Source organism: Neoarius graeffei, chromosome 16, assembly GCF_027579695.1.
Source record: "Neoarius graeffei isolate fNeoGra1 chromosome 16, fNeoGra1.pri, whole genome shotgun sequence".
Lineage (NCBI taxonomy): Eukaryota > Metazoa > Chordata > Actinopteri > Siluriformes > Ariidae > Neoarius > Neoarius graeffei.
Window position 1 is genome coordinate 28,244,297 of NC_083584.1, and position 118,598 is coordinate 28,362,894.

General features: G+C 40.8%; 1 protein-coding gene across 3 annotated transcripts; it reads left to right on the forward strand.

Annotated features, from left to right (window-relative positions):
* Positions 1-10,008: 10,008 nt before the first annotated feature.
* Positions 10,009-106,299, forward strand: ripor2 (RHO family interacting cell polarization regulator 2). Of its 3 annotated transcripts, none has more exons than XM_060942739.1 (22): positions 10,009-10,206; positions 55,944-56,064; positions 57,484-57,642; positions 59,027-59,105; positions 59,345-59,368; positions 59,598-59,651; positions 76,288-76,437; positions 76,543-76,606; positions 78,776-78,819; positions 79,286-79,411; positions 80,389-80,537; positions 83,216-83,345; positions 84,983-85,624; positions 90,752-90,924; positions 93,182-93,347; positions 93,560-93,692; positions 95,733-95,894; positions 96,859-97,020; positions 101,187-101,389; positions 101,505-101,588; positions 101,690-101,780; positions 104,476-106,299. In XM_060942739.1, the coding sequence occupies exons 1-22, from the start codon at positions 10,131-10,133 to the stop codon at positions 104,574-104,576; spliced, it is 3,093 nt and encodes a 1,030-aa protein (XP_060798722.1). In that variant the 5' UTR covers positions 10,009-10,130; the 3' UTR covers positions 104,577-106,299. The 3 variants fall into 3 exon arrangements, with proteins under 3 accessions (XP_060798722.1, XP_060798724.1, XP_060798723.1); XM_060942740.1 differs by lacking the exon at positions 10,009-10,206 and adding an exon at positions 30,793-30,942; XM_060942741.1 differs by lacking the exons at positions 101,187-101,389; positions 101,505-101,588; positions 101,690-101,780.
* The last annotated feature ends 12,299 nt before the right edge of the window (positions 106,300-118,598 follow it).

Below are 118,598 nucleotides of genomic sequence, written 5' to 3' on the forward strand. Positions count from 1 at the left end.
GTACCCAGATATCACGTTCTATCTGGTTTGGCTGCTGAAGAATCAAGTCCTACCTTGGACGAAACATAGCCCATTTTCTGAGTGGGTGCCCAGTCTGGATTGTTTCTATCATATAATTTTGCTGGTGCTCCTAGAAGTGAAATCTTAATACACGTGTTAAAATTATAACAACGACTGAATGAACCACAACAAGAGAACGCTCATTTTATAACAGAATTCTAACAACACAAAATAAAATTCTTCCATGATATTATTGAGAAAGCTTCTGATTCTCATCTCATTATCTCTAGCCGCTTTATCCTTCTACAGGATAGCAGGCAAGCTGGAGCCTATCCCAGCTGACTACGGGCGAAAGGCAGGGTACACCCTGAACAAGTCGCCAGGTCATCACACGGCTGACACATAGACACAGACAACCATTCACACTCACACCTACGGTCAATTTAGAGCCACCAGTTAACCTAACCTGCATGTCCTTGGACTGTGGGGGAAACCAGAGCACCCAGAGGAAACCCACACGGACAACATGCAAACTCCGCACAGAAAGGCCCTCGTCGGCCACGGGGCTTGAACCCGGACCTTCTTGCTGTGAGGTGACAGCACTAACCACTACACCACCGTGCCGCCCCTTCTGAATCTCACCTGAGGTAAAATGATTACTGCAAACACAAGCTGTTTTGGTTTTAGCCTCTGTTAGATCAGCCCTGCCGCTGTTGTTCAGCCATGCTCATCTCCTCTCTGTACTAAGCCTCAGAGTTTCCTTGCTCTCTTTCTGAATCACAGACGGAATTCTAAAAAATCGAAACGCGCCACGGTCACGAGTACTGTTGGGACCACAACCATATACAGCACAAAGATATGGCATAGTTAAAAGAATGCTTAAAGCAGTGGAAAAACAAAGAGAGTTGCACACACGTGACTATGTTTTGTATGGAATGTCACTTGACCCTGCATTTGTATGTCCACCAACATGGCCGACATATGGGTTTCTATTTTGCTTTGATGTCACTTGCAAGTCAAGGATAGAGGCAGACAGCCATTCACACCTATGGGCAATTTAGTGTAGTCAGTTGACTAATCCATGTATCTTTGGACTGTGGGAGGAAACCCACACAGGCACAGGGAGAACATACAAACTCCACACAGAAAAACCCCAGTCAGCCACAAGGTTCAAATCTAGAACCTTCTTTCTATGAGGCCACAGTGCTAACCACTGTACCTTCTTTAGTTCATGGATCACAGAACCTGTGTCTTTGAGTGTGTACTGAGAAAGGCAGCTCTGAGTGATGAATAGGGAAATGTGCCTGTATCTTTGAGTCAATAAATAAGTAAAAATAAGAACCTCATTTGTATTAGAATATGCATATGTATTTTCATACATATTGTTAGCTAGCTAGCTAATATGAGGCAACTCAAACAAGACCTCTTGTGGGTATCTGAGATGTTTGTAAATGCTCATAATGCTGCTAACACTAATGAAATGGCAGCTATGAGCTAACTTGATTTCTGATAGGATTCTTTTGTCATATAAATATTCATAATCATCAATATTAACACTAAGAGCTAAGGATTTCTGAGAGGATTCTTATGTCGGGGCGGCACGGTGGTGTAGTGGTTAGCGCTGTTGCCTCACAGCAAGAAGGTCCTGGGTTCAAGTCCCATGGCTGGTGAGGGCCTTTCTGTGCAGAGTTTGCATGTTGTCCACGCGGGTTTCCTCCGGGTGCTCCAGTTTCCCCCAAAGACATGCAGGTTAGGTTAACTGGTGACTCTAAAGTGAGTGTGAATGGTTGTCTGTGTCTATGTGTCCCTGTGATGACCTGGTGACTTGTCCAGGGTGTACCCCGGCCTTTTGCCCGTAGTCAGCTGGGATAGGCTCCAGCTTGCCTGCGACCCTGTAGAACAGGATAAAGCGGCTAGAGATAATGAGATGAGAGATTCTTATGTCATGCTTATTAATATTCATAATTATCACTGCTAACACTAATGAAATAGCTGCTCTCAGCTAATCTGACAGGATTTCTGAGAAGATTCTTCAGTCATATTACTAAATGTTATTATTCTATCCACATTCACTGGATATGAGCAATCGCACACTCTGATTGGCTACTCTACTACTAGGCTATCAACTCGTATACCATGAGTAGAGAAAAACAAAATGGTGGAGTGTGTTGCTGAACCAACCGAGGATGAAATAAAAACTCTACTCGAAAACAAAACCCAAAAAATACAAAAAAGCAACAAAATATGGAATGAAATTATTTGATGGTAAGAACGTATTTTTTTTTGTTTTTCAAGAGTTATTATTATTATTGCATTTTTCACAAATTGCTCATCATTTCGCCAGTTTGTTTTCATTCTAAGCTGAAATGATTTTGTCAGACAATTTGTATAAAGTTTTTATTTATCAAATTTGCAAAAAATAAAAATGCTCTGCTTCTCAAAATCCAGTGAATGTGGATAGAATAAAACAGTTATTCCACTCAATCTCATCGTACATGGCTTATAGACAATTAGGCGCTACGCGTCTCGTCAGCTATCAGCTCATATATGACTTGATTTCGTGGAATAACTGTTAAATATTCATCACTGCTAACACTAATGAAATAGCTGCTATAAGTTAACCTGACAGGATTTCTGCCATATAAATAGCTTCATTATCTTCATTCCTAAAGGTAATTAAATAACAATAGCTAATTCATAATAAGATACTAAAGAAATTTCTGGGTTAGTATATTGACTTCATGACATGCTGGATTGTGGTTTGTAGATACACTCTTCTCAACCTTCTCATTTACTCCGTGTGTTATGATTGGAGTGGTTTTGGTTGTCAAGGTAGCTTGACATGAGATGGACATCCATCCATTATCTGTAGCCGCTTATCCTGTTCTAGAGGGTTGTAGGCAAGCTGGAGCCTATCCCAGCTGACTATGGGCGAGAGGCGGGGTACACCCTGGACAAGTCGCCAGGCCATCGCAGGGCTGACACAGAGACAAACAACCATTCACACCTACGGACAATTTAGAGTCACCAGTTAACCTACTGTAACCTGCATGTCTTTGGACTGTGGGGGAAACCGGAGCACCCGGAGGAAACCCACGCGGACACGGGGAGAACATGCAAACTCGGCACAGAAAGGCCCTCGCCAGCCGCTGGACTCAAACCCAGGACCTTCTTGCTGTGAGGCGACAGTGCTAACCACAACACCACCATGCCGCCTGAGATGGACATATTTGCACGATATAACATCAAGCTAAATGTGTCTCAGATCTCCTGAAGTGGTTTGAGTGAGCAGAGTTAAATCTATTTTAGATGTACTTTGGGTGCACCTGCATTTTTCCCTATCCAGATATAGGCCTGATTGCCATGACACATGAAACAAAAACTTGTAAACATGAAAGTGTAAATATTTGAGGTCTGGGTTCAAGTCAGAAGCAATCACATCAGTCATTTATGGTCTTTGTGTTTGATTTTTTTTTATGCTGATGTAAAAATGTAGTGCATTGCTACACTGGGCAGCTTGTTGTGGGTGGGATGTGTTAGTAATAGCAGGTGTGTGTGTGTGTGTGTGTGTGTGTGTGTGTGTGTGTGTGTGTTGCTCTTACTGGTACTATGACTAATGATTCACATAATTAGCACTCTCTGAAAGTCCAACTGACTGTAGTGAAACATGTTGTGATATAAAAAGCTATGTGCATACATATCAACGTTCTGATTGCATGTGGTAATAAATTATAATGTAGCCTTTTCTTAATATTCACTGTCTGTCGTGTGTTGATTGTTATAAAAAATACAGTAGTTTTAGAGTTGACTCAATACTGAAAGAAAGCCTTGGAGTCTTATATGTTTTGAGTCCAGGCTTTGTATTGCAGTAATGTATAAGTATAGATATAAGCTGCTAGACTGTGTGCTCTTTTAATGTGTGTTGTTTTATCAAAGAGCATACATGCCAACCTTTGGTCAATCAAACCTGTATAACCAACCTCCAAAATCCGTATTTCCCTTATAAAATCCGTATAAGATGCAAATTAAAATAAAATAATTTATCTAAAATTTGAATGATAATTAACAATGATATATCCCAGTTACTTTTTATTCAATATTAATAACAATAAACCTTCAGAATGAATACAAAGCTCCAATGTTTGACAAAAACAAAGTGTTAACAGCGTAGTTACAAAGGAAATACTTCGTTGTTTGGAGACAGGTTTCACCGAGCGGCTATTATGCACGAGACTTCATATTAGCCACAAAGTCAGGAAAATCTGTTTGTAAAATTATGTTATAATGACCAAATACAATGAAAAGTATTTTTCCAGTCTCACCTGTGAAAGGTAATCCCATGTGATCTCGTTTGGACGGTAAACCTGTTGGTACAGTTAAACGCAGCACATGAATCTTTATTCTCGGCTACTGTCTAGACGCTATACCAGAGACGGTTGAAGAATCTCCACTTTGCCACATCCAATATGGCGGCGAGGATGACGTATGATTCTACGCAGAAGGCATCGTCTATGTTTATATGTCTATGACTTCACGGTTGGCGGGATTCTCGCAATGCGGTGTGCACATGATCAAAAGTGGAACAAAGTCTCGCTACCACAAGATAACGCGCGATTTCATAAGACTCTTTACTGGCTGTTTGTGCTTTGTGTGGTGTACAGTATGTTTGTAAATGTTATGCGCTCTTTTATCATCATGGGAATTGATTATAGCTCTAAATAAATATTGAAGTTTTTTTTAAGAATCCGTATAACTTTATTTATACGCCCGTATACTACATTTATTGAATCAAATCCGTATAAAATACGGACATTCCATATAGGTTGACATGTATGAAAGAGTATAGGAGCTCATGACTACCTTAGAGCTCTTCTTACCCTCCCGTCCTCCATTATTTATGCACACAGGTCTGAGTAACACCTTCCAGCTATCTTCCAACTACTCCACTCGCTCTCTGCCTCTAATTAGACTACACACACACGTACGTTTGTCTCACTATCCTTGTGAGGACCTTCCATTGACATAATTATTATTGTAGTTAATTAATGCTGTGCCTGCACCTGAACCTAACCCTAACCTTAACCTCAGTAATGAAAAGGAAACTTTTTGGCTCTTTTTTTTTTTCAATTTTTATTTAAAAAAACAAACAAAACACAACAGCAATTTCCTTGTGGGGACCATCCAAATTTCCCCAAAAGGTCGAAATTGTCAGATTTTACTATCCTTGTGGGGACATTTGGTCCTCAGTAGTATATAAACACACACACACACCTGCCTAATATTGGGTAGGTCCCTGTTGTACCACCAAAACAGCTCTGATCCACTGAGTCATAGATTCCACAAGACCTCTGAAGGTGTGTATATTTCACGAGTGAGCGAAGTGAACGAGTGAAATATTTTTCAACACGAGAAGATAAACTTCATATCTTTGTGCCACAGTGTAATGTTCTTTATATTATATGGACATGTCCACAAAAAAATACGCAAGTTAATCTAAAGAATGTTCATTTTGAACCGGTTCGCCATTTTAACAAGGCACATCTAGTCAGCAGGAAAACACTGGGAGTGACAACATCAGAGTGAAATATCGAGAAATATGTCACTCAGATCCACAATGTATTTTGTATGAAAAATAGGTGTTTTTCAACACGAGAAGATAAACTTCATATCTTCAAGTCAACGTATGATTTTCTTTTTATTATATCGACACATTCACAGACAAAGTACCCAAATTTATCAAAACAATTCATAAATTTCCTCAGAAGTGAGAATATTGAAAATTATTCTATCCACATTCACTGGATATGAGCAATCACATGCTCTGATTGGCTACTCTACTACTAGGATATCAGCTCATATACCATGAGTAGAGAAAAATAAAATGGTGGAGCGAGTTGCTGAACCAGCCGAGGATGAAATAAAAACTCTACTTGAAAACAAAACCCCAAAAATAGTTATCAAGTATTGAAAAGAAACAAAAATGGCTAAAAGAATATAGTTTTTCCCCCCAATATCTCCTGTTCCACACTCCAGCCCAGTCGGTGGTAAATGCACCTTTAAGTTGGTTTACCAACCGCCAAAAAACCCTAAAGAAGAAGAAGAAGAAAACCCCCAAAATAAAAAGCAGCAAAATATGTAATAAAAGTACTTGATGGTAAGAACGTATCTTTGTTATTTTTCAAGAATTATTATATCATTTTTCACAAATTGCTCCTGTCATTTCACTGGTTTGTTTACATTCTAAGCAGAAATTATTTTGTTGGACATTTTGTATAAAGTTTTTATTTATAGAATTTGCAAAAAATAAAAATGCTCCGTTTCTCAAAATCCAGTGAAATATGGATAGAATAAAAGTTATTCCCCTCAATCTCATTGTACATGGCTTATAGCCAACTCGGCGCTACACAAGTCGTCAGCTATCAGCTCATGTACTATAGTATATTACTCATATGTGAAGATTATCAAAGTTGCCTATAAACATGCCTGCTGCCATCTGGTTTTATTTTCATTTTCCTATTTGGAGAGTGTTTTACATGAACACTGTGGTCCATCACTGCTGTGCTGTGGCTGCAGCTGCAAGAACTGGTCCCTTCATTAATGAGGTTGCCGTAAGGTCTGTTCCACAGGGATTTAAAGGAAGGTGCACAAAAATTGCAGAGGAAATAAGATATGAGTTAAATCATCCCGCTGTAGCCTAGTTACTATTTCAGCCTGTCTCAGTAGACTGGCATATGCCATCTTTCTGTTTGAATTCACTATGTGAAATGAGCAAAGGCCTGTGCATGAAGTCAGTCACCACACTACGTACATTATTTGTACTAAAGAAATTGGGTCGAACTGTGACCAATTTTTGTTTATTCGGTGTAATCGCAAAAATTTTACTTGCTATGTGAGTATGTCAATTGTATTCCTGGGAGCAAAGCTCAGTGGCATAACTTGTTTTAAAATAAGTTTTAATTAGATCACAATTGAGAGCAGCTGCTGTGTACAGTCATATAGTAAACATTTTTCTTTTTTTCTCCTTTCTTGTGTTTCTTAACAGCATAGTTGAGATAATAAAATGATTTAAAGCAACAAATTTTTCCACAGTGAGAGAAATATGGGCAATTAGGTTTAGGAAAAAGCCAGTTATGTATTTGTTTACATGTCACATGAGGATGATATACTATAAACATAGCATTATGATGTTCTACAGTATTAATAAAGAACTTTTAAAATTGTATATGTTCTGGATATGGTACTTATTGTACATATGTGTTTTATTTACAGTATATCTTTTTATGATGCACCGAGGCAAACACCATCTTTCTTAAATGCATACTTGAAGTAAATAGCAGTAGTCACATGACCAGTTACACCACCTCCGTAAAAACATTTGTCTGAAATCCAGGCAACCTATCATTAAGTTTTTTTCAGTAATAATGACTTGAAGTCTTTTATAACTTGCTTTAGAAACTCAAACAAAAAAATTAGGTTGCAGTGACTGGTGTGATTAAATGGGTTAATTGCTTTAAATGGGTCATTAAATGGGTCAATTATGTAAGGAACGTGACAGGCTGTGCTGTTATAGGAAAATAATCAATAATGTGATGTTGTAATTCCCAGAAGTTATACTTGTTTCCCAACAGCAGCACAACTCAGTGTTTTATTCCTAGTATATTCCAGTAATTTGCCATCATTAACAATATAGCTGTTAAAGAACAACAAGTTGTACTTTTTATCCATTTATAGTTACATTTAATGTTGTGGGGCAGCACGGTGGTGTAGTGGTTAGCACTGTTACTTCACAGCAAGGTCCTGGGTTTGAGCCCAGCGGCCGGCGAGGGCTTTTCTGTGTGGAGTTTGCCATGTTGTCTGCATGGGTTTCCTCCAGGTGCTCTGGTTTCCCCCACAGCTCAAAGACATGCAGGTTAGGTTAATTGGTGGTTCCAAATTGACCGTAGGTGTGAATGTGAATGGTTGTTTGTCTTTGTGTCAGCCCTGCGATAACTTGGTGACTTGTCCAGGGTGTACCCCGCCTCTCGCCCACAGTCACCTGGGATAGGCTCCAGCTTGCCTGCAACCCTGTAGAACAGGATAAGCAGCTACAGATAATGGATGGATGTAATGTTGTGGAACATCTGCAAAACAAGGTATTTCTTGTTATCACTTATGTTATAGCAGCTATAAATGGCCCCTCCCTTAACTAGCATCTCTTTTTTTTCTTGAATTAAATCACATGGTTGTCATACTGGCAAGATGCAGAAAAGCACAAAAGCCCTCTCTGGTTAAAGGAACAGCCCTTATCTCTGACTGTTATAAAGCAGTGATGTTCGAGACTCCTTCCACAAATGATAAATAAATGTTTTCTCAGTGGTAACTTCACTATATAAAAACTTGACACATATTTTTTATGTGTTTATGTATAATGTCTGCCTGGATGAGCTGTTACAAATGATAACGTATTCGAATGAGTCCATTAATATAAACTTGTGATTTAGAGAAAATTAATCAACACCTTTTAACCAATCAGAAATGAGAATTCAGTTCAAGTGCATATTAATGCACTTGTTTGAATACATTATCATTTCTATAGTAACCACTCATTCACTGCCGTAAGTATACTTAATACATTCATTCTCTATACCACTTATCCATTGTGGGTGAGCAGGAGCCAATCCCAGCTGACAATGGGCAATCGGTGGAATACAGTCTGGACAGGTTGCCAGTCTATCACAGACCAACAGACAGCCGTTCGTACTTGCAGGCAATTTTGAGTCCCACAGTTCAAATACATGCAGATAATCTGCATGTCTTTGGACTGTGGGAGGAAACCTGAGCACCCAGAGGAAACCCATGTAGGCACAAGGAGTACCTGCAAACTCCACACAGAAAGAACCCAGTCAACCATCAGGTTTGAACCCAGAATCTGCTTGCTGCAAGACAACAGCGCTAACCAGTACACCACCATGCCGCCCAGAACCTAATACAATTTTGATCAATTATATATCTCAAATAATATATCTCACAGATATGTTCCATCATTTCCAAAAATAGAATCAACACTGCTGCATAATGCACAGATGTCTAACTGATTCAAAATCAAGTGTTGCCACACTTAACGCTGTCATAATAATAATAATAATAATAATCTCATCTCATCTCATTATCTCTAGCCGCTTTATCCTTCTACAGGGTCGCAGGCAAGCTGGAGCCTATCCCAGCTGACTATGGGCGAAAGGCGGGGTACACCCTGGACAAGTCGCCAGGTCATCACAGGGCCGACACATAGACACAGACAACCATTCACACTCACATTCACACCTATGGTCAATTTAGAGTCACCAGTTAACCTAACCTGCATGTCTTTGGACTGTGGGGGAAACCGGAGCACCCGGAGGAAACCCACGCGGACACGGGGAGAACATGCAAACTCCACACAGAAAGGCCCTCGCCGGCCCCGGGGCTCGAACCCAGGACCTTCTTGCTGTGAGGCGACAGCGCTAACCACTACACCACCGTGCCGCCCAATAATAATAATAATAATAATAATAACTATGTATTCTGGGTATTTGGGATATAAAATATTTCAGACAAGGATTTCTAAAAAAAATTATTTATTTGATGTATTCATGCATTCTTGAAAAACATGTTGAATAATAAACTTTTTTAAATTTTCATAATATTGTTTCCCTTACTGCATCAAATTCTCACCTTTTGGACAATGATGAGGTGTAAATTAAAAAAAAAAAGCATGTAGAGTTTGAGCCAAACACACATCAACAAATCTCTGCTGAAGCACAACATGCTCATTTATCTTTTTCATGAATATAGTTTGGCAGACTCGCGGTCTTTCATCCTGTACTCAACACACACTCTCACCCACACACACACCCGCGTAAAGTTCTCTCCACTTCTTCCCACTGCGCAAACACACGTTAGATTATGAAATCATCCTGTTGTCGAAAGCTGGCCTAGGTGGTGTGGGCTCTCTCTCTCACGCTCACACACACACACTGACACACACCCTTGTGTGGAGAGCAGAAGCACTGTGCAGTCCTTGACTCTCTGTTCAGGTGCTGATTGATATCGAGCTCCAGATCAAGACGAGGAACATAGCAGTATAAGTGAAGGTGAAAACTTGAGAAGGGATGGCCTTGGCCAACATCACGGAGGATGACTTTACTGAACTGATGCATGAGGAGGCAGAGGATGTCTTCAGTGATGGTAGGATGGTCCAAGGGCAGGGAATTGTGGGTGTGCTGATGGATTAGAGAGATGAGATTAGAAAGCTTTGATCATGTTTTTGTGGGTCAGAGTGTCAGGTCAGAGTATCAGGTCAAAACTTGTGAGACGGAAACAGGTCTGTTTTAGGGTAATGGGCATGAGATTGAGTCTAGTTTAGTTTGGCATCTGAAAGATATAACAGCATTGCATTGTATGCTGTATTTGTTTTCAGCTGTTTTGCAGTGTGTCTCTGGATAGGTTGATTGTCATATTTGGTTGTATTGCAGAATGTAGATTGTGGTGTGTGTGTGTGTGTGTGTGTGTGTGTGTGTTCTCATGTAACTTGCCAAAGAACAGGGCACTAATAGATGAGATATCTTTTGTACCTTATGTTTATATTCTTAATGGTCAATATGAACTTTAAGTAAATACGTTTAGAAAACTATGATTACTCTGTCTTTCATATCAAACTCTACATGCTGTTGACTACTAATAATTATAAATCCAATAATAATAAGGTCTTGTCAATAGAAATGGCAAGAAAAATCCTCTTCTTCCAGTTGCTTAGGATTTTTTAATGCCAATTTGTTATTATGCACATAAGCATGCTGCAATGAAATATGGCCAAGAGGCTTGAAGCATTTCAAAAGGAATTCAGTGTTCTGGATATTAAAATCTACATATACTGGACTTCTGGGAGAGATGAGGAGATTGTGTAGGTTGCAGACACGATTAGTTTGCTGAATAAATTACCAAAACATGCTCAATATGGTTCTCTAAAATCTTCTCACTTTCATTTTAGTAATTTATTTAATATTGCAAGGTTACAAAATGGTAAATTACCATAAATTATAGGAAGAGTTGTGAAATGGATATCTTTGTGTCTTATCACATGTGAACATCTGAACTATAATGCTATTGCCTTTCAATTTGCCTCATCATTTGGTATGCCCTCGGTTCCCTGTAATCTGATACCCTTCTTTTCCTTTCAGTCACTAAAAATGGAAGTGACTGGGAGATGAAAGAGCAGCTATATGTTAAAAACATGAGGATATTTAATGTGCTGTGTTTTCGGTTTTCGTTTTCTTCTAAAGAAATGTAAGAGTCTTTCTGGACATCCATACAGGGTCATGCTAAATTTAGCATAAGGCTACATCCTTACAAAGAATTGTTTTCTCCAAATTCAGCCAGTGGAGACCTTGGCAATTAGCTGATGATTTGTATAAGGTGTGTTAAACGATACTAAACTCTATCATGCTGTTGCTCTCTAGGGATTTAATGTGATGCCCTTGCACTGTTGCCAATTTGAAAGCAAAGCAAGCACAACTTTATTCATCACACACTTGTGAAATTCCTCTCTGCATTTAACCCATCTGAAGCAGTGAACACACACACACACACACATACACACGTGAGCAATGAGCACACACATACCCAGAGCAGTGGGCAGCCATGCTAACAGTGCCCGGGGAGCAGTTGGAAGTTAGGTGCCTCACTCGAGGGCATCTCAGCCCAAGGCCGTCCCATATTAACTTAACCACATGTCTTTGGACTGTGGGGGAAACCGGAGCACCCAGATGAAACCCACGCAGACATGGGAAGAACATGCAAACTCCACACAGAAAGGCCCCCGCTGGCTGCTGGGCTCAAACCCAGAACCTTCTTGCTGTGAGGCGACCGTGCTAACCACTTACACCACCGTGCCACCCCAAAAAATATAGACACACCACAGATGGGACTCGAACCCACAATCCCTAGCTTAGGAGGCCAGTGCCTTATCCATTAGGCAACTGGAGCTTCAAGTTTAAGCCACAAACTGAGTCTCCTTTATCACATAACAGTTGTGTTGTTTACTATTATTTTCTATGTCTATTTCTATAAACAGTTACAAAATTTGTGTTTATTTTTAGCCAATCTTTCTTCCAATCTACACATAGCCAACTCCCTCCCATTACCTAAGTGTCCTCATATCACACCACAACTCCTCTACTGCACCAATCTGTAGCCCCTTTCACATATGAAATCCATTATTGTATGAGTTAAAAACAGCATGGGATAGATTAAAAAAAATTCATTCCCACTCAGTCTTCCATAACAGAAAATTAGTGGATATTGTGTATTCCCATGTGACTGCATATACTGGAATGCAACAGAGCAAGAATCTCGCCAAGACATGCGAGACGGAATATGATGTGGTGTGAGGCAATCAGAGTTTATTATTTTCCTATATCAGCCTATCCCAAAGTGTTTTATTCCTCTTGTACCACAGCAATTTGCCGATGACTAAACAGGCATCTGTAAACAGTTGTTTAGCATCTCTAGCAGCTATGAACAGTTGTCCCTTCACCCAATTTTTTGTCTGTCTTCAAGTTCCTGTGCATGTAATAACATATTAGAGCAAGCAAATTAATATAAACCTTTGTAGCAAGAACTACTATCCAGAACTGTTATGGGAAGAAAATCAATATCTTATGACTAACTAGAATTGAGAATTCAACAGCTATCTTCAGACAACTGGGTAAATTCAGCTGAAGTCAGGGTTGATAGAGGTCTATACAGTTTATGTCTACACCAAGCTTTGTGTCAGTTCATTCTGGGTCACACTGTACTTGATGAATGTTTAAAATGTACGAGTCACTGAATCTATACATACAGAAATTGAATTAAAGAAGAAGAAGAAACCTTTATTTGTCACATGCACACTTCAAGCACAGTAAAATTCATCCTCTGCATTTAACCCATCTGAAACAGTAAATACACACACACACACCCAGAGCAGTGGGCAGCCATACTACAGTGCCTGGGGAGCAGTCAGGGGTCCGGTACCTTGCTCAAGGGCACTTCAGCCCAAGGCCACCCCGTGTTAACTTAACTGCATGTCTTTGAACTGTGGGGGAAACGGGAGCACCTGGAGGAAACCCATGCTGACACAGGGAGAACATACAAACTCCACACAGAAAGGCCCCCGCCAGCAGCTGGGCTCGAACCCAGAACCTTACTGTGAGGCAACAGTGCTAACCCGAAATAAGCATGTAATGTATAAGGTACACACTAAACAAGGTTCTAGCATACTAAAGGAAAGGCTCTTTGCTTTGTCTGAGGGAAACCCTTAATGGTTATGTGTAGAACTCTACAATACAGAGTTTCACTTTCACAAAAGAATCCAAGTATAAAATGTTATAAAGCTAACCTTTAATCATACAAGGAACCCACAGGGAGTGTAAATCTACTGCATCTTTTAATATCATATACCAGCAACATGATATAGTGTAGAGCAGCGATAGTCCAATGACTTTACCACACAAATTGAACAACACATCTGCCAGTCTTTTCAGCTGCAGGTTTAGAACCCTAAAACAGCAACAGAGGGTTTTTCCTTTCGGAAATGGCCCCAAGTATAGTCCATTTAGGCCAAGTTTACATTAGACCGTATCTGTCTCGTTTTCTTCGCGGATGCACTGTCCGTTTACATTAAAACGCCTGGAAACGCCTGGAAACGGGAATCCGCCAGGGTCCACGTATTCAATCCAGATCGTGTCAGCTCCGGTGCTGTGTAAACATTGAGAATACGCGGATACGCTGTGCTGAGCTCTAGCTGGCGTCGTCATTGGACAACGTCACTGTGACATCCACCTTCCCGATTCGCTGGCGTTGGTCATGTGACGCGACTGCTGAAAAACGGCGCGGACTTCCGCCTTGTATCACCTTTCATTAAAGAGTATAAAAGTATGAAAATACTGCAAATACTGATTCAAATACTACCCATTGTGTAGTTATGATTGTCTTTATGTTTGCCATCCTTCCATTTACAAGTGGTAAGTGATATGCACTGGGATCACACACACAGCGGCTCAGTCCCGAATCACTGCTCGTGCGCTTCACTCGCGCACTCTATGAGCTGCGCAGGGCCGGAGTGCGCACCCTCCAGAGGGCACTCGCTGTTCAGGGCGGAGTGATTTGGAGCGCAGGATGCCTGCGGAGCCGAGCGTATCCGTGTATTGGTGTTGCTATGTGCACGCGAATCATGTATTGGTGTTGCTGTTTGCACGCTAATCGTTTTAAAAACGTTAATCTGATGATCCGCTGATACGGTCTAATGTAAACCCCACCTTAGAAAGAGGGAACCATTAAGAGGAAAGAAGCCTTTATTGATCACACATACACTCAAGCACAGAGAAATGTCTCCTCTGCATTTGGCCCATCTGAAACGGTGAACACACATGCACACACAAATGAGCAATGAGCGCGCACGCACACACACACACACACAGAGCAGTGGGCAGCTATGCTACAGTGCCTGGGAGCAGTTGGGGGTTAGGTGCCTTGCTCAAGGGCACTTCAGCCCAACCTTCAGTCCATGGCTGTCTCATGTTAACCTAACCGCATGTCTTTGGACTGTGGGGGAAACCCACACAGACATGGGGAGAACATGCAAACTCCACACAGAAAGGCCCCTGTTAGTCACTGGGCTCGAACCCAGAACCCTCTTGCTATGAGGCAACAGTGCTAACCACTGCACCACCGTGCTTCTCCCACTCCAAAAATAAAAAATATAAAATAAATTAAAAAAATAAACCCTCAGGGAACTCTTACTTTAAAGCATATGTAAAGACATCCTTAAAACAAACAAACGAAAGCCCACAGATGTACAGTTTAGAGTGAGGCCTGAGGTCTCCTACGTATCCCAGTCTACTGAAACGCCCTCCTCTGTTCAAACCTGAGGAACTGGTACTGGTCCTGATACTCCTTCACCTTTCCTCAAAAAAAAAAAACTGCCTGCCAGCCACTCCTACTAAAGTCTCTGTCTCTCTCAGCTTTCAAAACTTTTCTCATTAACACAAAACAGTAAAAGGTAAAAAGAAGCGTTATTGTGGCAAAAGTATGCCCAAGGAGTCCATTGATTCCTTTCTCTGGGCACTTCATGAGTTATTCAGAGAGCCTTTTGCAGGAGCTTATGTGTGGTTTCTCAAGCAGAGAGGAAAGCCTATTAGACATGGTCAGAAGGCCGGAAGGACAGAGGGGAAGTTGGGCCTTAGTCACCCTGTTGAGCAAATCAAGTAAGTACAAAGGAGACAGAAGGGGAAAGTAGGTTATAAGTCCTTAAACTAAATCATACTGTACCCCAAGGCCAAGAAACCAAGGGATGCATCAGCCTGAAGCTATTAGGTTATAAATCAAAACATGGCACAAGCTACATGACTACAAGCATGTGTGCAATTACCTCACAATTATCAACCACTTGCACTGCTGTAAGTCAAGTATTTGTGAATCGTGCTACATAAATACAGGCCAAAAACATGGTGGAAAAGGTCATTTATCATCTCAATACTGAGGCTTGAGGTGCAAATATTTCAAATAGCAGCACCTGGCTTTATCTCTGTGAACCACTTTAGGCAATCTAAGCAGCTCTGTCCAGTATTATGACATAGTCTCTCTTGGTAAAAAAAAAAAAAAAAAAACCTCAGGGAACTCTTACTTTAAAGCGTATGTAAAGACATCCTTAAAACAAACAAACAAAAGCCCACAGACGTACAGTTTAGCGTCAGGCCTGAGGTCTCCTATGTATCCCAGTCTACTGAAACTCCCTCCTCTGTTCAAACCTGAGGAACTGGTACTGGTCCTGATACTCCTTCACCTTTCCTCAAAAAACTGCTTGTACAGTATCCTTGCTGTTTGTCAATTTTCAGTTTCTAGTATATTGCTGAGGTGTAAAGCTCAGCCAAAGAGAACAAAACCCCTGTTTGGAGCTGCCAGCTTCTTCAGGTGGCATTGTGGTACTGAATATGGTGAATGAGTAAATTTCACACTCAATCTCCATTCAGCTGTGACTTTGCTCACAGTGATATGATGACCCATAAGTGCAAAACAAATTAACAAACCAAAAACATGACAGCAAATCTGAAAATACAACAAAAACACCACAGCAAATTCAGAAACACTTCAGCAAATTCAGCAACAGAAGAACATGAGTTCAGAGGTCCTGCCATGTCACAGACTGACACATACTGCAATATGCATGTGATGTTCAACAAGGACCTACCGTTTCCATTTTAAGTTAATGCTCATATGTTGAATTAGTTGTTGTTTTGGTTTTGTTGTTGGGTTTTCTTATTTGCTGTTGTGTTTTTGGGTTGTTCATGTGTTATTATATTGTACAGTGACTGGACCGCTGTGTTCAACCATGTGAAAAGCAGTATCAGGTTTCACAAACCCATTTATTCCACTGCTCCTTATCTACACTCAGATCTCATACCGGGGTTAGGGAAGTGTGTCCTCTCAATCGCCTCTGCAGAGCCTGTTGAGGTGGTGTCTGGTTTCACCTTATCAAGTTATTTTGCATCTTACACCTGGGGGATGGAATGGAGGAGGTTTGAGACTTGCTACACCAGTATTTGAGATTGTATGCCAGATTGATGGATGTAGATTGATCAGGACTAGTTCTGAACTAAGGTGGTGTTTACATTAGACCATATCAGCGGATCATCAGCTCATCTCATCTCATTATCTCTAGCCGCTTTATCCTTCTACAGGGTCGCAGGCAAGCTGGAGCCTATCCCAGCTGACTACGGGCGAAAGGCGGGGTACACCCTGGACAAGTCGCCAGGTCATCACAGGGCTGACACATAGACACAGACAACCATTCACACTCACATTCACACCTACGGTCAATTTAGAGTCACCAGTTAACCTAACCTGCATGTCTTTGGACTGTGGGGGAAACCGGAGCACCCGGAGGAAACCCACGCGGACACGGGGAGAACATGCAAACTCCGCACAGAAAGGCCCTCGCCAGCCACGGGGCTCAAACCCGGACCTTCTTGCTGTGAGGTGACAGCGCTAACCACTACACCACCGTGCCGCCCCCAGCGGATCATCAGATTAACGTTTTTAAAACGATTCGCGTGCACACAGCAACGCCAATACACGATTCGCGTGCACACAGCAACGCCAATACACGGATATGCTAATCACATGACTAATTAGATGGCACGTCACATGATCCCAGTGCATATCGGGCATGCGCAAGTCACTCACCACTTGCAAGTGGAAGGATGGCAAGCGAACACCTTCTCCAGCAGATAAACACACCTGGCTGTGATGTTTATGTTCTTACTGAGTTTAAGCGCCTGAAGGAGGTAAATAAGTTGAAATGTGTAAATAAACCTCAGTGCGGCTCAGCGCTTCCTCCTGCGCTCCAAATCACTACGCCCTGAACAGCGAGTGCCCTCTGGAGGGTGCGCACTCCGGCCCTGCGCAGCTCACAGAGCGCGCGAGTGAAGCGCACGAGCAGTGATTCAGGACTGAGCCGCTGTGTGTGTGATCCCAACGCCAGTGAATCAGGAAGGTGGATGTCACAGTGACGTTGTCCAATGACGACGTCAGCTAGAGCTCAGCACTGCGTTTCCTCGTTCCTCAATGTTTACACAGCACTGGATCAGATACGAACTGGGTTGAATACGTGGGCCCTGGCGGATTCAAGTTGTTCCGCCTGTGGAGTCGTTTCCCGGCGTTTTAATGTGCACGGACAGTGCATCCGCAACGAAAACGAGACGGATATGGTCTAATGTAAACACCACCCACCTAAGACACGCTCAGCAAGTAGGACAACTACACCAGCTGCTCAGTCATCACATTGTTGAATGCAAGCACAACAGCCACAGATGATTTAACCTTAGTTTTATTAGTCGATATGGGCAGTGACAGCCTTGTAGTTAACAAAGTTGGCACTTGGTAAACTCAATGACGAGGTGAAAATGTGAATTTAATTGCATTTAATCTAAACTCTAAAGAAACCTTAAATTTAGTTGTGTATTTAAGTATCTTTACTGAACTTTTTAAATTTATTAAATATACAAGTAACTTTAAGACCCTTTATTGGTATTCTTAAAAGTAGTAGTGACTTTAAAGTTAGACTGCCTTTCAGATTTTTCAAGTGTAGGTCATAAAAATAATTTTCCCCGACACCCAGTTATTTTTGTTTAGTGGACCAAAAGCTACTGAATTCAAATCACAGACTTCTAATTTTATTCGTTTTTTAAAATAGAACAATTAATGAATTTAGGGATATGCGGCCCTAAATTCTCCACTATTTTTTCTTGCTTCCTCATGACGGAATACAAGATACTACGTCATGCATCATGTGGTGGGCTTTCCCCGTTTGCACAAGGCATTGTGGGATACAAATTTGAAACAGGAAAGAACAATGGAGGATGCGAATGAAACGTGAAAGACCGACTACAATAACAGAAAGCAAGAAGAAAAGATGTTATATTGCAAAGGAAAGGAAACACAGGACCAAACTAATAAATACTGGCAGTCAGCGAGCACCTCGGTATGATCAGCTGTTCGTTTAGCGACAGAATGATGTAACTGTCAGTGCACGGTCAATGTAAACCTGTAGATGGCAGTAATGCAACACTGGATGCCAGCTGCTGTAAAACCCAAAAGAAGAAGAAAAAGAAGACGATTAAAGTATACCTGCGCATGCGCACACAAACTTCCTCTGTCTGCTTGACTGCACAAAGCGAGCGATTTCATGCACATTATTTGCTCGGGAATCCCCTCAAATTAAATAACTTCCCAGCCATAGAATGGCCTGGTTTTTTTTGTTTTGTTTTTTTAAGATATTACAGAAATAAACATATATCACAATGACCAAATTTCAGAGGGAACTAAATTTCACCGATTTTATGAAATCAAAAAGCCGTCTAGTTTTAAGTACATTGAAATGTTAAATTTAGTAACTTTGAGTGCCATTTTAAACATTCTTTTTTAACTGCATTTTGTTATCTTTAAGAAGTCATGGAAAGTCACTTAGGGTGGCACAGTGGTGTCGTGGTTAGCACTGTCGCCTCACAGCAAGAAGGTCCGGGTTCGAGCCTAGCGGCTGACGAGGGCCTTTCTGTGTGGAGTTTGCATGCTCTCCCTGTGTGGGTTTCCTCCAGGTGCTCCCGTTTCCCCCACAGTCCAAAGACATGCAGGTTAGGTTAATTGGTCAATCTAAATTGACCGTAGGTGTGAATGGCTGTTTGTGTCTATGTGTCAGCCCTGTGATGACCTGGCGACTTGTCCAGGGTGTACCCTGCCTCTTGCCCATAGTCATCTGGGATAGGCTCCAGCTTGCCTGTGACCCTGTAGAACAGGATAAATGGCTACAGATAATGAATGGATGGAAAGTCACTTGAAGTTATGCTATGAGAATTCTTAAAATTATAAGTAAATACACTGAAATTTAGCATTTTGTAAACTTATAGGATACCTTAAGAATATCTTAAAGCTGTTAATTCATGGAGTGAACATGAGAGTCATCAAATTAGGGTGGATAATCCACTACACTAATGATTTCTAAGTGGCACCATCATGGGTGAGGCTTGGCCCTCTAGAATAGACTTAGCCTAGGTTGATTATGATTTCTACTTTAAAGTGCAGGCTAGCATAAAATTAGCATTTAGCATAGTATTATAAGTCTCAGGAAGTGTTCTTGTCTCACCGCTCCATGTTCCAGGGTTTGATTCTGAGCTCCAGTTACTGTCTGTCTTTAATTTCCCATTCTCATTTCTCTCCAGTGGCTGTGGGGGTGTCCTCTGATTATTCTGGTTTCCTCCCACCTCCCAAAACATATTGGTAGGTGCATTGGCTACTCTAACCTTCCCTTAGTTGTCAATGAATGTGTGTCCTATCCAGCCTTGCACACAGTGTTCCCAGGATAGTGTCTGGATCCACAATGGCTCTGACCCAGGGAAAGTGGTTACTGAAGATGAATGAACAAATAAATGCATTTCTCAGCCACTGCATTTTTGGCAGAATTCACAATTCAGTGGTACATTTACATCCTTCAGTTTTCTGTTGAAACAGGCATTACATGCATTGGGAGTCCCCAGTATGAGCAATCATAAGGCTAATAGTTATAGTTATGTAGCTTAATTGTAGCCCAGACTTGTGGTTGAAGCAAGTGTGTGTGTGTGTGTGTGTGTGTGTGTGTGTGTGTGTGTGTGTGTGTGTATACATGGTTTGTCAGCTGGGGATCAGTACGCCAGGGCCTCTGCCTTTGGCGGCCACCCGATCCACAGTGCACCAGACCCTTACGGCACCTCCTGCTGGTGGTGGGTCCACAGGAGAGTGGTTCCGTGTTGCTCATTCGGCCTGGGCCTGGCCGGGCCCCACGGATATAGGCCCGACTACCAGGCCTGGCTCCAGGGTGGGCTCCCGGTATTCCTGGTCCAGGCAAGGGTACTTGGATGCCTGTTTTTTTTCTTTCATAAGGGTCCTTTTTGAACCACTCTTCATCTGACCTCTCATCTAGGACCTGTTTGCCTTGGGAGACCTTACCAGGGGCAATTGCCCTGACATCATAGCTCCTAGAATCCCTGAGGCACTCAAACCCCTCCACCACATTAAGGTGGCGATTCAAGGAGGGGAATACTGAGGCCTGGGAACACCTCGGTATTCCCCCGGAAGAGCTGGTGGAGGTGGCCAGGGAGAGGGAAGTCTGGGCTGCTCTGCTTAGGCTGCTACCCCCGTGACCTGGATCCGGATAAGCGGTAGAAGATTGATGGATGGACGTATATATATATATATATATATATATATATATATATATATATATATATATATATATATATATATATATACACAGTGAATATAAAAAGTGTACACACCCTGTTAAAATGATAGGTTTTTCTGATTTTAAAAAAAATGAGACCACAATAAATAATTTCAAAACTTTTCCCACCTTTAATGTGACCTGTACAATTCAATTGAAAAACAAACAAATCTGTTAGGGAGAAAAACATAAAAAATAAAAAACATACAATAAGCTGGTTGCATAAGTGTGCACACCCTTAAACTAATACTTTGTTGAAGCACCTTTTGATTTAATTACAGCATTCAGTCTTTTTGGGTTCACGCCTGCCATCAATTAAAATGACTCTGATTAACCCCAAATAAAGTTCAGACATTTACTCAGTTGCATCCTCCACCAAAAGCCAGGGTTCACAGAGAGCTTACAAAGCATCAAAGGAATCTCATTGTTGAAAGGTATCAATCAGGAGAAGGCTACAAAAAAAATTCCATGGCATTAGATATACCATGGAGCACAGTGAAGACAGTCATCAAGAAGTGGAGAAAATATGGGACAACAGTGACATTACAGAGAACTGGACGTCCCTCCAAACTTGATGAAAAGACGAGACGAAAACTGGTCGGGAGGCTGCCAAGAGGCCTACAGTAACACTGAAGGAGCTGCAGGAATTTCTGGCAAGTACTGGTTTTGTACTACATGTGACAACAATCTCCCGTATTCTCCATATGTCTGAACTATGAGGCAGGGTCAAAGAAAAACATCCAGGCCCTGCTAAATTTTGCAAAAAAAAATACATCAACTCTCCCAAAAGTATGTGGGAAAATGTGTTATGGTCTGATGAAACTAAGGTTGAACTTTTTGGCCACAATTCCAAAAGGTATGTTTGGAACAAAAACAACACTGTGCATCACCAAAAGAACATCATACCCACGGTGAAGCATGGTGGTGGCAGCATCATGTTTTGGGGTTGTTTTTCTTCAGCTGGAACAGGGGCTTTAGTCAAGGTGGAGGGAATTATGAACAGTTCTAAATACCAGTCAATTTTGGCCCAAAACCTTCAGGTGTCTGCTAGAAAGCTGAAGATGAAGAGAAATTTCATCTTTCATCATGAAAATGACCCCCAAAAAGTTTTGGAATGGCCCAGCCAGAGCCCAGATCTAAATCCAATTGAAAATCCATGGGGTGACCTGAAGAGGGCTGTGCACAAGAGATGCCCTCGCAATCTGACAGATTTGGAGTGCTTTTGCAAGGAAGAGTGGGCAAATATTGCCAAGTCTAGATGTGGCAGGCTGATAGACTCCGATCCAAAAAGACAATGCTGTAATTAAATCAAAAGGTGCTTCAACAAAGTATTAGTTTAAGGGTGTGCACACTTATGCAACCAGCTTATTGTACTTTTTTTTTATCTTTTTATGTTTCTCCCCCTAACAGATTTGCTTGTTTTTCAATTGAATTGTACAGGTTATAGGTCACATTAAAGGTGGGAAAAGTTTTGAAATTATTTATTGTGGTCTCTTTTTTTTTTTACATCAGAAAAACCTGTCATTTTAATGGGGTGTGTACAGTTTTTATATCCACTATATGTACTGTATGTATGTATGTATGTATGTATGTATGTATGTATGTATGTATGTATGTATGTATGTGGCTGTATTTATTCAAAAATTTACTTCCACCTTCAAAATGCTTCATCTTCCACTTTTCAAACTGGAAAATCTTGCTCTAGGCACTGGAATGATTTAGGGGGGAGTGGGCATAAATAAGGCCAGACTGGCAGACATTGGCCAGTAATTTTCGCATTTTTCCATCTGTATTTCAAAAGCATTGGACTGGATGGCCAATAAAAAATAATCAGGGCTCGACATTAGTGGTAGTCCGACTGGACGAGGCAACTAAATGTTTGGCCCCGACAAGTCAAATCTGCATCTGCTTGTCTCACGGGACCAGGTGAATTATTGCCAACCCTCCCGGAAATTCCAGGAGTCTCCCGCATATTGATAGCGGCTCCCTGAGAGAGAGCACAAGCACATGCTGATTGCTCTGTTTTTCTAAGTCGATGAATCAGTATTCTGTGTCGGTGGGTTTTACGTCTTTTCTCCCGAACGGAGAGTCCATCAGTTCAGTGTATCCAGGAGCATCGTGACAGAGTGCCAAAAAAACAAAAACAAAACAACATTTCACCTCAGACTACACAAAGGTGTACCCCTGCCTAATAGGGGTAAAATAATGACAGGGTTGCGCACTGTACTGTTTGTAACAGTGACGTTAGCATTGCCCATGACGGGTTAAATGATTGTAAAAGAAATGATGAGACAAGTTTAACAGTGTCGTGTTCATGTGCAGATTATTTATACTCGCTGGCTCACTGATAAGGCCAAACTCCTTGAAAACTTGATTAAAGTTGCAATAGAATATAAAATATGAGTTAAATAATACCAATAAGCAATTTATATAAATAGTATAAGTTGTCTACATATTTTATTGTCACATTTTCTATATATAGGCCAATCTAATTTGGTTTACAGACGAGAGAAAATTACTCAACAGAGTATATCGCCCCTTAATATATACTCAACATATAACTGCCCCAGACAATATACAGTAGTAATGATATGAGTACAAGTAAGTTGTAACCAACTGGAATGTCCTTGCCCCCCATACTTTTTTCTAGACATGGAACTGACCTGTGTGTACTATTGTTTTCTTGGGTATAAGGGTTTAATTTCTTGGCATGTTTTTCTTGAATCTTCTGACGTTATTTTCAATTTGTTATGTAATTAGTAACTAACGTCTAGTGTAATTTGGCCTTTGAAGATCACAAAAATATGCCTGGAAATAGCTGAGACGCCATCTCCAGCCATCTAAAGCTCTTCAGCTTCTGAATGTGACCCCCGGCCACATTCTCCCAGGCCTTTGGCCCATTATTCGGACAGGCTGAAATTTGGACAGACAGACAACATTTTAGACTTGTCTGTCTGGTGACAGTCTGCTTAAAGTTCCTTATTTCCCACACTGTTTACAATGTGAATTAATAGTTACATTTTATTTTAATTTATTTTTGTCAGTGTTCCCATGTGTCTCACTGAAGGGCCCCAAAGTCATCTATCCATTATCTGTAGCTGCTTATCCTGTACAGGGTCGCAGGCAAGCTGGAGCCTATCCCAGCTGATTATGGGCAAGAGGCAGGGTACACCCTGGACAAGTCGCCAAGTCATCACTTGGCCAACACATAGAGACAAACAACCATTCACACTCACATTCACACCTACGGTCAATTTAGAGCCACCAATTAACCTAACCTGCATGTCTTTGGACTGTGGGGGAAACCGGAGCACCCGGAGGAAACCCACGCGGACAACATGCAAACTCCACACAGAAAGGCTCTGTTGGTCGCTGAGCTCGAACCCAGGACCTTCTTGTTGTGAGGTGACAGTGCTAACCACTACACCACCGTGCCACCCACTCCCCCTTAAATCATTCCAGTGCCTTATTTCACAGTGGCCTGAATACCAGTTTAGAAGAAGAAGAAACCTTTATTTGTCACATGCACACTTCAAGCACAGTGAGATTTATCCTCTGCATCTGAAACAGTGAACACACGCCCGTGTGCACACACACACCCAGAGCAGTGGGCAGCCATACTACACAGCGCCCAGGGAGCAGTTAGGGGTTAGGCACCTTGCTCAAGGGCACTTCAGCCCATGGCCACCCCATGTTAACCTAACTGCATGTCTTTGAACTGTGGGGGAAACCGGAGCACCCGGAGGAAACCCAAACAGGCACGGGGAGAACATGCAAACTCCACACAGAAAGGCCCCCACCGACAGCTGGGCTTGAACCCAGAACCTTCTTTCTGTGAGCCAACAGTGCTAACCACTACACCACCCCCCAAGCCGCCCCTCCCCCCTAAATCATTCCAGTGCCACTACACTCCCCCCTAAATCTAGAAACTGAACACTTGACGTGCTTGAAGCTGTTTATAATTGTTCTTTCCATTTTTTCAGTAAACACCTGGAATAAAAGGCTTGTGTCTCAGAATTTAATTCCATTGTTTTAGTCAGGCATGTACACATGATTATATGTTTTTGGGCCTTTTGCAGAATTCCTGCATGGGTCATCTGTGATATTCCCTGAGGCCTGGGATGGGTTTATGTCAGAAGGAGATGACATAAACTCATATGGTCTGGTCACGTCAGCTTGGGACATACTGCCTTAGGCACATAGAACAAGTTGAGCATTGCTTAGATTGGACAGAAACAGAGAGGAAGAGAAAGAGAGAAGGAGGCATGACTTTTTGTTGCATAATATGTATGGTTGGTGAAACCGAACCTCTCTGCTAGAGATTTCACTGTCATAAAGTAGATGATGCAGGATTTTGTTATCACCAGAGGGGGCCATCCTTTTTGGATATATATACCACGTAGACTGCATGGCACTTTTGTCTCACTGCCTGACCACATAAATATCCACTGACCTACTTTAATCCAAATGAGCCAAGCTTTCCACCAACGCAAGGCTACATTTATTTTTTTTTCTTTACAGTGGGTGAAAAGAAATCATGTTGAGAGTAAAACACAGCCATGCTGATGACCGCTAAGCAGCTCTTCTCTACTTCCTCATAGGTTGTGAGGCCTTTCAATAATAACAGAGTGCAAGCAGGTGATGAGTATCAGTAGTGATGAAAGGCAATGTAGTTGTCGAATACTGCCCTAGGAACTGCCTCTTTTGTTCTGACTTTCACCATTATTGTCAACCAGCCACATTTGCTGATCCACTGATCCTAGACCAACAGAGAGCCCATAACACAAACATAAACTCACTCACACACACACACACACACATCTGAACACCTGGCGAGGAGTGTACAAGCAGCTGTGCTGGGTGGGCGGCCTGGACCGCTACCTACAGCTGAGTCTGTTATTAAGAGCAAAGGCAGGAGATGTGTGTTTAAGGCATGACAGTCTTTAATCTAACTAAGCCTGACTAACTGTGTAAGCGTGCTGCCAATGAAAATATACACAGTCGTGAGGGGAGGCACAGTTTTCTAGCTTTGAAGAACTTTTATTATGAAATGAATGTGGATTTAATGTTTGCACAGACTTACATGCAGCAGCAGTCAAACATCTGAGGTTTTGATGATATGCTTTCAACTGTATAAACTTGTCTATATTTACCTAATGTGTGATTACATGAACTGGATATTTGTATATAACTACCTAATCAAATACAAATGCTACAATTCATTTTTGGATGAAGGTTTTGGATAAATCTTTCAAATCTCAATGAAATATTCACCTGAGTAACATGAAATATTCAAACGGAGTAACAAGTCAGTTAAAACTTCAGAAAGCGATGTCGGATGAGTCTCGGTTGACCCAAAAATGTGTGTTTGAAGCTGTTATTAAGGTCAAGGGTGGCAATTTTGTGGAGTCCAATGCTTACAGACAAGTTCCAATTTTCTTGAACATTGCTTTGATACTAGCGCTTTGTATGTGATGTGTTTTCATTTTCAGGTATTTATAGAAACTGTTCAACATCAGTCAAATGTTGTTGATTGTATAAAAAAGCTTGTGGGCATTGCAGATTTTGATTGCTGAATGTTGCACATTATAACTTCATTTCTCTCTTAATATTTTTATTCTCCCTTAATAAGTGAATAGAGAAATACATTTGTAATAATATCGAGGAATTTTTAGGCGTGTTAATCATTTTTATTGTACCTTTGATCCATATACACTATGTGTATACTGTATACTGGGGGGCAGCCATTAGAGAAGCAGCCTTAGGCCTAAAGGGTCGCCGGTTCAATTCCCGGGACCAGCAGGAAAAATGTGAGGGGGGTTAAGTGAATAACAGCACTTTCCCCTCCCTCTGTATCATGGCTGAAGTGCCCTTGATCAAGGCACCAAAATCCCAACTGCTCCCAGGCACTGTAGCATAGCTGCCCACTGCTCTGGGTATGGGTGTGTGCTCATTGCTCATGTATGTGTGTGTTCACTGCATCAGATGAGTTAAATGCAGAGGAGGAATTTTGCTGTGCTTGAGTGTACATGTGACCCAATAAATTCTTCTTCTGCTTCTTCTTCTTCTTCTTCTTTCTATTTAAGAGGCTATCTGAGCAGAAAAAAAAAACATTCAGTTGAAAGACATTTTAAAATGATGAGGAACCTATACTGCATCTAGCTACTGTACCCCCTTAAAGGTCCTACAGTTGTACCTGAGGGGGAACCAAAAGAGATTCTGTGTAGACCCTATGACGGAATGTTTCTATATCAGAAAGGGTTCCAAATAAACCCATTTCAGAGTGTAGAACCCTTTAATACACCAATTTGTATTTAAACATGCCTAAGAATTGTGCTATGGGCATTTTTTTTTTGGACATTTCTAGTTTACGTATTGTCTTACACCTTACACTCTTACACACACACACACACACACACACACACACACACACACATTCCTTGTTCATCCTCACACACTGACCTTTATGACTTGTGTGGTATTTTTGAACAGATCTCACAGTAGGAGTTGTTGGACATGTTGGACAGAAAAGACTGTGTGAACAAATTCCACTGTATTCATGTTTCGATTAAAAGGGTTTGAACACACTAGATAGCCTTAAAGACATTTTGATAAAGGTGTATAGTTGAATTCTTTTATAAAACAAATGTAAACAGTGAAGTTAATGCCCATGTATGCATTTTTGCATTTTTAATCAAAATGTACTTAAGTAGGTATGGCTGTTGTTGTTGTTATTGTTACAGAGTTGACATTTTGGTTATTGTTTAACAAGGCATGGCCATGAATTAATGTTTTGAGGCCAGGAGTCCATATTTTGAAGCCATACCTAAGTATTGCATGACCACATATTGTTTAACTTGATCCCACAACTTAATATGTTGTGGAACATCATACTGTACTTAATATGTAGCCTCCAGTTAATTATTTGGTAGGAACAAGTGAAGGAGTTTATTCACTTTGAGAATTAGCTTAAGGTGATGTATGCTAATAGTATATCCATGTCACAACTCCAATTACTCCTGTATGTCTTCATGCATCATTCAAAGATTGAAGTAAAGTGTAATATTATCAACTATCTTTGTGCTTTTGTGGCCACAAAATAGACCTAGAGCAACTTAACTTGTATCCTTATTAATATATTAATATTTTCTCCCCATTTTGGTCACTTGTGGATTCCCTCTGGCGGTACAGTGGTGTCGTGGTTAGCACTGTCGCCTCACAGCAAGAAGGTTCTGGGTTCAAGCCCAGTAGCCGACAGCGGCCTTTCTGTATGGAGTTTGCATGTTCTCCCTGTGTCTGTGTGGGTTTCCTCCGGGTGCTCCGGTTTCCCCCACAGTCCAAAGACATGCAGGTTAGGTTAACTGGTGGCTCTAAATTGACTGTAGGTGTAAATGGTTGTTTGTCTCTATGTGTCAGTCCTGTGATGATCTGGTGACTTGTCCAGGCTGTACCCCACCTTTTGCCCATAGTCAGCTGGGATAGGCTCCAGCTTGCCTTACAACCCTGCACAGGATAAGAATTCCCTCCCACCCACCACCAGCTTTCCCCTATCATACAACAACAACTAATCAGGGAGGGTGAAGGCAAAAATGTGCTTCCTCCAAGACATGTGAAACCAACCACATCTTTTTTGAGATACTGATCATGCTGCATCACACGGTAGGGTAACACACTCGAAGGAAATCACTATATGCTCTCTTATGTGTACGTGAGCTCACAGACCCACATGATTGGCGAGTGTTGCTGCTTGACCATAGAGTGAGTATGCCATCCCTCCCACCCATGGGTAATTTTGTTTCCTTGGATCCTGTGTGTGTGGTTTACTGAGCTCCAGTGTCATGACTGTAGGACAAGAAGATGTTGGCAGGTAGCTTTCATCATTTCTGTGACTCGGCCAAGTGACTCACCCCTATAATTCTAGTGAAGAGGAACCACTGCAGTTTGAAAGACCTACTGATATACCTGAATTAAAATAAGACCTTTGTGTTCTAGGTGTTATTTTCATCCCTCACTGGTATGATGTTATTGAGAATCAGAATTTAAAAATATTTAGTTAAAGCATGAATCAAGACACCTATTAAGAGATCCATTTTGAAGGTCCAGTATAACAGTAGAAATCTAGTTTTGTCTAAAGATGTTTGAGTCATGATTGTTGTTTGTGTGCCAGTAAGCATAGTTGCTAGTTTGGGGGTTGCTGATGACAGCCATAATTACAGGATAAGTTTTTGAGCAGCTGAGAGAAGAAGCATGTGGAGGTGTCTGTGCTGCATTGCCCAAGGCTGACTATATGCACTCTCTTTGCCTTCTGGATTGACATATAGCACATAAATTAAAAGACTAGGTCTGTTTTTTTTTCTTTTCTTTTCTTATCTTTTGACTCCAGTCAGGTACAAGCCAAAGTTACATCCTTGAGGTGGAAAAGTAAGTGTTATGAAGAAGCGAGACACCACGGGTGCTTCAACTTTAATGTGGTTGCTCTTATTTCACTATGACATCACACTGAATTTTTCATGCAAGCAAAAAAATAAAGTGATCTCTTCAGCTTTTCTTCACCATCTAGAGCCTATCTAGCTTGTACCTCATTCATTGCCCTTTTTATTGGGTACATCTACCACATGAGTGGCATATATGTTGTAGCAGGTAGCATTGCCACCTCACAGCTCCAGAGTCAACGGTTGGATCTTGAGCTCGGGTTACTGTCTGTCTGAACTCCTTGAGTCCCCGGGGGTTATCTCCAGGTTCTCTAAAAACAAGCTGGTAGGTGGATTGGCTATGCTAAATTACCCCTTGGTGTGAATGTGTGTTCATGGGGCCCTGTGATAGAGTGGCATCCCATCCAGGGCGTATTACACCTAGTGTTTCCAAGATCCACGACAACCCTGACTACAATAAAGTGTTTACTGAAGATGAATGACTGGGCGACACGGTGGTATAGTGGTTAGCACTGCCACCTCACAGCAAGAAGGTCCTGGGTTCGCAGCCGGCGAGGGCCTTTCTGTGTGGATTTTGTATGTTGTCTGCGTGGAAACCGGGTGCTCCGGTTTCCCCCACAGTCCAAAGACCGTAGGTGTGAATAGTTGTTTGTCTCTGTGTCAGCCCTGCTCTCTCCCATAGTCAGCTGGGATAGGCTCCAGCTACCCTGTAGAACAGGATAAGCGGCTACAGATAATGGATGGATGGATGGATGAATGAAATGAACATGAGCTGCATATGACTTATTAACTGTACATAAATTGTGTTGGAGTGATAACCCTGGGGGGTGACACAGTGGTGTAGTGGTTAGCACTGTTGCCTCACAGCACAAAGGTTCTGGGTTCAAGCCCAGCGGCTGACAGAGGGGCCTTTCTAAATTGTCCATAGGTATGAATGGTTGACAGGAGAAAACCTTAAGAATAATCCAGTAGAAAACAATGGGAAACCATTACTGTAATGTTCCCTAGAAGCTCCGATAGACGTCAGCGCCAGACCTGCTATCAAGCGGAACACTAAAGAAGAATAACACTGTCAGAGGCAAACTGAGGTTAGAATCGGGGTAGCAAAGGCTTATTTTGACATTGGCATTCCTGTTGAACAAACATCTTAAGGAGAACGAATTCCTACAGGTTTATAAAATTCTCATGCATGCATTGTGACCTAAATTTGTTCTGAACGACTGCCACTGTTGTTCCTGAGTTAAAACTGGTCAGCTGGTTAATAGCTGGCATTCTTCTCCTTCTGTAACAGAGCTATTTTTGTGCACATGTCTGAGAGAGCTGGAACCCATTTATTTGTTTGTTTGTGTGATCCATGTTCACCAGAACATCTGAGTAAATACCAAACTAACCCTGGGCTACAGGTACATCATGTACACATGCACTTGAGCACAGAGTATTTAGGGAGAATATTCATGAGGGCCACGCCCACTTCTACAGTCGGCGCACTTGATTGGTCGGTTGGCGCTGAAGGGGCGGTGGCTGATACAAATCTAAATTGGGGTTACACACGAGTTTGGATCGGAAGCAATCTTTATGGTGTGTTGTCGTGGAGAGCTGCTGAGCTGTGGTTGATGGATGAATGAATTTCACTCGTGGATCTCTGATGGAGGTTCGAGTAAACAGGATTTAACTGGAATAAGTGGTTTTCTTTGCAGTGCGGTGAGTTGGCTGCTTAAACTATTCAGAACCATGGTGCATGCTGTTTATAATAGTGCAGCGGGTTCTGTGTAACTTGTTTACTTTGATAGACATCGTGTGTGTGTGTGTTTTTTTTTTTTTAATTCAATAGGATATAAATAATCCGGAAATGTGTCTTTGTGTATTATTAGTTCGCTTTGTTACTTCTGGGCAGCGCGCGCGCGCAAACATTAAACAATAAAGACGCATACATTTGTTTATTCTGGCGTTATTTGTCTTTGTAAAGAAAGAGAGAACAACATTTCTGCTTCTTCTCTCCTCTCAGGCACTGATTAGTTTCTTCTTCACGCAGGTGGTCTCGTTCATTCCCCCTTAAGCAGCTCAGCCTCCTGTGCCTGATATCTAACCTAAATCTACTCCTGTTTGCTCAATATATCGTTTATATTGCAATATTAGCATCAAAATACTGATATCGCACCAGCTATGAAAAAAAAAAAAAAACCACCCCACATTGTTTTTATGGTGTTGTGAAAGCTCTGACCACTTAGAGGATACAGAGAAGTTTTCTGTGTTTTTTTTTTTTGGCATGGCATCATCTATAGAAACATGTCTTTAATGTATCACGGTTTGGCAAGTTTGTATTGAAGTATTGCTGATAATAATAATAATAATAATAATGTCCCATTTTTGTACAAGTCAGTTTCATGTTGGGCGGCACAGTGGTGTAGTGGTTAGCGCTGTCGCCTCACAGCAAGAAGGTCCTGGGTTCGAGCCCCGTGGCCGGCGAGGGCCTTTCTGTGTGGAGTTTGCATGTTCTCCCCGTGTCCGCGTGGGTTTCCTCCGGGTGCTCCGGTTTCCCCCACAGTCCAAAGACATGCAGGTTAGGTTAACTGGTGACTCTAAAATTGACCGTAGGTGTGAATGGGAGTGTGAATGGTTGTCTGTGTCTGTGTCAGCCCTGTGATGACCTGGCGACTTGTCCAGGGTGTACCCCGCCTTTCGCCCGTAGTCAGCTGGGATAGGCTCCAGCTTGCCTGCGACCCTGTAGAAGGATAAAGCGGCTAGATGTGATGTGATGTGTGATAATAATAATAATAATGTCCCATTTTTGTACAAGTTAGTTTCATGCTGGGCGGCACGGTGGTGTAGTGGTTAGCACTGTCGCCTCACAGCAAGAAGGTCCAGGTTCGAGCCCCGTGGCCGGCGAGGGCCTTTCTGTGTGGAGTTTGCATGTTCTCCCCGTGTCCGCGTGGGTTTCCTCCGGGTGCTCCGGTTTCCCCCACAGTCCAAAGACATGCAGGTTAGGTTAACTGGTGACTCTAAATTGACCGTAGGTGTGAATGTGAGTGTGAATGGTTGTCTGTGTCTGTGTCAGCCCTGTGATGACCTGGCGACTTGTCCAGGGTGTATCCCGCCTTTCACCCGTAGTCAGCTGGGATAGGCTCCAGCTTGCCTGCGACCCTGTAGAACAGGATAAAGCGGCTAGAGATAATGAGATGAGATGAGATGAGACTTCAGTTTCATGCTGAGAAAAAAAAACACTTGTGTGAGAGCTTTGCATTTGATTTTAGAGTAATTTTGCAGAGCTCTGAGCTGTACTGTAATTGTCGTGTGTTGAAAAACTGAAGTGGTTAGAAAGGGGAATGGCCTACATCTTGAGCTTGGGTGGAAAAATCAACACTGCTTTGATGTGGTTAAATACGATTTGCAGTTTTCACAATTTGCTCTGTCAGTCAAACCAGAGTGGCTTCTTCTGGAGGGTATCTTTATAAGATGTTGAGAAGACCATGCCAAGACTTAACACTGCCAACATGGCCACTGCCACAGACAAATCTCCCCAGCTCTGCCTCTCAGTTCCTCTTTTCTCCTTTTTCTGTAACAGACTCTGTATTTTCTCTCCTGTCTCTTCGACTTTGTGTGCCGTGCCATGTAGCTGACATTTATATTTGTTAGTAGTTGTGGTCTGACGTTTCTTAGAAAAAAAAATTGAGGTTAATCAGTGTGATGAAGATCTGAGCCTGTGGGCAGGAATGAAGTGAGTGAGTCAGGCGATGTTTCATTTGTTGTTTTGGTGCAATGCAACAGTGGGCACAATGGGTCTTTCTTGGAACTGATATCCTTCTGTGCCTCGTAGATAAGAGTTAAATCAGGAGTTGAGATAGTGACGGAGACAATTTGTCATTCTCAGCCTATTCTGTGTCATGCATCAGTAGGTCGTCAGCAGTTTAAAAAGCAACCCCAGGATTTTTAAAAATTTTATTTTAAGTTTATTTACTATTGTGTATCCTAAAATTGATATTACACGTTCTGTGATGTCTCCATGAATTAATGGTGCAGCTTATTTAATGGACAAGCTGTTGAACTGATTGTTGTGGTTGTGACAAACAATTTGAAATTGCAAACTAAAAATGAGTAATGGAAACGCATGAATTAAAAAAAAAACAACTTTCAAATATCACATACTTTTTATATGCTCGCATGAGGTGGTTTTTCAGATGATTTGACGAAGCAATATTTTGCAAAATTGAAATGGAAACACATTTTTCACATTTAAGTCACATGACATGAGGAACAAAACCAATGAAATTGACAGTACCAACATTTCTCAGGTTTTGGAGACCCACTGAGATGTTTAATTGCAATGATATTGCAAGAAGAGAAGCCCCAGTTTTAATAGCCTATCACTCAATGGAAAAAAGACCATTTGCAATAGTTTTGTCTAGTTTTTTAAAAAACTGCTTCCATTTTGTGCAAAACAGCAATGGAAATCCATTTCCAAACATGCTTCTCTATCTGACATGTAAGGGAAAAACCTGCTGTTATCAGAAAATAATCATTGGCAGACTGGTGAGTTGATGCTTTTCCTATAATAGCTCATTTTATTCCTTAGTGTTGGTGGCTTTTTTAAAACGATTTTAAAAATTCTTTGTAATAATTTTTCAGTTTATAATTGTATTTTATGTTGTGAAATGTTTCTGAAACAAGTTTAGTTCCTGTTATCACATGTTATAGTAGCTATAAACGGTCATCCCCTCACCAGCATCTTTTTTTTTTTTCTTGTGAAGTTAGTAAAAAAGACAACTTAAGAATTCAACAGCACTTTGGTATAATAAATATGGCAATGGGACTGTTTAAAAAAAAAAAAATATTTTTTTTTTCCTAAATTGGATGGGTTTTGGGCATTTTTTAAAAAAAAATTGTCACTGCATTTAGCCAGTTGTGGTGCAGAATCATTGATGGAGATGATGGTTAGCACTGGAGTTGCTCTTTGACAGTTTAATGATTTTGTGCATGCTTCCAGTCAGATTAAAAACTCCCTGAATTTCTGAGATTTTCTCAAGACCTGACATTCACCAGCTGTACACATGTAAGTTGTTCAAGGAACGTTTTCTCAGCTTTGCTTCCAGCATTTGCTGGCTGGTGTGTGTATAATTTTTTTTTTTTTAATTTCTCATCCTTTGGCAACTATCACCCACATTCACTTACAATAATGATGCACCAAGATAAAGCTGAAATGAAACATTTCCTCCATTGTCCATGTCTGTACAGCTGTATCCCCTGTGTTTCAAAGTAAGTGGTTGAAGTGTGATGTATTACTGAGTCCTGTCAGAGTTATCTGTATTTAAGCTGCCACCGAGTCTGCTCTTGTCTGGACAAATCCCAGTTGGAGTGCTCAGCCCTGAGGGTGTGAGGAGGGGTATTTTAGGGAAGAGGGAAGCAGGGGAGCATTTGGGGGATGGGGAAATGGAGAGATATTTGAGATTCTCTGGAAGGGCTGTGGTTAATTGGAAGATTTTGGAGTGGGGGATGAAAGCTGACATCAGGCCTTTTATCCTCAGCTGTCCTGCGGTCATGATGAGACCTGCAGTGTGTTACTCAGCATCACGGTAATGACAGAGGTAGTAAATCAGCATGGTGAATTACAGGTGAGGGCTGCGTGATTGCTGTAGTGTCAGACCTAAGAGCACAGTGTATAAGCTTTGGCTTTCAGCCTCTTAATGCTAATCTAGCAGCATTTTACGCTATGCTGTAATTTGATGTGGGTCACTATTTCTAACCTCGGAGTATAAAATCTTCCAGAATCTTTTTTTTTTTTTTTTTAAATTTTTGTGTGTGTGTCAGATTTATTTTTTCCTCCTTGTCTAAATGTGACAGTTGTTAACACACTTAAATTGTTTATTGGAGCAAGCCTTCACTTATCTTATTCTGCAGAACTGTTCAGTTTCTTAAATCTGATTGGTCAAAAGATCGTTAATTTAATTTTACTCCAATGCAGCATCATTTATATTTCTACTTGTATGGGGCAGTAGAAAGCATCCTTCAAGGATTAACGTTTTCTTGTGATTATATTCTAGTGATTTTATAGTGAATGTGCTCTGTTACTTAAGTGGATGAAGCAGGTGCTGGGCTGAGAATGGTGTTGAGGGTCTCTGAGGATTCCCCCCCCCCCCCCCCTTTCACTGTAAGCAAATTATCTAACAGTGGCACTGGACAGCAAGGGGATGCTCCATAATCCTCCTGATTAACAGACCATCTGGATGAAGTGAGCAGCTTCTCAATAAACTTCTAGCAGTAGTAGATGTTCAATACATTTTTCTCTTCTAAATGGATAAGCTGGATGTTTGCAAGATTGACTCAGTGGACTGCCTGAAATTCAACATCAACTTAGGTGGTGAGGTCAGTCAAGGTTCAGGGAAAGGTTCTGTACTGTGCTGGAACTTGGAAAATTTGACATTTTTAACAACAAAGCCCTATTTAAAAAAAAAAAAGCTGGAAAAAGCCAGGTACGCCATTGTGACTCAACTCCCAAATATCACCAAATGGCATGACGTACCATCCCATTGCCTTTAAATTCATTTATTTCGTCGTCTTCTGGATCCAGAATCTATACTGGGAACAGGTAGGAATCCACTGTAGAGCACCATACACACTTATTTATACCTATTGGCAGTTAAAAGCATTTCACACATTAGCATGCTTTTGGAATGTTGGCGGAAACTGGAGAACTTTGAGAAAATCTGTATGGAGAATTTGCAAAGAAACTCCACATAGACACCAACCCAAGCTCTGGATTGAACTGGGGTCCCTGGACCTGTGATTTGGTAACAATACCCACTGTACCATCATGCTGACCACCCCTAAATTTTAAAATTTAAACCACATTTGAAACATCTTTACATTGCAGGCCTTTCAATTACATGAAACCTGCGACGGGTGACATTGTAGGCGCCCAAATTAAGGTCAAGCGCCCAAAATATGCTACCAAAAGTAAAATAAACTAGAAAAGCACTCGGAGAGCGCAGACCTCCGCCAAGAGTCCTTTAAAAAAATTCCGGGATCCAGACGGTGATCCGGATCACCGCCAAAATTTAATGGATTGTTACTTGTGGCCAGTCACACCTCTGGAAAAAATTTCAGAGCAATCCGTTCATAACGTTTTCCGTAATGTTGCTAACAAACAAACAAACCAACGCTACCGAAAACATAACCTCCTTGGCGGAGGTAATAAATAAACCAAAATGTTGATTAAATAAACTTGGCTGCATAAAACCCAGTGTTTTGACTTCTTTTAAAAACACCGAAATTAGTGAGAATTAACATGTATTTCTCGTACCGTAATTGGTGTGAAATCCGCACCATTCTCGTGTTGTTCTGGGTTCAGTGTGGCTGGAATCAGTCAGTGCGTTTACATGCACATAGAGAAAATTGAATTTCTGCCGTAGCTCGACTGAAATCGAAGTTCTAAATGCCATGGAAACACCTTAGCTCGGCTGAAATAGAACCGAACTGGATTTCTCGTAACCGAGCTACGCGACCTAGATTATGCGATTGTAGCCGAGCTACTTAGTGCATGTAAACCCTATCGAGCTACGTAGTCGAGCTACTTACTTCAGCACTGCCCCTTCCGGAAGTGATGAGTGACGAGACCACAAGCGGGAAACACAACAGCCTCGGTCGGCATGACAACAGTAGTAGAAACGTGCACTTCTGGAGCAATGAGGAGATAGAGTTCATGCTCATTCAGCTTAAGGAGTTAAAATATATATATATATATATAAAAATAAAATATTTTTTCAACTCCTTAAGCTGAATGAGCATGAACTCTATCTCCTCATTGTGACGTTCTTCTTGTGAACACGGAACTGATAACTTTGTTTATACTCTTGAATAGCTCTTCATGACGACAACCGGAAGTGTACCAACACAATGGGGCGTGTAGCGCCACCTGTGGCTCGGGTGCACAATGTACCTTACACAATAGCTCGATTTCCTTGTGTGCATGTAGGATTGGATTTCTCTGGCACCCCTGCTAGCCTGGCTAACGTGACTTCAAAGCTCTCCGAGCATTTGGTCTGGCCAAGCTATTAAGCCAAACCGTTTCCCAGAGCCCGTGGTTGACCCGCCTCCCTGAAATGCCTCAGTTTGCTACTGGTCGAAGCCAGAAAAGGCTGTGACGAAGCTTAAACCAATCACATCACTCTTTCCTCTGACGTATGTGATGCGACGGGGCTAACTGGTAGATTAAACTCTTACCAAAGCCGGTCGGGAGCAAGGCGAAAACGTCCTTCCTTTCAATAAATACCTCCAGGGCTGCTCTTTGCTCCGTTTTCAATGAGAACTTCCCGTTGAATGCTTTCAATACAGCATCTACCGCTGTGTCAAAGGCTTGCCGTTGCTCCATGTTCGTGATGTGAATGAAGCGCTTCCGGCATAGATTCTGTAAACAATCTATGGCTTCCGGTCGCAGTTCTACTACGTCACTGCCTTGAACACGCCTCTACCCAGGGCCGTTGGAGATGCTCAAAGTTGATTGGTTCCCGATTTTTCGGGAGCTTGGAAATGCTGTAGATAGCCTGCCTGGCCAGACTAAGCTCAGAACAGGCCCTTGTGTTGCGTCACGCTTAGGATGGGCGGGCCCAGGATAGCTGGGACCCTTAGCTCGATTACCGACAGTAGCTCGATTTGGATGTGCGTGTAAACGCACTGACTGACTTGGAGCTTGGTCCTCTTGTTGATGATAGTCTTAGACACTGGCATTTCATTTAAACTAAGATCTTTTACCTGACTACATACTGTGAATTGCACTGCCAATTCTTGTGATGTGACTGAAAAACCTTTTGTGTCACAGGTCTGCTACGGGTTTGTCTCTTTGATGGCAACAGTGCATAACTTGCTTTTTCATTCACAGGCTCCTTTCCTCCAGGGTCTCCTCAGGCCCCAACACATTTTAAATACTAACGACACTGTATTCTAATTATTTTTGTCATGTACATCAAGAGGGATTAATGCTGTAGACATTTTGCAATAAAGGTAAAAATAACATTCATAGATTTCTTTATTTATTCATAACTTTGTAGCTAAAAAAGGAGCAGGTTTAAACACAGAGCGCTGGGAAAACGGCACTTTGTGCATGCAGAAAAGCCCAAATTACCCAGCATCATGACGGGAAAAGCCCAAATTCAGAAATACAGGGTGTAGCCCAAATTATGTAATTGAAAGGTCTGCATTGTCATGTATCTAATCTAAGATCAAAAGTCAAAGTCCTTCCCGTGCCAGGACCTGGTCTTCCCAGGCAGTCTCCCATCCCAGTACTAATCAGGACCTTAAGGTGCGTTGGGTGGCACCAATCTCCACTTCTATTGCTGGGTTTCACGTGACATCACATCCGCCTCATTAGTTATTCAAAACTTTAGCTGGTGGTCTACCAAAGCTTAGTTGACAAAGCGTTTGTACAGAGAAGGTGCACTGCTCGCATGAAAAATACCTTACGTTTGCATTGTTTTAGGTTGTTTGAATCGATCAAACTGTGAAACTGACAAGTTTCTTCAGGGTTCCCCATGAACTAATAAAGGGTGAACGAACACAGGATTTCACAAAAAGATGTTTACCAAGGTGGCTTTTGAACCTCTCGCTGAAATTGAAGGGAGCCGAGTTGAAGCATGCTTGAGTTTGCAGTGATCATTTGGTGAAAGGTTTGTATATCCCTCTCAGCTACGTCCTTAGTGTTCTCTTGCTATGTGTCGTTATTTTACAGTACTTTTTTTAGTCATGAAGTGCTAAAGTCCCCAGTTGTTTTTGTTTACTCCTCATAAAGTCCATATGCATGAAGGTTGTGACACAATTCTTACCCAGCCATACAGTTGCAATGCGCTGTGATTTGCTTTTCCGTCTTGTTTAACTAAGATCCAGGTCTTTTAAAGGGGTTTCTGATGATCTTTGTGAATGATTTATCTGAGAGATAAAAGCCAACACAAGTGAGAATCAAGCGAACTGTTTGGTTACACTTCAATTTGCAGTGCTTCGTTGTAAAGACTTGAACGAAAAGCTTAAAAAAAAAATTACACGGGCAAAAACAATACAGAATTCATTCAGCAGTGACCTGATACCGAGGTCCTTTACCCAGCCACATACAAAAAAGTTGTAAGCCTCCGTACTCTTCCACGCTTTCATCTGTTTTGTGGTGTAGAAGGACGTCTGCAACACCAAGTAGTCAAGTTCCCCGACATCTCGAACTGAAGGGTAGTTTTTAGGGATGAGCGAGTACAGCATTATCTGTTAACCATTTGAATGATCTGTATCCGTACCCGGAAGTGGGCGGGGTTTAACCCGGAAGTGGGTCTGGTTGTCTTGAAATGGGCGGGGCTTTAACCAGTATGTTATTTTAAGCATGCAATTGATATGGGTTGATCAGAAATTGTTATATTTATTGCTGATTAGAAAACTATTTACAGGACAGCATCAGCATTGAGCTTCAGATCAATGGTTTTGATCACGATAGCAAACAAACTATTTACAGAACAAGTTTTGCAACAATGAATACAACACGTGGTTGCAATTATATGTAATGAACAAGAGTTTACATACTCAACTCAACATTTTTTTTTCCTTTTTTTTATGATCAGTGTGAGATATATATATATATATATATATATATATATATATATATATATATATATATATATATATATATATTTTTTTTTTAATTTCCACACCAGGGGTGGGTGGGTGTGGCTTAATTTGTAATATTTATACCACTACTACCTAGAAAGTGTCAGACGCTCAGTGCGTGAAGTAAAATAAAATTGGTTTGAGCCAACTGATGGTTTAAAAAAAAAAAACTCCGACGACTGGCAGAGAGAGCTGTTCTCTGTGTGAGTGAGCAGAGCAGTGTGTGTAGGGGAGAGGCGCTGCGACGCTGTGAGGATTTTCATTCAGTCCGAGCACAGATATTGACTCGTATTACTCATATAATACTCGTACTCGGCAAAAGTGCTTTATCCGTACCGGATACTTGTTTCAGCCGAGTATCCGGCTCAACTCTAGTAGTTTTCAAGATCGTATGACAAATCCTTTTTTCCCCAGACTGTAGGGATCTATTCCATTGCACATAGCAATCTTCTGAATATATCTAAAGTGAGCAGTGGCTTCTAGATTACGAGCATACTCTGAGAAGTTATCGCTAGTTGTTTGCACTACAGCAGCCGTTGAGACCACCAGCTATTTCACTTCCGGTAAAACCGCTAAGAAAAGTCATGTGACAGAAACCCAGCCGTGAGGGCTTGAGAGTCTGTGCAGGCCAGAGGCAATGTGAACAAGAAGTACTCGCTAACAAACATCAACTGCACCATCTTTCTTTAAATGATCCAAAAATGGTGACTAAAAAAAGAACGTAATTTTGTTTGTGTCATGGTTCTCTACATAGCAACAATGAAGAAAAGGGCTAAAATTGGTGGCTTTAGAGAGACGTTTGTGAGCCAACAATGTTTTTAGTTTCTAACAATAGGTCAAAGTGCTCATTTACAGGAATGGTGTTTACTTTGAGTGATTTAGCTTGTGTAATTATTTCCTAACTGCACTGCTTTAGTCTATGTACACATGCATACTTTTTAAATGGCTTAATGGTAGTTCAGCATTTTCTATTTGCTGATAGTATCGGAAGATGCAAGTACCAAAAATATGACTTGGAACCTATTGGGGGGGGGGGAAGTGTCACTGATCATTATGCAGTGTTTTAATCTGCAAACACCCCAATTATAATACTTTCGAATACTGGTGGATGGACATGTCGTGTTAGGGATGCACCAGTTATGCCCATTTGATCAAGTGGAGCAGAGCAGACTCTTTTTTTTAAATAGATATATAGAGCTGCTGAATCATCTGTGAGCTGCCAGAATGACTCTGCCTACACAGTTAATATTGTTAATTTCCTGTATTTCAAAGCTAAAAGTGTCACCTTCAGTCAATCGGCTGTAAAGCGGATTTATGTCAATGGTGTGCATTGGATCTAAGAGTTCATTGACTTGGAAAATAATTGTTTGCAATTGCAAGCTCGCAGGAGTAAAATTTTATATCTACAGCATTTGAGGAAACTGTTCTTCAAAGTGTTTCACTTCTTCTTTCTTCATTCATCTTTCCTTCTTTTGCTGTGCATCCTGTTCTTGTCACTGAGCCACTTGATAAATTCAATTAAACTTTAAGGAATAAAACACATTATTCTGTCCACATTCACTGGATATGAGCAATTGTGTGCTCTGATTGGCTACTCTACTACTAGGCTATCAGCTCGTGAGCAGAGAAAAACAAAATGGCATGTTGCTGAACCAACCGAGCAAGAATTTAAAAACTCAAAAACAAAACCCCAGAAAATACAAAAAAGCAACAAAATATGGAATAAAAGTATTTGATGGTAAGCACTTTTTTTAAAAAAAAAAAAATTTTTTTCAAGAATTATTATAGCATATTTCACAAACTGCTATTGTCATTTCACCGGTTTGTTTACATTCTAATCAGAAATGATTTTGTCAGATGCTTTGTATCAAGTTTTTATTTATTGAATTTGCGAAAAATAAAAATGCTCCGTTTCTCAAAATCCCATCAATGTGGATAGAATAAAAGTTATTCTGCTCAATCTCATCATACATGGCTTATCGCCAACTCAGTGCTACGCGCCTCATCGGCTATCAGCTCATGCACGACTCAATTTCATGGAATAACTGTTAAATATATGCAATTGTAGGAAAATAATAATTAACTTTGGAGTGTTTTATTCCTCTTGCACTACAGAAATTTGTCAATGCTAACTTTTTTTTTTAAATTCAAGAACATTTTTTTTATAGATACTTTGTTGAATGCTGCTACAACAGCAACTAACCTGTTTTAGTTTTTTTTTTTTTTTTTTTTTTTTGTTATAGCATCAGTTTGTGATGTTATGAGAGAGCTCAGCGTTCTTCATCCTGAAGACTTTCCAGTGTCAGAAAACTTAAAAGGACAGACTCTGACTTACAAAGCACTGTCAGTAGAGACGCTTTTCAAAAACATCTCCAAGCTTCACAATATAAATACTTATGCATTTTATTAGTTTGAGATTAGGCTTAAATTATGTGGAGCATCTGCCATACAAGTCCATGAGAATTAGCTCTTACTATACACTTGATTACATATTAAATCATGCATATTAATATAAACTTGTGATTTGAGTAATAGTCAGAGCTGCTGTTGCTGTCGTGACCAATCAGATTCAAGCTTTCAACAGCGTTCTGGTATGAAATAATGTAATGATTGTGCATCCTGTAGGTGTATGCGTTTGTATTGATGCTCATGACCCCAACATGGGGAAATTAGAAGGGACATGAATACGTTGTTTATTCACTGTCCAATTTTACACTTTTAACTGCACTGTTATAATTACTGTTGACCAGTTGAACTTAAAGGACATGGGACATGGATTTTTTTTCTGGGTATAATTATGTATAAAGGACATAAGAAATGCCATCTAAATCACTGCAGGGCGTCAAAAATGTGAAAATCATCACATTATTCAACTTTTTTTATACATCAGCGTAAAACAATGATTCGTTAATTAGCTAGGTGGTCACGTGACCCGTGACGTCACAAAAACTTTCCAAGGAGCCAGCGCTTGGGTATCTAATGTAAACAGGTTACCGAAATGGACACCACCAACAGTGACCTTCCCGATGTTTCACAGAGATGTGAAGTTAGATCCTATCAATTCGAACCGATAGCTGGAAATTCACATGAACATAGATCTTGTATTTACTCTGACGAGTCAGATGATTCTGAGAGTGAGAGTTCATTCAATCCCCATGAAACTGAAAGCGGTCGGCTCGATAACACTTCCTGGTAAGTTAAAAACAATTCTGCTCAAAGGCTAATGATCTGTTGAAAGAAGTATTATTTTTGTATCATGCATTGAAAGTTCATCATAGATCTAGCTAAAGTCTGTTGCAAGCTCTTTTTTTTTTTTTTTTTTTTGCTGATATTTTTCGAGATTGAGATACAATGCTTCCAGAGTCCGAGATGAAAACATTCAAAATGGCGAAACGAGTCAGAATTATGATAATCAATAATTGATACACCCAAAATTATAATACTAATCCTTACCTCGGCTTTCAGTCGCTTAGCGAATGCACCTCGGCATTTTTCCGCATGAGGCCCATGGTAAAACCACACTTCCAGGAGGGGCTGCCGTCTGCCTCCCAAGCCGGCCGAGAGCGCTCCTCGTCGGGCACAGCCAGGCGGGCGAATGCCCTGGTCCGTCCGCCCTGTCTAAAAAATAATGGTACAACTCTGAGTGAAGGTATCAATGCGCTGTCGAAGCGCACAGAAGGTGTTAGTACGCCTGTCATTATAGTGCGGACTTTCCATAGCATAGAAAATCGCCACGTTTCAATTTGTGTAACTGAATTTTGTTTCATGTCACTGGTCATATAAACCTATGTAAACAGGAAAAACGTGGAAGAGTTTGGTCGCATCTAACTACAGCCCCAAAAAATACCATTGGCCCTACTGAGCCTAGCTACATTGCTAATAGGAGTGACAGCGCGTCTGACTGACTGGGAGGTCACAATACACCATGATGTTCAATGTACGTTAAACACTCTAAAAATGAAACAATTTTCTTGTCATCCAAGACACAAAAACTATTTTGTCGCGTTCATCATCGTCACGATTCACACTTCTCCATATTCATCTACCCGCTTGTGCTGTACCCGAAAGTTTTTGTGACGTATAATCACGTGACAGCGGCTCTTCCGGTTGTAAAATATGCATATCGGAGCTCGAGCAGAAATGCCATATAATCATCATGAATATAACGATTTTGCTGAATTTAATAGATAATTTTGTATTTGTTGATGCAATTATTTCATATTTTTAATGGAAAGAAACTGATATAGTGTGCATTTATGTTTCATGTCCCATGTCCTTTAAGCTTGTTCCACTTTCCATGTGCCGTGTATGTGTATACACAAAGGCATCACTTTCATATCGCATCTGGTGTAAATTCTAGGTCGGCGGTTAAATTGTAAAGTTCCAGTGACTATCGGTTTCTCATCATGCCTGATGGCCTGGGATATGTTTTGGGTGTGTTGTCAGGGCTGGGTTCAGCTGGTGTCAGCAGCTGTGTTTTCAACACACATTTTCTTGCTGCCTTGCACTTCTTACATACAGGAATGTCAACCCCTGCACATGCTGCTCTTGAGTGTGTTCTATAAATATTGGCCTTCCACATCATGCCCAATACCAAGCCAGTAGCTACATGTTACGCATGTCCCAGCTTCAACCTCAAGCTTTTCTCAAAGAAGACCTTGATCTATGTTTTACTTCCTCAGAAACAACACAGCAAGCTGTCTGAATAAAGCTCCCACGTACCTACATATTAGCTGCTCTAATTTCATTTCTGAAGGACTTTCTTGGAAGCCTCAAAGTAGTGAGTTTTGAAAGCAAAGCTCTTCAATAAAGGTTATCGCTTTATGGTAGTTGGATGGAAAACTCGTGGCATATTGAACCATGTCCCACATGGTCCACTAGCTTTTCCAGCATGCTCAGACCTCTCCAAAACAGTGTGCTCTTGAGAGCGTGACATTATGAGCCCTACTCCACACCATAATAGTCAAACTTATCCATATCCTCTTGCTTTCCTAGCCCAGTTACAAGTGAGGATAGGAAGCAGCTTGACATTTAAAGCTCTCGTATCAGCAGCTAACACTCATCCTTAGATAACATTGTAGTGCCTCTGTTTCTGTCTCCTGTGGCTGGGATTTAAGCAAATGGGGTTTTATGATGGCCAGATTTGAGCTGTGTGGAGACATGATGCATAGGTTGGTCGATGTAAAGGAGGAGTTTATCCTTTTAGATAAACTGCTACTTTAAATGGGTTTAGCACTGTACGAATTGCTGCAGGGCAAATTGCAGTAAAATGATTGACCGTGAGCTAAAGGTGCAGAGCTGGGCAGTGCAGTCCCATCAGAGGGTGGAGCTAATTTCTGGGTCAGAAATATGTAAACAAAAGCCTTGGGGGGGTAGCCAGATCTTTTGTATGGATATATTGCTAATTATCTAGGAAATATCTGATTTTATTCTCTCCACATTCACTAGATATGAGCAGTCGTGCACTCTGATTGGCTGTTTTACTACTAGGATATCAGCTTATATACCGTGAGTAGGAAAAAACAAAATGGCAGAGTGTTGCTGAACCAGCCAAGGGCGAAATAAAAACTCTACTCAAAAACAACCCCCCCCCCCCCCCCCCCCCCCCAAAAAAAAAAAAAAAAAAAACGCAACAAAATATGGAGTAAAAGTATTTGATGGTAAGAACATAGCTTTTGTTTTTTCCTTTCTTTCCAAGAATTATCGCATTTTCCACAAATGGCTACTGTCATTTCGCAGATTTTGTTTACATTCTAAGCGGAAACTATTTTGTCGGACGTTTTTTATAAAGGGTTTTTTGTTTTTTTTAATTTATAAAATTTGCAAAAAATAAAAATGCTCTGTTTCTCAAAATCCAGTGAATGTGGATGGAATAAAACAGTTATTCCACTCAGTCTCGTCGTACATGGTTTATAGTCGACTCAGCGCTACGCGCCTCATCGGCTATCAGCTCATGTATGACTTGATTTTGTGGAATAACTGTTAAATATAACAGATCCAGGAACACTTGAAACATTAAATGCATTTTTTCTCATAGCCAGTTTGAAAACGTATCCTGGCTTGACATGATCATATCAGTATCTCTGAAGACAAAGTCAAGCATCCACCTCATGCGAGTCACAGTCAGCCTGTAATTGCATCTTATTGTCTAGAACATATGAATGTGCTTGGAGCACAATGTTTAAAACTCCACACTGCCATGTGACATTTTTGTGACTGGTTGGCTGTTTTTTTTGTTTTTTTTCTCATTAGTGAAGAATTCCAGTGAGGTGCATTAGGAAGCCCATGTCTCCATGTGAACTTGGTTTCGCCTCAGAGAACCTGTTTTATATTTTGTATTTGCGCAACTAATAATATCAGGACCTGTGAGCACCCGCTCAACTAAGGGGAAAAAGGAATTGCTCCGTGCAAAAACGCAGAAATGTTACTGCCATTTGTGTTTATAACTGCTGCTGATCAAATATCACTTAAGTTTCTGTAGCTTGTTGCTGTGTTGTGCTGCTTGGGATGTTGTATCAGGTTTCTCTAGCATACAGTAACACCAAAGCTACATGGAAAAGTACCTTAATTTTGATTAGCTGTTGGGCCAATGCTTTATATATATTGGCATTTAAGAAGCATGAATACGGGTTACCTGTAGAGTTTGACATGATGATTGTCAAATGCCATAGCTGGGATAATAATAAATAACCTAAAGATCCATTCATGCCTGTGTATCCGGAGTCTGGTTTGTCCTGAAGTTCATAACCCTGTGCTTATAATTCAGTTCAGTCGTATTCATATAGTGCTTTTAACAATGACATTGTCACAAAGCAGCTTTACAGGAATCCGGAGTTTTTGTCAATTCAGATCCCTAATGAGTAAGCCAGAGGCTACAGTGGCAAGGAAATCTCTAGGAGATGACGTGGCGAGGAAGCGAAAGGGAATCCATTCTCTTCTGGGTGTGATTCATTACATGTAATCTATACAGGTATGGAACCGTAAAGACAAACGGAACTATATGTATTGAAGGGGGGGTGTGGGGGGGAAGCGAGCAAGAGCAGATTATTAGGTTTGCTCTTATCTTAATGATTTTAAAAAGGTGTACACCTGTGATTTTTATTTACAGATGATTTTATTATATAATCATTTTAAGTACAGAAACGTGTGTATTGTTTGCTGCCGGATGTTGGACTGGTGGATGTCACTCTGGAGGTTGCTGGTCAACGGATCATTAACCATGTCACAGTAACCAAAGATTTATAGCTTGGCTTTGATCAGCATTGACACTGACAGATTTCATCACTCAGGGTTAAAATAGGACGGTGGTCAGTGGGTCACAACTGTGAACTGGCAGACAGAGCAGTGATGAAGTCAGTGTGTGTGTGTGGACAGAAGAGATGACTGAAACACAAAGAACAGTCTGAGAGGTCCCAAACACAAGGGCCCTCCTACCTAGCACTGCCTGTAGTAGAGTGCAGAAGAAGACAACAGAGCCTCAGAGCTGAAGGGGAGGTGGAGGCGCTGGTCTCTGCACAGGCTACATAATGGCAATGTTGTTTTACTCCACACACTGTGTATTGTATGCTGTTGCTAAGGGGAACATCGTTTAGTCAAGCATATGGAATTAGGCTGCTGTTAAAACGCTGTGGTCTGAGTTTAATGTTATTCTCGTATACCCACCATTTCTGCCACCGAGTGTCTGTATCGGGGTGTGTGTGTGAGAGACATTGGCTTAAATGTGCAAGCATGTATCTGCTTGCTTGCTTATGTAAGAAGTTAATGTACATGTTTGGGGGGGCTTGGCTTGGTTCCTCTCAAGGTTTCTTTTTTTATGCACCATAATAACCTGTTTATCTGATAGCTCAATCACAATTAAAATGCATTCATGCACCCACCTCACTTGGGATAAAGTAAGTGCAGTCATTGCATATTGTGTGTGTGTTGGGGGGGTAGGGGTGTTTGTGTATGAAAATGCATGATGGTTTGCAAAAACTTTACCTCTGAGATGTATATGGTCTCTCTGAATACTTTTAAAGTAAAAATCTAAAAATAATTGTGTGTCTGGGTGGGGGATGAGCAGCCACAGCATCAGACCAATCACCCAGAAGCTGTTAGAACCTGCGTTACTAACGTAATGGCTCAACAGCCAAAGAAGCACACACCTCCCTTCAGTGCTCCTTCAGAAACTCCTCCCCCAAAACCATGGATGTGCACTACCAAGGCAACAGCACTCCTTTTGGCTGCTTCCGATTAGGGGTCGCCACAGCAGATCTTTCATTTCCATTGCTCCTTGTCTTCCGCATCCTTCTCTACCACACCTGACACTTTCATGTCCTCTCTTACCACATCCATGTATCTCCTCTTTGGCCTTCCTCGTTTTCATGTGCCTGGCAGCTCCATCCTCAATATTCTCCTTCCAACATGCTCTGCATCTCTTCTCAGGATGTGCCCATACCATCTCAGTCTCATCTCTCTTAGCTTAATTCCCAAGCTCTCCACATGTGCTGTCCCTCTGATGTGCTCGTTCCTTATCCTGTCCAACCTTGTCACTTCCATCGCAAACCTTAACATCCTCAACTCCACCACCTCCAACTTTTCCTCCTGTCTCTTCGTTAAGGGTACGGTCTCCAATCCATACATCACAGCTGGTCTCACTACTGTCTTATACATCTTACCTTTCACTTTTGCTGGGACTTTTCTATCACAAATGACTCCTGAAATCCTTCTCCAACTGCTCCACCCTGCCTGCACTCTCTCTTTCTCACCTCACTATCGCAGCTCCCATTTTCCTGCATAGTATGCCGGAAAATGGGGGCTGCGATTAGTGAGGATGTGGACATGCACTACCAAGGCAATGACACTATCAACTTAAGAGAGATATGGCAAAATCCAGTGAATGTCATAGCTGAATCAAAAACATTATAACATAAATTGTCATCAAACAAACGCCATGCAAGCACAGACACGTCATTCAAACTACAAGGAAGTAAAAACTAGTGCAAGATAGTAATTTAAATTGAAGTTTTGTAAAACGGTGACCATAGAGAGGAGGTTGTAGCTAAGCTAACAAGGAAACTAACATTGCATAGCATAACATTTTGAATTATGCATCAGTCCAAATAACTCCACTCTGGTAGCAGCATGGTAGCACCATGGTGTTACATAAAACAACACAGGACTACACAGAAATAAAGAAGACTACACAGGACTACATAAAGTGCACATATGCAAACACTGCAACACAGTACAATTACTAAAACAGCAAAAGTAAAAAACAAACAAAAAAAAACACTACACAGTTCTAGTATGGATAAAGCAGTTAGCAGGAACTAGAAATTAGGACAGAGTTCTTGCACCATTCTGTGTTGATGTAAACACACAAGCAACAACCGTAGAGATATGTGTTTCTGTTGGCACAAAATGAGTTGAGCCCATCTAGCTGAATAAACTCCCACTGATGGTCTGCTGGAGTCTGATGTAGTTCAGTTTATTGTCCAGGGAGCAGCCATTGGAAAGTAGGATGGACAGGAGAGCTGGTCATCCACGGTTTGTTTTTCCCCCATTTCCTCACGTACCCACTGTTTATGATGCTGCCTTTCTAAGCTAATGGCCCTCTTGTTCTTCTTTGAGGTTTATTGACCATTTGGCAAAGAACAAATTAGTATTACCACTACCAATTGGTATGGAGTGTAGATCACCATCCCTCTTGCTCCTACTGCCCCCTTTCCCTATCTATCCCCTCTCCCCGTCATGGTAAGAGCATGAATGCCCCACCCTCTGTTTGTGATTGTCTGGAATAGTGTTGTGCCTCAGTCCGAGCCACTTTTTATTTCTTTCCCCATTTAAAGAACCAGAGCTGTGTGTGAACACACGATTTTATTTCAGTGCACACGCAGAATGGACAGCTAGCAGATCCTGAGGAGATATTTGATGAATTTGTCAGTGTATTGCATTACAATGGATGACTGTACCTTTTTATAAAGAGAGTCTTCCAAGAAACAATTCGAATTGACTTGGATACTAAAAGCCCAAGAGTGACATGGTGCAGCAGTGGTTAGCACAGTCACCTCACAGCAATAAGGTTCAGGGTTTGAGCCCAACAGCTGACTGGGGCCTTTCTGCATGGAGTTTGCGTGTTCTTGTGCTTGCATGGGTTTCCTCCCACAGTTCTAAGACATGCAGATTAGTTTAATTGGCTACTCTAAATTGTCCATAGCTGTGCATGTGTACCCAGCCACCAGCTGAGGGTTTGGATCCCTTTGATGTGTTGTAATCACCCAAGAGAATTCATGAAAGCTAGTTGAGAAATTTGCAGAACAGCTTACTGGATTGCCGGTCCTCAGCTATGAGGACGGTGACAGACAGACTAAAATCCTGCATGTTTTGACCTGTGAAAATGCAACCTGCTTTACTAGTGCTTGGTTAATGCTGGTGTGGAACAAAAACTATGCAGGTTATGGTACATTTTGATATGTTTATCTCCTGTTAAATATCTGAGAATATGATGACATAACTCAAGACTCCAGTGTTGAAATTCCATGCGTGTGTAAAAATGAACGTTAGTTAGCGATATGGGATGGCAGGCGGACTGGGAGACATTTATCTATATTCATAAATCTTGTCGTTTTAATTAGGATTGAAGGTGAGAGATTTATTTAAGGTCAATTAAAATGTTTTTTATATATATATATATATATATATATATATATATATATCTCATCTCATCTCATTATCTCTAGCCGCTTTATCCTTCTACAGGGTCGCAGGCAAGCTGGAGCCTATCCCAGCTGACTACGGGCGAAAGGCGGGGTACACCCTGGACAAGTCGCCAGGTCATCACAGGGCTGACACATAGACACAGACAACCATTCACACTCACATTCACACCTACGGTCAATTTAGAGTCACCAGTTAACCTAACCTGCATGTCTTTGGACTGTGGGGGAAACCGGAGCACCCGGAGGAAACCCACGCGGACACGGGGAGAACATGCAAACTCCACACAGAAAGGCCCTCGCCGGCCCCGGGGCTCGAACCCAGGACCTTCTTGCTGTGAGGCGACAGCGCTAACCACTACACCACCGTGCCGCCCCCATATATATATATATATATATATATATATATATATATATATATATATATATATATAAAAAAAAAAACATTTATTTAATATTTCAATGTTTAAAAATAGAAAAATAATAGTAAATAAGTACAACCCCGATTCCAAAAAAAAGTTGGGACAAAGTACAAATTGTAAATAAAAACGGAATGCAATAATTTACAAATCTCAAACTGATATTGTATTCACAATAGAACATAGACAACTTATCCTCAAATGTCAAAAGTGAGACATTTTGAAATTTCATGCCAAATATTGGCTTATTTGAAATTTCATGACAGCAACCCATCTCAAAGTTGGGACAGGGGCAATAAGGCCCTGTCCACACGGCAACGGATTCAGGTGACTCCGATGCAGTTGCTTATCGTTTAGGCCTGGCGTCTACACGGCACCGGCGTTTTGGGTGCCCAAAACGCAATCTTTTTGAGAACGGGTTCCAGAGTGGAAAGATCTGGCAACGTTGCCGTTGTGAAGTCGTCTGGATGAGTAGAACGGATTTGTTTACGATGACGTCACAACCACATGACTGTGAGTGCTTCACGCCGGGTAGAAGTGTAACGAACTCGATGCGAGTTGTCAACAAATCCTATAACTTCGTTCATGAAACGCGCTTACAAAATATTTTCACTGTGAATGTTTATTGTGTAATGGTGCAAAGTGAGAGCGAGAGAGAGAGAGAGAGAGAGAGAGACTCTGCCCTTAGGGCAGAGTTAATCCCGCCAGCAAAAATAGGGGAAAAAAAGGAGCGATCTCACCTCTTCAGATGATGGTTTAAGTCCTACAATACATTCCTCAAAAAGGGCGTAGAAGAGCAAATTAATCCATCAACGTGTAGCATTCAATTTATTCCGGACCATTAAAGACGCCGCCTTCCGCGTAGAATCATACGTCATCCTCGCCGCCATATTGGATAGGTCAAAGTGGAGAATAAAGATTCATGTGCTCCGTTTAACTGTACCAACAGGTTTACCGTCCAAACGAGATCACATGGGATTACCTTTCACAGGTGAGACTGGAAAAATACTTTTCATTGTATTTGGTCATTATAATGTAATTTTACGAACAGATTTTCCTGACTTTGTGGCTAATATGAAGTCTCGCGCATAATAGTTTATGCGCATGCGTCCTTACTACTTCTATTGTTCTGGTGTCTCCGAAGGGACCGTCTTACAGCGCCCCTAGAGGTGTGGCATGTGTATTGCATCGTTTTCAGCAAGCGTTGCGTTGCCATATGGACCTGATATTTTACTGATCGTTACCCATTTGGAGGCGATATATTTTTAAATAACATCTCGTTGCCGTTGTCGTGTGGATGTAGCCTAAGAGGCTGGAAAAGTTAAAGGTACAAAAAAGGAACAGCTGGAGGACCAAATTGCAACTCATTAGGTCAATTGGCAATAGGTCATTAACATGACTGGGTATAAAAAGAGCATCTTGGAGTGGCAGCGGCTCTCAGAAGTAAAGATGGGAAGAGGATCACCAATCCCCCTAATTCTGCACCGACAAATAGTGGAGCAATATCAGAAAGGAGTTCGACAGTGTAAAATTGCAAAGAGTTTGAACATATCATCATCTACAGTGCATAATATCATCAAAAGATTCAGAGAATCTGGAAGAATCTCTGTGCGTAAGGGTCAAGGCCGGAAAACCATACTGGGTGCCCGTGATCTTCGGGCCCTTAGACGGCACTGCATCACATACAGGCATGCTTCTGTATTGGAAATCACAAAATGGGCTCAGGAATATTTCCAGAGAACATTATCTGTGAACACAATTCACCGTGCCATCCGCCGTTGCCAGCTAAAACTCTATAGTTCAAAGAAGACGACGTATCTAAACACGATCCAGAAGCGCAGACATCTTCTCTGGGCCAAGGCTCATTTAAAATGGACTGTGGCAAAGTGGAAAACTGTTCTGTGGTCAGACGAATCAAAATTTGAAGTTCTTTATGGAAATCAGGGACGCCGTGTCATTCGGACTAAAGAGGAGAAGGACGACCCAAGTTGTTATCGGCGCTCAGTTCAGAAGCCTGCATCTCTGATGGTATGGGGTTGCATTAGTGCATGTGGCATGGGCAGCTTACACATCTGGAAAGACACCATCGATACTGAACGGTATATCCAGGTTCTAGAGCAACATATGCTCCCATCCAGACGATGTCTCTTTCAGGGAAGACCTTGCATTTTCCAACATGACAATGCCAAACTACATACTGCATCAATTACAGCATCATGGCTGTGTAGAAGAAGGGTCCGGGTACTGAACTGGCCAGCCTGCAGTCCAGATCTTTCACCCATAGAAAACATTTGGCGCATCATAAAACGGAAGATACGACAAAAAAGACCTAAGACAGTTGAGCAACTAGAATCCTACATTAGACAAGAATGGGTTAACATTCCTATCCCTAAACTTGAGCAACTTGTCTCCTCAGTCCCCAGATGTTTACAGACTGTTGTAAAGAGAAAAGGGGATGTCTCACCGTGGTAAACATGGCTTTGTCCCAACTTTTTTGAGATGTGTTGTCATGAAATTTAAAATCACCTAATTTTTCTCTTTAAATGATACATTTTCTCAGTTTAAACATTTGATATGTCATCTATGTTCTATTCTGAATAAAATATGGAATTTTGAAACTTCCACATCATTGCATTCCGTTTTTATTTACAATTTGTACTTTGTCCCAACTTTTTTTTGGAATCGGGGTTGTAGTAAAAATTTAGTAACATAGGATAACATGATGACAATACTTACATTTAACATGCAAGAATGTATGGAACATTGAAACTTTAGACTCAATAACTAAATTAAATTTATTCAGATTGAAAAGAATGTAAACAGGAGCAATTATCTCTTTGGCTTAGTCACCAGAGGTTAGCTATTTAACTACATTGAGCTGGGTAAGGGTTGCAGTAAATGTGGCCAGGTTCCACTGTATAAGAGATCTCTTTCTGAAGAATTTGCAAAAAATACTATGTATTTTTGTATGTATGTACGATGTACATATTAATATGCATATTCTCTATGTCCTACACCCGCATCATGTTTGATGCATGAGGACCTGGTTGTTGATGGGGAAAGAACTTTTTCCTTATGCATCTCCTACCCCCCCATCTGTCTTCAGAAAGGCTTCCAGACTTCTGTGCCATGCTGCTGTAGTCAGAATGCTGATGAGGGTTGGCCCGAAAGAGTAAGGAATGACGTAGCCATCCTCAGGCAAATCTTTAAGTCTTTTTATAAGCCGCTCCATGCAGGCCTCAGTGGAGAGGGGGCACCTCCATTCAGCAGCCATCCAAGCATGCACCAAGGGCCACACTGCCACTTTGTCGTCTTCAGATATTTGGGGAGTAGAAAATGGGACATTTGGCAAATACAACTGATCCCCTAGCAAAATTGGTTGGGAGTCATTCATGTGTGTGCACTGTTTTTAAAATAATACTTGGTGACTGTCAACACTGTCGTTTCGCTATTCTCACGTTTATCGGAGTACTGATTTTGTTTGTGCCATAATGTCTGTGTTGGTTTGCTTGAATTTTCAGTATGTAATGGCATGAGGTCTTGGGTGAATGTTTTATACAGAATATGCCTTGTCCAAAGCAAATGAGCTTAAATAAGCTCTGAAGTGTAGCTTGCAATTTGAGATTTTGATGATGGACATCTTTCAAATCCATTCCCTCTGCATTAACAGATATAACGAATAACCTCATTTAATATGCAATAATTATTTTATAAGATATTTACAGTCTTTTGAAGTTATTAAACTTATATTGACTGAGCTAGTGACCAGAGTGTTGTGGTCTTGGAGCCCAGGATTGACAGTGATCCACTGTGGGCCCCCTGAACAAGTCCCTAAAACTCTGTTGCTTTGATCGTGTCTGCTTAGTTGTGATTGATAAAAGAGGAAAAAGTGAATGTACTGTGTGTATACAGTTTTCAGCAAGTCTTCCAGAACACCATATCTGCACATAACCTCAGCTTAGCCAGAGCAGCTTTTCAGCTACTTCCGAACAGTGTCTTGGACTGTATGTCCACAGTACAGCTGAAGATCATTCAGCTGGTGGAAGATGATGATAAGAAGAAGAAAACATTGTCATTTTGTTTCTTCATATTCTATATCTTGGCGGCACGGTGGTGTAGTGGTTAGCGCTGTCACCTCACAGCAAGAAGGTCCGGGTTCGAGCCCCGTGGCCGGCGAGGGCCTTTCTGTGTGGAGTTTGCATGTTCTCCCCGTGTCCGCGTGGGTTTCCTCCGGGTGCTCCGGTTTCCCCCACAGTCCAAAGACATGCAGGTTAGGTTAACTGGTGACTCTAAATTGACCGTAGGTGTGAGTGGTTGTCTGTGTCAGCCCTGTGATGACCTGGCGACTTGTCCAGGGTGTACCCCGCCTTTTGCCCGTAGTCAGCTGGGATAGGCTCCAGCTTGCCTGCGACCCTGTAGAACAGGATAAAGCGGCTAGAGATAATGAGATGAGATGTTCTATATCTTTGTGCCCCCATTTTCAGATTGGAGAAAGAAACTGCAACAAAGAAACAGAGAATTTCTTCCTCACTACTTTAGCTGGAGGTGGCAACAAGCCTATTCTAAGAGCACTTGATTGGGCACAGTATGGAACTGTCTTTCTCTACAGTGGCTATTTTCAGCCTCCATTTGCTTAGAGGATTAAATGACTCATTTCTTGCTTGTGTTTTTTTTTAGTGGAATTTTGACTTTAAGTGACAGCTGAGCTTGGTAAGATCCAGATGTTAAAACGGATCCTAATAAAGAATTCTTAATAACAAACTTTTGAAACATTTAATCAAATTATGAATGCTTAAAACAGTTTCCATGCTGCGTATTAGGGTAATTTTATCTCAGATCGTGTAATTCAGTTTAAAATGTGTTATTCTACCATCTCAATCCTGTACACTATCCATCCTTGCGCCTCTAATTATAGTAGTGATCTTTTTCTTACCCAGTGTCCTCTCTGTCTCTGTAGGAGTTTCCTCCCGCTTCCCAGAGATCATGGCGGCTGGCACACACTCTCCTGGAGGGCCCAGTGGAATCATCCGGAGTCAGTCGTTTGCTGGCTTCAGCACGCTGCAGGAGAAACGCTCACGGTGCGCATTTACATCCAGTTTATCAAAAACCTTAACCTTTCCAAAGCTATTCTTTTTATTTCTACACATAGCAGGCAATGGTGGGTGTTGCATACATACAAATAAGATGCCAGTAAAATCTTTCAATTAGTAAAGATTTTAAACATACCATTTAGATCTCAATTGAATCCATCAAGCTTTAAATCTGGTGTCACGTTCAGCTACGACATGGCAAAACGGAGATACTGTGGGTCTTTTCAAATTCAAGAAAGTAACTAGCTGGTCCGAAAATAATTATTTTTGAGTCCTTTATATGCACTTTATAATAGGCTGTTAAGAACATTTTAGCTATTTTTTGTAGTTATGTTGGACTGATTATCATAGCACCTTTTGGTTGTTAATAAAAAGCTTTTATTATGTAACTTTATACCACTGCGCAATTAAATTTAGTTTTGATTGATCAGAAGGTGTTGATTTTTAAAAAAAAAAAAATTTCTATAACGGCAGCTCTGACTGCAGGGAAAATCAAGGTTTATATCAACGCCCTTATTCTTACGTTATTGTTTGACAGACACTCCATAATCCAAGACTAATAATAGTGATTGGGGGGGGATTTTTATTTATTTTATTTTTTAAAATAAATGCCAAAGAAAAATTATGATTTAAGCTTTGTGTAAGGAGAAATTTATTGAAGATTTTACAGAAGTCCTCTCCAGTGGCAGTGCTTTGTAATAGTAAGTTTTAGCTGCCACGGGAAAGTCTGAAAGGGGCTGGGGGGGGAGGCTGATGATGATAGAAGGATGATTTTATAGCTAGTATAATGGAAGTGAACTAACTTGGGTCACACTTGACCTGCAACATCAAATGAAACTATCAACAGATATCATGTATGAGCTCACTCAATTAAAAAAAAGATCACCTGGTGAAATGCTGTGGTGTAAGAGGAATAAAGATTTGCCTTTTTTTTGCTTTTACATCTGTATCATCTCTGGATACTAACTTGAATCACCTTGCGTCAATAACTTGTTTACAGGAGCGTGGCAGTGTGCCTAGTGACCCCAAGGCAACTGCATGCGCTTATTCACTAAAGCGGCCTAGAATTATCAGAGTGAAATATCAGTGTGTAAATGACATGCTGAGACATGTAAAGCAATGAGGAATGCAGTCTCAGATATGCAGCTGTTTATTATTTGGCTAAGACTCCATTGCGCTACTATGTGACACACATTTCTGATACTTTAAACCGCAATCCAAACCAACAACCATAATACCAAATGTCCTTATGCTTGACCTTTGGTATATGATTAGATCACACAGACTGGCACACGTGTTTAGAAATGGCTCCATGTGACACATGCATTCATAATACTACTGCAATTCCAGTAGCACAAAAGACCTGGTTCCTTCTGATGGCGAGTATGTGCTTATGTGTGTTTTCAGGTGTAACTCATTCATAGGGAACTCAGGAGTACAGAAGAAGTCACTCACAAAGCCCAAGAAGCCCCATCTGTGTGGGCACAAATCCAGCAGCAGCTCCTCACATGAACCACAGCCGAAGAGAGTGGAGGTGGTGTATGGAGCCCTGAAACAGGGCCTGGAGTAAGTACAGTTAATTTTCATACTTTCACCAACATACACTGTGCTTCCCCCCAAAAAAAAGCATCATAAATTCATACAGTACACAGTATATCCAGTACAAATAGTTAATATTCTGTAAATATAGTAAATTCATACAGTACATATAGTAAATGTATAGAGTTCATGTATAAAGTAGTACATGTATTAAATACAGGATATATAAATATTTATAGTACCTATAGTAAATACAATACATTAGTGCACTTGCATTCAGCGTATTCGTAGTTTATTCTATCCATATTCACTAGATATGAGCAATTGCACGCTCTGATAGCCTAGTAGTAGAGTAGCCAATCAGCTCATCTACCATGAGTAGAGAAAAACAAAATGGCGGCGTGTGTTGCTGAACCAACCAAGAATGAAATAAAAACTCAAACAAAACCCCCCAAAATACCAAAAAAGCAATAAAATACGGAATAAAAGTATTTGATGTTAAGAACATACCTTTTTATTTTTCAAGAAATTATTATAGCATTTTTCACAAACGGCTACTGTCATTTTGCCGATTTGTTTACATTCTAAGCAGAAATGATTTTGTCAGACGTTTTGTATAAAGTACAAAGTATTTATCAAATTTCCAAAAAGTGCTTTATTTCTCAAAATCCAGTGAATGTGAATAGAATAAGTTATTCCACTCAATCTCGTCGTACATGGCTTATAGCCTACTCGGCGCTATCCGCCTCATCGGCTATCGGCTCATGTACGACTCGATTTCGTGGGATAACTGTTAAATATAGCGGATATTATTGTCTGTATGTTGGTTGAGATTTTTATATTTATTTATTTGCTGGTCAGTATAACTCATTGAAAGAGAAGTGCTGCTTTGTTTCCTGTTGAAGCTGTGTGCAGCCCTTTTGATTTGATGTCACTTGAACTCAGGGGATCTCTTGGGATGGCTGAGGAGACCATCCCAAGTTCCTGAGTAGGAATTTTGAGTTGAGGCGGTGTTCCAACTCTTTGGTTTTTCATGTTTGGTTGGGAATTCTAAATTATGACCTATAATTGCATACAGCAACAGTACATATAGCGTGTATACAGTATACCAGCAGTAAATGGTGTGTGTTAGTGGCCATACAGTACCTGTAGTAAATACACGGTACATATAGGACTATAATATATGAATACGTTCACTAAATACTCTATATGTGGTATGTATAGTAAATATATAAAGTGCACATAGTAGATATGTACATTTCAGTTTCCGAACACACAAGGTTCCAGGTTTGACTGTGTTGTCTCTTTAACTCTCTAAGACACTGAGGTTGGTGTGTGTGTGTGTTTTTTTTTTTTTGGGGTTTTTTGTTTTTCCCCCTCTCCTCCTTCCTCTCTGTTCTTCTTGGATCAGTGAGTATTTGGAAGTGCACCAGACAGAGCTGGACAAACTCACCTCTCTCATGAAGGACATGAAGAGGAACTCCAGACTGGTAAGACAAGAACACATGCTTCTCTCTCTCTCTCTCTCTCTCTCTCTCTCTCTCTCTCTAAATCACTTCCCCCTGGGAGTCTGTTTAATGTCTGAAAATGCTTCGCAGGTCACATGGGCTCATTTAAAGAATTACTTAATTATTTGTCTAAATAATAGTCCGTGTTGTGTTAATCTGATATCTGTGTTTTGAGATGTAGATTGCGTTGACTTTGTGCTCGTGTGTGTTTGTTTCATCAGGGAGTGCTGTATGATCTTGACAAGGTGAGGTAAAAGGAGCTGGACCATAAACACTTCTCTCATCTTCTCTTAGAAAGCTGACCAGAAAATATGAGCAGATAATAAACAGCTTTACAGTAATGTCATACTACTGTCTTGGAAGTCCAGCCACATTATTACAACACAATTATTACAACTGTTGCAGTTGTGTACTTCTAAGAAAGCTATAAACTCACGTTGTTGCGTAACTCTCTCTGATTTTTTGATACTGCAGCAAATTAAGACAATTGAGAGATATATACGACGCCTGGAGTTTCACATAAGTAAGGTAAGGAGTCTTGATTTTTGGCTTCCCTGCTATAGTTCTGTCAAGTATAGTGAGTGTAAATATCTAAGCAATCTACACCAATGATGTATGATAGAAATTAAGCATTTTCTTAATACCAAATTCTCCACCACACATTGGTTAAAAATGTATGGGTCAAAGATTAAGGCCCTGTCCACACGGCAACGGATTCAGGTGAATCTGATAAAAATTGTTTATCGTTTTGGCCTGGTGTCCACACGGCACCGGCGTTTTGGGTGCCCCAAAACGAAATCTTTTGAGAACGGGTCCCAGAGTGGAAAAATCTGGCAACGGAGCTGTTGCGAAGTCGTCTGGATGAGTAGAACAGATTTGTTTACGATGACGTCACAACCACATGTGCTTCACGCCGGGTAGAAGTGTAACGAACTTGATGAGAGTTGTCAACAAATCCTATAACTTGGTTCATGAAATGCGCTTACAAAATATTTTCACTGTGAATATTTGTGTAATGGTGCAAAGTGAGAGAGTGAGAGAATAGCCCTTAGGGGAGAGTCAATCCCGCCAGCAAAAATAGGGGAAAAAAAGGAGTGATCTCACCTCTTCAGATGTTGGTTTAAGTCCGACAATACATTCCTCAAAAAGGGCGTAGAAGAACAAAGTAATCCATCAACGTGTAGCTTTCAATTTATTCCGGACTATTAAAGAATTCTGGAGGATATCAGAATGTTGGCGTACCGGCTTCCATCTACCCCCATTCATTCCTCTTTCCGCGTCTCCATTCAAAAAACGAGCACGTGATTTAAAGGGACTATATCCATAGGATAGGGAGTGAGAAAGTGTGTGTGTGTGTGTGACAGGGATAGTCACTGTGCGCATGCGCAGTTATGCGCATGCGTCTACTTCTATTGTTCTGGTGTCTCCGATGGGACCGTCTTACAGCGCACCTAGAGGTGTGGCATGTGTATTGCATCGTTTTCAGCAAGCGTTGCGTTGCCATATGAACCTGATATTTTATTGATCCGTTGCCCATGTGGACGCGATATTTTTAAAAAAAAAAAATCTCGTTGTCGTGTGGATGTAGCCTAAGATGGTTTGCACTTGTTAGCTCATCTGGCCATAAGGCTGATGAGCTGTTGCCATGGCGTGGCGTCCATTGTCCTTCCGTCCATCATCTACAGTTCAGTTAAATTGTACCTCCTCTGTCAGTTCTCCACGGATTTCCATTCTGATTTTGTTTGAAAGAACTTATCACTCTGCACAAAACTTGGTCATTGTTTTGTCAAATTTTCCGCTAACGAGTTACTAATTAGGCCAAATTAATTAATTTTTCCCAGGCTTCTCACTAAGATTTTATCTTCTCTCATTTCTCATCCAATTCCAGCTCTGATTGATGTTTTGGGTAGATCTTCCCTTGAAGAACAAAACTTTGTTGTTTTGTTGATTTTCCTGTTGTAAACAATTTGTTTACAACTTCAGTTATTTTCAGTTAAATCATATCTCCTCTCTCAATTCTCAATGGATTTCAGTTCTGAGTGTTTTATTTGAAAGAGCTAGTCATTCTGCACAACACTTGGTCATTTGTATTGTCAGTTTTTTGCTAACAAACTGCTAATTAGGTCAAATTCATGAATTTTGGGACTTCTCATTAGAATTTTCTCTCGTAGTTCTTACCCGATTTCAGTTCTGATCAATGTTTTGGGTCGATCTTCCCTCGAGGAACAAAATTTAGTCCTTTTTGTTGATTTTTCCTGTTGTAAACAATTTGTCGTGGAGGTTGGTCCTCTCACACTGTCGCATTTCAGTTCTGCTTGATGTTTTGGTAGTCATGGTGGTTTTGATGGTGGGCTGGATGAGTTATTCCGTCCTTGACGCTGCTGCTGTAATGATGACCAGAATATTTAATATTAAAATAATGTTGATGTATTCATTTTGGTCGAAATTTGAGTTAAGCTGACATGATTTATGAAATCAAATTGGTCCATATAAAACAATCAGTTTGCTGTTGAATCAAATGGCAAGAACTTATTTCACAGTAAGGGTCTAATGGCTTTTTAAGTATAAATTCCTACCCCCTTGTCATCTCCTTAATAATGCTCACAACAGGTTTCCAGCTGCATGTACTATTTAGAACATTTCTAGAAGTCTCTCTCTCTCCCCCCCCCCCCCCCCTTCCCACTTCTTCTATTTGACATTCTCCCTCTCCACCTACATACAATCTTTAACTGCCATGTGTATTTCCTCTTCACACCATCAGCCAAATGCACCCCCTCACACAAGCAGCCTTGGTGGATTTAAATGAAAACCCCATTGTAAGGCCAGGCTCTATCCTTCACAGTGTGAATCGGAAGTAAAGGAAGTGTCTTCATTTTGAGCTTTGAGAGGGAAGTTGTGAACAGTGAGTGGGTGCTCTTGGCAGTAATGCAAACTTGTTTGTGGTAATTGACGCAGCTTATTTCCAAAGTGCCCAGGTCTCCAGAGCCCTGCTGTGCCCTGTGCTATACTCGCAGGTGTGTGCCTGATGAACAGTAGAGCACCGATTGACAACTCGTAAAACGTTTCTGCGCTACAACAGGTCGCCATGGCAACCTGGAAATAGAAGCTTGAAACGGTTTTTGAGCGATTCCATGAAACCAGAAAATTAGTCCCATAACATTCTTGTTTTCCTACAACAGAGTGGAAATTGAATCATCAGCTATACTTTGTTTACAATGTAGGATGGTGTATATAGAACATCATGGAGCTCCTTGGTTCTATTACGCCATCCACTTGGCAGCATTTTAAGTTGTTTTCTTAGCAGCTCTGGATGTAGGGCAAAGCAATTCTCCACGTTATAATAGGTAGACCGCTGACAGATGAACTGGTTGTGTTTGTACAAAGCTGTATATGCGTGTGTTGTGCATCCAAATAGGAGAGTGGCGTGTTCTGTACTGGTGGAACATTGGGAGCATAATGCTGCTGAGAATCTCTTTTGTACGTATCTCCTTTTGCGAATTGATTGAAGTGCTGTGTTTTACATAAGACAACATTGAGTTCAGGACAGAATAATAATCCTCTAATTAAAGGAACACTTTTTCATCATAATTTCCACCTACTGCATCTGTAGCGCTGCATGTGTAATTACTGAAGACCAGAATTTAGACGTTTCCCTGTACTAAGAAAAACAATGGAAAACCTATTTACTCAAAACTACTTTTATAATGAAAGTCTGAGGGCAGTGATTGAGGTTTGAATAACCATTTATTTTGTAATGTATTTTTGTGTGGGGGGGTTATTTTTTTTTATTTTATTTTTTAAATAGACATTTTTCAGTCAAAGATATTTGTAAATTAAATCTGTATAATTAATAAAAAAAAAAGTACATGATCATGCATGGACACCACAAAACCTCTAGGAAAGTATAAATAACTGGAGTTACTTTTTACTGAATTACTATAGAATAGAACGCCTTTGTCACTGCACAAATGTACAGCAAAATTTAGTTCATCATAAGAGAGCAAAGCCACTGTGTACGTGTGCGCCGCCACACTTGGGCACTTCAGCCCAAGGCCATCCTGTGTTAACCTAACTGCATGTCTTTTGGATTGGGGGGAAACCGGAGCACCCGAAGGAAACCCACACAGACACAGGGAGAACATGCAAACTCCACACAGAAAGGCCCCCATTGGCCACTGGGCTCAAACCCAGAACCTTCTTGCTGTGAGGCATGTCGCCCTAGTGTGCATGATGCATAAGAACAGCTTTTTTGAGACATCCTCTAATATCTGTCTCAATCTACAATCTTTAGTGTGTGTCTGTGTGTAGATTTTGGGTGAATTCAACAGTTCATGATGGAATTCAGAACCTTCCCTTAGTCCTAGGCCACAGTAACATGGATACATTTGAAAGGACTTTTTTTGTTATATTAGTGTTTTTAGTGCTGCAGCTTGCCTGGTCTGCAACCTCCCTCGTTCTTCCCATGTCACCCCTCTGCTTGCCGAACTGCACTGGCTACCTATCGCAGCTCGTATCAAATTTAAGACATTGATGCTAGCTTACCAGGCTCTCAAGGGCTTCAGGCAGTATACCTCCAGAGTCTGTTTAGCTACACTCTGCTAGCCTAGGCCCGCCCATCCTAAGCGTGATGCAACATGAGGGCCTGTTGCGAGCTTAGTCTGGCCAGGCAAGCTATCTACAGCTCTTCCAAGCTCCTGAAAAATCGGGAACCAATCAACTTTGAGCATCTCCAACGGCCCTGGGTAGAGGCGTGTTCAAGGCACTGACGTAGTAGAACTGCAACCGGAAGCCATAGATTGTTTACAGAATCTATGCCGGAAGCGCTTCATTCACGCTTCCGCATCTATTATGCATAGATGCTGTATTGAAAGCATTCAACGGGAAGTTCTCATTGAAAACGGAGCAAAGAGCAGCCCTGGAGGTATTTATTGAAAGGAAGGACGTTTTCGCCTTGCTCACGACCGGCTTCGGTAAGAGTTTAATCTACCAGTTAGCCCCGTCGCGTCGCATACGTCAGAGGAAAGAGTGATGTGATTGGTTTAAGCTTCGTCACAGCCTTTTCTGGCTTCGACCAGTAGCAAACTGAGGCATTTCAGGGAGGCGGGTCAACCACGGGCTCTGGGAAATGGTTGGGCTTAATATCTTGGCCAGACCAATAGCTCGTAGAGCTTTGTCGCGTTAGCCAGACTAACACTCTGCTACTACTGGTCACCTGGCCCTTCCTCCTCTCTGCTCCTGCCCAGCCCACTCAGGACTGCTGTCTGTCCTGGTTCCCTGTTGGTGGAATGACCTTCCCATTGAGGTCGGAACTGCCGACTCTCTGACCACCTTCAAGCGCAGATGAAGACTCACATTTTCAGGCTGCACCTCTCCTCTTCTTCCCTGCCCACTGTGCAACTGTGTTTCAGTCTAGACCAGCCCAGGCTGTGTACTGTCTACCCTGGGGTTAGCTGGTTTGAGTTCTATTTAGTTACACTTTGTGGTTGGTTTGTTTCCTTGGCTGTCTGCTGAGTTTTGGTATTTCAACAGCATATTAAACAAGGTATTACTGTCACTTCTTCAGTTGGCACTAGACCTTTTTTTGTCTAGAAGTTCAGCACTTCATGTACCTGACTTTTGCACTCGTTGTACGTCGCTCTGGATAACAGCGTCTGCTAAATGCCATGTAATGTTTTCAGTCCGTTTCTGAAAAGTTTTCTGTACAAAATGATACAAAAAGCACTCTGGGAATGTGCACTAGGTGTCTGACAACATAAGCATAAAATTTTCCTTTTACACACCAAATTTACCCCTTTTCGATCAACAGGGAACAGGATCTTCAACCGGTTCCATTCAGGATTCTTTGAACCTTGGTGCCAGCTGTTGAACCAGCCTGTTCGATTTCCATCTCCGAAATGTGGAAATTCCATAATCAAAAGTTACCGTAGTGTTTTAAAAACGTGTAATTTTCATTTATCTGAACTACAACACAATAGTATTTACAGATTCCTCCACTTTGGAGATCGTATTCAAAAAGATGCTTTTTCAGTGCCCGAAAATGTCATTTTAGTGTGGAAGGAAAAGCAAAACAGATTTAAATATGCGGTTTTGATTTGTCCATGTTAGTATAAACTAAGATGGAGACTTTTTCATTATAAGTGAGTTTTCAGTAAACTGATTTTCTGTTTATTTCTCAGTACGATGTGTCAGTATTTTGTCCATACCTAAACACTTGTCAATTCCAGATGCAGTAGATTTGAGATTAGGTTGAAAAATGCTCTGTTTGGGCCTCATCATACTGCTTTCAACATTGTCATTTTGGATACTGAAGTAGTGTTATGACTAATGAGTTAAGACTCTGCTTTGTTGGACACATTAAACAGAGTATCTGTGGTTGCCAGAGCACAGAGTAATGTGGGTGTCCAGCCGATGCCTATCGCCTAGTCCTATACAGGACATTCAAACTACAGGCAGTGTTCAGCAGATCGTTATCAGAGTGGATCAGGCTCGCTGAAGGGAGTCTACGCCAGCATGATGCCATTTGGATGGATTTTACCACGGCATGTAGACACTATTTAGAAATTTGCACACAATCATTGTCTCATAATCTTAGTCATAATGAGCGTGGTGTTACGGCAAGTCGACAGCCTCTATCCACTCAACAGAAAGTAAGCAGGGTAAACAGGAAGTCATGTGACACGTGGTTGAGCTGAAAAGAGGAAGAACAGAGGGAGGAGTCCTTCTTAATCTTTTCTCAAAGGCAGGTTTTTAAAAAGCCTGCAGTTACTTTGAGCTGGGTTAAAAATAACTGCTGTTATTCCACAAGGGACATGATTTCAGCATCGTCAGTATTGTGAAGTGTGATCAACAAAAAGGAGCAGGTGTCAAAAACTACCACATGCATGTTTAAGAACATTATGGAGTGTGTCAGCGCTCGAAACTAACGGTGTCCCGACGTCCCGGGGACCATAAAAAATGTCATCGGGACACAAAATTATTATATCTGGGACAATCCTGGGACAATGGAAAAAAAATAGATCTAGAAAAAAAGTTCTACATTAATATTATTTACAAAGCCGTAACACATACGTAGACATTCACCTAATTTGTCAATTTTAATTTTAAAACGTTAACAGCGAAAAATACATTAGTAGCTACACTTTCGATGCACCTGCATCCGTAGGCTACAGAGCAGCGCATTCTGTTCTAGAATCTTCGGCCGGTGTCCGCATTATATGGACTTGGAATGGAATTGCTACCGCACACGCTGCGCCGACTCTTGCCAGAACAAAAATGCTTAAGTGGTTGAAGCGGACCGACCGCGGGGAAGAAACTGAAAGCCCAGACATAACGTCTCCGGGACCTTCAGGATCCAAAGTGTCATCGCCTGGTCTGCAGGCAACGCTAGCAACTGAATGAACTGAATGAACACTGTTAGACACGTTATAAAATACAACAGGAATGATGTGGATGATATTGACGGAAGATACCGTTCAACAGAATAAGTGAGTTTTCTTGGTGTCTTTCTAGTTCAGAAAGTTTAGTCAGTCAACAGCACAACTAGGCTAGGACCTGGCACTATGCTGATGTTGCTAACATTTGCACCCACGTTTCGGCAGCGAAAGTTCATAAAATGGATAACGGAAAGTTCATAAAAATGGATAACGGTCTCATCTCATTATCTCTAGCCGCTTTATCCTGTTCTACAGGGTCGCAGGCAAGCTGGAGCCTATCCCAGCTGACTACGGGCGAAAGGCGGGGTACACCCTGGACAAGTCGCCCGGTCATCACAGGGCTATGGATAACGGTAATGGTGAAAATTATAAGTTGGCCTTATAAGTGCCAACAGATATTCAAGGTACAAGTAGATGAAATGAACATAAAAGGGGTCTTATTTTCAACTAAAGTGTACTGCAGATGTAGGGAGTTGAAACATTTTCTGAATGAGCTAGTTGGCCCCTTTAAATAAACGGGTATCTATTCATACAGTGAGATCGCCAAAGTTTAATAAACTGAAAATGCAATAACTGTAATTTTGAAGTAGATGATGTATAGGACATGTGTCGCTTGTGTCTTGTGACTTATTGTAAAAATGATATAAAGGGTTCAAAATCGCATAGTTACAAATATAATAGTAACTTCATATGATAATATTAACCACTGGTTATTTCAGAGAGGAAAAAAATGGGGACACTATTGCTTCCATTCGGGACAATGCAACACAGAATTCGGGACCACTGGGGGACACAAAGAAAAAAAGTTAATTTCGAGCCCTGGAGTGTGTTTTCAGAAAGATGCGTTATTCATGTTGGAAAACTGCATTTTAGAATCTGGATGTTTGCCGTGTACAAGGGATTTGTCTGGATGTTGAAGTCAACAGTGAACACAATATACAAATTATTCCATCCACATTCATTGGATATGAACAATTGTGCTTTCTGATTGGCCACTGCTCTACTACTAGGTTATCGGCTCACATACACTGCAAAAAATAAAAATCTTAGGAAGTTTATTTGTCCATTTTCAAGTCAAAACATCTAGCCACCCTTATTATAAGACATAATTGCCCAACAAGCAAAACCTCATTTAGCTAGAAAGGCTAGTTTTTAGACAGTCCATCTTGAAAATCTTGTATAGACAAAATGTCTTGAAAAAGTCTTATTTGGAGCACCTTTGAAAATAAAACAAGGTTTTTTTTAAAACAAGTACATTTTGGACATTTGTCAAATGCGGTTCATCTTATTTCAAGAAAAAAAAAAACTTGTTTTGGGAATAAATGAACTTTACTGAAATCTTTGAATCTAGTGCCCCAAAAATGCATTGTCGTGGCTCAGGTGGATAAGGCGCTATACCATAAATCCGGGGACCCGGGTTCAATTCCGACCTGAGGTAATTTTCCCAATCTCTTCCCGGCTCTCTCCCGCTCATTTCCTGTCTCTACACTGTCCTATCCAATAAAGGTGGAAAAGGCCCAAAAAAAAATCTTTAAAAAAAAAAAAGACTTGAATAGCTAAATGTAAGAAGTACGATATTGTTATAAGAACTATTTTGATTATTTTGAGTTAATCAGATCTCGCATAAGTTCCCCAATCTTATTTTGGAATTATTTCATCTAAAAACAGGTTAGATTTTTCATCTTACTTTAAGAAATCTTACCAAGTCAAATTTGACTAGTTCCATTGGCAGATTTTTTTCACCTGATTCAAGCAAATATGCTTTGTTTTAATCTTTTTATTTCTTTTTTTTTTGAAAGGCCATTTTTTGCAGTGTACCATGAGTAGAGAAACAAACAATGGCGGAGCGTGTTGCTAAACCAAAATGGCGGAGCGTGTTGCTAAACCCAAAAATGATCAAGTATTTAAAAGAAACAGAAATGGCTAAAAGAATATCGGGACCCCCCCCCCCCCCCCCCCCCCAAAAAAAAAAAAAAAAAACTCCTGTTCCAGTTGATGGTAATGTACCTTTTAAGTTGGTTTGCCAACTGCAAAAAAAAAAAAAAAACCTGAAGGGAACACGAACACACACACACACAAAAAAAAAAGAGAAAAAGCGCAACAAAATATGGAATAAAAGAATTTGAGGGTGTGCCCTTTTTTTTTCTTTTTCCTCAAGAATTTTTATAGCAGTTTTCACAAATTGTTGTCATTTCGCCGGTTTGTTTACATTCTACGTGGAAATGATTTTGTCGGACATTTTTGTATAAAGTTTTTATTTATCGAATTTGCAAAAAATAAAAATGCTCCGTTTTCTCAAAATCCAGTGAATGTGGATAGAATAAAAATCCACTCAATATTGTCATACATGCCTTCGAGCCTACTTGGTGCTACGCGCCTCATCCGCTATCAGCTCATGTACGACTCGATTTTGTGGAACAACTGTTAAATATACACAATATAAAATATTTACATGTACAGCAATTTACAGTAAACATTAGCGATTTGCTGTGTGTAATTATCAGTGAGTGGACTGTTAATGTTAAACATCAAGCCAATTACATGTTCGAAAAGGGGTCGTCTTCAAAAGGACTAAGGCCTGAGGAAAGTAGCTGTGCAGGTGTCAGTTAGGCTACGTTTACACTAGACCGTATCTGTCTCGTTTTCTTCGCGGATGCACTGTCCGTTTACATTAAACCGCCTGGAAACGGGAATCCGCCAGCGTCCACGTATTCAATCCAGATCGTGTCTGCTCCGGTGCTGTGTAAACATTCAAAATACGCGGATACGCTGTGCTGAGCTCTAGCTGGCGTCTCATTGGACAACGTCACTGTGACATCCACCTTCCTGATTCGCTGGCGTTGGTCATGTGACGCGACTGCTGAAAAACGGCGCGGACTTCCGCCTTGTATCACCTTTAATTAAAGAGTATAAAAGTATGAAAATACTGCAAATACTGATGCAAATACTGCCCATTGTGTAGTTATGATTGTCTTTAGGCTTGCCATCCTTCCACTTGCAAGTAGTAAGTGATATGCGCTGGGATCTCACACACAGCGGCTCAGTCCCGAATCGTGGCTTGTGCACTTCACTCGCGCGCTGTGTGAGCTGTGCAGGGCTGGAGTGCGCACCCTCCAGAGGGCACTCGCTGTTCAGGGCGGAGTGATTTGGAGCGCAGGATGCCTGCGGAGCCGAGCGTATCCGCGTATTGGCGTTGCTGTGTGCACGGCTAACGGTTTTAGTGTAAACGCGAATTGTTTTAAGAACGTTAATCTGATGATCCACTGAATCGACGTAATGTAAACGTAGCCTTAGTCTGAATCCTTGGAAGGAAAACCGTGGCAGATAGAACAGCCTGGCGAGAGGAGTCCATAATGATTTTTTTCCTTGCTTGTTTCCTCAAGAGTAGAAGCCCATCAGTTCTCTCCTAGTTGTTCTCCTCCTTCACACCTGTCAATTCTCTCTTCTTTGATCTGGCAGGAATGTTTGGATAACCAACATGCTTATATATATATATATATATATATATATATATATATATATATATATATATATATATATATATATATATATATATATATACACACAGCATTTATTATTTAATCACACTAGTATGCCTGATGTACTGTGCAGCTGAGGTCCTGAGTCCACTAAGCATAATTCATAAATTAAAAAAAAAAAAGTGGTTAAGTAATTTCCAGAGTACACTTTTACTTGTCTTAATATAACCCTTTATTTACAATTTTACCAACTGTATCACTGATTTTGTGTTGTGTACATCTTTATTGGCCTTTCTGAGGCCTAATTGGAATGCCCATCCAACCCGTGTGTGCGCGCACACCCCTTCCCAGCATACACACACACACACACACACACACACACACACACACACACACAAACTATTGCCAAACAGCTGCTGCCCTGTATACATGGGTGGATCTACTAGTGGCTGCTCTTGTGTTGTGATTTGGAAAGAATGCAAGTAGATCAACAGCAGTCCCAACAGAAAGGGGTGTGTACGGTACACCCAAGTTGTGCCCTTGAGGTCTCTTCTTTCACACTTGCACCACCCTTGAAACTGCGATGGAGTGCAAGATGCACAGGCACTAAACTTCACTGCACACTGAGCCACTTCCCACTGCTTCACTCTGCCTTCATAGGAGACTGAAATTGACCCAGCCAGTCTTTCTCTTAAGCTGTTCAGCTGGTGCAGGACTTCGTTAGTTTGCCTTTGACCATGATCACTTGAGGCACAACACAAAAACGTAGAGTGGTCTCGGTGGAGAGGATTGTTTAATCACCGCTATAAACAACTAGAATAGTGTCAGTACAGGATGGTGAGCAAAGTTTGTGTGTGGGTGTGTGTATGTATGATTAGCCTGAACAGCTCTGCTTTCTTGTCTTATCGGTCACACATCAGATGAGATGTGCTAGGTTCTCATCTGATAGTGACATGACTATTACTGGCCACACCCTGTTCTTCAGTTTCCTCTTTTACATGCAGAGATGATGCCATCTTAGATGATGCCATCTTAGATGATTGGAGTATGGAACATAAAGCCATTTTTAAGTTAGAAACATCACACTCATGTTTATAAAAGGACAAATGAGTAAAAATAAACTTTTTAGCAGTCCACTATGAAACTAGACAAATTCTGCTTGGGGACTACGAAAACCCCCTGAATAGAGCTGATTCAGCCCCCGCCAACACACAGGGCGAAGGAGAAAAGGGGGAGTTTAAGAACCGCATACTTACCAAACCAAGAATGGCTGTGGTGGGAGTGTTTGCAGTGGTCTAGACTTGGGTGGGTCTTATTCCCCAGTTGAACTAAACAGATGGGACCACCACCAGACAATCCCACATTTTCCCATCACACATTTCATCTAGATCGCCCAACCCTGCTCCCGGAGATCTCTCTGCAAAATTCAGTTTTGACTTTCAGCAAAACATGATGCTGAATCTTTCTCGGGCACGCTGTAGATTTTGTCCTATGCACAGTCTTCTTCATTCTAAATAAAACCGCAGTCTATCCATATACAGTATGTAATGCCTTTCCTTATGGAAATAAACAGTAGTGATTTAGTGTTTTATTGGGGCCTTCTATATTCTGTCTCGCTCTACGGTGGTGCTTGAAAGTTTGTGAACCCTTTAGAATGTTCTATATTTCTGCATAAATATGACCTAAAACATCGGATTTTCACACAAGTCCTAAAAGTAGATAAAGAGAACCCAATTAAACAAATGAGACAAAAATATTATACTTGGTCATTTATTTATTGAGGAAAATGATCCAATATTCCATATCTGTGAGTGGCAAAAGTATGTGAACCTTTGCTTTCAGTATCTGGTGTGACCCCCTTGTGCAGCAATAACTGCAACTAAACGTTTCCGGTAACTGTTGATCAGTCCTGCACACCGGCTTGGAGGAATTTTAGCCCGTTCCTCCGTACAGAACAGCTTCAACTCTGGGATGTTGGTGGGTTTCCTCACATGAACTGCTCACTTCAGGTCCTTCCACAACACTTCGATTGGATTAAGGTCAGGACTTTGACTTGGCCATTCCAAAACATTCTTCTTTAACCATTATTTGGCTGAACGACTTGTGTGCTTAGGGTCATTGTCTTGCTGCATGACCCACCTTCTCTTGATTCAGTTCATGGACAGATGTCCTGACATTTTCCTTTAGAATTTGCTGGTATAATTCAGAATTCATTGTTCCATCAATGATGGCAAGCCATTTATACAAACACATCCACGGCTGTGGTTGAATAGGATGAGATGGTTGCACACATTCATCTCTGTCACTGTGGGGGTGTTAAATTCTGTCTGCTGCTATGAGACCACCTTAAACTCTGTCTCAAGTCATTTGAAGAGATATTGCTGTTACTTCCTCTGTGTTCTTTTGCTTTTATTCCTTGATCTGTCGCGTCTTGTCATGTGTTCTTTAATTGTCTGTCTAGGTCGCCCCCCCCAAACACATCATTTTTCTGTTGCTTCCTCTCATTAGTCCTGTGCTAGCTCTGGCTCTTCTCTTGATCCAGCTTTCTGATCCACACACTGTTTGATGTGTAACACGGCTTGCAGATGATATTCGCAGTTCAGTTGTGCAACATAATTGCATTTGGTTATGTAGGCAAGTTGCCTAAAATTGTCAACCTTGATCTGTGGTGTTGCCGCATTACTTCTTTTCATACATAAGGTAAGTGCTAGTTTATCATCAACCCTAAAGGAGACTACATTGTCGTAATATCCAGTGTTTATGTATCTGGTGTTAATCAGATATGTTTACTCTGGTTTTATATTGTATTATCGAACCTGCCAACCTATTTTGTATTAGCATTTTATGTAGGAGCTCCACAATTTAACATCTGAGTAGGTTAGTACAAATTATCACTCAAAATACAATAATCTACTCTCCCCAAATTTCAGTGGAAGATGAGCCAGTCAACAAGTGAATCTGAAGTGATTTTATGCAATTGTTTTAGTTCTTCAATATTAATTAGCACCATCTTGAAGCCCCACCCCCTTTCCCCAATCTCCCTTGCTCTTGACTCTTGAATTCACACATTTGCCCTCACTTTCTATAGATAGTTTTCACTCAGTGTATTTACATGCACATAGAGAAAATCGAATTTCTGCCGTTGCTCGTCTGAAATCGAAGTTCTAAATGGCATGGAAACACCTTAGCTCGGCTGAAATTGAACCGAACTTGATTTCTCGGAATCGAGCTACACGACCTAGATTATGCGATTTTTGCTGAGCTACTTGATGCATGTATACCCTATCAAGCTACGTATTCGAGCTACTTACTTCAGCACTGCCCCTTCCGGAAGTGACGAGTGATGAGACCACAAGCGGGAAACACAACAGCCTCGGTCGGGGGGGAAGAAAAAAAAAAAAACAGCCTCGGTCGACATGACACGTCACCTTAGTCGCCAACTTTATTAGGAACACTTCTGTTCGTACATACAAACTACAAACACTCTTCTTAGTTTATTTTATTTTTAAAAGGGACAGTGTACAAATGTACAGTGTACAAAAAAGGACAGATGTTTGTACCAGGTTATAGCAGTACATGCTAATTTCCGCCTGTAGTCCCTTTGTTTATACTCTTGAATAGCTCTTCATGACGACAACCGGAAGTGTACCAACACGATGGGGCGTGTAGCGCCACCTGTGGCTCGGGTGCACAATGCACCTCAATCAATAGCTCAATTTCACAGTATGCATGTAGGATTGGATTTCTCTGGCACCCCTGCTGGGACCCTTTGCTCGATTACCGACAGCAGCTCGATTTGGATGTGCATGTAAACGTACTGACTGACGTCACGGCATTCCGGGGAACGCCCCCCCAGCCGCCATCTTGCGGGGCAAACAAAATGGACCATCGCCACTACCGGCTACGTTATCTCGGATGAATTTATGAAGTTATATAGTCAGTTTTCTAAAATAAAGATAAATGTCGGCAAAATCAAGCAAACAGAAGTATATAGATACATTAGACGACATCTCACGACAACGGTATGCAGCCAAACTGGCCTTGATTGGGGGAATTGACCCCTACGAAGTGGACAAAGATGCATTTTCAAGTGACTATGCAGGGCTGCCAAAGCCTGCTCCAAAGCCTGAAACTGACTTCATCAAACTTTAAAGGCTGTCTGATATATGCAACTTTATATATTCACAGTGCGCCTTTTGGCGGATGCCGCCTGAATCGCGCATATCCGATTTTTTTTTTTTTTTTGGGGGGGGGGCGTTGGAGTGTCTGATTATAATTTCAAAGTAAATGCTCGGGCTGCGCAAATGTGTGCAGCTTTCCGATTTAAACTGTTTTTTTTTTTTTTTCTCATCCTTATACTTCCTGTTTCATGGACTGTAACGGATTTGCTTATTTAGGAATTTTAATACAGAATTTACTTTGAAATTATAATTAGACACTCCAATGCCCCCCCCCCTAAAAAAAAAAATCGGATCTGCGCGATTCAGGTGGCATCCACCAAAAGGCGCACTATTTGCATCCCAAACACAAATCAAATCATACAGAATAGACCTAAAATGTTTTTCAAAAATGACCCTTGCGTGAGTGAAGTGACAAGTTTCAAATAGAAACGTAACAAACAAGCGATATTAAGTGTACATTACAATGTAAACGTACACTCAGCGGTTCCAGTTAGGCATTCTCCAGAGATTATTCACATGTTTTGGTTTCCAAAAACAAACTTAAACACAATTGATTGTTTATTTAAACAACTTACCACTTATAAAATGATCGGAGCAGACTTTGCTGTGTCTGGAAGGCTGATAATCTTTGCGGTTGATTCTCGCAAGCCATAGATTTCTCCTTTGTATTCTGCGTTTGTTTGCTCACCTTCGTGCTCCCGTACAGTGGGAATTCCATAAAAGCTCCGCTTGACTTCATCATCTGACCTATTACAACAGCCGTGAATACAACAGGTGTGCACCATTGCTAGCTTTAAATAGCCTGCTTGGGTTCTTTTGAAGACTTTGTACTCGTGCGTTACAATGTGTGCTCAGTCACCATAAGCTTGACCCGCAAGATGGCTGCCACTAGGGAATCCCTGACTCTGTGACGTCATGTGAAAACTATCTATTAAAGGGGGAAAGTTTTGAGCTCATTAATATGAAATAAGATCCATCAGTGTATTGACTTGCGTAACATACTCTGTTGTGATGGTAGTTAAGTATAGATAATATCTGTTTACTATTTTTATTTGGATGTTACAAAATTGGTCAGAACTTTTGGTTTTCAGCCAAAGGAGAAAAAAAAGTATGAAAACCTTTACCTAAAAAGATTAATCAAATATAACATTTTACAAATAATGATAATTAAAAAGCAGGGTGGTTGGTGTGTGTGGGTTTTTTTTTTTTTAAATGGAAATTTATCATCAGGGGGGGAAAAAACCAATATTGCATAGGTCTGGTGCATCTCACACTATCAGCACAATCACTCTAAGTGAGATTATAACTTTTTTTTTTTTTTTTTAATTTCATGGCCATTAATTATTTCAAACAAATGACCTTGATTTGCGCTTTTAAATCCAGGAAGCAGCCATGTAGGATTGCTTATAATTCAGATTTATTCAAAACTAAATGTATGCTCATGAGGGGTATCAGTGTATCAATGTTCCTAGAATAATCCTGACTGAGTATAACCAGGAGTGAATGTTAAACTAACATTAACCAAGTGTTCAATTGTATGGTCTGTACTTTAAAAATAAACAAATGCTGGCAATTTCAGCAAAATGTGTTTGGACAGAAGGAGAGACGATATGTCCAGCTTCATCCTGTTATGAAATATTAATTAAATTCCCACCTCGCCCTCCCTTTTGACCTCTCAATTTTTATTTTTTAAGTCTTGAAATCTGTAACATGATTCTGTGAGGAAATGAGGGTTTTTTTGTTTCCCCTCCACCCAACATATGCATGCTCATACATAAATGTTGCATTCTTCTATACAATAACTTATTCAGATTCTCAATCAGAAATTTTACTTGAGTTGGGCATGCACATTAACATTATTTCGTTCTCCTTTAGCTCACGGTCGTTGTCATCATAATCATTATTATTATTAGTAGTAGTAGTAGTAGTGGTGGTGGTGATGTTACGAAACTGTTAAATGGTCTTTTGAATTCACTCCAGGCCTTCATACAGCTATATGATATACATTTATGAATTGTGTGGGTGTGTATGAAAGTCTTGAGGCTAATAGAGCATGTATTTATTGCTGCAGGTGGATGAGTTGTATGAGGGCTTCTGTATTCAGAGGAGGCTGCGAGACGGTGCCAGTAAAATGAAGCAAGCTTTCACCGCTTCACCTTCTACTAAAGGGACTCGAGAGAGCCTGACTGAGGTCAACCGCCGCTACAAAGAGTACACAGAGGTCATCTTTCTCACCCTAACACAATTGTGCCACTAACTACGCTGAAGCCCTATTACATTTCTTGGCAGCTTATCTCACATTTTCTTTTTTTTTTTTCTTTTGTAGAACATGAGTACTTTTGAGGGGGAGCTGGAGAACCTGTTGGGGGAATTCCATATCAAAATGAAAGGTAAACGAGCTTTGGGTATATTGGAGGTGAATATTAATATTGAATTAGTATTATCAGATTGTATCTGGGTTAAAAGCACTACACTAAGAGGTTCAGTTTATTCAACTATAGTTGGCATGCAGCTACCTAATGTCAGTAATATATAATGCTAACGTTACTTGATGTTGGATACAATATTAGCTGTTGTCAAAATCAAAAGCATTTGCAAAAAAAGCAAAAACATTACCTTGATTGTGGAGTTAAATGCCAGAAGCAGACATTGATCATTTGTGATTCACGTTTAGCCACATAGACGTTCTGTGGGCCGTCTCTGTGTTTTCAGAGGTTTAGGACCAGCTTGTAGGGCTAAAAAGCTTTGTTAATTTCTCTTAGGCTGAAAACATTAGAGGACTTTAAGACTACGTTCAGACTGCACCCTGAAACGACCCATATCCGATTTTTTTTTTTTGGCCCATATGCAACCTGTATCTGATTTGTTATTGACAATCTGAACAACACAGATCCGATTTTTTTCACATGCGACCCAGGCCGCTTGGATATGTGGTCCTAAATCCGATGCATATCCGATATTTTCACATGCGACTGCAGTCTGACCGGACAGGTCGCATTCATGCGACCTACACGTCATCAACAAGAGACAAACGTCACTATTCTGCGTTGGCTAATCCCGCCTCTTTGGTGGAAAACAACATTTATACAGTTTTCAGAATTTAAATAGACTTTTATAGAATTGATCAAGCTAATGGTGGATTTTGTAGGGACCTGGATGTTGATCTGTTAGCCTGATTAAATAAAACAGTTTCTATAACTGATTTATAACTTAAACCATCCTGTATTACAAGATTATAAGATTGTTCTGGAAATTTCCAGTAATTTGACACCTTCGGTCTCATTAGTCTGCTGCCCACATTAATCAGATTATTGTGTGAGTTCCGCCGCCGCCACAAAAACCACATCGCCAGGTCTCGCCTCATCTCCATAGCAAACTGCACTGGTGTTTCTGCACCTTGAGCCAGCACTGAGAGAAGTTGCAGAATTCAGCTGGCTATAAACAATCTAAATAAATATTTATAAAAATGTAGAAAAAGTTTATTAATATGACGAAATAAATATGTGCAAATTATTAAGCCTGAATTAAGAGTTTGGTAATACAGCGGCCGTATCCCAAATGACTGCCTACTGAAGCTCGAGTGCACTATATAGAGTTTAAAAATCCATTACTTCCTAGTAACATGTAGTGCACTTTTATATAGAAATTAGAGAGACATTTAGGAGTCAACCCTCGTTACCAGGCTACACGTTTTCATTTCAGTTCAGAAACAAAAACACACACGAGACCTCACACTTTAACACTAACCAGATAATTAAACAAACAAAAAATAAATCATTAAACATGAGTGCGCTTTTTTTTTTGTTGTTGTTGTTGTTTACGTATTACGTAGATGTGCTTATTACGTGTCAATTTGCGCATGCGGGACACTTTTGGGTCGTTTTCCGTTCATATTGGAGATCGCATACAAGTCTCATATAATTGGTAATGTGAACGGCCTAACAAAAAAATCGGATTTCACAACAAATCGGATATGGGTCGTTTCAGGTTGCAGTCTGAACGTAGTGTATATTAGGATAAACATACCCTTATCAAAAAGTCTCTAAGTGTTTAAGTTAGAATTGTATAAAGCGAGGTTTACCTGTGAGTTGAGATGGAGAGATAATGTTCCATCAAAAACTGTGCTAAATAAAGATTACACACTTGAGGAATAAAGTGATATTTACCTTTTGTGGTTAAATAGTTTTCGACTAAATACAACTGTCGGTTAACTCTTTCAGACCCAATGCATCACTGCTAATGTTCACTATAAATTTTTGTTTAACTTGAAATACTTTTACAAGCATTTGTGCTATCAACAAGACTTAAACTTATTAAACAAGTGGTAAAGATGTGCATAGGCTCACATGTATAGATTAGAGGTGTGCCTTTATTTATTTATTTCAATTTGCTAAATCACCGAAATATTAAAGTGGAATAAAAACACACTTGTATGCTTTGTGTTAAACAAGAGATGGTAATGAAAAATTTGTGTAAACAGTGTAATATATAAATGAAAATGCAAGGTTTAAACCTTAAACGGTTAATAAATTTTGAACAACTTCTGTTCTTTATCTCAGGTTTGGCTGGCTTTGCAAGGCTTTGTCCAGGAGATCAGTATGAGGTAAGTAGCGACTTAAATATTTTTTATTATTATTATTATTGTTGTTGTTGTTGTTGTTGTTTGTTGTTGATGCATGCCAAAAACATCCAATGCCAGTAGGGTTTCCTGGAAGCTTTTCTGTAATTATAGCATATAAATGCATTGCACTCTTCCCCCAATTGCATTGCTCATATGAAATGCCTGAAAATGTGCTAAGTACAGCCATCGTGGCTGTTGCCGTAGCAACACTCAGTTCTGATCCAGCAGCACAGCACAAACCCTCCTCCCAGCTCAGTGAAAGTGTTTATTAGGCTATGAAAAACTACAGATCACTCCAGTATTTGTGCTGGATGTTCTTTCCCTTTAGTTAGTTACTGTGCAACACTGAGTGGGCACATGAGCCTGCTTCTGCCTTTTCAAGCCCACCATCTCTCCCTCCTTCCCTTTTTGTTTTCTTCTCATCTCTGTCCTCCCACTCCTGCTGCAGATTTTCATGCGGTATGGACGGCAGCGCTGGAAGCTGAAAGGGAAGATTGAGGCAAACTCCAGGCAGAGCTGGGATGGAGAAGAGATGATCTTCATGCCTCTAATCACGGATCTCATCTCCATAAAGGTGCAGTGGAAGATGCTATGCACCAAGTATCCCTGAATTGTCAACCGTTAAAAATAATCGGTCTAAAACAAATTATTTATTTATTTTTAAAGAAGCAGGAAAAGACTATAAATAGTCTTGGAACATCTCTACTCATTTCCCCCCTAATTAAAATGTCAGGATGTGTATATATCATGAATATGCAATTTGCAAACACCTCCTCCATTTCCTTGTCATCACTACTAGCTGACTTGCTAACTGCTAGTGAACTTTTACACAGAATGGCATCAGTATATGAGTTTTAATTTGAATTATTGTGTTCTTGGTGATTTTATTTTAACGGTAGCCAAACTAATATGTACTGTATATCCTAACAATAAAAAGTTTGCTCTCACTAGTGTTACCTATGTTAGCTAGCTACCTGCTTAGCACACAGGTTCTGCAGCTAAAAGTATTTAATTTTGGATGTGATTGATCCAGGGCTGGGAAACCTTATTTATTTAAATCACTTTTTATGCTCAATTCTTTATTTTAATTGAAATACTAAAAAGATCTTTTAGACTGGAAAATGTGACCTAACGCTGTGCTGACTAATTTGATGCAAACACCTGCTTATATAAACAGTATTGCCCACCTAAGAGTACGTAACTATTTACAAATCACGTTTGTTTTTTTTAGAGAGATTTTTTTGGGCCTTTTTCACCTTTATTATTGGATAGGACAGTGCAAAGACAGGAAATGAGTGGGAGAGAGAGACGGGGAGGGATCGGGAAATGATCTCGGGCCGGAATCGAACCCGGGTCCCCGGACCCATGGCACGGTGCCCTATCCACCCAAGCCACGACGCCCCACAAATCACATGTTTGAGTTCAAGAGTAATAAGAAAATATCGAATTGCTTATATTTCAACTTTTTAAAAAATCAACTGCGCATTTGAGAACTTCCACATGAATTACGAACCCTGACTGTAATACTAACTTTTTGTTGACTTTCCTCAGGTAACCGAGCTGAAGGGACTTGCCACTCATGTCCTGGTGGGTAGTGTGATCTGTGAGACCAAGGACCTATTCACTGCCATGCCTCAGGTGGTGGCTGTGGATGTCAATGACCTGGGCACCATCAAACTGAACCTGGAGGTCACCTGGTTGTAAGTAGCAATAGACTTAAACGGTGCTTCTATTCTTTAACTGCACCTCCTTGTTTCCATTCATTCCTTCATCTACTTGCTTCCTCTGAGGAAGTGGAGAAAGCATGCAGGAGGAATTGAAAACAAAGGTCCTTACCAAGTATCACTTTCACGTGACTTTAGTGAATTAATTTGTTGATGTATTAACTGTATAACAGATCTGCATGCATACAACAGTAATTACTGTTGAGTAAAATAAATGAGTTAAAAGCTCATTTATCCTTAAAACATAATTGCACGTGTAAACTGTATGCTCAAATGTTGGCATTTCAACTTGATTCTACTCAACACAGGACTTTGTTTTTAAAGCAAAGCATATCAATCGACTTTCATGCAAAAAAAAAAAGCCAAAATAAAAATACTTCAGTGCATCCTTGATCCAAAAGCCTCCTCTCAACTTGTTCTTTGATTCCTTGGAGTGCATTTTATGAATGAGTATAACATTAAAGATGGTAGACTTTGATCGACTTCTGGGTCACAGGCTGAAGGATGTCGGATCAATGTGCAATCATTGAGTGTTTTCACTCATGCACCAAACCCTGTGTCCGAAATCACTCCCTACTCACTATATGGTGGGGACGCCATTTTGTAGTGCTGTCTGAAATCTTAGTGAAGATTATTTACACCCTATATAGTGCACTCAAAGTATCCCACAATGAATCACAAAAAGTAGTGTACAACGATGGTCACTAACCAAAGCAATATCCCATCATGCATTGTGGTCGCACTGAAAGAAATCAAATTAAGTCTCAAATTTGATTTAATAAAAGGCAACAGCAAAGAAGAAAGTATTCAGTCTTGATTTTTAAAAAAAACCTGAAAGATGCAGGTACTTTTGTATTGATGTGGGAAATACGCTCAGTATAATATGTATTTATCACAAAAATATATGCATGTATTTATTATTTTGAAAAATCACCAGCTGACTGATCTGGCACGTTTTAATTGTGCGACAGTAATGCTGTAAACATAGATTTACATAGAAGACTAGATGCCTCGTCCCCGTTGCCCGTCAACGAAGTCGAACGTCCGCACGTGGCGGCCATCTTACCTCAGACAGCTGGCTTACCCATTACAGTGTGTTGGTAGCGATATATGTACTTTTCAGATGACCGTAACTTCCTCAAATTTCAATCGATATTCAAACGGTTTGGTTTGTTATATAAAAAAAACAAACAGAAGTATGTATTTATGATATTAATGATGAATAATCATTTTATGTTTTAAAAAAATACGCATAGCTTGGTGAAAATATTTCAGTATACTAGACTGTAAGACAGGATGCATGCTGAAATTCCTATGCTGTGAGAAGCCTAACACTGCATACTTATGGATAACTGCGGCCTTAGGACAAATAACCATACAATTTATTTCCAATTTTTAGTGAAAATATTTTTACATGTGTGAGGGCCGTAGGGGAAGCTAAAGTTAAATAAACAGCTTACTCACTTCTGAAACTTCAGAAATACTTCATCCACCTCAAAAACCTAATGCACTCGCATCATAGCATAATAACAAATGTAAACTCACATCATAGCATAATAACAAATGCACTGCCCGAGTAAGTAATAGTATAAAACAGTGACAGCGACTCACGGTAGTTTGTGACATAAAAAGCATTTAATTAATCACATGTGGTTATACTTCCAAGGATAAAAAGATATCTTTTACGTTTACAAAAAGAACATTCAAAGCTGATTCTCATCTCATTATCTCTAGCCGCTTTATCCTGTTCTACAGGGTCGCAGGCAAGCTGGAGCCTATCCCAGCTGACTACGGGTGAAAGGCAGGGTACACCCTGGACAAGTCGCCAGGTCATCACAGGGCTGACACATAGACACAGACAACCATTCACACTCACATTCACACCTACGGTCAATTTAGAGTCACCAGTTAACCTAACCTGCATGTCTTTGGACTGTGGGGGAAACCGGAGCACCCGGAGGAAACCCACGCGGACACGGGGAGAACATGCAAACTCCGCACAGAAAGGCCCACGCCGGCCACGGGTCTCGAACCCGGACCTTCTTGCTGTGAGGCGACAGCGCTAACCACTACACCACCGTGCCACCCCGCTGATTATCATGTCAAAGTCAATATATGTTAGCACAGAAGATTGAAATTTCATTTGACTAGGCTCCAATGTGCAGTTAAAATAAAACTAAACATACTGATATAAATATCTACAATTAAAACACACACAGACACACATCATCTTGTCATCAAAGTCAGTACTTTGATTTCCTGTAAATCATAATGTGAGTGCTGGGCTGTTCTGTGCTTGCGTAAGTCTTCATACCCCTTGTCTGTGGTAAGATGACCGCCCTGTGCAGATGTTCTGGAATACACGGTGAGGAATCTAGTCTTCTATGTAAATCTATGGCTGTAAATACCAGCGTGACGGACTAGTGTTTGAAAGCGTTTTTTTTCTTCTTCTTTTTTCATTTTACCAATGAGCTCACTATATAGTCCTCTATATGGTAATTCCCTATATAGTGAGTAGGGAGTAGTGAACGAGTGAGTGATTTAGGACACAGGGCAAGACTTCATGTCTCCTCTGGAATAAATTGAAGTATGCTGCCCTCTGCTGGAGAGTTAAGGGACTGACTGAAGACAACCATGTATCTCTTTCCATCTAGTCCATTTGATGTGGAGGACCTGACCCTGTCCTCAGGTAACGTGAGCAAAGCTGCTGCCCTGCAGAGACGAGTGTCGGTGTACAGCCAGGGCACGCCTGAGACTCCCACCTTCCAAGATACAACATTCTTTGTGAGTCTTAGCTCTTTTTATTCTGCAGTAGTGGATAGTTTAACTCGATTTAATCAGTCCTGAAGCATGAAACCTTTTTTTTGTTGGTACAGCTCAACTTTGGTTAGACTTGAACCTCTTTGCGATTATAAACTACAGCATGGGTTCCTTAACCCTGGTCCTGGAGTATCCCTATCCTGCACATTGTGGTGTTTTCCTGCTTCCAATTCAACTAAAATGTGCAGGGGGTTCTCCAAGATCAGGGTTGGGAGCCTCTGTACTAAAGTGTCAATTTATAACCTTTGTAAGCCTCAGTGAACCATACTTGAGTGTAAACATCCAAGTGAGTTGGAATGAAAATAAGTCATGAGATCTGAGAATGGTCTGACCATAGTCTAATATATAACTAAGCATGCATGATTGAACATCTTTCTGTGTGAGACTCCTAACGATCGTACAATGAGGGAAAAACGCAGCTTTTTAAAAAGTTTTATCACATAGCTATGGTGACAGAATGACTGCTTTTCTTGTGTGGGGTGTGATTTTAAAGAGAGGGGTTAGTTTTTAGCTGCTAGTTTAGTTGGACACAAAGGGGCCATTTAGATGGACATGTATAGTTTTAATGAAAAGATATGTGGGAGGAACATCAGTCTGGTAATTGGGTAAGGAGGAAAAACAACAAGCTTTACCCAACACTAACCCCAACCACTCTTCTAATTTTCTAAATTCTCGTAAAGTTATCAGTTATTCATCCTGTGTACCGCCTGTTGTGTTCTAATGAAACCTGTAGTCAAGTGCAAAACATTGAATAACTTTAGTACAAAAATCAGAATGTTATTTACGTATATTAACAAGATAAGGTTTCACAAATGTCTCACAATTAACACAAGTATTAAAATGGTCACGTAGTGTACATCAATATATTTTACTGACTCTCTTTTTCTGTAGGTAAATTGTAAAAATATTTTTACAGCCTTTTCTCTGTTCATGTACTTGGAAAGTAATCCTGGAATTAGGTTCCCAAAGACTTTTAAATATATACATTAGAGTCACACTGAAACCATTAATCTCGCACTGTGAGCTTAAACCCAGAAACCATTAATCTCGCACTGTGAGCTTGATACACTCCTGGTTATTGGTACCTGCTATTTATAGCATGTGTGTGATTTGCATCCTGTCTATTTTGCTATGCTTCATTAACACCAATTAACTACCTGCTCCTGGCAACATCCCTTCTCCCTGCTGTGTATGTGTGTATTGGGATTGGTGCACAGACATGGCAGCCTCAGCCTCGTCAGGGCCACCACCTCTCATTCCTGCACACACTCAGGGACACTCTCTTAGAGAAACTCAGGCGCAGTCGCTCATTTGGTGACCTGGCTGCACTGCGGCCTCGTCCCAGATCCAGTCTGGAAGTCTACGTGAGTCAGGTCATTGTGTGTGCTCAACTACCTTCAAAGCATGTGTGTGTATATACGTGTGTGTGTGTGTGTGGTGGTTTTGCTATCTTTACAGCTCTGTTGCACCCAGTTCCTGTATCTCAGCCTTTTAATATTTTCATTCCTGCTGTACTGCATATAGAACAACTTTTTTCTTTTCTGTTGCTCATACTCCTGTTTTTTTTTTTTTTTTTTTTTTCCCCTCTCTTGCTCTCACAGTCCACGTTGCCTGATGACGTTTTCGAAAATGGCAGTTGTGGTGTAGCTGACTGCAAGCGCTTGTCCTTCAGCTTCTCCGATATGCCAGCCTCTAGCCCAGTTCCTGGCCAGTCACATCCTGAAATCACCGTAACGCCTCCTGAAAGTGACCAACAACCTCAGCTTCCTACTTTAGACGATCAGCCTGGTGAGGAGGAGGAGGATGGTGAGGAGGAGGAAGAGAGCACCAGTGTAAGTGCCAGCCTTGCGAGCGCCAGTGAGGCAGAATCGGAGCGCGAGTGGGAGCGAGTGGAGTGTCAGCATGGGTATGAATCCACAGCACCCTCGATCTCCTCAGAAGGCCAGGTCTCAGCTGTGGGGCCTGAGGATGTGGTATTTCTGGAATCTGGTAGCCATGACGAGAGCTCAGAGCTGAAGCCAGTGGAGCTAGATGGGGAAGAGGGCAGTTTGACCAGGCAGCTAGTGAAAAGGCTCACTTCCTCTGATATTCTGCCTGAACCAGCTGCTCTGAGCTGGGCTGGAGAGAGCAGCCTTGAGGAGGCCATCCACAGCCTGCTGATGAAGCTGGAGAATGTGGCCCAGCGCTGTCGAGAGCTTCAGGACCTCGAACAGGAAGTGATGAAGCTGGAGGACCTGCTCAAGGTGAGCAATGGTTACCACTAATTAGTTCCCCCCCCCCTAGATTTTCAAGGTTTATGGCTTTTAGTTGAATACATAAAATTGGTTGCAGTCTTGGTAACCTTAAGGGTGTGGTCTCCCAACACTGATAACTATACCTATAACTACAGCTATGACTATACCTATCAGGGTTCTCACCAGGATTTTTTTTTAGCGTAATGGGTTATGGCGAGGGAGCGTAGCGACCGAGCGGGGGGATGGTGCGGAGATTTTGAAAAATCATGCCCAAAATTGGCCATATTTGACGTTCCTGGAGGGGATAAATTGCATTTTTTATGTTGTATATCCTTGATGGAAAATTGTTACATCTTTGGATCTTGGCAATGTGTTACCTACTGTTGTATTTCACTGAACTACAAAGGGTGTTGTCAAAAGATATGTAAACTCAGACACAACCAAAGAGATAATGAATGTTTTATTGTATTAAGAAATTAAGAAATGCCTGAGCACATAAAAATAAAAAAAAAACAAATTGCATTTTCATTCAGGCATAACATACACCCAGCCCCCTTAATAAATAATTAATATATAATCTAAAACTATTAAATGCCTCCTATGTCCTTTCCTTCATCTCCTCCAACCTCTCTTGTGCCTGTCTCCTTATAGAAATATAACGATGGATGGCATGCAGGCAGATTACCAGTGTGTTAATGTTAGCCACAGTGGGATCCAGTAAATTAGCGCTAATCATCCGATACGTGCGCCCTGTCATATTGCTAAACCTGCTTACAAAGTAGACGTTTTCATTCATCAAAGGGCTTTGGGTTAAGTTTTCAAGCGTGATGGAAAACCTGTAGAAGTGGTGCACTTACATTTCTAACTGTGAAGAAAGAGCGAATGTCTCTTTTTTTGCGAGGGGGTCCGTCATCCATTGTCATTCACCGAAGTCCAGCTCAAGAGAAAGTTATCGCCAGGATCTCTCTCTCTCTCTCGGAACTGATTTCCAGGCATGGGTTTCCTAACAAACGTAGGCTGATTTTGACACCTTGAAAACTGCTCAAGTGCGCAGGAAAAAAAAAACTTTTGGCGATGGTGATGAACAACTGAAAACAACCGTTACGCTATATTAAAAATTTAGCGTAGCGGGGGGAAATTACCGTTGCGGTCTGAAATTTTAGCGTAGCGGGCCGCAACCATATAAAGCGCTGGCGAGAACCCTGCCTATGCATGAATTTAGTTCCAGTCTGGAGCATTCACACTGCAACTGTAATCCCGACTATAATATCGGTTGGTCCTGACACTTGGGTAAATAAATGCGTGCAACTTAGGAACAGTCATGGAAGTTTTTTTTTCCCCAAGTAGTAGCACATTATTCCAGGTCACACTGTACAGCTTGGACTTCAAAACAACCCATGCACGCACACTGGTGGTTGACAAAATACAGATTGCAGAAATATAATAAAAAAGGATACAAAATATGGCGTGGTTACGGATTTTAATACAGTTGCATCATGGATGCTAATAATTTATGGATTGGTCACGGACGTTTCAGTATGTTGCAGCTTGGTAACCAGTTTCATACGGATGATGCATCACGGATAAAAAATTAAGAAGTCTAAAGCAATTAAATATTTGGAATGTTTACTTTATTAGTTTACTATTGATATTTCATGGAAATCACATATCCGTGAATAAAAGATCCATGCTTTTTTTTGTATTTATTTATTTATTTATTTATTTTCCCCGTGAATCCATATTCTGTGACTTCATGATGCAACAAGGATGTACAAAGATGCCTGGGGAAATTGGCACGTGCTCAGATGTCGTCACATGTAAACAATTACCTGATTGATCCAATAAATCATCTGACCAGGTCCAGGCCTGGAAAAATCGCTCTAGAAGCAATCTCACTGATATGGATAAACCCAGGCCTGGGCTATAAGTATCGTTATCGGTCTGGTGTGACCACCAATCACGTAAACTGCAGGGAACGTATTTATTTATAGTTTTTGTTATAGTTATTGGTATTGTGGGGCTTGGCCTTAAAGTGCATATCATGGGTAAATTCAGGAGCAAGATCAATGTAATTCTCCTATTTTATATTAAACTTTGGTCAAATATTTGTCGCATTTTGTGCAAATTTTTTTTACCTTGTGCAATACCAGAAAAATTCAGTTGAAATCAAGCTACTTGAGGCGAATTGGTCTGCCTCTGAAAAAACTTGCCATTTGGATTTCCTGGGAAACGTTGATTTTCGTGACGTCACGTGCGGGACGCCTCCCTCTGAGTCCTACTTCGGCGCTGGTTTGTTTATAAGAAAACGACCTGGTGGTTTTCTGCAAATTTCTTCAACGTTATCATGTAATTATTAAAATGGTTAACAGATGTATCGTAGGAGGGTGTAGCAACATTACATTCTTCATCCAAAGGTGAAGTAACATTGCGCTCAGGTGACAATTCCATATTTCAATGCAAAATCGCTAGCTGCTAAACTTGGTCTACACAGGCTGTGCACTGAAACCGTGCAAGCTCTTGCGGCCTGCTGGCGCTTCCGCAGGTGACATCACAAATCTGGCTCCAGACTCCCTTGGGATTTTTCCAGACGTGTTTTATTTTTTTCTGCTGTAGACAGATGGTCTTGTGCAAAATTACCCTTCTGGATGAGTGTGGGAAGGGACATTCTTTTATATATTAAAAAAAAAAAAATGAATTTGGTCCAGGATATGCACTTCAACAAAATTTGCCTCATTGGCTGATGTTTAATTGTACCTTTTTTAACTGGTTACATTTTAATTATTTGATTTGTTTATTCAGTATTAAACTATTAACATTTTATATAGCTAAGGAGGAGTCCTGTTGTGATTCAGTAGAATTAATGTTTTCCTCCAACTATGTCCTGCTTTCCTGAGACATTGCATGAGCCTCAGTTTTAAGAAATGTGCTGACTAGCTTCATGTACCTCAGGAAAAGTGTTTGTTAGCCTTCACCCTCCCTGGTATGTGCATGGATTAAAGTTTTCTGTTGCTACGACAGATTTCCGTCAACTGGGAGCGCTAAAGGTCAATAATGAAAGTGATGCAGATCCGAGGAAAAAAAGGGGGGTAGGCCCATAGGTCTGACGCTGATGTGATTTAGAACTTCACCAAGCTGCTGTGATTGCCTGTTGTTGAACCCTTTCTTGTGCTATGTTTGAGTATATGTAAAGGAATAAGTTGTTGTGCTAGATAGGCCTAAATAAATAAATACAGCCTACACTACTGTCTAGTCCTGGGGAGGCTCGGCGTAGGCAGCAAGCCGCGGTGCTCGGCTTGAGTTTCGTTTCTATCGGCGGCTCCAGCCCGACTTTGCACGCTCGTAATTCGGCCAGGGGAGGTCCCAGCCTCTCCAAACTTGGCAGCCAGCGACCTCTGCCCTCTCCCCAATGAACCAGCACTGCCAGGGCGGGCCAGCGTCAGTGGCGTGTAATGAAGTGTCTCATTCACTAAGCACAAAAGGTCGGAAAACAGTGGAGAAAACAGCTATTGCTTAAATAGGCTACTAATGTTTTACATTAAATTACTAATGTTTTACATTAAATTACTAATGTATGTGACAAATTCATTGATTAAATAGATAAAGAAGTGAATACTCCAAAGCTCAAAATTCAGGAAAGTGGCTCCGGTGTCGCAAGTGCACAAGAACAGTTATTTGAAAATTAACCTAATGAATTTGTGCGTGCACGTGCGATTTCATGAAGAACCGGGACAATTGGCATACGGTGAAAGATTCACACCTATGACTCATTATATTCGCGCGCGCCCTCTTGCCCACTGTTGCTTCGTTTTCCCGATTTACACGCGTGTCTGAAGATGGAGTTTTCAGAAATCTCCACTCTGCCCAGAGTTTGCAAAAGTAGCTGTTTTCAGTGACTGAAACCTCCGTATAGGTGTGAATGAGAGGTGCAACCGAATAAATAAATATGCATCTTTTTTATCCGGCTACATGTAGGCTATCACTGCGCAAAGCCTCTAATGTTGAAATGGTAGTAATATTTGTTAAAATAATAGTAGGCTAATTTCCACATTAATTGGTAAAATGGCCCAAGGGATGTGATGGGGGGATGGCCGTTTTATAAGGGGGATGATTTGAGATTTTTATTTCAGAAGGGGGATGCCATCCCCCCCCCTCCCCCCCCCCCAAACTCGAGTACTGCGTATAAGGCCATATTTCACCTGACATAGGCCCTTCGATTTCCATCACTAGAGTGCGTCAAATTACTTTCGGTTTTGGCAGCATGGGCGCGCTTCTTTTAAATGAAGGCACAGATGTGTCAGACATCGACAAAACGGTAAAGAATAAGTGGAGATGGGCTTGGCAAAATGAAATGGGCGATAATGGCAAGCTCCTGCTGCTGTGCCAAGGAAAAAGAAACAAAAACAGGCATCAGGTGTTGCCAAACTAGATGCCTTTGGCTTCACTGCGAAGAAGCAGAAAAAGTGAACTTTCACTTTACTTTTCTTGTTTCCTGGCTTTATTTCAACAGATTTTCTTATTTTTCTTTCTGTTCCACTCTTTTGGAAGCATGGTTCAAGTTCGACTGCACTTGCACTTTTCTCTTAACCACTGCTGTGCATTACTAAAGTACTGTTGAAATAAATTTGCACTTTGCGCTGAAAACTTGATGTTTCATCATGAATAGCCAGTAATGACAATGGTCAAGTCTTGCCTTAGCTTTAGTCATTGTTAAAATTATGTAAATGTACTATAAGTAGGGGCCTAGGGGATAATGGACAACACGGCGTTTAAAATTTGACACATCGCTGACGTGGTAGGGGCCAACAACATGGAGCTTTTTTTTTTTTTTTTCAGTCAGATTTTTTTTTTTTTGCTTTAATCCATGTATGTGTAGTAGAATGGGGAGAACTTGTTATGGAGTAGGGTTTGCTGCTTTGCTGGGATAAAAATTGGGTAAAAAATATACTTAAGTCACTGTCGTCTCCGTACTGTTACTGGATAATACGTAATATTTGTTTTAGTCTTCTATATCACCTTCTCGCACCCTTCAGTCAAACTGCAGTCTCTTTTATTGCTGTTTTTACTTCTGCAATGAAAGCCACAGGGTGCAGATCCACTACTGTTTTGCAGAGTTTCTCAGCTGTTGTGTCTCCTCAGTGTCGGGGTCCTGCTCACAGGAGTCGCTCGTCCAGTCTCAGCTTGACTGTGGAGAGTGCTCTAGAGAGTTTTGACTTCCTCAACACCTCAGACTTTGATGATGAGGACACTGGGGATGACCACGCTGCCGTCTCACGCTCTGTATTCTTCGACATGGAGACTGAGAGGATTGGGTAAGCACTCTGTCTACACTTCTACTGTATGAATCATTTTGTAACCTTTTGCTCTCTCTCTCAATGCCTGTATGAAAGACAAGACAGTTGGTCCCAAATGTATATTTTAAGCAGTAGATTGCAGTACTGACATAAGTATGTGAATATGAATGTTAAAAAAATAAAATAAATCAATCTCTGTTGGCAGTTAGTTTACCGGGGCAACAATCTGGTGATAAAATGTAAAGAACCAGTCTGTACTTTTAGAATGACTGACAGATGAATGAATGTTATGTTTTAAATATCAGCTATAAAGGACTTCCCTCTTATAATTCAACAATTTGAAACCACAAACAATTTTTATTTATTAAAGAACATCACATCATACGCTGTCTCCATTTCCAGTTACTTTTAATGTTCTGGGACTGTTGGGAGAAATAAGTTAGTTCCTGTTATCACTTGTGTTATGGCAACCCTAAATAGTGTCTCTCTCCAAAATAATAAGGTGTGCCAGGGTTTCCTTACCACTACGTCCACAATATTGCCGACAAGCCTGTAAAAGTTGCCGCTACACAAACACTACGTTCAGACTGCAACCTGAAACGACCCATATCCGATTTGTTGTGAAATCCGATTTTTTTGTTAGGCCGTTCACATTACCAGTTATATGAGACTTGTATGCGATCTCCAATATGAACGGAAAACGACCCAAAAGTGTCCCGCATGCGCAAATTGACACGTAATAAGCACATCTACCTAATACGTAAACAAAAAAAAGCGCACTCTTCAAGTTTAATGATTTTCTTTTTTTGTTTGTTTGTTTAATTATCTGGTTAAAGTGTGAGGTCTCGTGTGTTTTTGTTTCTGAACTGAAATGAAAACGTGTAGCCTGGTAATGAGGGTTGACTCCTAAATGTCTCTCTAATTTCTATACAAGTGCACTACATGTTACTAGGAAGTAATGGATTTTTAAACTCTATATAGTGCACTCGAGCTTCAGTAGGCAGTCATTTGGGATACGGCCGCTGTATTACCAAACTCTTAATTCAGGCTTAATAATTTGCACATATTTATTTCGTCATATTAATAAACTTTTTCTACATTTTTATATTTATTTAGATTGTTTATAGCCAGCTGAATTCTGCAACTTCTCTCAGCGCTGGCTCAAGGTGCATAAACACCAGTGCAGTTTGCGATGGAGATGAGGCGAGACCTGGCGATGTGGTACAGGATGGTTTAAGTTATAAATCAGTTATAGAAACTGTTTTATTTAATCAGGCTAACAGATAAACATCCAGGTCCCTACCAAATCCACCATTAGCTTGATCAATTCTATAAAAGTCTATTTAAATTCTGAAAACTGTACAAATGTTGATGTTTTCCACCAAAGAGGCGGGATTAGCCAACGCAGAATAGTGACGTTTGTCTCTTGTTGATGACGTGTAGGTCGCATGAATGCAACCTGTCCGGTCAGACTGCAGTGGCATGTGAAAATATCAGATATGCATCGGATTTAGGACCACATATCCAAGCGGCCTGGGTCGCATGTGAAAAAATTGGATCTGTGTCGTTCAGATTGTCAATAACAAATCGGATACAGGTCGCATATGGGCAAAAAAATCGGATATGGGTCGTTTCAGGGTGCAGTCTGAACGTAGTCTAATAAAAAGACTTGTCAATCATGAAAATGCAGTCTTTTATTTAATTTTCTCTCTTTATCCCCATGCGAATATTCTACATTCGGACATACTCCACTCCCCATCCACGTAAGCTCCCAGTGCATAGCTGTCCGAGTAGTTCCATGTGGAGATTGTCACTGATCATGCTGTGTCCACAGTAAAGTGCCATCCATGTTAAGAGGTGCTTGCGCGCCATGCACGTAATACGTGCTAGTCCCCAAATTAGATCTAGATAGTCTTATATTGTAATTGTGAATGGCTGAAGCTGAAAATAATGCTGACACTTGGTGAATATCAACTGGTTGTTCTATTCTTATTCCATAAATGGGTTACTAATATAGTTTTAATATTAATTATAATAAGTCTACAATCATCAACTTTTGGCAAAAAAAAAAAAATCTCATTAATATTACCCAAAAAGAATGACTTTCAGGGAGGCCTGCAAGTAACAGGAAATGCACAAGAATGCACCTCCGAGAACGTAGAACCTGTGAGCTTTCAGGGGCCTAAGGCAGCCCTGAACCCTCCGGTTGTTATGACTGGTGCCACTATAGTGATATATTTTGTTCTAGTTAGACCTGTATGTGTGTGTAAAACAGGCCAAGTCAACATCCAGAGGCCCGTGGTCATCTGAGTGAAGCCCTGACAGAGGACACCGGTGTGGGTAACAGTGTGGCGGGGAGCCCCCTGCCACTCAGCACAGGCAATGACAGTCTGGATATGGCTATTGTCATTCATTTGCAATACTGCATCCATCTCATTCAGGTGAGTTACACACACCAACCCACAGAACTCTACAGCAATCAGGTAGTGTGTGCTCACTTGTATTTTTCATGCTGGCAATAATAGTTTATACTTTTTCTGTTTAAGGGTAAACATTGTATGTCTGGAGGCACATCGCCCTGAACATCGTGTGTAAATATTAAATTTGTTACATTTGTTGACATAAAACACTAATCATATGTTTGTGGTCATAGATGTTGACTTCAGGAGGAAGCACGTGGCAGCATAAGGCCTCTTTGCACAACCTCTCTGTCCAAATTGCATTGCTGGAGGAGTTAACAGAGAACAGCATAGAGTGGCTGGGAGGCATCAGCTCAGCTGCTCAGGGTGAGTGTGAGAGCTTCTGTGCTTGGTATGAAAAGAGATTACCCAGTGCAAAAAAAAAAAAATACAATCCAAGAAAATGGCTGTTCAAATAAGAGCAGTTTCACACTTGTTTGTTTCTGGGCCTGAGGCTGTTTGCACTGAGAGGCTGGTATCTCAGTTTCTCTATGCGGGAGTAAGGAACCAATCTCTGGTCTGCCTAAAACGGTAATCTGTGCATTGCCTTTAAGTAAACTTTGGACAAATCATGTAACAGTGAGTCACTTTGGGGGCTGGGCATCACCCTAAAATGATGAACTGATGTGACAAATTCAGCTACTGCTTGAAGGTTTACAAAGGTTGTGGCCTCCAGAGAAGACCGAAGATGATCTAGGTATGCGGAGTGACTAAATACATTTGTTTACATATAAACAAGTAGCTTTTCCTGACGGATTACACCCAAAGTGTTTTGTGCCAAGCAAAAGTAAAGAATCTCATATCTCTAGCCGCTTTATCCTGTTCTACAGGGCCGCAGGCAAGCTGGAGCCTATCCCAGCTGACTACGGGCGAAAGGCGGGGTACACCCTGGACAAGTTGCCAGGTCATCACAGGGCTGACACATAGACACAGACAACCATTCACACTCACATTCACACCTACGGTCAGTTTAGAGTCACCAGTTAACCTAACCTGCATGTCTTTGGACTATGGGGGAAACCGGAGCACCCGGGGGAAACCCACGCGGACACGGGGAGAACATGCAAACTCCGCACAGAAAGGCCCTCGCCGGCCACGGGGCTCGAACCCGGACCTTCTTGCTGTGAGGCGACAACGCTAACCACTACACCACCGTGCCGCCCAAGTAAAGAAACTAATTATTTAATTCAGAAACTTTTATTTAAACATGAGAACAATCAATTTATATTTGATCAGTGATTCAGGTTTGATTTGTGTGTGAGGAAACCAACATGCTTTGGTGAAGTCACTTCCCAAACAGGCCAAGGATTGCTCCAAGTATACCCTGGAGTTCTTAAGCCAAGTGTGAATTACCTCCAAATTTGCTGCAGCTTTTTTCAGTTTTGCATCCAATTCTCTTCATGTGACTTAAAGATTTTTTATTATTATTATTAGCGAACAATTCCTATTAGAGCTGGAACTTGAGCTCAGCTAAAACTTAGCCAGACACACCAAAAAAGCAACAGGGCAAAGGATTTTGCAAGGGATTAGCAGCAGGCTGCCAGGTTGCTCCGTTGTGTGTAGTTGTCGATGTTGATTGATTTTAAAAAGTAACTAAGTAAATTACACAGGCAAATGAAAACTTAAGTACGAGTGAAAAATACTGTGGTGAGCATGCATGGAATTTCTGGAGACAGAAATTCTTAGTTTCTCAGTCGTTAGGCTGTGCTACTTGCTCTCGATAGCACTGGCTTGACTGCCTTATTAGCATTCGCGAACACTACTGATGAGTGCTACACCGGCTGGAAGGTGGCTTCACTGCTGTGCTGACGGTGCCGACTGCGGTTAAGCTCGCGTTGGCCTTCAAGAAGACCTAGGACGATTCAAATTTTTGGTCCCTCCCAATATAAATCAAAATCTGATTGGTTAATTCATCTGTCACTTTCTACATAAACATACACTGCCATGGCCTTCTGTCCCGGCAATGAAGTCCTAACCAATGAGTGAGCCAGCTCTAAACTCTTCTCAGCCTAGAGACAAGAAACAAAAAATTAACTCTATTTTAATGTTTTCAGGACAGTAACCCTTTCATTTCTGAAGCAAATTTGATAGAAAATGAGGCCAAATTAGAAGAGAATCATTATAATGAAATTATGAAAGCGATTAAAGAATGCAAGAAATTAAATATAACCTTTGAAATGCTGATATGTTTGGGCCTTCTCTGAAGGCCTAGAAGGCCCTGACAGTTCTCCTCTGATTATGCCTGCAATATTCAGATTCTTGTGAAACATGTATACTATGTTACCAGAGAGCAGTTGGTACAGATAAAATGTGTATGTTGGCTGGTGTAAAATATCACTAACCCTGTCTGTCTGTCTGTGTGCTCAGTGCTGCCTGGGTTTGCAGAGCGCTCAGCATTGCTGTCCCTGTGGTGTGAGTGCACTGGTTCTGGAGGCCTGTTTCACTGTACAGTGGAGCGAGTCCTCAAACACATGCAGCAGCGCTTCACTGCACCACTGCAGGAGAGTCACCCTCACAGCACAGACTTGGGTACACACACCACACATCACATCACGCTATACTGCAACCTCAGATGTCTTATTTTTTCCTCTCTTTCCTTTTTAATACTTTTTAAACACCAAGACTTACATTATTTCATATTAGTTTCACTGTAATTACTTAATTCATAATAGTTACCAAACAACGTACTTTCAGGTGAATAGATGAACAAGAAACTGGGTTTTAAGGAGTTAACAATATACAAGTATGGATGCAAACGGCGCGCCTTTTGGCGGATGCCGCCTTTTTCGCGGCTGTCTGGGGGACTTGTGTGAATCACGCAGATCCGATGAGTGAGGGGTTTTTTTTGGGGGGGGGCATTGGAGTGTCTGATTATAATTTCAAAGTAAATTCTGTATTAAAATTACTAAATAAGCAAATGCCGTTACAGTCCATGAAACATAGGAAGTATAAGTATGAGAGGAAAACAGTAAATCAGAAAGCTGCGCACGTAAAGCCAATTGGCTGCGCGCCATTATCTGCTGCTGGCTGCACTTCACTGCACGCGCAAGGATTTCCATCAGTCCAACGTAAGTTATGTAATTGGCTTTACGTGCGCAGCTTTCTGATTTTACTGTTTTCTTCTCATACTTGTACTTCCTATGTTTCATGGACTGTAACGGCATTTGCTTATTTAGTAATTTTAATACAGAATTTACTTTGATGAAATTATAATCAGACACTCCAACGCCCCCCCCCCAAAAAAAAAAAAAAAAAAAAACCTCATCGGATCTGTGCGATTCACACAAGTCCCCCAGACAGCCGTGAAAAAGGCGGCATCCGCCAAAAGGCGTGCCGTTTGCATCCATGATTTAGTAGTTATAATAGTGGTGGGAGCTGTTAGTTGGTGGAGATGGATTTCAGAACAGATTACAATGTTGGGTTGCTTTGGCTCATTTCTACCTGGACATTATGTACTGTTGTTAATTTAAGGCGTGTGTGTGTGCGCATGCAGTGATCAGACTGGTGGTGACGGAGATGATTGACAGGAATGAGCTCCCCTCCACCCCTTCCTTTCTATCACAAGATGTTTTGACAGTGTTCCAGTTTTACAGCTACGCAACCAAGCACAATATCACAGACATGGAGCAACACCTGCTGGAGGTGGCCAGAGAGGGTATGACACACTTCCATACACACAAACTAAAGCTGGGACCACTTAACGACAGTTGTAGTCAAGTCACTAAACCTCGAGTCAGAGTCCAGTCTCAAGTCCCCAGTGTTCAAGTCAGTCATTTAAAGAAAATTTCGAGTCAAGTCCACTACTAATTCGAGTCGAGGCTGAGACAAGTCCCACTATCACCAGGGCAAATAACATGAGAGAGGGTTAACACTAGCTAGTTCATTGGTCAGCAAGCCCTGCTATCAACAGAGCAATGAACATAACACGTCACTTACTTCTCTGGGTGGAGTCTTACCAAATGACAATTGGTGTTCAAGGTTGGCCTCATAGGGAGGGAAAGTAATCTCATCGCCCCCTACTCGATGTGTTCCAACCTCTATGGCAAAATGAATGGGAATATCTTTTTCAAAAAATTACATTTCGGGTTACACTTCAAAGTTAAGACAATGGCTTCCATATGTTGTGCATGTCGGGCAGCTCTATCGATCCTGGTGATCATACTTTATTTTTTCCACTGATTTTGAATTGTTTTGAATGTTTTTTAATAAGCTGATCAAAGACTACATGGACCTGACGTTGCGTATGTGACGTCACCACAAGTCTAGCGCCTTTTCCAAATCTGTAGCAGGTAGCGGCCGGCGAGTAGCCTACATCAACATGCCGATTTGTATAGCGTGGTTGGCGGAGTATTTCTGTACCAATAAGAAATGCATCCCTCGTAGGGATAACCATTACAGATCAGGGCATGTAGTCAACTGCCGCTATTCACAGGGAGAGCTGTCAGCACTCGTAAGGGCTAGTATGAAGAACAAAACTTATCAAGCCTACTGCTGACGCAATATGAGCGACTCTGACTAGACAGTTTGGTTGTAATCCGTTTCTGACAGGTTAGGCGCAATTTCGATCTTTTAAAAGACAGCGAAATTTCACCTGATACTTTCACAGTTTAGTAGATAATCCCAACATATACAACATATTTTTTTTTTGGGGGGGGGTGTACAAGTTCCATGTCATAACTTCGTGTTTTTTTTTTTTTTTTAATCGGGTCTATGGGATTTTCAGTAGTATGGCTCTCGGCTTAGGAACGCTACCACTAGGATCGCTGTGTTTCACTTTCCCTCCCTATTGTCTCCTCGATAGTTCTTCTACATATGGAACACATAGCAGTGCATTTTTTTTTTTTTTTCCTCTCCCCCCTTCTCTTCACTGCAGGAGAAGTCTGTATAAGCAAAGCAGACAATCCTAGGGGCGTTCTGTCCAGGCATTTTAGCGCCATTAATGTTAGTTTGTTCCTGAACATGAGACATGAACAAAATTAGTATAAAAATTAATGAGTTATTATGGCATGTTACAAAAATAAAGAAAAAAATGAGTCCTTGTCTTCAATTTATGAGTCCGAATGCAGTTAATGCACGAGTCCAAGTCCGAGTCATCAGTGCTCAAGTCAAGTAGTACTCGAATCCAAGTCCTTGACTCAAGTACTACAAGCCTGCTTAACAATGCATCAGTCATTATCGATAACTGCCAATACATAGTAATATCCAATAACTGCAATTGTAGTTTCACTTAATTGCCCAAAAAAGTGAATTACCTGCCCTGTTAACCACAGTGTAAGTGTCAAGAATTGAACTACTATGCTATGGCACTATCAGATCTGCTGTTATGTTTTCTTAGAATGAATCGGCGTGTTCTGACCAGTAGTAAAATATCAACTCAAAACAAGGTCTTGATTCAATTCTATAAAATCCTGTTCATTTTCACTGGAACTTGTATCACCTAAGAACCACACCCCCCACCCAAAAATAAATAAATAATTAAAAAAAAATTTCATATGATCAGTTATTTAATTAATTTCTGTGACATTGACTTTGGATGTTGATCCTTGTAGAGAGTAACACTGACAAGTGTCCTATAAAAGCAGCTGATATTAGTCTGTCTGCTTTAATCGCTCTTTTTAGTTGAGAGCAGGAAATGTCAGAAAAGGAAACCTTGCAAAATGTGCAACACATGAAATCTTTTTCTCTGATGTAGAAAAAGCAGGGTGTTATGGCGTTTTTCAGAACGCCAAGTGAGGATGGAGCAAGTGGTTCCCGACACGCAGTCAATTAAGCACTCACGGAAAAGATGAAGTAAAGTTGGTGTTTTTTATTCCATCCAGTCCGGTTCTCTTTCCAGTTGCAAACAAAGAAAGTAAAACACAGTATTTCTAACAGTTCTTACGTCTTGAGTTTCTGCATTTCTGCGGTCTGAAAACTTTTCCTATTTACTGCCATCCTAGCAAACACAAGCCGGAAGCACTGATTAAATATCAGGTTTCGCGCCATCGGCACGTCCATGGGGCGTGTCCGCAGTCATGTGGCAAGAAATCAATTAAAGTTTCAGATAGGCAGGTATACATCTGGTAAGTATAACTAACAAAATAAGTTATATAACTAAATAAAAATGCATTGAAAATAACTATATGGCAACATGTTTTACAAACCTAAATTGAATATAAATATGGCTCCAACACAGGGTTTTTGCAGGAAATTACATAACCGTGTCAAGAATTTTCATGACAAAGAAATTAGCTGCTGGCAGAAAAAAAAGAACATTTTTTAAACTAATTTCCCTTTTCTCTTTGAGTATAGAGTTGAGGAGAATGGCAAGGTACATGGCAGCATGCGCAACATATTTTAGTGAAATAATATTCCCACATCTAGTTAAAAACATCTCTAATATGATTATGGACACTGTAGTGGCTGGATCACCTATTAACAAAGAACAAAGAAAAGGTACTTAAATTAATCACAGCACTGACCCCAGTCTAGCAGCTGTCACATAGAAAAACAGTGTCACAGTGCATTATGCTGTCTAGGAAAAATCCATGTGTTACGGAGTTTGTTTCAGCCAAAAATGACAAAGCTGTTTGTCTTCTGTGAGTGAGTGTTACTGAATAAACATTTATGCATGTTCAGATAAGTTTTACATAATATGCAGTTACTGGTCTATGAATGGTTCTCTACGAATGGCCTGGTATAACACTGATTTTGTCTGTCATGTTTGTCCTGCTGCCTTTTGATAAAAGTGATTTGATCTCATCTCATTATCTCTAGCCGCTTTATCCTGTTCTACAGGGTCGCAGGCAAGCTGGAGCCTATCCCAGCTGACTACGGGCGAAAGGCGGGGTACACCCTGGACAAGTCGCCAGGTCATCACAGGGCTGACACATAGACACAGACAACCATTCACATTCACACCTACGGTCAATAAATGGCCCTTTTCCACTACCCTTTTTCAGCTCACTTCAGCTCGCTTCAGCTCACTTCAGCCCGACACGGCTCGCGTTTCGACTACCAAAGAACAGCACGACTCAGCTCGCTTCAGCCCTGCTTAGCCCCTAAAACTCGCACCGTTTTGGAGTGGGGCTGAAGCGAGCCAAACCGAGCCGAGTGAGGCTGGGGGCGTGAGCAGACACTCCCCTGTGCACTGATTGGTGAGGAGGAGTGTCCTCACATGCCCCCACACGCCCCGCGAGCACGCTGAGATCTGTAAACACCGTAAACCCGGAAGAAGGAGAATTACGAATTACGAGAATTTCTGAAGCCTTATGCGCCTCGCCTCATCTATACGCTCTTGCCAGTATCTGTTGGCGTTGTCGGTGACAACAAGCCACAGCACCACTAACGACTCCATGTCCTCCATGTTTATTGTTTACTATTCGGGTTGTGAGACTACCGCTTAAAAGATCACTGATGTCACTGTTTGCGCCGCTTAACGACATCACGTGACGTCCACCTGCTTTCGCTAACTCCACCCAATGTGTCCACCCATTTCCAGCCAGCACGGTTCAGCGCGGTTGTAGTCGAAATGCAACTTCAATAGCCCCACTTAGCCCAACTCGGCACGGCTCAGCCCAACTCGGCCGCGTTTGTAGTGGAAAAGCGGCATTAGAGTCACCAGTTAACTGCATGTCTTTGGACTGTGGGGGAAACCGGAGCACCCGGAGGAAACCCACGGGGAGAACATGCAAACTCCACACAGAAAGGTCCTCACCGGGCACGGGGCTCGAACCCGGACCTTCTTGCTGTGAGGCGACAGCGCTAACCACTACACCACCGTGCCGCCCAGTGATTTTGATTGTATGGATATTGAAGATGTTTGTGTTTTACGTGTTGCAGCTGCGTTTGCGGAGCGTCTGAGCTCTGCCGATGCCGAGTGCTCTGTGAAGGAGTTGCAGGAAATGCCCATCACTGCCCTCCAGCCTCGTACACACACACTGCGTGTTCTTGCTGGCCTCCTGACCTCTGATGACCCTGACCTCAGTAAAGCAGCCTCTGTCTTTCTCTCTAATGCTGCCTCACATCCACTTTTTAGGTCAAAGGTCAGTGCCATTGACACCACACTCTTATGATTGATTGTCTTTTAATCAGTGAATGTTGTTCTTTAACTTGGGAGGCTAAATGGAAGAGGTTCATTGTGTGCGTTTGTGTTGTCAGGCAGTGCACTGCTACACACAAGCCTTATCAGAAGCAGGCGTACACGCACAGAGAGCTGCTTGTGTTGCTCTGAGCTGTCTGCAGGTCAGTATGAGCAGCACGCTGATTTAATCACAGTCGTCTGATTAAATGTTGACAGCGATTGTGTACACAAGTGTGGAAATTGCAACATCTCTCTCTCTCAGGCTGTGGAGAGCATCAAAGCAGTTGTGGTGCTGTGTGACTCTGCTGATGAGGAGCTCTGCCATATTGCCATCCAGACCCTCCTCACATTCGGTATGTCAGCATTTAGCAGTGGCTTTTCTCAGTGATGATAAACAACGTGCATTTTGTATCATAAATCGGAGCTGATCAACTAAAATTTGTGAAGAACCAGCCACATACAGTTCCAGATAAGCAGCTTGCATGACCTGAATGATAAGTTACCTTTCCATGCTTAACCATAAATGATTATTGCTATAAATAAGACTATTTGAAGTGATTGTTTTGCTACAACTTGCCATATTTGACTAGCGCCACGGATTCTGAACAGATGAGACACATGGGTTTTGAACTTGAAGGAGAGAATAAATGCATTCTTCTCTGTCGAGTCATCTTGAAACATTGGCTTTTCTTTGAACAACCCATGTTGTGCAATAACTATTCAGGAGAGAGAAAGGCTAAATAAATCTACGAAAGTCTGTGAAAACAGTTTCTTTTCTCTTCTTTTTAACCTGGTAAGAATATATACTACACTTCCAACCTACTGGAGTAAAAATAATAATAAATAACTTTTAAACACAAGATCTACTCACCTGATGTAGGCTTCCTTTGGAGAGGTGTATAAACTTTTATGCTAATAATCTATATCTACATTATTAAATTTATAAACTATATATAACTAATATAAAATGGGTAATATACAATATCGTGAGACAGACATGTGATTTTTAATAGTGAATAAAATTTGTATTCCATATCTAAATACCAGAAAAGTGTTTCCAATACTTGGTTCTAAATTTCTCAGTCGTCTCAGAGTTCTTAACATCGTCAGGAAGAGAATTATATAACATGGCAGCTGAAAAAGCAAAAGTTCTGTGTCCTGCTTTTGAGTTTTATTTTCAAGATATGAATATTGTTCTTGAATTATAATTATGGACATCAGAGTTTTTAAAGGTCCCATGGCATGGTGGTTTGTTGATGCTTTAAACGGGCTCGTGGAGGTTTCCGGATGTTATATCCGCAGCCTTTCTTGAAATGAACCCTCGGCACGTAGATATAGCCTCCTGGAAGAAAGCCCCATTTCAGCGCTTTTCCCAGTGCGTCGTTTTGCTAATGAGAAGCAGGAGGCGGGGAAGGGTAGAGGGTGGGGGCGGGTCTTATCATTAATATTCATGACATGTAAACGTGTTACCTCTGATTGGCTAACAGCACTGTGACGCTACCTCCAGTGGGTCAGAACAAGCGGATGTGGGTGTCTTACTATGGCGAGAGAGAAGGAACAAACCGCGAAGGGAAAAATACCGCGCGCTGACGTCATTAAGGTGCGACGCGAGGAAATAAAATAAATTCAACAAATGTTTGGGTTTTTACTGAACAAACAAATAAAATGAACGAGTGACTTAAAAAGAATGTGGGTGTCTTTGTAAAAACTGTTTTGATTGGCTATTATAACAGAGCATGCTGCATGCTTTTTGGTTTTGTAGCGCAGAGTACCTGGCTAACTGCAGGAAGCGGTTAGCTGCACAGCTAATGTAGCCATTGCAAGGCTAACGTGGCACCGATTTTAAAACACGGCAGAACGACCAGTTATACACTTGTTCGGTGTTTGAGGCTGATGCGGCAGGGATGCTTGGTACGGACCCAGGCTTCAGTGACAGTTGATGTGCAAAACCTGCCTGGTACTGTCCCAAGTTGTGGAAACATTCATCAGTAAAATGCTTCCGACAAACATACACCGTCTTAGGTAGACTCGACGGCGTATTATTGAAGTAAATAAAATTAAGCCACTGCGTCTTCAGGGGCTCTCCCGTCGGCAGTAAAAACAGACTCCTTTCTGTGTTGTCACATCCATGTACAGCACAACTTCCATGTTTCGCTCGCTTAGGTGGTGCCATGTTGTTGTGTCCTCTATGGTCTACTCACTACAACTGGGTGGGCAATCCATACGGTGGGTGGGAATCCAGAGGGGGGGGCGTGGGGATCATCTCCCTTGCTGACGTCGGCAAGGGAAGAGCTTCTCAACGCGCCGTTTTGACGCGCCGTTCTCAAATATTGGGCATAGTTTGGTTTACACATTATGAAATTTCTAGCCACTGGGGTGACTTAAGGTCAGAGGAACTCATTTTAACGTTAAAAAACCTCAGAAAGTGAAAATTTCATGCCATGGGACCTTTAACAAAAATTTTACGTCTGTATTCTGGTAGAAGTCTGTTCATACATTTGTACACCATCCGTCCATTATCCGTAAACGCTTATCCTCTGCAGGGTCATGGGCAAGCTGGAGCCTATCCCAGCTGACCTATGGGTGAGAGGCAGGGTACACCCTGGACAAATTGCCAGGTCATCACAAGGCTGATCCATAGAGACAATCATTCATTCACACCTATAGTCAATTTAGAGCCACCAATTAGCCTAACCTGCATGTTTTTGGACTGTGGGGAAAACCGGAGCACCCGGAGGAAACCCACACAGACATGGGGAGAACATGCAAACTCCTCACAGAAAGGGCCCCCGGCAGCCACTGGGCTCAAACCCAGAACCTTCTTGCTGTGAGGCGACAGTGCTAACCACCATGCCGCCTGTACGCCATCAGACGTTTGTTAAATTTCCATCTTTCAACAATAGGAACCCAATTTAGCTTTCTGAAAAGGACATAAGGAACATTTCTCATACAGTTTATTACTGCAAATCCAGTCAGCCTTCCATTTATGTGGTTCTGTAGAAAGTTTCTCCAACACGAGTTTTTGACAAAATGTGTGTTTGTGTGCAGGTGAGGAGGGTCGGCTGGCATATGAGCAGTTAGACACAGTGCCAAGGGAGATGGTGCGACTGGGTACGCGTCGTGGCACTGCTGTCTCCACTGCCTTCTGAGAGCAGCAAGTTCAAAATCCCACATTAACATTACTGTGTCCAACTGTCCCACTTCTCTGGGGCATAAGAGTCTCTAGGCATTAAGAACTGAGGTGCTGTTCCTCATAAAGCCACTCTGTACCAGGGCCTGATGCACAGATCAGTTCTAGCAGTAGTTACCATTTTTATAATCACTCACATTTGATTTTGTTTTTGACTACCATTTAATTATTGGTTGGTACTAGTTGAGGTTCCTGAATTTGCACTTGTCAGAAGCATGTACATAGAGCACATAATTGTCGTATTTTGTGGCATATCCTACCTGAACTACCTGAGACTTGTGCTTTTCAGCTTCAGGGATTCTGAGGGACTTGTTTAATCTAACCCTCATCATTACTCGGAGTGTATATGTGAGTAAAGAAGTCCTAACTGTAGGCCTCATTGGACAGGGTTAAGTTTGGCTCTACACCATGTGGATGCTAATAACAGAAGCACATACCTGTTTATCCAGACCTCGCATAACATTCGCTTTGCTTTGCAGTGCCACCAATCAGCTTCACACAAAGCTCTCAAAGCTGACATGGTGGTCTGCCACTAGTGACTGAAGAGGCAAGCTTCTTCAGTCTTATCCTGCAGATCAAGTATTGCATTAATATGGTACGAATACTCTGGTGAATGGCAAGAACAGATAGATGTGTGCGTGTGTATGTTAAAATGCACTTTTTTTTGGTATCTCAAGTAAGAAGTCTTAATGGATTTACTGTGAATTTGGTGTTAAGCTTCAATGAAGACTGAAAGTACAGTGCTCTGTAATCCAACTCGCTTCTGTGCCTAGTGTAACTGTACTACTGAGTCGCATTTTTAACTGTGACAACTCATCTTTTCATCACTTTATTTATTTTATTACATCGTGTATCTTTTTTTCCCATTTTAATCACAAAATTGTGCTGTATCCACATGTTAAATGCTTTATTGTCTATGCTAAGCCCATTTGTGATTTACTCCCTGCAACCACTCCACACCGTCATAATGTAATGTGTTGATACTGTACTTTTAAGTTGTTTTACTGATGACTGGATATCTTATTGTCTTTATGAGAGTACTGGAGTACTAATGTGCTTAGTAAGCACTGAAAATGTTTGTTTTTAGTGTTTATATTAGCCAGTTATTTTGTTATCAGTTACTTACTTCACAAATTTCTAAAGCCATAGTTTACACAAGAACAATATATGACTGGTTTGTTTTGTAATCTGTATCACAGAGCTTTGAAAGGATGGCCTATTTTTCTGTATTAGATTTTTTTTTCTTCCATTTTTCATTTGATCAGAGTTATTCTCATCTCCACAGTATTTTTGGACTTTGCCATCAAGGAAACCACTTTACCACCAGTCTCCAAGGGATTTTTTTTTTTTTTTGTACATAGTTCATGCGAGTTGTGTAATGAACATTTGGTGTGCTTTATTCAAATCCAGGCTTACACGTACACCTAGATTCATTTTTACATTTTCAGCTAACACACTCCTGAGATCCTGTTAAATATTTTAGTATTATTTTTCATAACTGGTTTGAGATGAATACATTTTAGTTATCAGGGTAGGGGAGTGCTTTAGCACAACTTGGATTTGAATGAATGCAGCAATCTGGCTCTCAAACCTATTGTATAATATCTCCATTCAGTTTTTTTCTTTGTGTTTATAATATTCCTTTGTCTGTTGCAATAAAATTTTATTTTTGGATAATGTTATTTACTGAAAGTCTTAAATCCTCTTTGTGTGTGTGTGTGTGTGTGTGTGTGTGTGTGTGTGTGTGTGTGTGTGTGTGTATTGAATAATTTTTTTAAATATCCACAAAGCTAAGGTAACATTAGATGGCACTAGTGTAAAAATATAAAACACACTGTTATTGCAGCATGTTTTTTAATTTAAAATATCGCTTTTTCTCCATATTATAATGAGGATATTACATGCTGGCTTGAAGATATGAAGTTTGAGTGGTAATGGATATTTTATGAGTGAGCAAAGCCACCAAGTGATGTATTTTTCAACATAAACATTTTCAAGCCAACGTGTAATGTTCTTTATATTATATGGATACGTACACACACAAAAAATGCAAGTTAATCAAAATAATTTAAAACCAATTTGCCATTTTGACAACACATCTATTCAGTAGGAAAACACTGGGAGTGATGTCATCAGAGTGAAATATCAGGAATTCTACATACAGGCCATTTTTTTCCATGGAATAAGCACGTTTTTTTTGGTGTCCGGTTTCCAACAAATCCTGCGCTCTGATTGGCTGGTGAGCGGGTCCGTATCCTACGATACGGACCCCAGTTATGGGCCTCTGGCGACTTGCTCGTTCACAACAAGAAACGTAGCATTTTTTTTGTCAACTTTTTTTTTTTAACAAGATTATCAAAAATCTTAATTTTTGCCAGCATTTCTCAGAATACCATTAATTTTATATCCTGGATAGTGATAACGACAGTGTTCACAGCGGAAGTGAGTTTTACTACCCTGAGGAAGAAGAAATAAAACATTTCAGGAGAAAGCTAAAAACCTGTAACTTGCTAATGCTGAGCAAAAACCTGGCTGAATCCGAATGACTCAATTTTGTATAAATAGGGGACTACATAGGTGGCAAAATGTAGTTTTGTTTTGTTTTTTTTCCTGCCATGGAAGTGCACTTGTATACTGAGGAGGAAGCCATTTGCATTACAGCTGTGAATGAGGATTCAAAAGGGCGGCTCAGCTCTCCCTTTCGGGCGCGCTCATTTTCTGTTAGAATTTGGTAAAGAAAAAAACAAGTATATTATTTACCAGATTAAGGTCGGTCTGTATGGTGAAATACCTTGGCCTTGAATACTGACCCAGAGGACCTCAGTCAGTACTTTCAAGACTTTGGTCAAAGTATTTCACGATACGGGCCTCCCAGCTGGTAAATGTTTTCTATTCCCTTCTAGTGGGTTTATTGATGGCATGCAATATATTGCTTATCCTCCATGTATTATGACAATGGAGAATGAGTGTGCAATATTGTTACAATATCGCATGTCAAGACATGTTCGAGATGTAAAACTTCCACGTTAGCAAGCGACTGTGACAATTTGTAAACAAACTGAAGATTTTGAGAGAATTTTGGCTGTCAAATAGTTCTGTGGTGTGTTGCTACTGATTTTAAAAGTTACTAAGTAAATTACACAAAGAAAATAATATATTTGACTTCAGTGGCCTTCGCTAATGCTACATGGGCTGGAAGGAAACTGGACTGCCCTGTTAACAGCACAGAGTCGGGGTAACCTAGCATCAGTCTTCAAGAATGCGGACATGAGTGTACATATAATAATGGCTTTTTTTTGTGGTCTATCAGATATGTTCCATTCAGCTAACATGATACTGAACTTGTCTTCTGCTCATTCAGTATGCTAGTTGAATGGAACATATTTGATAGAACACTCAAAGCCAGCCAATATTGTCACTCACGTCTATTTTGTATGAAAAATACAAGTACTTAAACTTATCAAGCCAATGTGTGATTTTTATTATATAGACACATTCACAAAGTACCCAAATTTATCAAAACCATTCATTGATATCATGAGCGACATAAGAACTACAGCCAGGACATTTCTCTATGAAAAAGACAAGTGGCATATTTTGCAGTAAAACTTGCATCCACAGATGTAGTGTATATACCATATGAGTTATGCTACATAACTTTTTGTTTGGTTTTTCACATTATCTTTTGAACATGGCCCATTGCTGACATTCCTTCTGAAAGAGTACACCAGTGAAAGATATAAATTTTGCTGGTATCCAAGGCAAAAAAAAAAGTCACTTTTTCCATATTGCTAAATAAATTTTCTAATTATGCAGTTCCTACATTACATGCTCTATCAGTCCATTAATTGGTGTGTGCAAGCAGTATTCCAAGAGTACTGATAACAGCACTGGGACCTGTCACTCCTTGTCTGAGTTCACAACATAAAATTCCAAGTCTAGCAAGAGCTCATTAGATTAGATTGAACTTTATTGATCCCTTTGGGAGGGCTCCCTCATGGAAATTAAGATGCATTGAAACCATTACTATTTCTAGAAGGGTCTGTCAACACTTGATGTGCAGTTTAAAATTGCTTATTTAAAAAAAAAAACTGAAATAAACATCACAAATGTATACTCCAACATGTGTTTCTTCCCCCCCCCCCCCAAAAAAAATGAGTAAACCAAGTAATAGTTTGCAAAATTGAAGTGCAAAAACAGTTGATTTTAATTTAACCCTTACCAGGTTTTAGAGATCCATCACCATGTTTAATTGGAATGACTCATGGGAGGAGAAAATCCAGCTTTAATCCCGCAGTGGCAACAGACCATTCCAAATTGTTTTCTTGACTTTAAGAAATCATTTTTCACAAAACTGAAATGGAAACCCACCATCTGTCAGTGTATCACAAGACAATGCTCTGGCCAGCTGGGGTCATATTGTATTTTAAATATTCCTTATTCAATAGTAATTTGTTTTTAAAAGCAAAAAAAAAAAAAAATTGCACTGTTGTGCCATTATTCAGTACATTAGCCCTCTTGCCTGTGATACTGCTTACAGTATTTAGACTAGAACCAGGCATGGAAAAGTGCTATTAAACTAAATATTTGCTCATTTCCTATGATGAACCAGGACAAGTCAAAGACCTAGACTAGGTTGTTTTTTTTTTTTTTAAATCCCCCCTGCCAAATCATGCAATGGTCTTTCATTCATGGAACTAACACAGCAGTTCTGTTACTTCCTACCTGATAATGATTTAAGTCACCCTGATGCAGCAGTAGACAGCCTTCTCAGAGGAGAAATGGAGTAATTAGAAAATAAGCTAATGGCTATTGTAAAAACAAGTCCAGCCAAGCTAACCATCCAAGTAGTGAAAGGGTATGGAAACAGACCCACAGCCTGGCTTGACAGCATTGGTAGTGAAACATGGGCAATACTTTGCAGCAGGGTATCTGCACATTTTTCAAGTACAAATTTAAAGACTTTTAAGACCTTTTCAAGACCTCTAAATGGAAAAATTAAGACTGTACCATGGCAAAGAAAATGATAAATACGACAACTTAAAACTGTTTTCTGCAATAGTTTTTTTTTTTTTAAATAACTTTAAGAAGAATGCACACAATTGGTGAACAACAGGGTGCATCAATGGCAACTGTTAGACATGCAAACAGCTGAAGCAAAGTCGTGTGTTTTGGGCCTGCAGAACTACTGTAGCAGCAAGGAGAAGACTCGTGTTTACTGGAGAAAGCACCATGAATCATTTCAAAAACGAAAACAATAAACGGCAAGTAGAACCAGCTGAACAACCTTAGCCGGCATTATTTCAATCCCCAAAGATTATCTTTGATGATGTGTGATTTTGTGTCCAACAGCAAAATCAGTCTGAGTGTGGTACAGTATACAGCTGGCTGAGGAAGTTCTTGAGTATCTTCTGCATTATAGCAGGTAACAGCATGAACCTGTTTATGCAGTCATACAATCATCAGAGCGTTACATTAAACACAGAAAAACAACTGTCACCTTTCATAACCATTATCAATATTAATGTGTTGTAATAACTGTAAACTAATTATCATCAGTGCAATTGTTATCGATGTTCATTATTCAAAAATAATCATTATTATCTATAATCCATGAATAATTGTTTGTATTACTAATAATAATAACTACTTTTTTAATAATAATTTTAAAAAATTAACTCCATTTTATAACATTTTAATAATCACTACTTATTAGCTAAATTAATAAAGTAGCAATTATTATAATTCAGTATTATTAATTACTACTTAATTAATAAGCAGTGATTATCAAAATGTAATTTAATAATAAGTAGTAATTATTATCAACTACTAAATTGTACTAATAAATAATAAGTAGTGATTATTAAAATGCTATAAAATTGAGTTATAAGATTAGTTAAAATTATGATTAAAAAAGTAGTAATTATTAGTAATAGTCATAGTGATGCAATTATTCATGGATTATAATTTGTTTTTAATAGTGAACATTGATATAACAATTGAACTGATAACATTAACAAGTATTACTAGTAGTAGTAGTATTATTAGTAGTACAGTTATTTTATATCAATGTTCACTATTTAAAAAAAAAATTATATATAATCCATGAGTATTTGTTTGTATTCTACCAATTACTACTTTTTAATTATTTGTAATAATTTTTAATAACTTAATTTTATAACATTTAATAATCCCTAGTACTTATTAATCACTAATTCATAAGTAGTAATGATTAATAATCAATAATAATTACTATTACTACTAATTATTATTAGTGGCTGTTAATATTATTCTTATTATATTAAAAACACTTGTAGACGATAAGTAATAAAACTAAAAAACTTTTTGTACAAATTACTTATATTGTACTATATTTAGAATTATTGAATTTTCTGGAGTTCTTTGAGTTTTGAAATAAAGGTTGTTTATATATTTATATTAAACTTAGTACAATAAACAATGTTAATTATGTAAAAAATGATGCTAATCATTATTATTAGTATTATGTCCTACAAGTCCCATTTTCCACCTGACTCTTGTGCGCATGCGCGAACCCCCCTGCGTTTCACTCCGGAGCGCTTGACCTATAACACGCGTGCGCGCCTCGTGTCCGTGAAAAGCCAGTTTCCCAGTGGGCGTGTCCCCAGCGCTGCGGTACCGTCTTTAAACACATTTGTGCGATCCAAGCGCTTTTTATTGCAAACGATTCTTCTCCTTATTTTGGGGGTATTTGTCATCCCCCAACCACTTGTCGTTAAACAGACATCTTCCCATAATTATCAACGCTTTCTAGTGCCCACGTAAGGGGTCATCCATAATTTTCATCATTATCACGAGCGTACAAACCGTACGCGGGGAGGGGGTTAATGACCAGGCGTACACTTTTTAAAAGTGAAAAAAAATGATGATCCCTCAATTTCACGCCACTACGGTGTTGCCAGCTAGCTCTACACGCTTTCTTTCTTCAATACAACAACAATGGCTGACCAAGATTTTGACCGCATTTACAAATTTGTGAATAGCAGAAATACCGCTATTCACAAGACTCCTTCAAACGAGTACGAGCAGTTTTTAAACATTTATTATTTCCTGCGTTCATCTGAGAAGCGGCAGGAGGCAGTTAGGGCAGGACAGGCTGCTTGGAAAGAAGCAAAAACGAACATTTTAAAGCAAGCTGAGCTGTGCCGGCAAGCGATCGTCCGGATGGAAAAAATCAAGTCGACTTTTACAATTCAGGATTATTTCTTTCGTAAAACGGTATGTAGGATATCATATGGGTATTTTGTACTTGCATCAGCAGTCAGTTGAATTTTATACAGTCTTCTTTTCTTCCATTTCAGAATGAAAGTCCTGCACGACCAGCCCCAGCTCCAAAACTGGTCAGTCAGTGCATTTACATGCACATCCAAATCGAGCTGCTGTCGGTAATCGAGCTAAGGGTCCCAGCAGGGGTGCCAGAGAAATCCAATCCTACATGCACACAAGGAAATCGAGCTATTGTGTGAGGTACATTGTGCACCCGAGCCACAGGTGGCGCTACACGCCCCATCGTGTTGGTACATTTCCGGTTGTCGTCATGAAGAAGAGCTATTCAAGCGTGTAAACAAAGTTATCAGTTCCGTGTTCTCCATTGCGCGTTTTTCTCCCGTCCATGAATTTTAATATATTCAACTCCTTAAGCTGAATGAGCATGAACTCTGTCTCCTCATTGCTTCAGAAGTGCACGTTTCTGCTCACCATTTTCTCTTCTTCGTTTGTCCCTCCTGACCTCTTCTGCTGCTCGCTACTACTGTTGTCATGCCGACCGAGGCTGTTGTGTTTCCCCGCTTGTGGTCTCGTCACTCGTCACTTCCGGAAGGGGCAGTGCTGAAGTAAGTAGCTCGACTACGTAGCTCGATAGGGTATATATGCACTAAGTAGCTCAGCTACAATCGCATAATCTAGGTCATGTAGCTCGATTACGAGAAATCAAGTTCGGTTCAATTTCAGCCGAGCTAAGGTGTTTCCATGGCATTTAGAACTTCAATTTCAGTCGAGCAACGGCAGAAATTCGATTTTCTCTATGTGCATGTAAACGCACTGAGTGTGTCTACCTCGGTTACAACAGCAGAGGCCATGGCTGATGAACCTGCTAGAGAGAAGCGTTTGACAGAAAACGAAGTAAACGCCAGTTCACTTTTGTGCACTGCATTGGGAATTTCATGTGCAAAACTGCTGTCTGAAGATGTCAAGAGTCATCGAGAATTTATGAGGGCTTTGTCGACAGTTTCCTCATCACACCTGAAATTCTCCACTTTGTTGAAGCAGTGGGAAGGATCTGGTTCATTTACAAAAGCTGGATCTAAAGTAAGCACTACAGTGTCTGCAGCTAAAGTTGAGATAAACCAATTGAAACAGAAACTGATTGAACTCTCTGATTTGAAAGTGGTTACTACAAACCTTGCTGTCCAGCTTCAATCTTGTCAGCAAAAAATGAATAAAATGCTTTCAATGTTGCCTGTACTTTTCGAAGTGAAAGATGCGATGGAGATGGCTATTCCATTTCTGCAGGCATGTGTACGGGCTCAAAAGGCAAGGAAATTCAACAAGTTAACAGGCCAGACTTCATATAAACTGATAGCCGACGAAAATCGCCACATACTTCAAGTGCATGGAGGCAAGAGGGCACTGGCTCAGGAAGAGCAGGATAAAGACTTGCGCAAGAACTGTTGTAAAACATGTCACCAGAATTTCCCAACTCGTTACCAGCTTCAGCGTCATCAGGATTCTACAGGACATAAGCTGAAAAAAGGAAGACCAACACAGTGATTGACAGTTATGTTGCATGTGAAACTGAGTCCTGTGTAGCATTCTGTTTTGTTTTGTTTTTTTTTAATCTGGACATGTTTTAATGAAAATACAAGACATGGTTTTATTTTGAATTCCTATTCCACATAGATCCATCATTTTTTTGTCCACTAATGTACACTTTTGGGGGGGGGGGGGGGGGGGGTTGCTCAAAAGTCTACTCTTTGTAGACTCATGATGATGAAAATTATGGATGACCCCTAAGCTACCTGCGTATCTCTCACTCTTCACAACCACCACACCACACTTCCTCCAGTAGCCTCCTAACGTTAGTTCTTGATCTACAGAATGCATAAAAGACGCACAGAACCAATGCTGCCCCCAAAAGGTACGCTGGTCACTTTTAAAATTACGGTTAAAAAAAATACCCCAAACCGGATGGAGACATTTCACTCGTTCGGTCCAATATCAGGCTTTCGTCTAAACCTGCGAACAGGGGCGCTGCACCCTCTTACCGAAATGCCGATTGAACCCCAAGTCACACTTAGGCCATGCACTTATATGCTACTGCACAACATGCAATCTTTCTCAAAATGATCTTTTCTCCGTGAAAACATCCCAGCAACACCACGTGACAATGTGTCTGATCATCAAATACGTTATAATTACTCCAAAAATATTCCAATCATAGTAGATACACCGCCAGACGGTGCAAAAACAATCTGAATTGGCGTTTTCCAGACTGAGGCGCCTTGTTGTTTACTTGTCGCGGCTGCTCTCGCGAGATTTGACATGGGTTACATCATAGACATATAAACATAGACGCCGCCTTCCGCGTAGAATCGGGGAGCCAAGATGGCATCTGTGTAGGAAGGCGTGTGCGTTTGAGCTCGTCAAGGGAAGTGGTAATAACAACGCAATTTATGATAATTTTGATGCATACCGTTTGAATTTCAATAACTACGAGCTACACTCATACTGTGGACTTTATGGGAAAGAAATTAAGAGGGAAAGGTAAAAGAATTCCGAAGATGGTTACAGATTCAGCAACCTTCGGCGAGGCTAACCCAGCTAAGCTTGGAGGACAAGATATGATTTGGTTCGACTCGCATCCAACAATTACTGAAAAAGTTACATTAATTCCCTTGCCTGATACCCCCGAGAAACCTTCGTGCAAAAAGACAAAACGAGAAGAATCACACGGCAATGTTAACGAGGACATTTTAGCTGCGATTAGCAAGCTGTCCCTCAAGCATGATGCTACCTTCCAGAAGGTGTCAGCGATTGAAAGAACAACTCAGGCTACCTCAAGAGAACTAGAAAATTTGTCCACTACAGTGAAGCAACTCATTTCCGAGGTAGGTGAAAACAAGGAGCTTTCTCGTCTGCAGACTGAAGTGCAAACGCTACAAAAAGACAATGCCGCTTTGAAAAAAGCCTTGATTGAATCGCAGCGCTACAACTGGAGATCCTTTTTGAAACTCCATGGTCTAAAAGAACTAGCAGGAGAAGATATAAGAGGAAGAGTCATCGAGGTGCTACAACAAGTGGCGACTGATCTTTCAGCTGATCTCCTTGACGCTGGTGTGGATGTGGTACACCGCCTCGGGCCGCCACCGACTGATGCAAAGTGCCGCTCGGTTATCATCCACTTTTCATTCAGAAGAGTGAGAGACGCAATCTGGCAAGCATCAAAAAAATGCAAGTTTCTCCTTCAGAATAAACTGTCTATCACGGAACCTGTACCACCGGAGGATAGAGCGGCGCGAGAGAAGTTGTGGCCTTTAGTCCAGAAGGCAAGAAAGCAGGGGAAGAAGGCTTCTTACAAAGACTCCCATGCTCTCATCGATGGAAAGAGATAGCCGAGCCTACCTCCCTTTTGTTTGCCATTAGAGGTGCTTATAACCTTGATCTTAATTTAGACCTGGCATCTTAAGTTCTATGGTCCTCTAAATGATAGGCTATCCTTCCCAGTGGCGTGCACAGAGATTTTGGGGGGCAAGTGCTCTGGGGGGAAAAAAGGGCACTTTTTTGCGCATGTGGAACACCTTATTATAAAAGTCTGAGATTTAACCCTCCTCTTGTGTTCGGGTCGCCACTGACCCGTTTTAGTTTTTAAAGGTGTAAAACAACCACTTAATGTTAATTTATTACATCAAGGCTTTTTGACTTTGCCAGGAATCTCTAGTTGAACAAAATAGAAAAAGAAATTTTTGTTTTCCTAAATCTGAAAATGGTCTAGCAAAAAATATAATAGTTATGTGCAGTTGTTTCTGTATGCGACGGGCTACTTCACGACAAAATAATTACAGCTTGGGCTTAGAGGGCAAACAATACATTTTCACTCGATTCATGTGTTACCTGGCTGGTGGGGCAGGGGAAGAGCTGACTGACTGCCCGATGTGTTGTCTGCGCTACGACAAGGCCGTGGCTTCCAGAACGCTATGCTGCTGCAACCTCACATTGAATGCACTGCACGCTTGTTCACGTGACAGAGCAAGAGAGACAGAGGTCCGGTGTGTGTGCGGAGGGGGCACACATCGGGACATTATTTTCACACACGCTTTTAATGCCGCGGCTTTTCTAAAAGATCATGTCGACATTGGCCTCAGTAAACTGTAAAAAAAAAAAAATTCAAAAGGGCACTTTTTTGGACAGAGGGCAGAGGGGCAGGTGCTTGAGCACCATCTCGTGTCTATCTGTGCACGCCACTGATCCTTCCCAATCTTAGCCACATCAGAATTAATCTTTGCTGATAATAAGCTAGGCCATACCAAAGTTTCTTCTTTTCAGTAAACTCTCTTCATAAAACAAAAAGTCAGTCAGTTTACATTCAGTGAGCTAAATGTAGAAACTTTCTATAAGCTTAATGATTGTTGGTGTTTTTTGCATCTGACTATGTTAAAGTTGTTTTCCACCTCCCTTTTGTAGGTGAGTTTTTGCAAGTTCTTGCAAATCAGTGTTTATTGTTGGGTTTTTGTATTCATGGTTGATTCTCTGTGTTGTGTGTCCTTAAATGTCAGAGGAATACGAGAAAGTGTGAAAAGAAAGGCTTTATTTTTATTTTGCAAGAGAAGTGAGGCAGATTTTGTACTGCTACAAGAAACACATTCACTTGAAGATGGTAAATTTTGGAAATTACAGTGGGGGAACAGCATATACTATTCTCATGGTAGCAACCACTCTGCAGGTGTTGCAATACTCATTCACAGATTTAAAGGAGAGGTTTTGGAAATGATACATTCTTTAGAAGGTAGATGGGTCTTAATTGTTGCCAAACATGGTAACACTACTATTATTATAGGCAATATCTATGGGTATAATTCTAGTCAACTCAACAAAATCCTTTTTGCTGAGATCTCCAGTAAAACTAAATTACTCAGCGACAAATATAAAGGTTCAATAGTTATTTTGGGAGGGGATTTCAATGAATGTATGGATGCTATGGTTGATAGATTTCCACCAAAGTTGAATCAAAATTCAATTTCAAATAACTTAATCTTGACTAACTTCTGACCTGTCCTTAACTGATACTTGGTGTTTCTTTAACCCAGACTTGGTTGATTTCACCTGGTCTAACAGTACTTTGACATTGAAGTCAAGAATTTATCTTTTTTTAATCTCACAGTCTGCTTTGTCTTTAGTTGTAAATGTCATGCACTCTGCTGCACCTTTAACAGACCACAAATTCATAACTCTCAAGATGGGTGACCAACATAATAAACCAGCAATAAGGGGATACTGGAAATGTAATAATTCCTTATTAAATGATGAGGAATTCAATAACTGTATTAAAGAACTTGTAAAAGAATTATTTGCTGATTGTAGTGATGGATACAAACAAAAATGGGAGTTTAAGTATAAAGCTAGACTTATTGCTACTAAAAGATGTAAACTGATCAAGGCTAGAAGGAGTCAGTTAGAAACTGAACTATTGCAACATTTAAATGGGTTAACCAAAGAAAATAATACAGAAGAAGAAAAATTAAAATAAAAAATATCAGTTTACAACTGGATGATCTTTATTTGAATCTAGCAAGAGGTGCCTTTGTGCGCTCTAGAGCCAAATGGCTGGAAGAGGGGGAGAAAAACTCCAGTTATTTTTTTGCCTTGGAGAAAAGGAATGGTCAAAGGAAAATGCTGAGTTCTCTTAATATTGATGGAAAAATCTGTAATGATGCTACTCTAATTTCAAAACATATTTATAATTTCTATAAAGAACTATATACTACAACCAAATTTAATAGTTGTACAGCGGAAGTCTCATCTCATTATCTCTAGCCGCTTCATCCTTCTACAGGGTTGCAGGCAAGCTGGAGCCTATCCCAGCTGACTACGGGCGAAAGGCGGGGTACACCCTGGACAAGTCGCCAGGTCATCACAGGGCTGACACATAGACACAGACAACCATTCACACTCACATTCACACCTACGGTCAATTTAGAGTCACCAGTTAACCTAACCTGCATGTCTTTGGACTGTGGGGGAAACCGGAGCACCCGGAGGAAACCCACGCGGACACGGGGAGAACATGCAAACTCCACACAGAAAGGCCCTCGCCGGCCCCAGGGCTCGAACCCAGGACCTTCTTGCTGTGAAGCGACAGCGCTAACCACTACACCACCGTGCCGCCCACTACAGCGGAAGTGTTCATTAAAAAAAATAGAGGAATACATCCCAACCGTAGATAATTCATATGTATCGCTTTGTGACTCTGGCATAACTAAAGCTGAGATGAAGAAAGATCTCCTTTCAATGAAGAAAGGCAAAGCCCCAGGTATAGATGGGCTATCTGTAGAATTCTATGTTCATTTCTGGGAACACATTGAGAATCCATTATTTTGTATGTTTCAAGAATGCATTGAGCAGAGACATATGACTTCAACTATGAAGCAAGGTGTAATTTCTCTAATCCCTAAACCAGGGAAAGATGCACATTCTGTTGAGAATTGGCGCCCAATATCACTTAACAATTGACTATAAAATTTTAGCGTTAGTTTTTGCAAAGAGATTTAAGACTGGCCTTGATGATATCATATCAGAGACACAATCAGGTTTTATTAAAAATCGCCATATTACGAATAACATAAGATTGGTACTTGATCTGTTAGATTATTCAGATGAGGTACACTCTGAAGCTCTCATGCTACTGCTGGACTTTTATAAAGCCTTTGACTCCATTGAGCATCAGTTT

Coding starts and splice junctions, on each gene's coding strand:
- ripor2 (XM_060942739.1), top strand. CDS start 10,131: ATGGCCTTGGCCAACATCACGGAGGATGACTTTACTGAACTGATGCAT. Junction 57,643..59,026: donor GCCCTGAAACAGGGCCTGGA/GTAAGTACAGTT, acceptor TTCTTGGATCAG/TGAGTATTTGGAAGTGCACC. Junction 101,390..101,504: donor ATCCACTTTTTAGGTCAAAG/GTCAGTGCCATT, acceptor TTGTGTTGTCAG/GCAGTGCACTGCTACACACA.